At 36.5% G+C, this 128648-nt stretch overlaps 1 protein-coding gene and 1 long non-coding RNA gene across 3 annotated transcripts; one reads left to right on the forward strand and one right to left on the reverse strand.

Annotated features, from left to right (window-relative positions):
• The first annotated feature begins 63079 nt into the window (after positions 1–63079).
• Positions 63080–90952, forward strand: LOC149065762 (homeobox protein six1-like). The gene is made up of 2 exons (XM_089253704.1): positions 63080–63783; positions 87492–90952. The coding sequence occupies exons 1-2, from the start codon at positions 63107–63109 to the stop codon at positions 87844–87846; spliced, it is 1032 nt and encodes a 343-aa protein (XP_089109830.1). The 5' UTR covers positions 63080–63106; the 3' UTR covers positions 87847–90952.
• Positions 90953–92885: 1933 nt separating this feature from the next.
• On the reverse strand, positions 92886–120658 carry LOC149065763 (uncharacterized). 2 transcript variants are annotated; one of them, XR_016195596.1, is made up of 5 exons: positions 120209–120658; positions 108881–108955; positions 108498–108693; positions 102988–103144; positions 92886–97522 (listed from the first exon to the last, which is right to left on the reverse strand). It is a non-coding gene; the product is annotated as an uncharacterized LOC149065763 (long non-coding RNA). The 2 variants fall into 2 exon arrangements; XR_016195595.1 differs by lacking the exon at positions 102988–103144 and having other exon boundaries at positions 120209–120652.
• Between the last annotated feature and the right edge of the window lie 7990 nt (positions 120659–128648).

Raw genomic sequence — 128648 nt, forward strand, 5'->3', positions numbered from 1 at the left:
TAAACACAGCCGTTATAATATAAGTCCGTTATACCAAAGAAAAACGATGACTTAACCGGAGTGACGACTTATTAGGCTGACGACTTAACGAGGTTTTACTATATTTTCTATTATAGAGAGTACCCGGTGTACTCCCCACAGTATTTTAACCCCCCCCCCCCCTCCTTCTTCCCGATATTTTTACTAAGCCCTCCCAATATTTTTTTTCAATGACTTCCCTTCCTCATCAAAAGAACTTCATAAACGACACATCAGCGTTATTAATTGCTCATTATCTAAAAATGTAGACATTTCCCCTACACATTCATATATTACTCATCGCGTTCTGTTTTTAGTTTTTAAAAATATATAAAAATATTTTAAAATCGGTTGTATTTTTTATCCCCGTATTAGCTTGATTTATTATACATGCAGAATTTGATAAAATTGCATTATATAGGGTGATTCGAAATTCATGGGACAAACTTTAAGGGGTGATATAAGACTCCTAAACAAGCATTTTTGGTCATAGAATGTGCGGTCGAATTGCAATAGCAAAGATATTAGAATTTGTTTTTCGAGAGTGCACAACAGCACTTCACTAACAACAAATATCATATTTATCCGACGGGTTTACTGCGATATGTGCTATCAACCATTCGAGGGCGCATATGCACGTTCGGATTGGATTGGAGTTTGTTTCTTATTTGTGCAAGGACCATCAAGATCATGCTGTGTCAAACGATGATCAAGTGTTATAATGACTTGTGGTCGAATTAGCGTCACCCAAATTGCATCATGAGAAGGCCTACCACATTACAATAGGTCTACCCTGCACCCTCGAATGGTTGATTGCACTAATTGCAGAAATATGATATTTGGTGAAGTGCTGTTGTGCACTCTCTAAGAACACCCTCTACCGCCTTTGCTATTGCGATTCGACCGGACATTCTATGACCAAAAATGATTGTTTAGGAGTCATATCACTTCTTAAAGTTTGTCCCATGAATTTAGAATCACCCTGTAGCTGTCTGACTTTTCACTGTTCTCAATATAGGCCTGCTAGAAGGGGAGGATTAACCGTGCCCTGCTGTGCTTGTATATCGTAATGAGCAACTTTAAAACTTGCACGTATCCTATTATAATGCTCGAATGATTGCAGATGGAAAGGTATAGCTCAGACCACACATGCTCAACCCGTGTCCAAACCTATATCAATACCAGACCCCAATGAATATTCCGGTTGGTGGGACATCCACAGTTCTGAATTTTTTTTTATAATCAAAATCTAAGGTAAAGAGAAATAGTGATCCTATCCAAGTTCAGAGGCTCAGGATTATATGAACATTTTTGGGGCCCCATTTCTCTCCCTCTCTCTCAACTTCTTACTTCAATGTAAAAGTTTTTTTAAAACACTAAATGGAATTGCCATTGTGTGAAAAATTTTAATTTTGAAAAAAGAAACAAAATTTTAATTAAAATATTCAGAATGAAAATAAATTTAATGATTAGACGGCCTTTTTTGACTTAGGGCATCATTGTCACCCATTAAGACGCCACTGATCCTAATTATTATTTGAAATTTTCTTTATGATAAAAGATAGCAATGATATAGCAAAAGATATAAAAGTTTGAAACATTCAATTTCATACAAATCTCTCAAGATACCTGCGACCGAATACAAAGCCATTTGAGTAGCCGCTCTCGTATAGGAAGGTGGGGCACCTTGTGTTTAGCGTTTAAAACTGACATCATCGAGATAGCTACTCGTATTTAGTATATAAAAGATGTATCTACACGTATGACAACCTCCCTCAACAAGATTTCTTCAAATTTAAAATCTTTTCCTTGTTCAAGTAACTCCCTCTAAATAATACGATTGTGTGTGCAGAAATTGCGCTTTTTTTTGCTTTAGTTTTCGTGGAGTTTCGTTTAATTTTGCAAACTTTTGAGCGGAAAAACAACTTTTGCGTAGTTTTAGTATAAGTTTCAGACGTGGGTCGAGTAGCGTGTTAAATTCTGAGGCGACAGAAAACGGATGGGCGTCATAAAATGTGTGTCTGTGTGAAAAGAGAGAGATTGGATGCTCATCTCGCGTGCCAGCACACTCCTAAAAATGCTCATTTCTTTCGTTGCATATAAGGTGAGCGTGAACGGCAAGTATGATGGCACATGGTCTTTGAGACAACAACAACGCAAAAAGAAAGGAAAGTGGCACATCCCACTTACTCACACAAATGCAAAGAAGCAATCTCGGGTTTCCCATCACAGCTGTGACGAATCTAGAGGATTGTATTGGATGTTTGTGAAAAGAATGAGTTCCAAATTCGATATGGCCTAAACAAAAATATAAAAGAACGTTTTCGTGTTGCTGATGGAAGTTTTGGTTGCGAAAATAAACGTTAAACACTTCATTAGTTTCAACATGCATATTACCATACGCATCCAGATCTAAGTACGATTTTCACCTGAGGCATCCAATTCATCTACAAGTTGATTTTCATTTCCAACATTTTTTTCCCCATGCAATCCTTGTTCTTGAGAAATTTTCTGGAGTGAGATTATTGTTCAGACCACCACAGTCGCTACAGTGGTGGTAGGCTAAAGTTGGTTTTCTGTGGTTCCCAACTTCGAGGCGCGAATGCGAGCCGATCTCCCCGTTAAAATGTCTCGCCCCACAGAGCAACAGGCCTACAACGATATACTTATTCAATCATTTCACTTCACTCCCAGTTTGAAAAATTGATGGCAGATGGCAGCACTATAACAAACATTACACAGAAACAAGCTTCACGTTAGGTTTACAACACGTACACACACATTTCCCAGCATGGCCCAAATCTTCCACCACCTGCTAAAATCTCTTCATTGAGACAGAGCGGCAAGCCATGATCTGGTTAAGAGGAAGAGGAGTGAGATTATTGGGCCCTACGGATGTGGCAACTTAAATTAACTATACAAGCACTTGACCATTATTGATGAGTGATGACGTTTTTTCAGAGTAATGATATAGATCTCAAGAAAAATTTTGATACCCTGTTCCGAATAGCTTCAGTAGTACAATTTACTCTCTGATAGAAAATACAGTAGAATCTTGATAATCCAGTGGATTGCAACAGCTTTCGCGGTCCGTAAGGGGTTACTAAGGGGGTCCACAGAATGCGTTTCAGAATAAAGTTTCGAGAAAAACAACAAAAAACCAGCTCCCGCTGAACACCATTGAGATCACCATCATTATCGAGACTTAAGTATATAAATACGTAAGCTGTTACTTCCAGCTAAGTACGCGTCCTTAGTTAACGGCATCACGGACCCCTGAACGAATGCACCAGAATACCCAACAAGCCTATCACAATTCATGTTAACTGCAAAAAAAAGGTTATCAGGGGGTTCGTCATGGATGAAAAGTCCTTAAGGCAGAAACACACTATTCTGACCTGATGTGATTTTCACGTCACATCAGTGTAGTGTGTTTCGGTCTTTAGGCCTTAACCATGAGTGTTTTCGCTCGCTCATTTAGCACATGTACTCAGGGCCGTCTTAACGCATGGGCCGAAGCTCAAGATGCATATGGAGCCTCGGGTCGGTTAGATCAAAATATAAAAAAGGAATGTTTGATACAACATCCAAGATTGTTAAGTAGGGTTGCTGGTACATTTCCTCCAGACAGGGCCCGTTCCTCACAAGTTCGGTCCCTAAGCAAACATGAATATTTTGGTCCTCACTCAGGGTTCTTTGAGGAATAGTTACGGAGTATTGTCATGTGACAATTACGTATAAATACGTTCTGAATAGATTCCGACACACGACCATTAGCTCATTTTACGATTCGTAACAATATTCAAGAATTTAACAAGATGATAAAGTATAAATACATATTTTGAATACTTTTAGGCCCTAGGCATGCGCCCCGGGTGCCCTTATGGTACTTGAATGGCACTGACTTAAGGTCTGGTAAGATGAGACCCCGGAGTATCTCTTTGCACAATGGCCCCATCATGCTGACAAGACGGACGGCCCTGCATGTACTGTATTTCTCAGGGAAAATAATATGCATTGACTCTAAGGACGATAAATGGGATCAATATTGATGGTTGAGAGAAAAATGTGTTTTTTAGGTCAACCCCATGGATCTGAATTTTCCGCTAATCCGAGAATGAGTCCCGGTCCCAATTAATTCAGATTACGAGTAGTAGGGTTATAGGCCTTGTCTAGTTTGCATTTCCAAGTTGCTGCTCTATTTTCTCAGTTTAAATATAAATAAAGGTCCATATTTTGTGGGCGTAAATCCTAATCGTGAAGGAGTCAAATATGTTTGTATGTGAATAAAGTTTTCCGTTACTCAGAATAAATTCATTAAGCGGAAGAATGTTCTGGTTTGGTGGGGCTTCCAATTTCAAACAAGTGTTGACATGAGACTTTCTTCATCGCAAGGTTCAATGACGACACAACGGCTTTTCTTTCTTTTTTTTTTATTGCTCATGACGCCCTTTGTACTCGGACTGTCGAGATATACAAGGGGCGTATCTATGCTAGCTGAACTAATTGAACGATTAGGACATCGTCTTTATCTCACGCAGCAGCTATATTATGAATTTGCGATCTTATGTGCACATATACAAAGGGTGAATGCCACCATTTTTCGCGAACGTCTATCTATAGCTGCGATCTCGGTGAGATAGTACTTATCTGCTTCGGTTCATCTTTATCGCGTTATTATGGAAATGGAAACTTGCCCGAGTTACCGAAACTGTTTTTTATTGGCTTTCTCTCTGTCTATTCATTTGGCGATAACTTGGCACTCAAAAGAATTAATGAAGCTGGTGCTTTCAGTTTTAGTTTCGTTCGGTAGGAAAAACTGGGAGAGGAATATTGTCTGAATGATAAGAGCTGATGCTCAAAAAGACTGAAGCCGATTCACTTCCGACAGAAAAAAAGTCTGTTTTTCCTCCTACTGCCTTTGAAATAATACCATCACCAATGAAAGAAAAAATCAGAAGTTATATAAAATAAATTAACCTTAAGGGAATTTAGTCAAGTTATAAGCAGTTTAGTTTATCAGTCATACACACATGAATTAGTTAGACTGGTATTCATAGTTTGGAGCTGATTTCGAACTGCCTTCAAAGCTTTTCTATGACTCAGTTGCGATTCAATCAAGGATGGTTGAATTGGACGCTAGTATTCACGAGGCTGCATGAACGAGTTGCCCGAAGAACTTTTACAGTTTTTCTAAAAACATGTCTTTTAGTGGTAAAATAATGAATCGCATGCCTAATAACAAAAAGTGAAAGATTGCAGTAAATAAATGAAAAATAAAAAACTTTTGACGAATAAAAATCTTCAATCATTTAAGGCTCCTGTTTGATTCCGAGGCCTTCGCATCAACGTCCTTACCATGGATGTTGAATTTGGAACCACTACACTGAAGTTAATACTAAAGACTGACAATCAACAGGGTCATCTAAACAGCATTATGAGCCCCCGGGGGGAAACACAATGCACTAGCGGATTCCTTACAAGCCTGACAAAATCGGTTTTATCTTTAGTGGTTTCCAATCAGCACTACACATGACAAGCATTACACAGGAAAACTTCACGTTAAGTTCAGAACACGTACACGCACATTCCAACATGTATAAATTCGTTAGAAGTTCTTAAAAGTTCAGAGGAATATGGGGAAATGGTGCATGTATGGTTTAATAATAGTGGTGTTTTCCAATCAACACTCACCCGAGGCCGAGGAGGTGCGTAACCCCTTTTTTACACACTGAAGAAAAAGAGAGCTTCATTTTCATTCTAATTGCTGGCTTGTTCTGAAACCTTACCCTTAAATACTCTTGGCTGCCGCTTGCGGACCTCTTTTTGAAAACCGTTATGTTGCTGTAATTTCATGCCCCTCCCCATATACAGTATGATAGTGCTCAAGTCTTAAGAGAGCCCTGAAAATTAAAATTTCTTAGATATTTCTAAATAGACAACTGCGAACCGTATAAACAAAATTGAAAGTTAATATTCAGTTCATAATCTGCTGAAAATTCAGAACAGCCAGCTTCTCGATTGCGGCCAAAGCAGCAATAAAAGCTCCGTTTGGTAACCCGAACGAAATTCGACAGGAAATGCTATCTACGATCGGTAAAGCAGATAAGACCACAGTAAGCACATACACACCAAAATCGCAAGTTGATACCCTATCATTGAGGATAGTGACGACCTTGGCAAACATATAAGACGTCGTAGTCGTCGTCAATCTGGTGGAGGTTTTTCTTTCTTTACTCTTCCATACAGATAAATCGTTTCTTAAAACAAAGGATATCACGAACAATGCTAAAGTGGCCTATCTCTGTCTCTGAGATAAGAACGACTCACCACTACCAAACAAAACACGAACGGCAACAGGTATCAAATCAGAAAATTAATTCGTATCTTCATGGTGTTAGTAAGGAATCATCATCATCATCACTCTCTTCTTGTCCCTGACAAGTTTGATCTCATCTCCAACAATAATATCGTCCATGTTCAAATAGAATCACGACTATAAGAGCGAGCAAAATGATTCAAAGATTCATCAAATTCAATTTTTTTGTGCGTGTCAATTAATTAGAATGGTCGAGTCTTTGAGAGATATACATTCATTTTTCAGGTTACCACGGGAAAAAACAGCCCAGATTCTTAACTAATGAATTCGACATCCTCTCGTTTCACGTCTTACACGCGATATGAATCAAGGCTGGAGCAGCACTTTTTATCCATCAGCATGCATCATGGAGCAATTACGGTAAGCAAAGCTGGTCAGATAAGCATCGTGTTGAACAAAGCCCATGGATAGATAGATTCGCTTGTGTGCTTTGGTAGCATCTTATCATTCTAATGCTCTCACTAATGATATACAGAAACGTCATGTGTAGAGACTAATTCTACAATTTTCATAGTTGAATTAGCTACTGGTAGAATATTTTATAAGAAATTTCAAAACTTTTTTGACGACTTGGGAATGAGATTAAAATTTCACAGGGGTGTGGTAGTCCAGGTAAAATCAAGAAAAATCATCAAAAAATTCAAATTCAATCAAAAAAATCCAGGTAAAAACATTATTCCTAACGTATCAGAGGATGTTTAGAGGTTTCGTGAGTTCTATACCCGGTTCGTCCTTGTCAAAAAACCTTTCCTCTGACACAGGGGTACAAAAAAAACGGTGACTTGACCCCAGTAAAAAATTACTACCGCAGGGAGTCCCCCATCGAGGGATTAGCGCACCAGCCTCTCGATGAGTATAAAAAACAAGCCTGCCGTTCGGAATCGGCAATAAATTGTAGGTTTCGGTCTAATTAGCCCTCGTGTGCAGAAAATGACCGTGGTGCGACAAAAATGATCAGTAAAATTTCACATGTTTCGCAGCACCCACGTTTAAGTTCGAGGTTTTCGGTAACACACTAGCTGGGAATCACAAACCCATTGAACTGTTAAATTTAATTTTATTCCAAATCACTACTGAGACCTATCCCATGGCATCCTGGGGCTAACGCTGCTTTAGCCAGGAAAAAAGTGACATTTTGGTCCCCACCTGTTGAATGAGTTAGTGAAGGAAACATTTTTTGCCGCTGGCTCTCTCAGGAAGAAACAGAAGGACCCACTCCCTCCTAGTTACAGTCCTGGCTAGGGCGCAGTAAACTATATAGAAATGGCAGTATTTTTCAATTATCCTCCAAAGGAACCCTTGATCAAATACTGCAACAATTAAGGAATCCTTGCGCTATATGTCATACCCTCTCATTTTATATATTTTTTTTTTTCTTTTTTGTTCTGAAACACATCCTGCGGATTCCTTAGCATTCAATTTTTCCGTTGGTCTACTTATCACCATTTAAAACTCAAGGAATAGTTGGGGAATAGTTGGTCAAAAGTGACAGAAAATATTCTTAAATTAAGAGACCCCTCTGTTCTCTCATAAGAGTTAAATTGCAATTGATCTCTGATCTCTTAAAACTGTGCGGTGTTATAAAAGTCATAATGAACAACAGAAAATTAGTATAGGTCTTTTCTTTCAAACCGAGCACAACTCGGGTCTCTCACCATCTATGGGCGATTTACTACCTAAAGAGGTGTGCCGGAAGTGTAACTGTGTGAGTACCTAACACAGTCTGAGTGCGTATGTAGTGTTGTGTTTGATTTTTCAGTGCTGCCACCTATATCTCAGAAGTGAAGGGAGTGATGCGTTATGATTGAATTACATTTGTACTGTTTGTAGGTCTGTTGCGAGACTTTTTAAAGGGGAGATCGGCTCGCATTCGCGCCTGGAAGTTGGGAACCACAAATAACCAACTTCAGCCGACCACCACGATGGCGTTCGAACCCGGGACCTCACGACGCGAGGTCCGTCACTATGACCACTCGACCACCACAGCGGAATTAGTATAGGTCATAAGTGATAAATTTTGTTAATTACTGGTGGGCCAAATTGATAGTGGTTTTGATAACGTCAACAAGTTAAAAAAACGTCTGGCCACTAAACCAGTTTATGCTTTGTTGATCATTTCTGACCCATTTTAGTCATTTTATGCTCACAAGAGCTAATTAGACCATGGCTTTGTCGAAAATAGAAATGAATTACCTTTTGGGTTAGATAATACAATTGAAAGCCGACGTAGATGAACCCAAAATTGCAAAAGAACCACGGCTATACGCGTTTCGGAACTATATGAAGTTCCTTCATCAGTAGCAGAAACAAAGAAGAAAAACTCATTCAAAAATTTTGAATTCGACTCTTTCGTCTACAACAGCGAGTAACTCCCGCTATAAGGAGTTTTTCTTCTTTGTTTCTGCTACTGATGAAGGAACTTTATATAGTTCCGAAACGCGTATAGCCGTAGTTCTTTTGCAATTTTGGGTTCATCTACGTCGGCTTTCAATTGTATCATGGCTTTTTCTTTCATATCACTCTCCGAGAGACTGGCGCTCTAACGGCTTGGAGTGAGGAATTCTTATGGTAACCTTATGCTTGTGCACTATCTTTCAATCTACTATATCGTTCCAATTTTAGTATATGTACTAGCCGAAGTGTAATAACTCAATCTACTATAGGCGCAAATTCATCGGATTGTACGCGGACGTAAAATACTTAGTATAGAAGAATCATCTTTGTTACCCAAAAAAAAAAAACGAGTGAAAAAAGTATCTTTAACCTGTTTCGATTTACAAAACATGTAATAGTAGTCAAGAAATTTTTAGAAACTAATTTTATTTTGCTGAATCTTTTCCCTTTCCACAATCCCCCGACCAAACGCATCAATTAACATAACCATGAAATGACTTTTCGGTCAAAATTAAAAGAAGCTGCCATCAAAATCAATTTAATTACACCAATCTTACAGATAGCATGTTTCTTAAAGTTTGAACCTATGATATCATACACGAATAATCTTCTCAAGAAAAACTGAAACATAATAACAGTGTGTTTTTGGCATCTTGGATTCTCATCATTAATCTTCAGTGAGAAAAATGTTGAAATCAGACGTAATTCCAAGCTGGAATTTCGTAAGACATAATCGAGATGATTTCAAACAGTTGTTATAATAGACTTGAAAGTAAACCGCTTGAAGACATTTTTTTTATGGTATCTGTCTTAGTCGATCTTATATCTCTCAACCTTCCTTCTTATATGGTGCATGGGATAGCAGCAATATAGAAAGTCAATCCAACAGAGCGAAAATGACTGAAGAGTCGCAAAATAACACAGTGATCTGCCAGACCGTGAACAATAAGTCGAAAAATATTGAAGAAAAACAGAATTGATTGTATTACCAAAGTCATTGCCGGCAAATATACAGACTAACACATTTTCTATCATTTTAATCGGTACAAATCGAAGATTAACCATTGTTCTCTCATTGATATCGCTTTTTCTGAAAATTGATTGATTGGTGGATAAGATATTTATTTTTTCTTCTTGACGACAGCCAATCGAGACTTAATGACACATTGGATCATTTTCTACAGCATAATATTAAATAGACCTATATCCCGAAAACTTTTTAAAAAATCATTTTCAAGTAATTTAGAGGGCCCATTATAAATGAGACGTTCTTGTGTACTAGGCCAGTGTTTCCCAACCTTTCTGAACCTAAGACCGACATTACGCTATAAAAGTTTTAGAAAAGTTCTTTTATAAAACTTGAAAAATGCAGCCAATGAGCATATCGATTACATTCGAGTGAATGTAACCAATAAGCTTATTGGTTGTTTTCCAAGTTTTGTAAAAGGTCTTTTATCAACCATTTATAGTGTAATCGCCGACCTAAGGAACCAGTGGCATATTTGACACAATTCGACGGACAACTAACTTACAGCATATGCAGTGTGAATATATAATTATATAGTCTGAATTTTTGTTCGTACCGACTATTCAGCGATGCTCATTTGAATTTTTAATCTCTACCAAATCGTAAATTAAAGTGTTTTTCGTAATTTATAGATTATATTATGATAATATATTATGGCAATAAATATAAATATATTCATCTTTCACATTGTCGTGTTTAACGTTTTTTCCGTGAACTAAATTTTAAAATTCACTGCGATTTCTCCAGTAGCCCTTCATTTCCTGCCTATAGGTAATTTTATCAATAATTGGTTATTTTGCTGACTTATGACACCGTTTCTGGCAACAATTGAAATTGCCCGTATTTTGCCGTATTTAAGAGATCCCAATTGCCAATATTTTTCTCAATCAAATAAGGGCATCCAACTTTTTTTTCATGAAATTTTTGTTTACTGTGGTTTGAAATTGCCTTTTTATCTCGCCCGCTCTTTGGAAATTTTAAAAATAATTTCATTTTTTTGGTGACAATTAACGATATCCTGTATTTTTCTGGATGAAATCTTGTCACCCTAAGTGTAAAGGTCTAATTTTTTTATTTGAACAAATAAGTATATTACTGATGTGAGTCTCGTATACAAGTGAATAATTTTTTACTCAATGAGAACTAAATTATCAAGTCTACCGGCGGGTCACCTCTGGACCACGGACAGTAGGTTGAGAAACGCTGGACTATGCCTATACATGGAAATACAATCGATCACGGAATAATTTCATCACTTTATGTCAGAGATTTGAAGGGGAAAATGGCCACTATTCAACTCTTTCTGTAGAGTGTAAAGACATTCGAAATTGACGTGCCTCCATGTATTCAATACGACCCAACCTCACTCAAATTGCATATTCATGAGCTAAAAGCTTGCCGATAGTTGTTGATAGGTCCCAGTTGACGACAAGTTTCTGTTCGCACGTGTCCGAACGTTGTCCGATAGACATTTATTTGTATTCCACAATCCCCAGAGAGAATATCATTAACTCTTCGAGGAGTTCGACTACTGATGTGTCGTAGAAAGGGAACACTCGTCCCTAGGCACAAATTCCAAATCGAACCAGACACATACTTAGTCCGCTTGGAAGCGGTTGCAGCATGCGTATCCCAATAGTACGCAATAGCTAATCCTCTTTAATTGAGGAGGATAAAAGAAAAAATATCCTTTGGGGGGGATGAAAGGGGGGTATAAATACATGAATTGCAAATCGAAAGATTTCCCACGTGTTGATATAATTCACCGCATGGCCGACGTTGGTCGCCGTTGCCGATACTTACCCGTACTGTTAGGTAGGCTGCTGCTTCTCAGTGACTTCTAATCGCATAATCATCGTCGTTGGATAGCCTGATACCCATACCTAACTGGAAAACAATGCTGCCGAGCGTGACCGCGTCGAGGCTTGTCGTTCTGGTGTCACAGAGAAGCCGTCATTTCATCGCGTCAACGACTAAATCGCCGTGGCGTGAAAATCATACACAGGGATGACCATCTATAAATACGAGTCAAAGTTCAAGAAGGATATAGCATCTTTTTGATAACAATAAAGCATCCGGTCTTCACAAAAAATTATCAAAATTTTTAGTAACAGTTACCGACGATACCATTCTGGGATCATTAATGATAATCACTTCTGGATTCTTTTATGCCAGGGTCATCTTTGTAGCATTGTAGGGCTCCAACAACCTGCCTGCCAATCCCAATTTATGTTAATTGCCATGCAATATGTGTCGATCAAATGAAATCCGTTTAAGTGGATTTATTAAGACGGATAAAAAATTAGGGCCGTGGCCGAAAATTTCTTTCCGGGATGGAGATGGTGGAAGGAGATACGGGAGGGGGAGATGGGGCATTGCCCCCCCCCGGCATTAATGGTGGAGCCGACTGCTCTAATGATATGAATTGGCATTATTATTATTATCATCCCCCCACTTTCAAGTTTATTTCCGCCTATGGCAGGAGTCTTCAACCCATGGCCCTCCGAGATTTTTGCTGTGGCCCGTTGACCATTTTTAGAAAATAACTACAGTACTTTACATAGAAAAACGATTTAATTAAAAAACATTCGTTAAAGAGCTCTGAATCTGTGTAGACTATATGCCTACTGCAAGGACACTGAAATCTGTACTGTTTTATTTAGAAAACTGTGAGATACTTTCCAGATTCAATAGTAATGCTGTGCATTTGATACATCAAAAGGGCCGTCATAACGAACGAAAGAAATAATTTCATAATTAATGAAAATTTTAAATTTGTTGAAAAAATAATTTCAAAATTATATCGGGCCAAATTTCAGATTTGATAAAATAAATAATTTATTAAAAAGAATCAATTAATTAATGGAAGGAAGTTATTTGCAAATAAATAAAAATTCAAATTTAATGAAATAAATGAATTCATAGTAAATAAGTGTTTAATAAAGTTGGGGAGCCCGGTTTAATAACAAAAAAGAACACCTCGGTATGACTCAGTGGCTCGCAGGCTTCGTGGAAAGTTTAATTTGTCCCGCAATTTCTGAAAGGTTGAAGACCCCTGGCCTATGTTATTCCATATATATCAGTCTCACATTTTAAGGGTTAGCAGAACCCCAATTTCCCCCCACCCGCTACGGCCAAGTGAAAAATTTTAATCAAATCAGCGGCAGATTTAAACAAAGCAATTTATAATTACACCTCGGTATAAAGCAACCACTAGGAACCAAATAAAAATGACTTGATAACTTAATAAACAAGGTGTCTTGGCAACGAGCGAGTCCAATTTGCTAATTATGCTGCTGGTAGAGACCTTTAAAAACTGACGTTATAGGTAAGTTGGCGTTAAAAGTGACAAACGAGTATCCTGAATGTCTGTCTGCAGAAGGGAGCTAGAATCAAGGCCCTTTTGAAACATGGCTCGGGGCCTCAGGTGCATCTGGATCTTCGATGATCTTCTGTGACCTGCCACGGCTCTCCTTTTACTTGATTTTCACCCGTGGCTCCTTTTAAAATATCCCAGGGCTACGTGGCTTCCAATTGAGAATCACTGGGCTATATCTGATTTTCACTTTTTCTAACGAGCATCATGTCTTCTTTATTCATAGCTTTGCCTAATTCTTCTACACCATGGGGATATACTTATTTCATTCGTCACTAAAAAATTGGGTAATTGACCTCTCACAAAACTATTACTGTGAAGAAGACGATAAAGGCGTCCATTTCCGAGGAGAGAAATCTCGAACGCGATAGGACGACATGGTGGATCGCACCAACACTTTCACAGCTATCAGTAATTTTTTGCTGAAAAACGCTTTATGCGTGTGTTTTTACGTGTTGCATATATCTGATATACGTATGTTTCTCGCATGATATATTTCGCAAGGCTGATCTATATCCACCAACAATAAGTCACTCGCTTCCCATCGTGAAATGTTTTTATTATTGGGATATAATTTTTCAATTCTGTTGCGTTTGTGGTAGTTTCGCATCCATCCAGCGTGACAACAACAAAATCAAATTATAATCTTCCTGAGAGAATAACTTACTCCTGTTGTAACCATACCTCCATACTTTGGATAGACGATGAATGAAGGATGTAGCAAATGTTTATGTGGTATGAGAAGACTTTATCCATTGAGTGTATCGCTTAATCGTTGAGATGGGGCAGTCACAGAATGAATGATCTTTGTCTGATGCAGGCGCTGAGTGACGAACTGCCGACAGAGCGTAGTCCCGGTTGCCAATGATCTTCAGCTGACTAATATCCGACATTATCTTCGTATAATATCCGCCACCTCCCCCGACTGGACGAATACGACAGCCATCGTTGCGTGGCGTGTTGCTTTCGCAGAACACCATCCATGCAAGACACTGATCCCCTAACTCGTGATTAAGTCTGCATTGGACAAGAAACGTTTATAATCATTTAGATATTCGAAGCGGATCTTTTATGAGAAAAATGAAACAAATCGCCTTCTTTTCTTGCTTCTTTTACCAGACTCTTTGTTCTCTCCAGAATAATTCGATACATTTTACATCGATGGGGTTCGAGATATCGGCGTATGGTTTCCAATAAGTTATTTTCTATTTTGAAAGAATCCAACCGGAATTTATCAAAAATATTCAGAAGAAAGGTTTCTCGATTAAATGTAGTTTTCTCTAGAATCGCCTGGTCAAATGTTCATGTTATTATTTCCGGTAATTATAAGCTTCTGTGTTAAAAGCACCGAATAGGTTATAGTAGGCCTATACGACATGTTATGCTTTGTGAGTTCCATCAGGTAAATTCAGCGACCATAGCATCAAACACCAATGTTGTGTATTGCATATAACCCTTTAAATCCTGCTCTGGTGACTGGAAACACTAGCCTCACTGATGTGCCACGTCAAGGACGACACGTCCAGTTGTGACAAAAATGTTCTGTGCAACTGTTGGAGAGAATCTATGTCAGACAGTTGAAGTACCGGCCACCGTAAGCTACTCTCTTCAACTAATTTACCGTTGGGTGACAGCGGGTGAAAAAAACACGATCTCCAGAATCGTAGTTACATTGTATGTCCAAACTTGGAAATTGTGTAGGCTACTCCATGGTTTATTTGACCCCACAGCACCAGAAGCAGCGCGTGAACATTTGCTATGCCCTAATGACCCATTATAGAGGGAAGAAACTTTTCAACAAAATGGGTGCCGGAAGACAAGGAAAAAAAAGAATAATTTACCACAATATTAAATGCAAATAATTGTGGGTGTTTCAAGGTGGTGAGGGAACAGAGTGGCAAAACAAAAACACCGCCTATAACAAAGGTATAATCTACATTTAGCGCATGGCCTCCACAAGAAGTCACAGTGGCTGTAGCCTGTAAGCAGTGGAAAAAAACCTACCTTTCTTTTTGATTTAAAGGACCTACAGGTATCATTACAGATGGGTGGAGATAGAAATCGAATAGATATCTCTATATCTAGACAAAAACAGACCTATCGGCAACCTCTTGTGGACCACATTTTGAAAGCACTTGCAAAGTTAAAGGTTCTATTAGTGACGTCCAACAAAATTAGAACAAATGAAAAAATGGACGGGTGGGGGAAAATGCTATGTACGCCTTATTTGAGTCGAAGGTTGTCGGTCGAGCACGATAGAAAATTAACAGCCAACCACCGGCCTCAACGCCAAATTTCTACTCATCGCCCGTCCACTAAAGTATGGTTCCGGATGGATTAAACGTCAACTAGGCTCGAGTCATTTGGTAGAAATCACTGTACCATTCAGATTAAGAAATGAGGCATCGGCAAACGAGAATCTCAAGATTGAAAAAATATGGCGCCGTGGGTTGGCGTCATTGACGCATGTGCATGTATTTATTTGTTTCGTTTGTTCTTGAAGAAGATAGTCTCTCGAAGGTTATGCTCCAGAAACGTAGTTCGTATTGCTTATACTCGTAATAACGAACTTAATCCCTTCCTAGTTGTCATCAAAATGAAACGTCGCAGCTACTACAGTTCGCGAGCCAACAACCAAAAAACCAAAAAATGCCCTTCATGGAAGATGCTGTCTCTGGAAGGACGCGTGACAGACAGGCGGCGAGAACATCAGCTCAACCAACGGATGTCTTATGACTGGATCCAGCACATGCTGCACAACCCCCCGTTGTTAACGCTGTTGATTTTAAAACAGTATAAAAGAGAAGAGCTGATGGTTTATTTAGATCATGCCGATGTTTGCCCTTCGAGGAAGCAAGAATTATTTTTTTTTTCTTCCGGAGAAATGCACGGGGGCTATAATCCTCTTTTCAGGGATCATTGTCTGAGACAGTTCTATCTTCGGCATCCTCTTTTAGATTCGACTTTAGTGTGACGCGACTTCTGCTGAGTTTTCTCTAGTTACTTCTAGGAAGACGCCGAACTTTTTAACAACTAAGGATTATCTATACTCACTTCTGTCGTATCACGGTCATTTCGTGCACTCAGACCATGATTCAAAAGAAAAGTGATTCCGAGCAGCTTAACGAAACATCCTTTCCATTCCATCACAGACCTGTCGCTTCATGCTCTAATCTGGTGTTTTCAATAAACATTTATCAGAAGACCTCTTTGACTATCTATATTGGTGGGGGAAGGGGGGGGGGGGTTTCACCGAAGCTTATTTGAATTTGTAATGATTACTAAACTCGTTAATGATGATAGTTTTTATAGCTTATAAATCATATTATGGTAATTATGGCTACATTTAAATAATTAACAGCGATTTTCTGTAGGCCTACTTCATTTCCAAAGAATTCGTCATTTTTCAGTAATTTTAGCAACTGTTGTTGATTTATGGATACGTTTTACCTACACACTTATGGCAACGTTTTTCGTGAGAATCCTGTATTATGCCGTATTTAAGAGAGATTCTAGTTTCCTGTATTTTACAAGACAATTCGCGAATTCTCACGATCCACCAATTCCTAACTTGTCATCCCGTCTACATTAGGTTTGAGCTCCACAAATCACTCGAGTGCAATCCATAGAATGCGTGGTTTGGACCCTCCTTTATAGGCGGTAAGACGACGTCAAAAAGCGAGAAAGAGTTATATCTTTTTTTATCCTCCAAACAGACCGCCGGAAGACACTGTATTTGAGAATTGTAAAAAATTATTTCGTGCAGCAGTTGGAGACCTACACTGTTGACTTCACCATACATCAGAATGGTATTCTGTCCAATTTCCATTGCGATGTTCGTGAATTGTCAAACGCCAGAAACTGAAAGCGATGGATCAGTTTATGTCTTCTAACCCCTCGGGAATTTGGAAGATTGTTTCCGTCTCCTTTACCAGCCGTTTTAACCTGTAGGCCACAGCAGGATCAATACACCAATGTTTTCCCATCAGATTTGATAGCGACATGCTGTATCGCACATGGTAGAAACTATGTTTGCAGAATCATCCAAGGGAGCACATACAACCATTTGCAGCAAGCCTATTCCAAAAAAATTAAACGTTTTTTTCTATGTTATTATAAAACTTTGTGATCATTCGCCAATATATGCCTACAATAAAATCTTGAGAGAAACGGCTTCAATCATTTAGACACAGTGTATGATTTTGTACTTTCTGCCCCATTGTGAAACATTCCATAGACCCACTGGAAACCTACAATGTTTTAGAACCACTACCTTAGCCATACGGCCGCCAAGACTGCCAACAACGACTACGAAATGCATATAACGTTACATTCCACTGTAGAATCCATAAAAGTAGAACCAAAAAAGAAAAAAAATAATAATCGCAGGCACCAATGAGATGCAGGGAAAAGCATCTCTCGAATATTGTGTCGTTGTCACTTGAAATGAAAAGAGCAGACATCTTGACGTGCAAAGAAAAATTCACACAATTTTGTGATTTTCTTTTTTTTTTCGAGCTTTTTTTTTTCCTCTCTTATTCCTAGTATCTGGAATATTTCACGAATAAAGTAGAAAGCTTCAAGATCATGAGAAAACTGTCAGTTTCAGAGCAAACGCAATACATCTCCTCCCACAAGAAAGCAAATATGTATTCTAATAAATCTCCCAGTGCCATTACTAATATACCATTCGTTTCAACACATTTGCAGTCAAATTCACACACAGTACAACATATACAGTCTTATCATGAATACAAAATTCCAAAAATTTTTATGCGATATAGATTTGCAAATAGGAGTGGATAAAAATTCCGCAGGATTACTGCGCATGTTTCCAAGAAAAAAACAATCTTGAATGGACTTTACTATGGTATGGGATGATTATGAGAATTGTGGCTATGTAAAACTCTCCACACATTTGAAAGATTAACTTCTACGATTTTCAGCTGGCTGGAATTGACTGAAAAACAGTTTGTCTGTATGATCATTAATAGGTTTTAATAGATGCATTATTAACAAGGCATGCAATGTGCGGGCATTGAATATGATAATGTCGCATCCGTCGAAATCATGTCCAAAGACCATCCGTGAAGGTTTGGATATTAGATACATCTATTTCGAAGATGTCCATACCCTTCTTGCTCAGATATGATGTGAGGTTTACCGGAGGATAAAAGGTCTTTCTCTTACATCCAAACTTCAACAGCAACAGGTCATCAAAGCACATTTAAAACCGCCTCATGTACTCCAAAATATTATTTTTACGGATGAAAAAAATTTGAGCACTCAGGAATTTTTCGACTTCCAGAATCACTATATGTATGCATCAAACTCTCGAGAGGCTACAGAGAAAACCCACCATGATCATGAGGGGTTACCGTCGTGTCTCAGTTACGGTTCTATGGGGTGCGTCCTATTACAACACCACAAAGTTTCATGTCTGTGAGAAAATGTCAAAAATAGATTCTAGAATCCATTGTGCAAGATTTGAGCAACACGTTATAGAAAACAGAACATTCAACTCCCAGCTGAATTCAGAATCTGCCCACAAAACCAAGAACACGCGGGAATAGCTTCAAATCGATGGTTTTCATTTCTCCTGGTAACTGACCTTGTCATAAAAGCTGTTTTTAAAATCGTTTTTAATGTTTTTAATTCCTTTTAATGAATCATAGAATCAAACACTTTTTCTTTTTTCTCTTTTGCTGATCCACGGTCTATTTCACTTCTTATGTTTGGCGAAAGTTTTTTGAAGCTCTACACACCAAACGATGTTCTTTTATTCGTGACTGCCATCAAATCACAAACTTTATACTTTCTGGTTCGTTCACAAAGTTCCTGAAGTCATCACATGATAATATCTCACCAATTAGAAAGAGGAAGGAACCTTAATCACACACACACAAAGTGCTCAGAATCTAAGTTTGTCACACCCTTCTTAGTTGGAACGTTCAGTGTAGGGAAGTCCGGCTCGACCAGGATTTTTTTGAAATTAAGTTTGAAATGAAATTCGAGTTTTCCTGTAAAGGGCACAGGCTGTTGAATGAACGTCTTATATTTTTTATGTATTCTTATATGCAAATACATAGGCCACAACTGGCAAATTGCCCAACGAGGTGACTGAAAAAAGATGTCCATAAAAATTATGGATATCAAATATAACTAAAATACAACAACCCAATATATCACGAAAAAAAATATAACAAACCATCCATAAAAAATATTATGGTTGTCTTATCTAAGTATAGATATTGATTTTCGATATATCCCAATATATTTATCTTATTTCTTTCTTAAATGTGCCAATTGTATTAGATAAACTATTCCATTTATTAACAACCCTATTAGAGAAAAACTCTTTGCGACAACACAACCTGGAGTTGCCTCTTACTAAACGATACTGGTGTTCCCTTCTCGAAGTAGTTGATTGACGGTGTATTAATAACTCATGGTCCCCATCCTATCCATACCGTTGAAAAATTTAAACACCTCAATCATATCCCCTCCGGACATCTGTGCTCTTCCAATATAAACATGTTTAAGAAATCAAGACTTTCTTCATAGCTCAAGCCTTGCGTGCTAACAAGAACAAGCGTAGCTCTTCTCTGCACCCTCTCAATCAAGTCTATGTCGCTCTGTAGGTATGGTCTCTCTGTAGGTATAGCCCAAAATTTCATGTTTCGAAGTGCAATATTAGCCAAGATATTTGAGTTCAAAAATAGCTGGAAATGAGGGAAAGAACTACATACATTACAGGACAAACTCAAGAAAGGGTTCAAAACATTCTTTTGAGTTGCAGTTTATTAAAACTTTTCAAAATTCTGAGATGTAAAATATCTTCTTAACTTTCAATCAGAAATATATTGTTAGAAATTAGAGAAGGGAGGGGGACTGTATAAAAAATAACTTTTTGTGTTTCGGTGCATATACAACCCCTAGTATAAAATGAGCTACATAATCTAAAATGGCCATGTTATTTGGGTACTTTTTAATTCAAAGTATGTTTCTATCACCAACATTTCAAAAGATAAAGGTAACTAACACCTCGAACCGCAAATTACTGTACTGAACAGTTGATCCCAGAAGCATACTTCCGATTAGAAAAAGTGTCCACGTAACGTGTGGAACTCAGATATTTCATTGCAAGGATGTGTGTAGTTAGTAAAATTTTAAAATTAACTTTTCATTCGGACACCCTGTACTCAAAAACCCAATTAGAAAGTTATTGCCCTGTCTCTCTTGAGGCCAACAAAGAAAATTCCACATATCTAAGTGCAATATATTCGCAAAGATATTATAATTCATAAGTCGGAGGGAAGTTAGGAAAACACAGCATTAAATACGAGCAAACCGTTTTACCCTTATCTAATGCTGTTTTTACCTAACTTTCCTCCATTTTTTGAATTTCAATATCTCAGTATTGTATTTAGAAATGTGGATTTTTTTTTTTTTTTTTTTTTTTTGGCATCAGACTGGGCGACAACTTTTTAATTGGGTTTTGGGCACAAGGTGTCCGCATAAAAAGTTATTTTTTAATAATTATTCAACCCCTTGCAACATGGATAACGTATCCGAGTTCTACAAGTTATTTGGATACCTTTTCTAATTCAAAGTATGCCTCCAGGATCACCGGTTCACCAGTAAAATGTCGTGCGGTGCTGTTACCTATGCACCCTGTATAAAGCATCATGTTTCCGTTTGCAGTTTGCATCTGTCGCATCAGTTGACATTTTCGGCATGTGTTTCGAAGTTTACTTAAATCAGGGATCTTCAACCCGTTACTCGCGAGCACCACGGTGCTCCATGAAGCACTCAGAGTGATCGATGCTCGTGTCCGATTTTGTGCTCGCGAGCACTTGATCAATGTCCCAATTAAATACCTGGTATAAATACATTCAAGGATTAAAATCATCCTGGTTTTTATGCATATTTATGTCAAACTTGCCTTAAGGGTGGCAGTGCCGTCTTAACGCATGGGCCCGCTCAAGGGAAAAGGGGCTTCAGAAAAATGAGTAGTTTAATTTTTCGACAGGTAGGGCCTCAGGAAAACCACTTGGACCGGGGGGGGCATGGCCCCCGACCAGACTTTCACGGGCCCCTTTATGATGAATTTATAGCGTGAAAAAGCAAAAAAATGGTGAAAATTGTCCCGGGGCCCCAGGGCTGGAGCCTTGTCAGCCCACCCCTTGGGGGGCCATGGGGGGGGGGTCCATGATGCTTTTAAGACGGCCCTGAAGTGTGCTCTTCTTTTGATGATGGGTAAGACAGTACTCGCAACTAGGAAGAGGTTGAAAACTTCTGACTTATCTAATCACACAAAATAACTGCTGGATAAGTTCTAAAACACTAAGGTTAACTGTACAGCTGAAGGAAATGAATTGAGGAAGGAAAAGTTTTTTCTTTCGATCAAAGCTGACTTTCTCTTACTAATCACATTCATTTAGACGCAGATTAAGAATTTCCCAGAAGCCCAAAAATCACAGTGCACACCAACAATAAGTGGTGCAAGAGAAAAAATAAAGTGGCCGATGTATTAGATAAGTCCGAAACACACACACAGAATTTGGGTGAAGAAAAACGTCAAAAGTCCAAGGTTGAAAAAAAAAATGTTTCGTCGAAGTGTCCGAATTATGGAACCGTTCAGATTATGGGTGTCCGAATTTAGGAGGCTCTATTGTACATTTAAACAAAATTCATTCCGAAATTAATAACACCCCCTGTTACACATATTCTTCGGACAATTATACTATCAACGAAAAATCCTGCTATATGCATGATGTCAATTTCAAGATGTTAAATAACAACGAGGATCAAAAAGCTTATGTATATTATACTATTATGATATAATGATTATTATTTTATTATTATCATTTTTAGGCGCCATGAGACGATCAAGGTCGCTGTGGTAAAAAAAAAAAAATGAATGTATATTTTTTTCATTATTCTTATTCCACTCTCAAGGGAAAACTGAGCTCCACGCTTTGGTAATTGAGCATGGAACATTGTCGGTTGGTGGAGAGAGAGAGAAAGAGAGAAACGGCGGCGAATGCAAGTGCGTGCTTGCAACCATTACTTACCACTGCCGTCACGGCTCCCGGTGACAGTAAATGACAGCCATTTCTTAGAGCATCATATCTTCGCTTTACCATACATACACCCTTAAGGAGAATAATAATAAATAAATAAACAAATAAAAAAAATGAAACTAACCATTTCATTAAACGTGTGTGTGTGTGTCTTTGTTTATGGACCTTCTCCCACACGGATATGTATTTACCTTGCATTAAAGAGCCCTTGAAAAATAACATGGACAAACACGAAAAGTACATTATCATCTAGAAGACAGTGTATTGAGGAAATCGTTCTTTTCTTACCAATTTAGATTCTTGAAATAGATATATCTTAATGGACAGTGTCAATCATGATCAAGGGACGAAATTTATCTGTCTCTAGATTTGTGCTCCTTCCAATAGGCCAATGTTCTCCAAAATAGATAATATCTACTCTGGAAGGGAGCTGGGACGAAAAAGAAAAGCGGTAGAGGCTACAGAGAGATACAATATAGGATCCTATGGAAAGGGAAAACAGGTAGGAACAAAATAGTTTGAAAAACTGCAATAAGCAAATTAGAAGATTTGATGTTAGGGAAAGACTCCCTAATTGGTGGTAGTAAGTACCTTTATGTTCCTATCATCATCAAGATTGGAGTCCCAAAGAGAAGAGTCCATACCAGAAGGGCTCAACCTCTTGATGGGCTGCTGAAGTAATTTTTGACGTGAATACGTCTTTTAAATCATCTGACGATACTGGGTGTAATCGCAAAAAGTTTCATAACGAAATACTTTAAACGCTCATATCTCAGGAAGTATTCAGAATACATTAGTGTTTTGTATGCGGGTAGATCCAATTATACTACCCTGGTCCTAATGACTCTTTCAGTCTGGTTCACCAGGCTCGCGAAACACTTTCGTAACGAAATTGTTTAATGTTATATCTCGAAAGGTTCGCAACACAAACAGAAGCTAATGGTGTCGTCTGATGGACATTTCTGAGACAAATCCAATGATGATACTCTGGTTTTAGTACCTCTTCCGGTCCGGACACCAGCACGCGGTCCGCATTCGTAACGAAATTATTTTACGCTATATCTCGAAAAGTTCACAACGCAAATAGACAACATTGGTATCGTCTGTTAGCTATTCTAAGAACGATGATACCAACTTCATTATGTCAGTACCCAGGGCAGTAACTAAGATTTTTGCCAACCCCGCAACTTTAAAATTCGATAATTTTACTACGGTGTTCTTTGTTCCTACCTAAAACTCTCTCCCTGTCTGCCACCCATTAATTTTTCCGCCCGATATGAAATAGCTCCCCCTGTCCCCTTCTAGTTCCGGTACTGCAATACCTACCACGCAAAGGTAATTCCAAAGAACGTATTCACGCCAAACTTACGGCAGTGTCTATGACACAGCCTGCCCCAGTATTTTTTAAACTGTTCACGGGGGTCACAATGAAATTGAATGGTCAAAATTTCAAATTAAATACCACAATGAAAATTTCAAATAATAATAAAGATAAGTGGCATCTTAAGAGGCTCACCGATGGGACCCAGCCAGTCCCACGGTTCTAAGTCAAACAGAGCTCCTTATCATTGAAACTTCTTTTTTAAATTCTGAATTTTTTTTTATTTTAAATTTTCGTTTTCTTCTTCAACATTTCTACAATTTTGACATTAACAATTGCATTCAGTGTTTTATCACGAAAAGACAGTTTTATAGAAGAGTTAAGAAGTATAAAAAGAAGCCCTTAAAATGTTCAGGTAAGCTCCGAAACAATGCCGTGATCAGAATCATCACAGTGTGATTTTGACCGTGGGCAGTGATACGGGCCCCCCCTCCCCAGCGTCAAAGGTGGAGTCGTCTAATCTAATGTATATGTGTATATATGAATTAGCATCATCATCATCGTGCCTCCCCCCCCCCCAGACTTTCAAGTCTATCTCCGCCTATGATTTTGACTTACGTAGAATCTAAAATTATAGAGAGATCTGTCTCCTTCAGTAGTTTTAATATTCATATCTTTCTTCAACTGATGTTTGTTGTCAAGACTGATAATATTATGTTTAGCATCGCGATCCACATCAGATGACTTCAAGGCCAGGGCAAAATCATGGCATGTCAACAAATTGTATTAAAAAAAAAGAAGCCTTCTTTGTGGTGGATTCTTGTAAGGTGTGAGAGTCGGATATATTCATGCTCAGAGAGACCTGAGTTTCAAGATTTCAATTGTCTATGGTGAATACCTGCTGCAAGATGCGAGAGGAGCCACTAGTGAGTAATCTCAGTTCACCTGCAATAACTTTTCTAGCTAGTAAAAGGGGCATATAAAAGATTTCAGGCAATACACAACATGAAGTTTTTTTTTATTTGCAAAAACAATCACAAACACACATTTACATTTACAAAATACAAAACAAAAAAAACAAAAAACACATAGAAAAGACGAGACATAAACACACATACATAGGCGTACGCAGAATTTTCTCGAGGGGGTTTTCAGATTTATTTCCCTTGTGAGGGGGGATTTTTATTTTTTCCCCCGCAAAATAACACTGTAATCTTGGCTCGGGGGGGGGGGGGGGGTTAGAACCCCAAAACCCCCCTTTGCTTACGCCAATGTACAGGGTGATCAGCGAATAAGCTGATCCTTAAAAAATATAAGACGTTCACCCAACAGCCTGTGCCCTTTACAGGAAAACTCGAATTTCATTTCAAACTTAATTTCAGAAGAATCCTGGTCGAGCCGGACTTCCCTACACTGAGCGTTCCAACTAAGAAGGGTGTGACAAACTTAGATTCTGAGCACTTTGTGTGTGTGTGATTAAGGTTCCTCTTTCTAATTGGTGAGATATCATCATGTGATGACTTCAGGAACTTTGTGAACGAACCAGAAAGTATAAAGTTTGTGATTTGATGGCAGAAATGAAAAAAGAAAAAGTGTTTGATTCCATGATTCATTAAAAGGAATTAAAAACATTAAAAATGATTTTAAAAACAGCTTTTATGACAAGGTCAGTTACCAGGAGAAATGAAAACCATCGATTTGAAGCTATTCCCGCGTGTTCTTGGTTTTGTGGGCAGATTCTGAATTCAGCTGGAAGTTGAATGTTCTGTTTTCTATAACGTGTTGCTCAAATCTTGCACAATGGATTCTAGAATCTATTTTTGCCATTTTCTCACAGACATGAAACTTTGTGGTGCTGTAATAGGACGCACCCCATAGAACCGTAACTGAGACACGACGGTAACCCCTCATGATCATGGTGGGTTTTCTCTGTAGCCTCTCGAGAGTTTGATGCATACATATAGTGATTCTGGAAGTCGAAAAATTCCTGATTATTTAGCCTAGATAATCCTGAAATTTAATTTCAAAATTAAATATCTCTACAACAAAGATCAATAGAATTATGCTGTAAACGGTACGTTTATTAGCAAAACTAAGAATTTTGTACAGAAATTTCGAAAATTTAGTTTTTTTTTTAATTTTTTAAAATTTAAAAAAAAAACAAAAAAACTGGAGGTTTTGGGGTTCCGAAAATCCTCATTTGTGTGAAGAGAAACCACTGCATTCGCCTAAAGTTACTGCATGGGCTGCGGTATGCGCCAGAGGCATTATCGGCCCCTTCTTCGTGCGAGAAACGATTACTACTGAACGTTACGTTACAATTTTGGAACAATTTGTCAGCACACATGGCGCATACCGCAGCCCATGCAGTAACTTTAGGCGAATGCAGTGGTTTCTCTTCACACAAATGAGTATTTTCGGAACCCCAAAATCTCTTCTTTTTTTTTTTAAATTTTAAAAAATTTTAAAAAAAACTAAATTTTTGAAATTTCTGTACAACAATCTTACAGTTTTGCTAATAAACGTACCGTTTACCGCATAATTCTATTGATCTTTGTTGTAGAGATATTTAATTTTGAAATAAGGGCTTATTCGCTGATCACCCTGTATATATATATTATATAAATCCTAATAGTTTTCCGTGGAAAAACACATGAGAGAGTTGAGCATCTATATCAGCAGTTCTCAACCTCATTAAACTCGCGGAGCCCTTTTTAGGAAATAATTTCTATTCCGGAGCCCGTTATAGATCTTTTTAATTATTTCTCAAATATTCACTGATTTGATTTATTTTCCTCAAGTGGCTGGGGTGCCCCTGAGAAGTGAGCACTGGCTGAGAACTGCTGATCTATATAAACCAATTTCAAAAACGTGTTTTTGTCCCATCACCCCCTTCATAGAATTTTTTTTCTTATCGCCCCCCCCCCCCTCCCGGGTTGAACTATCGCATAAGATCACACGATGTAAATACTGTATAGCTTGTACCAACCTCTCCCTTTCATCCTGGTCCATTGCATCAACCCCAAGGGGATGCTATTGCCCACTTTGGGAAACACTGCTAAGCCGATAATAAAAATTACCGCGTCATAAATGGTAACTCAGTATTGATTGTTTCATTTTTGTGCTTCATGTGTGACTTTTCATGAGGACGGATGGTATAAATGCCTAAATTTATTCTTTTTCTTTCAAACCGAGCACAACTCCGATCTATCACCATGGCCAATTTACAACCGAGTCAGTTGTGAGTAATTAAGGGTCATTCAAGTATTACGTCAGCATCGAGGGGGGAAGGGGGTTTCGGATTTGCTGACTTTTGATGACAAGGTGGGAGGGGGGGGGTTTGAAGGTTGCTTGCGTCATCAACCACCCTTTTTGAAGATATGAAATAATCTAAGCTGCTGACGAAATTTTGCTGACAAGGGAGGGAGGGGGGGGGGGTCAGTGTTTTGCTGACTTCAAAAATGGCTAAAAATCTGCTTACGTAATACTTGAATTCCCCCTTAACAGTCGGAGTGCGTATATAGGTTTGTGTCTGATTTTTCAGTGCTACCATCTATATTTCAGATGTAAAGTGTAATGATTAAATATTTGTAGACCTGTTGCTCTCTGTGGACAGACTTTCTAATGACTCGAAGTTAGGAATCACAGAAAACCAACTTCAGCCGACCACCACTGTGTGGCTGAAGTTGAACCACTCGACGATGGAGTTCGAACCCGGGTCCACGCGATGCGAGTCCGTCACTATGACCACTCGACCACCACAGCGGTGCTTAAATTTATTGTCGAAAATGGCTACTTCATTAACTTTAACGTAGCAACTGATTAGACCCTACATACTCAACCCATAGCTCGTGGACCAAACATGGTCCTCGGGGTCATCTGATGTGGCCCGCGAACTTGAACCGAATTTCGTAAAATGAGCTAAGAGGTACATTTACAGATCACTTGAGTGATCAGCGGCGCATTCTCTCTTCAATTAAGCGGTCCGCGGTGCATTTTAAGATCATTTAGTTGACTCGCGGCACATTTGAAGATCACTCAAGTGACCTGGAGAGCTGTTCCAGATCACTTACGCGGCCCGAGGAAAATTTATAGATCACTCAAGCAGCCCTTGGCACATTCACAGATCACTTAAGTGACCTGCACTCTCCAAAAGGTTGAGCACCCTTGGATTAGACGTTTTTCAGAAGCCAAAGGAAATCGTAACGAGCACCGGGGGTTGGGAACCACTGCTTAAAAGATTATTCGATCGTAGTTTTGTTTCTTAAAACCGAATGTTTTTCTCTTTAGAGGTCGTTAAAACATTTCGTGTCCATTCAAAGAGGACTGACTGACTGACATGTTTCAGCTTATAAACAAGGCGGTATCAAACATCACACTAACCTCAAAGGTAAGATTTATCGTGAGTGCATCCTCAATTGAATGGCCCCTTTCCTTTTTATTCTCTTTTTTTTTTTCCTTTCTTAGGTAAAAGTTGAATGAAGATATGAATGTTGATCTTTGTTGTGAGTCTGTTCTTTTAAGACTTTTAAATCAAAGGGGTGGAAATATAAGACGCTCAGGTCATTTATCGTCTGTCGTCAAAGTCTGATGTGTCTGAAAAGACAAAGAAGCGCTCAGGCATATCTGAATTATGTTTCCTATGATTCCCACGGCCTAACTCAAGACTAACGGCTTCTCAATTTCCTCCAAAATACGACGTTTCAGACACAATTGAATTTTGGATTCTCTTTTCGCTGAATCACATATGTATTCCCTCTTATTTACAGGGGCGGCTCTAGCTCACCTGCCGCCCCGATTGCAAAACCTCAGACGCTGCCCCAAAAGGCAACCCTGGTGGGAAGCTGAAAAGGGCTTTAGCCAAGGGGACTCTAAGATAAACCAGACTTTTTTTTTTACACCATTGTTTCACCGACAAAATGTTCTTGACCATACGTCTCACTTTTAAAGAAACTGTCCCGTTTTCCTGATCCAGAATTATATCACCGTTCTTAATTGTGCCAGATAACTTTTCCACTTCTTCCACATTACAGCTCTTATTGATGAGCCATCATATTTTCCTACCTTTTAGGATTGAGTTATTTCAATTAATCTAAATCTTTTAATACATTCGAACCTTGTTAACGCCAATATACCTACTCCAAGATTCCCACGGCGGAAACTGGGAGAGTGTGAGAGGTTTCTGGTGCTCCAGGCGCTGGATAAGTAATAACACAAATTCTTTCTTTGCCTTCATTCGACAACTTCCGAAAATTTACTGGATGAGGGAACCAAAATGCAAACCTGCTCCGTGTGATAGAGTTCATTCTTGTTTCTGGTATTACAGCCCCAGGCCCTATCTGCCCTCCTCAAGTTCTCTCAATATTTTCATTGTCAATGTATGGCTCAAAAAGAGAAAAGAATGGCAGCGTGTGGTTTCGTATGAATTTTTATTATTATAAAATTTAAGAATTTATGTGTCTACACAAAAACTTAGGCTGCCGCCCCTTGAAACCTGCCACCCGGGTGCACGGCACCCCCTTGCACCCTCGCTTGAGCCACCCCTGCTTATTTACAGATTCTTTTAAGATTCTAATTTTAAAACGATGTGTACAAACATTATCAAAAAATCGAGTAGTCTACAGTAATATGTTTCTTAAATGCGTTAGACGTTACAGAGTTAGTCTTTTCTGTGAATTTTACAGATATTTTTCGGAGATTAATTTAAGACAGCGTTTCTCAATCTGTCCGTGGACCAGAGGTGGTCCGCAGGAAGACTTAATATATCAGTTCTAATCGGATGGAAAATTAATCAATTGTTGAAATTGATATTATAATAATATCGATATGGATTCACAAATAAAAATTGTACCTTCTTACTTACGTTCATTACACTTCATCGAGGAAAAAGCGGGAAATTGCGCTCATAAGTATGGGAAATAACTATTTCAGCCCAAAAATACAATTTACGACAAATTTGGTAATTACAGCAACAAGGGGTGAAGGGTGGGGAAATGAAAGGTTGCTACAAATTGCAGTAAACAAATTTGACGGAAAAAATATTCAAATGACCCGGTTACTGTAAAATACGGAACGTCGTCGATTGTCTTTAAAAACGTTGCCATAAGTCTGCAAAATCCCCAATTGTAGTTAAAATTCCTGAAAAATTGAGGAAAAACAGTTTAACTGGACGATGTGAGATGAATATTTGTATTTATACCCAAAATTGTCATAACGTATAAAAGTGTTTATTAACGATTTTAGTGAACATTATAAATTTAAATAAACATATTGAAAAAACGGGCCAAAGCATAAAAAGAAATTCAGAACCACTGAAAATTCAGAAATGTCCCGTAATACGGGATGCAAGTGGTCCGTCGAATTGTTTCAAAAAATTTACTGGTGCTTGGGTTCAGAAAGGTTGAGAAACACAAACACTGATTTAAGAGAAACAAACTGGTGTGGGAGAGGACGGTTTTTATAAGATAAAATAAGGAAAATGTGTATGCTGCTGCCATCTATCGTTGATTACTCTAACCCGAAATATCTTTAAAGTGTAATGTTCGGTGTAGTAAACGGACCTGAAAATGTGGTGAAGAAGAGATCATACAACCAAATGACCTTTTCCCGATTGAGACTTGAGAGGAATTTTTCCCAAAACTTTCTACTGTTATACATACACATACACACATACATTACTCCCTTGCCTTTCTCTTCACCGGGGGGGACGCAAGGGCCCCCAGCCTGTATGGTGACAGATGGCCCGCGTTAAGCGCCAGGCATCACCTTAAAATTCTAATTCTGGTTCTGGTTCAAACGTGACAAATTAATTTCTTTTTACCCGACAAAAATTATCTTGTCATTTGAAAATCTGCTGACTTATTTTTATGAGTCAAGCAATGGTATAAATATGCTGAGAGTGATATTACCATAGTTTGATGATGCATCAAATGATTTATCCCGGGTGCGCAACCTCCGGCTTGGGAGCCAAATGCGGCCAGCTAAGGTGTTCCATCCAGCCCGCGAAAGATATTCCAGTAGAAAATTAACAATATTATCTAAGCCGACCATATCTCCTCAATTAAAATACGGGAAATCGGGATCCTTACGAGACATCACAAATTACAGGGTGTTTCGAAATTCGCGCACATCATCGTTTTTACGATTTTTTTAAAATGAATATGAGCTTTTTAACAGAAAATACCGATTTATACTTACATTACCTTTAATAAAAGTTTAAAAAAAATGTGAATTTACTATAAATGTTGAAAAGATTGGCCCTTTTTTCCCCGGACACATAGGCACATATAGCATTTTACTACAAGATTGCTAGAGATTTTACAACGTCTGCGAGAGTTAATGTCTGAATTGCGTTAATGATGTTAGTCTTGAGTTCATCAATCGTATGTGAGTTATTGCAGTATGCCACATTTTTAAGATAGTCAAACCAAATAAGTCCTGAGGTTACAAGTCCGGTGAAAAAGGCGACCCAAGTCCACGCGTAATGACACGATCGACAAAAAATTCAGTTAAAACCTGATAACCTTCTTTTGACATTGCACTATCCTATTGAAACCATTCATCAGGGACATGAATTGAGTCATAGTCAGAGCCGTCTTAAGAGCATCATGGGTTTCCAGGCCAAGTGATTTTTCCGAGGCCCTACCTGATAGATTTTCGAAAATTTCAACCGGTTCTAATTCCTGTGAGGCCCCCGGGCCGTGCCCGGGTGGGCCCATGCATTAAGACGGCACTTGTCATAGTGTCTGTGTAGACTAGCATCAACAGTGGAATCGGAAAAAATAGGCTCCACAATCCGATGGCGTGACGTATTGTATACGCACCAAACACAATTTTTTTTATCATCTAAAGGCTGTTTATGAACAATATGAGGGTTTGTAGTTTGACCAATACCGAAAATTTCGGGCTATCTTAAAAATACGGCATACTGCATTAATCCACATATGATTGATAAACTCAAGACTAACATCATTAATGCTCCATATTAACTCTCGCAGACTTTGTAAAGTCTCGAGGAATCTGGTAGTAAAATGTGACAATGTGTAAATGTGAAAAAGGCCAACCTTTTCAACATTTATAGCAAATTCACTGCTGTTTTAAACTTTTATTAAAGGTAATGTTTCAACTCATAAGGATAATCCGTTATTTACTGTTAAAAAGTTCATATTTCATTTTAAAAAACATTCGTAAATTATTATGTGCGCGAATTTTGAAACACCCGTATCACCGAAAACACTATCAAAGGCAAGTAAAAGTGCCAATTATGGCCAAAAGAATTTCAAGGGCAAGTAGAGTTGCCATTTATGGCCAAAAAGAATTGTCAAAGGCAAGTAAAGTAAAAAACAATTTCATTCTGAAACCTCTCCTTCAACATTACAAGAGGGCGTCAAAATGCGTGCTTGCTCCGGGTGATCAAGCATCTAGTTGCGGTAGAAGGTACGCTACGGCTCCGTCGCTTACCAATTTACATGCAGACTTTCGAAAATTTTATAACCCGATCTTATTTTCACGAGGCCCTCTCTGCACTTCCGGCCCCTGGGCCATGCCCGCATGTTTCCACGCGTTAAGACAGCACTGTCTCGAACAGTTTATTGTACGTATACAAGGTGTCGAAACATTTCGGAATTTTTTATCACCATTTTTATCGCAATTATATTACAATTACAATTAGCAATTTTGTTAATTAGTTTCGAGTTAATTGTTTGCAGTGCCGTCCTAAGGCATGGTCCGGGGGCCTCACAAAAATGGGATCTGGTTGAGATTTTCGAAAATTGGCCTGGGAGGACCTCAGAAAAATCATTTGGCCCGGGGGCCCATGATGCTCTTATGACGGCCCTGATTGCGTGTGTCGTGGCGTGGCATTTAAGGGTGTCACCAATGCTCGGAGAGATCTAACAGTGCCACAAGATATTTTAAATTCCCAGCTCACTTCAAAGGTGACACAAACTATATAAATTTAAGGAATTCCAATAACTGTAGTCTGTGGAGAAAAATGATTAGAACCTGTTAAAACTGGCCATTACTTCAGTTTGTTGCTGCCATCTATCAGACAACGATGAACTCCGTTAATTCAGTCAGTATTATGTACACAATAGAACTTTTTAGTTTAATCATAAAATACCCACTTTTTTAGATTCAAATATAAAAATTCAAACATTACCTTTTTTCCTGAAATTTGTGACAAAATTTTTATTTCGTTTCAAGCAATTTGCAGCCGGCGCTGCTTCCGAATTTTTTACTTGAGATTTTATGTGTGATAGAGAAATACAATAATACTTTCGTTATTCTACTTTTTGAAATCCCTCATAGATGGCAGCATCAAACCAAAATGATAGTGCGGAATGTACAGTAATGTAAAATGCTAAGAAATGCACCAGAGCAAGTGGAATGACCATACGTCCAGTATTTCACGGTACATGCCCGTATTTTCACGTTAATTGGGCATCCCGCCTTTTTTTCACGTACTTTCAACGAAGCCAACTTGAACTTTATTGTTTATTCAAATCAAAGATTGAAATTATCTTCCTAACTCATGAATTATATTATGATAATTATGACTATAAATAGGACATCCATCTCACGTATTTCTCATGTTGAACGTTTTATTTCGTAGAATTCATTTTAATCCATTGCAATTTGCAATATTGTTAAATTTTTCGCCATTGGTGGGTTTTCAGTGATTTTAGCAACATTTAGCAACTTTGCTTACTTTTGGCATAATTATTGGTGATGTCCCATATTTTTAATAACACAGTAATATCCTATATTTTATTTGGAGGAAATATGGTCAGTCTAATTATAAGCAAATCAAAAATGGAAATACAAAATCAGAGGTTACAATAGGCAGATTGCCAAACAAGGTGGCTCAAAAAAAGTGCAAAGATAAAAAAAATAAGAAAAATCAGTATAAAAACTAGATAATATTGGAAATAGCCACACAAAAATATGGTTGCCATAGTCTTAATACAGCAACCCAATAGCATTAAATCAGAAAAAACTAAAAAATTAAAATAAACTACTTATAAAATATGGTTATCAATCTATTTAAGTGTGTGTGGACAGCTTCTCGATAAAACTCTCCCACCTAACTTGTATTTCCTCTTGAACGTGTCTATCCTGGGGGAATTCACGAAAGGCAACCGAAGGTAAGTTATTCCATGCATTTACGACCCTATATAAGAAAAAAAATTCCCCGCGACCAAAAACGTAGAGTTATCCTTAACTACCCTCAACTGGTATCCCTGAGTCGAAGAAATAATACACCAGAGATAGTATAAAAGTATGCACTGTATACACTCAGTGGCCAAAAAACTAGGGACACCCCTCACTCAAACTTCGACTCGTCCGTGCAGTACTTGTGGTGACGTGATAAACCGGATTAGCTGATAAAAAGCTTTCTCCTGCTCAGAAGCACCATGTAACGTTGCAATTTGCTTGTTCATGAGGAAAACAAGAGATTTGTTTGAACGCAGCATGATTGTGGGCGCCAAAGAGGGGGTGATTCCTGTACTTCCGAAGCCGCTAACCTGCTTGGTTTTCTCGTGCAACAGTATCTCGAGTCTCCCAAGAATGGCAGCTGAGCCAAAATGCTTCGAGCGGAATAGTGGACGGAAATGGCTTGTGAACGAAAGAGGTGCCAGATGACTGACACGCATTATGTGCAGCAACAGAAGAGCTACAACGCAACAAATTGCAGCGCAATACAACTCAGGATCATCGCAAAGCATATCCGTACGCTCTGCAAGACGGATCTTGAAACGAATTGGTTTTAATAGCCGGCTACCAAGAGTCCTTTTGATTTCGCTGCAAAACAGAAGAAAGCGGCTTTTGTGGGCTAGAAAACGTCAAAATTGGACACATTCGATGAACGGAAGAAGGTTGTCTGCTCTGACTCAGGGCCGTAACTAGGATTTTTGCCACCCGGGCCAAACATTATTTTGCCACCCCACAACTTTAAAATTCAATAATTTTATAGCACGATGTTCTTTGTCCCCACCTAAAATTGCTGCCCTGGGCCGTGCCCCCCTCCCCCCCCCCCCAGTTACGTTATTATTTTAATTCTAACTAATGAATTTTTTTTTAAATTCATATTAGTTATATTCTTATGCGTTATAATAAAAATTAGACCTTCATACTTCGGGTAACCATATCTAATCGAAGAAAATACTGGAAATCGCAATATTAAATACGAAGTACCTATAAATTGTAAAATGCAATTTACGACAAATTTACTAAAATTTCTGAAGTGCGGGAAATAAAGAACTACAGCAAATCCCAGAAAACTAAAATGTATTTCATGAGCAAAAAAAAATTACTAGGGATCACTTTCATTACGGGAAACTGTGATCTGAAATACAGCAAAATATGAGGTAGTGCCATAGGCGGAAATAGACTTGGAAGTCTGGGGGGGGGGGCACGATGATGATGATGATGTCAATATATATATACATTAGATCAATCGACTCCACCTTGACGCTGGGTGGCAATGCCCCCCCCCCCCCACCCCGTATCTCCACCCATGGATAGTGCCGGGGTTATCACCAAAAACTTTGCCATAAATCGGCAAAATCACCAATTGTTGCTGAAATCCCTGAACATTTTGAATCAGTGGAAAAGTGGAGGACTACTGGGACTCGCAATGAATTGAAATGTAATTCTCTGGAAACAAAAAAAAGTTAAACGTGACAAATATATGAGAGCTGAGTATATGTTTGTCATAATTATCACAGTAATTATAATTTATGTGTTATGAAAGTTATCATCATTAACGATTTTAAGTAAAGATTACAAATTCAAATAAGCTTCGTTGGAAAAAGCTGGACAATTCTATGAAATGGGAATGAACAAAAGGCACAGGAATGTCCCGTAAAATACAGGAAGTATGGTCACGCTACTCGTACCGTAAGTTAGAGGTCTATCGAACTATCTGTTATTTTGCTGGCCCTTGGATTCGTAAAGGTTGAGAAACACTGCTCTAGTACAGTGGTTCTCGACCATTAAGAAGTCCGCGGCCCGGTTGCTATCTTCTTTGTGAGTAGAAGGAATAAGGCTCTTAGAATACACGACAAATGAAAAATAAATGAGGAAAAATTAAACAGTGAATCGGGGCCGGTTTGACTGATGGCAGGGCCCGGAGGTTGAGAAACACTGCTTTAGTAGGTATTGGTCGAAGCAGTTGAATGACGGAACAATAACGAATGAAAAATGTGCTATTTCTTAAAATGTTATTACAAACAATATTGTTATGTTGTTTTATAATACAGTAATTTAAATAATATTCCACAAGTTTTGCTAACAATTTTTAATATTATTTACGAATTATGACATAAATAAGCCCCCCCCCCCCCAGAAATGTGCATATTTTGTTTTTGGTGTTGAAGGGTCAAGTTTACTGTAAAAAAATCAGGTAAGTTAGTTCATTCACGAGCTATTAGTTGATTGTTGACGCCGTCCATGTACGGTGCCTTTCAACACATATATACGCTCTAAGGTTGAAACATTCGTATCTGCTTCCATAGCTTAGATGGTAGAGCACTCGTCCGGCAAGCGAGAGGCCGTGGTTCGAGTCCCCGTGGGGGCAGTGATGAGTTTTCTTCCTTGTAATCTTCATCTCCACAAATAACCAGTCTTTCAATGAACCTTGTATGTCCTTTCAGAATGCGCGAGACCAATTCTTCATAAATTAAAATGCTTTTAAATAAATTTAATCCTCGATATGTGAAACATAGTATCCGTATTTAAAAGGTTTGGAAAAATCACCGTTCCAATTTTTGACAACCGAATTTCTCTCCCCTTCAAGTATCAAATTTTGATTATTTACTGAAAAGATCAAATTCGAATCAATTACAACATAAAACGAACCAAAAGTACCGAAGCATGGACACAACCATTTGAACACGTGACCATTAATGATGTGTAATAAGATGAGATATATCCCTATTATATTATTCTATGTATACAGTCGCATACAAAAGTTCAAACATCCGATACAAAATCTCAACAAGGCATTCCCCTCCTTGTTAAGTACCAATAAAGCGTATGACATGGACAATGCTGGCTACATCGCATGTTACCACGGCGTTTTCATACATTAGGTATCGAACTATAGAAGCATGCACGGTGGGGAAGGAATAAAATTCAATACTTTTCCTGCCATGTATGGGGTAAGCCCCCCTTTTTTTGTCTCTTTTCCCCCAACACAATCCATGTCAATAGTATTCATGTATCATTTCATGCACCAATTAAACATGAGACTGCCGATGTTAGATTGAATCAAATTACGGGCAAATCACCATTCATATAAAGAGTGTGTCTTCTAATTAAAATCTATTCCTTCTATCTCATTAAAATTGAGTTATTAAAATTTATATGAAGGGGTCTGTTTGCACGGAAAATCAGTAATGATGTACAAACTCATGGTTGCGTGGATTTATTCTTGAGATATACATCGAACTATTTGAAACATAATGACGAAAATAAAAATTATTATATGTGTCATTGTGTTGATTTTACTGTGGTTTTGAAAGCATGATGTGTCTTGTTTCAGCTATAAAAAAAGTTGATATCGGTCTGAGGATACAGTGAAACCTCGATATAACGATAGTCTGCTGATCAAGAAAAAATATCGTTGTAAAGAGGTTATCGTTAAATCGAAAGGTAGCATATATTATCAGTCGCCTTTACGCCTTTAAATTGATGCTGATGTTGGCATCTCTTTTGAATTGGCGTTTTCGGTACCACTATAAAATGCATGTAAAAGCATTTATATTTTCGCAACAAAAAAGCAAAATTGATTACTTGATTAATAAAATTCAGTTCACTGTTCCATACTGTAAAGTTGTTTATTGCATAGTACTTTTGTGTACTACAAAGAAAGTAGCTCCATGACAACTTCATTTATACTCTTTTGGATGGTAGAACAAACACTGATGAGGAATTTAAAAGCATATCGAAAGTAATTTTTAATGAAATATAAATAATGCCGTTGTAGTGGTTTCGAAATATCGTCAGAAAATATCGTTATAGAGGGGGTTTATCGTAGTAAAGGATATTGTTGTATAGAGAGCAGTTCGACATTAGACTATAGACAATTCCAAACAAAATTCGAAAAAAAATATCGTTGTAGAGTGATTTAGAGTTATATCGAGTATCGTTGTAGGCCCCGATGTGAGGCCCTGGCTCGTGGACCCATGCGTTAAGATGGTCCTGATTCTATGGACAATCGCTATCTAAAGGTCCCTGGTTCTATGAACAATCATTATCTAAAGGTCCCTGGTTCTACTGTATAGACAGCTCTGCTGGATTCTGAAAATAAGTACAGTAGAACCTCCCAATAACGGACACCCATGGAACCAAACTTTTGTCGCTAACGGGGAATGTTCGCTATTGGGGAAGTACGATATACAATATCAAACCTCGTTTAAGCAACCCCTTAATAAGCTTTATTTATTCACAGATCTCTATCTCCCCTTTCACCATTTGTCGTAGCTTTCACGTGTGTGTGTTTTCACCAGTGACCCCTTAGAATATCCCAGGACCACAACGGGGGCATATGGTACCACGTTGAGAACCACTTACCTAGAATTTCACGGATATAACAGTAGCAGCAATGGCGATTCTCACGCCGTGATTCATTTCAGAGACAACGTGCTTACCAGAGTATAGGTTTGTAGAGTCCCCTCCCCCCCCCCCTCCCCCACACTAAACGCCGGAAGCTGAAACAGACAAGGGAACAGAGATTCAGATAAAGTTTCGGCGGTATAAATTCCGAAAAAACATGGTGGGGTATAGAAATTCAGAAAAGGGCAGAAACAGAAATTCGGAAAAAACACAGGACCATCTTAACAGCATTATGGGCCCAGGGATGACCAATGCACAGAGGCCCCCACAAGTCTGGCAGATTGACCGTTAATTGCTATGGCATGTTCAGGGCCGCAACTAGATGTTTGGTCAGCCGGGGCAAGAGCGCATTTTGGCGCCCCCATGTAATGTTGAAGGAGGGGGTTGATTGGTGAAATCTACGCCCCCTCTGGTTCGGTGCCCGGGGCACCAGACCCGCCTGCACCCCCGTAGTTGCGGCCCTGGGCATGTTATTAAACACACTCTCATGCACCAAGAGGCCCCCCCGGACATGCCGATATTAACTCAAGCTTTAAGAAGGCCCTGGGCAGGAGAGCATAAATTCAAAAAAAGACAATCACTGGAATCCCTTCAATATATTTTCACGTGTTTACCAACCAAAACTTTGGAATAAGGAAGATTCACGACGCATGAAATATATCTTAAGACACGACAGGACTCATTGTATAGATAGCAGATAATAATCGGAACCACACGAGGAAATGCTTCTTTTGCTCTTTTTTAGAAAAGTCGGGGTGGGAAATTGCCCCTCATCAGACCTGTAAGTATGCTGGAGCAACCGGGCACTGCTTCGGGGCCCCGAGCCGAATGGAGCCTCACAAAAAAATTTACACTTGTTTTGCAAAACAACCTTTTCAAGGGCCCCAAAGAATACGTCTGCCCCGGAGCCCCAAGAAAGCACGCGCTACGGTCCTGCCTGCCCTCACCCTGGATACCCTATAGAAGAGAAGAAGGTCCCCAATCACCAACATGGAACGTCAAGTCATGCTTTCCTACATGGATTTGGTTCGTTTTGACATTTTTATGTTTTCACGGGGAATTGTGAACCATCCTATATACATAGAAGGTACAATTAAATCATAAACCTATACCCATTTATTAAGCTGTATGCCGGAGGTAAAAGGCACTATATCCATTTTTGTCAATATTGGAATAACGCTATTGTAATTTGATGTACTGTCGTTACACTACACAGAGGTATAGACCTACATAGATGTATACATACTTTCTCCCTTTTTGTGGCATGACCTTCACCTCTGGTATACAGATATGTTATAGTAAATATGATAAATCCGGTGATTAGCATAATCACCGACCATTTTGGTAATTTTTGTAAATTTCGCGAATTTATCACATTTACCGGTGGATATGTACACTGCTCAAAACAATTAGGGGGAAATGTAGTTTTTATGTAATTGTGATTTTTTTTCAAACATTTTAATTGATAAAATATTCACAAAGAACATTGTTAGGTATTTATACAAGGAGTTGTGTCACAAGATTAATCATCAATTGCATTTAAATGAATTTAATAAACTTAAATAAATAACATATATCTCCCCTAATTATTTTGAGCAGTGTATAATGCCCGGCTCATATTAGTATGACAAATCGTCCATGAATTTCTTAAATTTACCGGACATTTTGCTCAAACTTCAGTCTAGGATGATGAATTCGATGGGCAAAATACCGTTTCATTCTTTCCCGAGAGATTCATCCTCTTGTCAAAATAGTGCTGATTCATCTTCAGTTTGATAAAAGGTGACTCGTTTCGGTCCTCTCTTTTCTTCAGCACTTTTTTTCTTTGTTCATCCTTCAAGGCGAAGAAAGAAGACTACAGAATTTCAAATTTAGATATTTCTGCCGCAGAGTCTGGTTCACAATTGTTGATGGCAATTCGAGAGCACCATGGGACTCTAAAGTTACTAAGAGTGCTCTCAACTTGCCTGATCCTATAGGCCTACCGGCGTAGTCAGTTTAGACCAGGGCTAGACAAATCGTAAAAAAATCTAGGTGGCAGAAAAATGTTTTAGGTGTCAAAAAACATTTTTACCTGAAGAAAAAGGTCCAAGAGGTATTCGACTTTTTCAAGGCATAGTGACCCTTTTTCATGTTGGAAGATATGCTGTTATAAATTCCAAATATTTTGTGCTGCTCTCAGCCTGCAATTTAGTAACTACACAAAGAAAATTTTAGGCGTCAAACACCAATTTTTTAGTCGACATGGTGACCTGGTGCCTGAGATTTGTCCAGCCTTAGTTTAGGCATATGAATATAAAGATCATACATACTCAAACCGTGGTCCGGAAGCCAAATATGACCCTTACGTGAGTCACCTGATGTAGCCCGCGACCTCAAATCTAATTTAGTAAAAATGAACTTGACTTCACATGACTCAAGCGGCACAGTTCCAAAACATTTGAGTGGCCCGCGACACGTTTCTAAACTAGTTAAGTGGCCCCCGTAATCTTCTAAAGGTTGAGCACCCTTGACATAGGTGCTCCTCTTCTAATAGTGGGCATATACACCGGTGCTCTTGCCTCAAAAACAAAATTGAAGTCTTCTCCGTACCCCATTTTAAGATGTCACCATACGAACGGAGGAAGGGGGAGATGAAATGGATATAACTGAACTAGTATTTTTCACCCGAGGATGAAACGGGAAAGGATGAATCGGGACATCATCGATTCGATGGTCTTCGATAGTCATCGATTATGCTTAAAAATGTTGATAAATGTGAAGAAAGCTAACATTACAAGACTGATAATAATTTAAGTTTAATTGAAATAAATGTTTACACAGAGGTGATTGTAAACGCACATTACAAACCAAAAACACACATATATACGATATTTGCAATATGGAGTGATTCCGGTAAAAAGAATCGATCAGAAGTCGGGCGCAATCGATATGGGGCGCCATTGGAGCCTCATCACGTGTAAATTTAAGGGGAAAGTTTTTTCGCATGGTTTCTTCCATGTTTACCAACTTTATTCGGAAATCACGCATAATCACTGATAAAAGTGATAAATGTAAGAAAATTTATCAAACTTATGCGGAGACAATTGCGATGATTATACATAATCACAGACAATTGTTAATAATCACCGATTTATCCCATTTACCGAAACACAGTGGTTGCAGAACTTTTTGAATCCTGACCTCCCTTTTGACAAGTAATTTATCGGCGACCAACTACATTTAGGGACCATATGTCCCAGGACTTTCTCGATTTTTTTCTTCATGAATGTTCTTTAATTTTCACAATCAATGAATGATGTATGAAATCAAATTATTTGTTGGCAGAACTGTTTCATCATGAGATTTGAAACAATCCACATGACTTTTAACTTTGAATTCTGCAGGCGGTGTAATCAACAGAGTCGCAAGTTAGGACGGAATTTGTATCTTGCGCATCGTAACGGTGCAGAGTGGGCAACTTGGTAACAAACTCAGAGTTACCATTGCCAAATGCAGGGTGCAGTGCAAAAATATTTTCGGGTTTGTAGGAAGAATAATTTTAGTTGATTTGGTATATTATTTTTGAATATCATATAAAAATATTAGTTGTGGAAATAAAGAATATAATAAATATATATAAATAAATTATAATAAATTTTGAAAATCGTATAAATTCAAAGTATTATAATATTTGTTCAAATATTAATTAAAATCACAGTATTAACAATATTTATAGATTGAAAAAGAAAAAAAACGGAATTTTTTAACTTTTGTGAGCTTTTAGTATTTAACCTATTATGGCAAAATACACTGGTACACTTATGATTCCTCTAGAGCTTTTTTTCCACAGCTAAAGTTTTCCTCTACAGCTAAAATTGCACATTAATTTTACATATGCATGACATTTAATTTCAGTGTTTTGAATTTTTAATCAGTGGTTCATGATACAACACTATAAAATAATCTCGAATACAGGGCTCACTTTTAACTTGGGGGGGGGGAGGGGTAGGGCAAAGCAGAAGCATTAGAAGGCCTCAACTTGGGAAAAAATGACCGGTTTTTCAACAAAGATATTTTGCTTAAATTTGAAGCCCCAAATTAGTTGGGCCCATGTTTTCAGAAATCAGTTCCTTAACGTTTCAACAACTTTGTTTTATAGTCGGCAAATTAGCTTCCTCAGCATAACTTTTGTTACTTGAGCTGTTCCGTTTTGTTACATAAGGCTTTTACGGTCGCTCTTGAACATATATGGCAATGCTGTTTTACCAAGCCCTTTCTTTAAAAGGAACCAGCCATAAAAAATAACATGTTTCTCTCGCTCTCTCAAACTTTTCCATAGTGACGAGATAACCGAAATTAGCGATGAGTAAACGAAGGTTTATGAACATTGTTATCTATAAAAGCAGCACCAAAATAAAGAAAAACGATGACTTAACCGGAGTGATGACTTATTAGGCAGATGACTTTTTCTGCACAATTTCTATTATAGAGAGTACCCGGTGTACTCCCCACAGTATTTTAAACCCCCGCCCTCCTTCTTCCCGATATTTTTATTAATCCCTCCCAATATTTTCAATGACTTTCCTCCCTCATCAAAAGAACTTCATAAACGACACATCAGCGTTATTAATTGCTCATCATCTAAAAATGTAGATATTTCCCCTAAACATTCATATATTACTCATCGCGTTCTGTTTTTCATTTTTAAAAATATTTTAAGCATTATCTCCGTATTAGCTTGATTTATTATACATGCAGAATTTGATAAAATTGCATTATATAGGGTGATTCGAAATTCATGGGACAAACTTGGGCGGTCGAATAGCAAAGATATTAGAATTTGTTTTTAGAGAATGCACAAAACAGCAATTCACTAACAACAAATATCATATTTATCCGACGGGTTTACTGCGATATGTGCTATCAACCATTCGAGGGTGCATATGCACGTTCGGATTTGATTGGAGTTTGTTTCTTATTTGTGCAAGGACCCTCAAGGTCATGCTGTGCCAACAATGATCAAGTGGTACAATGAGTTGTGGTACAATTTTCGTTACCCAGATTGCACCATGAGAAGGCAAATCACATTACAATACCCTAAACCCTCGAATGGTTGATTGCACTTATTGCAGCAAATCCATCAGAAAAATATGATATTTGGTTTTGGTGAAATGCTGTTGAGCACTCTCTCAAAATATCCTCTACTGCCTTTGCTATTGCGATACATTCTAGAACCAAAAATACTTGGTTAGGAGTCTTATATCACCTCTTGAAGTTTGTTCCACCAATTTAGAATCACCCTGTGTGATACATTTTTGGTAAGTGGCTGCGAAGTTGAGTTGAGGAATTTTTTAGTTTTGACATATTTTTACTTACGTTACAAAAAATAAAAATAAATTTCTTATACGGAACGTTTTCATTTTAGAGAATCTCTTGCGACCCCCTGAGTTCATTAACGTATCCCCTCCCCAGGGGATCGTGACCCACACTTTGGGAACCGCTGCCCTAACATATACACTAAAAAAAGTTTCTAACTGACTACTAATTTTGAAAACCTAAATATGAGAATGAGTGGAATATATATATACTCGGCATTTTGCATTTTACGAACATGATTTGATACGATCATACTTACTATCTATATATAAATGATCTCCAATAATTTATTCACTGCAAAAGCCACTGTCCCGGGTGTGAAGTACGAGTCTGTGATCCACTGAACAATTTTTTTTCTTTCTCCTCCCCCCGTGTGACAATAGATTTTTTACGCAATGTCTGCCAGCCCTGTTTTGGTGCTCGAATTTTGTCCGGCAAACGACCCAATATCCCGCGAGTTTACTTACCCTCTGCGGAGAGAAATACCTTTCCATACAGGAAATTGAAAGATATCGCATGAATGACCCGCCTAATCTGATCAATGTCGATCGATTGGGGAACTTGTGTCGGCTATTCAACTTAGGAGGTATTCTCTCATGAGGGAGAGAGAGCTTCAAAACCTCAATGCACACACACACATAGCAAAATTTACTATATTTGTGAAGTTTATAGTATGATTGTGTGTGTACTGTGTATAAATTCCCGTATAATTATTAAAATCTCTCCTCATAAAAGAAAATAGAACATATGTTACGTACGAAGTGCGAACATATTATGGGGAAAAATACCATTATTATTATCCCAAAATTTGAAAGATGATAGGAACCTGGATTTTGCATTTTTATAAAATTGGGAATCTTTTTGTTGCATTGACAAACGTATCGTATTTAAAAATAAATATCATATCTGAGAAGAGAAAAGTATTGACAAAATGTTATCAGGAGGGTAATATGGAATAGGAAGTTCAAAATGAAAAAAAAAATAAATAAATAACTAGTACGTAAAATTGATTGAAAAAAAGATTTACTGATTCCTATGATGATAAAAAATAAAAATTTCATAGTTTGGTTCAATAATTGATGATGGCGGTGTCATAGTCCATTTACAAAATTCAAAGATGCAATCTCCCATCTCACCCCCAGAGAAGTTGTGGGCCGACAGAGAACAGGACACATTTTTCTCAAAAAAACCCCTCTCCTTTACTTTTTACTTTCCTGAAAACTTCCTCCAGTATTTATTGTTTATATATATTGCAGTAGATAGTAAAACCCAACTCAGATGACACTTACAGTTAGGGCTGGGAATTTATTAAAATTTTTAACTCATTAATCAAAAACATCTTATAATCGAACAAAGTAATTTTCGTCCCATGGATCGAATTTCCATTCTGTTTTTTAAATCGGTTATTTTAGGTTACTCACTGATTTCGAAACTACTTTCGCGATCATACTGTTGCTTGTTTTCTTAGAAATTTTCTCCCAAATAGTACTTGTGAATAGAGGAGCTATTTCACCAAACACCAACTCTGGCCATGTATCGCTACATTGCAATTTACTGCCATTAATAAACTGGGTTGGAAATGAAGGCGCTGTCTATTGGTGGTCGCCTCAAGTTCGTTAGGTAAAATATCTTATCTATATCCTCCCTAGGGTTCGAACCCAGGATCGTGACAGCAACCTCCACGGTGGTAGGTGAGCATCTTACCACCACGCCACTCGAGCGCTTCTTCGGAGGGCACTCGAGGAACAGAGGAGCTGACGCTTCCAAGAATACAAAAAACTACTGTTCGTAGTAGAAACAATAAATTTTGGTCTTGTCTTCTAAAAGTCTAATCAAATTCAATTTGAAACAGAAACCATCACTTTCCATTAAAACGACTTGTCGAAAATTTTGATCAAAATATTGATTCAAATATTTTTAAATATGTGGTCCCTTATCCAAAATGTTATGTATAGGGGACATAATTTGTAAGAGAGAGAAGAGAGACAGTTTTTTCAAACAAATCAAGTTAATTCACAAACTTTTAATAAAAGTTTTCATCGGATTGATCGAGTCAATTAACTCAACTAAAATGTTTAACTGCGATTAACAATCAATTGGATCAGCCCTACTTATAGTACTTAGACCGGTATTACACTATAAAAGTTTGATAAAAATTACTTTAGAAAACTTGAAAATGTAACCAATAAGCACATCTGTTACATTCGAGAGAACTCAACTGATCCGCCTATTGGTTGCATTTTGCAAGTTTTATAAATGAACTTTTGTCAAACTTTTATATAAAAAAGTGTTCGAAAGAAAGAAGTGAAAGAATTGCTAGCTAAAAAAATTAGTACAGAATCATAAAATGCATCTCAGATGTACATTGTGATTAGTTTGAAATTATTGGACACTCTTCCAGTAATTAATAAATATTTCTCAAAACTTGCCTGAGCAAAATGAAAAAAAAATCTTTTCCTATAACAGTGATGATAATAGTGACAACCCAGCTACACTGACTGTAGAGCGTCATGGGGGCATTTTGAAGTATCTAGTTTATCACTGTTCCACTTGGCGACCATTCCTGAATGTGAAGAAAACCCGATATTCCCTATTACCATAGACGCCGGAATCTGGGGGCTGAGCCCATTTGAGCCCCCCCCCCCCCAATAAATTTTGTAAGGGGCTGAGGCTCCCTTCCCCCCAATAATTTCTGGAAAAACTATGCAATGCACTTTCCCTCCACACACCCACTACGGGACTACCAGCAACTTTCAGCCCTCCCAGTGTTTTCTTCATGTCGGTGCTCTGCCTATTACCCGACTATCTCATAAAAAAAATCCTCTCATTTCCTACACACATCAAATATTACACAATGTGCCGTAATTAGCCTAAAATTAATTACTTTTCCTATGTTAATCCAAAATACAATCACTGAAAACTCATCATACGTAATCATTTTTTAGAAACTGGACCACAAGCGCGTGTTTTATCAGCCTATATACATTTCAACCCTTTTCACAAGTTAAGTGACGGCTTCCATCGTGCAGACACAAATACACGCAAGGCCAATAGAGAGAGAGCCGCACGATGCAGGAGTGATGTCATTACTCGTATTTCCGCACGCATTAAGCAGCAGTTCTTACGCCATTATCAGCCAGTTCTTTTGCCATTTCTAAGAGAAATTTCAATGCAATATCCCAACACGATAATACCCGTCTACGCAAAGCTTAAGCAATTCAGCGTACTCTGCAAGCAACGCAGAGGGCCGTCTTAAGAGCATTATAGGCCCCCGGGCCAAGTGATTTTTCTGAGGACCTACGAGGCAAATTCTTGAAAACTTCAACCAGATCTCAATTTTGTGAGGCCCCTTCTTCGCTTGAGGCCCCCGGGCCGTGCCCAGATGGACCCATGCCTTAAGACGGTACTGGCAACGCAGCTCTATAGCAATTCAGCGTGCTCTTCAGCAGTGCAGCAATTTTCTTGGCCAGCGCATTCCTCAGCAAATCTTTAATCGAGCATGTCTGGGATTCAATGTATGTGTTATGATGTCATGTTATTATCATTTGAAAATGAAAGGGATTTTCAGAGTTGGGAAAAGCTAATTAATGGTCACACATTTAGACGACTTCAACAATAATTTTGCAATAATTTTGAATTATTCAGCTTCAATAATTCCATCCTTACGTGTAGCATAAACTCAGAGCAACAGGTGTAAAAACAAAATTTACTCATATGCAAAGCTTTTCAAAATACTGCAGCGTTTCAAATTGTAGTTGAAAAGCGTTTCAAAATTGTAGAGCACGATGTTATAAATTATGATTTCCCAAATTTTGTCATTGGTTTTTTCATATTCTTAACATTAATGATTACTAATTGTTAAACAGAGTGTCAATTTTCTCAACTAAAGTATATAAAAAATTTCAACAGAACGACGTAGCAAAGCAGGTTATAGATGCTTCAAATCTATTAATATAGAGGCAATTGTGTTACGTAGCATTACTTTTGATGTCATCAGAGACTTTGCAAAACTAGAAAAGTGTGAAGAAACTTTCAAATGAATAAATGCATTCTTAGAAATATTCACATCATATTCTGCTTCAGACATTAGTTATTTCTGAAGTGTAGAGGTTTTTTAAATGTTTTTTTTTCATTGATAGATTCATTATCATTGAGTAGAATACAGTATATACTTATGGGGGGGGAGGCACTCAAGTACCTAGCTTATGCACCTTGACAAGCAACAACCATCCAAAAATTGTGTGTTCAAAGTGCATGGAATGATCTATCACGGCATGTTATTCAACATTGCTAGGATGGATTATATTCCAGATAAGAAGCCTTACTCTTCTTCTCCGTTGCATATAAGGGTTCTATCTTTTATTAGATTATGACTCTTCTCATTGTTGGTGTTGATTTTCAAGTAAAATAAACAAATTGCTATTGATTACCGTCTTGTTTTGTACATGAATTTTCTCATGTATTACTGTTGTTGATCAAGCATGTTTTTTAAAAAAAAATGGCTTGTATTCCTTGTTTCATTTTCCAGTAGTGTATATTCATGCATAGAAAGTTGCAGAGTTATAGTGTGCATATTTTATCAACGTGAAGCAGTTTAGGTTAAATCAGTAACCTTTCCACTTTTTTATCGATTATATTACTGATTTTATTGATCTGCGCTTTTTAACCTTTATACCTCTTTAAAACAAAATTTGCAAAAATAACGGTTTATTACTACTACTTCTTTTTCAATCTCCTTTTCTTATATCACATAAGATAGAAAGTTGTTAATCTGATTTGCATATTCATATCCTTCAGCCCGTAAAAGAAAAGAAAGATAATAAAATGAAATTCTTGGCAACAACTTAACTATTAAAAGATATAATCGCATCTTTCTTCACTCGGAAAATGTTCTTGATACATCTTCTTTAATAGCTGATTGGTCAAGTGTTTCTCTCGAATTTATAAACAAAAAAAATTTTCTAGCTTTTATTGTTTTGTGTTTAATCTTCTTGTGAAATGGAACTGACATTCAGTGGACGGATAGTTATTGGTGAAACAGTTGTAATGGAATAGCTCAATTTTCATTGTTCTTGTTGTATTAGGGGGAGACCGTTGACTAGTTGTCATACTTATTACATTTCAATTAATTTCGGGTATGTAATTCAAACAAACCCAAATGTTTTTTTGATCAGGGGCAGCTCGAGCTTACTTGCCGCCCCTAATGGCGACCCCGGCAGGAGGTTGATAGAGCTTCAGTGAAGGGGACCTCGAGATAAACCTGATTTTTTTTTCCAGAAGAAAGCCGCACATCATATTGTTTCCTGTGCGAAATGTGTGTGACCATACGTCCCGCTTTTGAAGTAGATTTTTATTTCGGAATTATCTTACCATTCTTAGTAATGCCAGATAACTTAATCCTTGAAACTGCACTTATTTTTGTGAGCCATCATCACTTATCTTGTAAAGATAATTGTAACGAGATTATTCTTACTAAGAAATTTTTTCAAAGGTGTTTCTGGTACTCCAGGGACCAGCCAAGTGAGAAGCCGAATTTTTCCTTTGCTTTCATTTGACTATTCTGGAACAAATTCTGGGTTAGGGCATGGCACCTCCCCCTTCCTAGAGCAGGGCCATTAGGCTGGGATCTTTATTGAGCCCCTCAGTCAGACTTCTCACGGGACTTTCTGTAGTTAATTTATAGCGTGAATAAGCCAAAAAAATTATGAGAATTGTCCCGGGCCCAGGGCTAGAGCTCTGTCAGCCCCACCCTTGTGACGGAACCAAAATGCACACTTGCCCATTGTGATAAGAATACAGGGGCGGCGCTTGGCCATACTTATTCATTGCGGCTACACGGGGCGCCGTTCAAGAGGGGTGCTAAATCCGAGATGAATGAGTAAAAAAAGTTCCACTGGCCGAAAAAAAATCAAAGAAAATTGCTCTGAAGGGGCGCAAAATCCGAGATGAAAGAATTATTTTTTTTCTGAGGATGACGTCACTCTCCGCTATCCATACAAAGGTTTTAACAGCTGACTGACGTGAAAATATATTTTTGGAGAGAGAGATAAAATTCAACTGCCCCTGCGGGGAATCGAATCCACGTCCTTTCACTTTCCGGATGAACGCCCTAGACTACTAGACTACAGAGGCAACGAATACCTCTATCTTTCCTTGGAGCTCGTGTGCACTGAACGGAACCGTACATGGACCGTCGGACAAAATTCAGGCCAAAGCTCACAACTGCTGACGATACCACCAGATGACGACTTATCCGAGGATGACGTCACTCTCCGCTACTCATACAAAGGTTTTTTGTGTGGATAGCTAGCAAAGGTACAAAACCTTTGTATGAATAGCGGAGAGTGACGTCATCCTCGGATAAGTCGCTATCTGGTGGTATCGTCAGCAATTGTGAGCTTTGGCCTGTATTGTGTCCGACCGTCCATGTACGGTCCCGTTCAGTGCACACGAGCTCCACGGAAAGATTGAAATATTCGTTACCTCTGTAGTCTAGGGCGTTCACCCGGGAAGTAAAAGGACGTGAGTTCGATTCCCCACAGGGGCAGTTGAATATTTCCTCTTTCCAAAAATATATCTTCTCATCAGCCAGCTGTTAAAAACCTTTGAAGAATTTGTTAGGAATTTTTTTGTTAAGTCGTAATGGAGGGGCATGATTCCCTAAGGGTAGGGCTCACAGTGCTCCAGCTTTGGAGCCTGGGGCTAAATTTTTATAATTTTGCTTTTTTCCTCACTATAAATTAACTGTAGAAGGGTCCCCCATGGAAAATCTGGCTTGTGTTAAGCGAAAGATTCCAGCCTAAGGGCCCTGACGCACCATGTAGGAGCTATGGGGTGGGGGCAATAGGCAGGAAGAGCAATAAATAGGTCCCGCACGGGTACAGATTTTGTCTCGAGCCGCTCCGATAGCTGACATTCTTGTTTCTGGTATTACAGGCCCTGTCTATTTTCTCAACGTTTCCGTTGTCGAGATATGACTCAAAAGCGTGATGCGATGTACATTTTTACTGTGTTAAATTTTGGGGTCTTAACTAAAGTCTACGCTGCCACCCCTTACAACCTGCCGCACCCCTTTCACCCTCGTTTAAGCCGCCCCTGTGTTTGATATATCTGCATCAAGTTTGAACAATTAGCGTGTATTAGATCTTTTTTTGCGATTACAAAAAATCACTCTCTATAAAATGAAAATTTAAAAAAATTCCTTTTCGATTTTCACAACCAACCCCATATACGAGGCAAGTTGTCACAGACCATGTGCGTTGTCTCACAACATTAATTAGGTATTCACTCTTTATAAAACATTGAAAATGGTAGATCTAAATAAGCTTTATAAAATTGATCGTGAATTGTCTTGTACAACTCTATTTTAATATCAATCTGCTCATCAAATTGGAAAAAAAAGTTTGGTGGGGTGCATAGAAATTTTTTTTGTTCACCCCTTTTCTTGCTTGTTACATTCGAAAATTCTGGATGTTGATTACGTAATTAAACTGCCATTTGCTTGAATTTCACTTATGGCAGCTTTTTGAACAGTAATTTTGGATATTGCGACAAGCGTTGCCACTTGCACACAGTGGGAGGGGGGGGGGATACAGCAGGTCCCGTACCGCACAGAGTAAAATAAGAGCCTGCAAATTATTGAGAATTTTTATTAATATGCATATGTAATATTTTAAATAAATAAATTCAAGTCTTTCGTTGTACTTATATATATTGAAAGAAATAAACCAAGTGAATGCAAACTAACGTTGCAATTAATTCCGTTAGGGCAGGGGTTCTCAAACTTTGCGCCGCGGCGCCCTGGTACGTCTTCAACTTTTGTCAGTGGATCAAAGGTTTTTCGAAAATATTCTTTGTTAAACGGCTCTGGGCAGCCGGCGGAGCTCGCGGATAAGCATTGAATAGGGTAAAGGGGCGCCTCGGGTGGAAAAGTTTGAGAACCCCTGCTTTAGGGGTAAGTTGTCACATGAGAAAACTAACCCCAGTTTCGTATGGGACATCTAGCCTCAGATACGCATTTCTAAAAAAACTCAATCCAACAACAATTTTTTTGTTAATAAGGAAGTTTGCAACAATGCAAAAAATAATTGCTAATACATTACTTTATAATAGGCATACTCGATAAAATAAACTCGAAATTGAAATGGAATTCACGAAGTAAAGTTTTTATCTTGTTGTTGTTGTGAACTTTTTTTCGAGCCATTGATGCGATTATTCGCCAATAACACACAGTCGAAAGTCTGAGCGAAAGTTTAAAATGGGACCTAGTGTCTTCTCCAACCGAGGAAATATGATCACCCTGTTATAGCTTTGAACGTACGGTCTGGTGAAGCGGCAATTAGAAAATCGTACGTACTCTGTTCTGGGGAACTTCTCCAAATAAAACTTCCGTGTCACCAAAAAACAATAGATTATAACAATAATAATAAATAATTTAATAATGATAAGCACACTATTAATTTGCATAACTGATTACCAAAATGATCAAACAGTAATATTCAGCCATTTTACACATCAGTCATTGAATTCCGAAAATTGTTTAAAAAATTAGCTTGTAATATATTCTAAACTGACGAGAAAGTTTCGGGGAGCTACGGGCTACAGGAATTTGAACCTAAAAATGTTTGGTCTGCATCTGATAACTCTTCAAAAACCATGGTCCACTGCAGATCTAAGCACAGGGCTGCAACTACAATTTGAAATATAGTTAAACCACGATATAACTCTGCAGATACTCTGCGGACCAAGGGAAAAATATCGTTGTAGAGGGATTATCATTATATCGAGAGGCAGCAGTTTAGCATTAGAGTATAGACATTTCCAAACATGACTTAAAGAAAATATCGTTGTACAGAGATTTATCATTATAACGAGTATCGCTATACCGAGGTTTCACTGTACTTAATTACCCAGGCGAGCATGCGCTTTGGCACCCCTCATCACCACTATGGGTGGATACGGGGAAGGGCCAACCCCCGCCCCGTTTCCTAAGAAATTATACAGTCGAATCCCGTTTTAACGAATACCGTTATAGCGAAAATCTAGTTTTAACAAATACCGTTATAGCGAAAATCTCGTTTTAACGAACACTTTTCTAATCCCCCAGATAAGTTTATATAGGAACAATGCAAAACCTGGAACTCCTTTATAACGAAATTTCGTTAGAACGAAGTAATTTCTCCGGTCTCTGGGAGTTCGTTATAACAAGATTCGACTGTAATATTAGCATAGGCGGGGGGGGGGGGAGAGGTTGAAAATCATGAGAGCCCGTATCCACTTATGATCACCACACTTAAAGAATAGGAAGAGTGAATTCGGTGCCCTCATGATCCAGTGCCCAGGGCACCAGACCTACTGTCATCCTATGGTTGGGCCCCTATGTGGACGAAACGCCTATAAATTCGAATTCCCCTAGACCACGGCTACTCAGTCCGAAAATATTTTCTCATCATGATTCCGATCGCGCGAGTCTTCATTCTTCTATCTGAAATTCACGATACATAATCTAATGAAGGTGATATTGATCGATTTTTACAAGTCGAGGACTCGAAGACTTCTAGAACCCATTTTTTCAGTTAAAGATTTTCTGACATTCGTCTTTTTGTTTTCTTTTCGCTTGACTGACATTAGAAATTGAATCTTAACGTGGAGGCGCGTCTGGTTTTCATGACATTAGAAATCGGTCAATATAATTAACGGGTTAGTGACAAAAGCAATAATATATTTAATTTTATAATAGCAAGAGATGGAATTTGCTTAAAGCTAAAAAACGTTGATTGATGTGACGTTGAGATTTCAGATGCCTCTCCAGAATGAGGAATCTTTGTTCCATATCTTGAATGGATTTTCGCATGCACTTGGTACGTGTGCCCCGTTTTAGCATCAGCAGCAGCAGTAGGAATTCACGCTGGAAGGCCTGGCACGTAGGAAAAAGGCACACAGTGAAAGTCTCTACACGCTAAGGGCCAAGGGTTCGTATCAGGTTACAGAAGCAGCCCCCTTTCTGCCTTGTTGCAAAGCTAGAAAACACCAACATTTGAGAAATTCGATAAGGGTACCGGATGGAATTGCTGGGGCCTCCTCTCTTCTTCTTCTTCTTCACCAACTTTCGTTCCTCCGTTCTTCCACCTCCACAAGTTCCATGTCTTCGAGTAAGAGCTGCTGCTGCTGTTGGAACAAACATTAAATGACTTTCTTGTCTTTCCCTGTCGTTCTCTTTTACCAGATTTTTTTTTTTTTTTTCAAATTTAAGACGGAGCCAAAAAAAAAAAAGAGAGAGAGAATGTAAAAAAACCCGCTAGTCGCTATATGATGGATAGATACGAAGTATATTTTGTCCCGTTAACGACTTCTTAGTGAGAATAGAAAAATACCGTTGATGTATTTTTATTCCTAAAGGAAATGGTTTGTACAGTAAGAGAATTTGCTACCACAAGGAGTAAGGTCAGCTAACTGTTTCAAACTTTATAACATAATTTTCGCCGGAAACAAACTGAAATTATGTTGATGAAGACGAAGTTTTCGTATGAATTACAGAATGCGCCATTTGTTTACGCACCGATGGATATTTCCTTTCTGTTGGTCATTTTCTGTATATAATGGATAATTAGAATGGGATTTGATACTTCCATGCGCGTACTTTCATTCGATATTGAGAAGTGATGCGTTGACTCAGACATGACAGTTTCGAACGCATCAAAAATTCATTTTGTAATAATATCCCTATATATTTATCCTGAAATTTATAATCCCTAAAATTATCACATCTAAAATTCATCGCACGGTGATGGTCAACACATCTACCAAAAAATACTTTTTGAAAACTTTTTAGCTTTGATAACTGATTTTTATGCTATTCTCAGAGCTGATTCCAAAAATAGAATCAAATTTTTTATATCACATACGGTTTTTCAGCAAAACGAATTCGTATTTTGGAAAGAAATTACTTACGTCAAAATATTTTGACGTTTTTATTTTTATTGTATCATCTCATAAATACATACTTTACATTTATATCCATGCTTTGCCATTATAATGGTATGCCCTAAAATCACTGCAATATCTTCGGCAATGATATTTACTATATTTATCTATAATGCATAGTTCCTATGTGATTTATATGCCGCTATGTATTACTATTGAAATTTAATCTTCACTTTATCACTCAAAAATCAGAATCAATGTGGCAAAACAAATACCAGACTTGGAATCAGCACCCCTGAAATCATTGATGTATCTTCGGCAATATACCAATGTTCAGCAGTGATCAATTCAAGATTTTTCATATCTTTCTTTAAAATGAACTGAATACCTAACAAGTGCAGACGCATACCTAGTCCTATTATGTAGTAGCACTTATAAGACTCCTTTTTGATGAATCAATAATTAATCATTATATATATATATAATTCTAATTTGATAATAATTATAAATTTTCAATGATTATTATTTAAAATATATAAATACGTTTAATAAGTTCACACAAATATTATTAGGTTGCTCTTAAATATACAAAATCCGTACACATTAGATCTGTGATTTGCGATAAAACTGTACGTGATGTAATTTTTTAATTATTTTTCCAGTAATCAGCATCCAAAAAACTATAAAAAACACTAATTATATGTTTTAAGAATGTTTTTTCATCGCAGATGTGTGTAATACTCATATTTCATTCGTGATCGTTTCATTTTATGTTGTATCTATGGACTTCAAAATTATCTAATGTATATGTTTTGTTTTGCTCATTTTGTTGTGAGAATATTGATCAAAGTGTGCCATCTCATCAAATTCTATCAGTCAGCTGGCCGTTGATGTGTGTATGTCACAAAATGAGCAATGCAGCATATTAATCTAAAGCACTTTCCTATCGTTAAAAATCTCGAACCAGACTCGCCTCCCTTCTACATTGACCTCAAGATCCAGTGGTCGTTTTCTTATCTGAGAGTTGAAAAGGCTGCGAGTCTACAGATGACATCACACACAACCATATATATACTTTCTTTCTCCGACATTTTGATTTATAAATATATTAACCAATTTTTTGCATTATTTATTGCACAGAATATGTTTTTTTTAATGAAAAAATGGCCTTTGAATTTCTTCAGGAAGTAAACATGTTTTACATATGATTTCATGTAATGGTTAACTGACCTTCTCTGCTATCAAGAACGTCTAGAGATATTTGAATGCTTTTTCTTAATCGGAACCTCACATCTTGCTTTTGATCAATCGGCAAGGTATATTGAACCTTGTTCTTCTCGTTTAATGAATATTTGTACTGCACTAACCCGGTATTTTGAAGATGAAACTGCATCGGAAGTTAATAAAACTGTAATTCCTATCTAGTGCCACGGCTTTTTAGTGTGCCGTCACAGTAACTCGAGATCGGGGGGTGGGTTCCACGATAATCTCAAATAATTTCTAAAATTCCAATCTCATATTCCATGTTCCATGAGAATGAAATTTTGTTTCAGACTTCTGTAAAATGCAAAAACCGAATATTTTACCTTCATTCGACCGTGTTGCTCTCAAGCAACATGAGATTCTTATATTTTTCAAATAAAGGCAATGTATTTTGTGAGCTCGTTTCGGCATTCATGCTTTTAAGTAACTCTTAAGCATTTGATTTTTACTTGTGAGCTGTTCATGAATTTTCTACAATTACCAGCAGAATGGCTCGAAGGTACACATGTCCCCTCTCATATTTCTTGACAAGATAAGCAAGGACGATTTTTAACCCTTGCATTTAAGAGGGAAATAGCACGTGTAGAGGAAACATTTTTTTTTTTTCAAATAAAATCAAATTTATTGTTGTATAACAGTAAATTGATTTATTGTTATATAACAGTAGTTGATGTGCATTCTTCAACAATGATAGAAAAATAAGTTGGCAAACAAATTTGGAAAAAAAAAGTAAAAAAAAAACAAAGTACACACATTATTATGCTATTCAAATCTATGTAAATCATATAAATACAGTGTGTTCCCCGAAGTGCATCATCCCACATTTTTTTAATGCAGACAATAACTTTCGTTTGTCATGTAATAGCATTCAGGACACCTCATTTGCTCAATATAACCCCTCAAAATTGTTCTACTCTGGATATTTCAATGCTTGCCAATTAAAGTGCCAATTATTACAAGACTTGAAATTAAATTTAAAAAAAAAAAAAAAAAAAACCTATATTTCACGCCTTTTCAAGAACAGGAACGCATATCAACTATACATATTATCATGTTCCACATAGTTTGAAATTGATATCCTTATCCTTGACCTTGAGTAGGGAGTGTAATCTCACTTTCATGTGGATAGGATAAGCAACAGAAGATCGGTTAGAAGAGACCTCATGCTACATTGTAGAGTGTTTTTTGACACGCTGAGGTTGCCTTACGGGAAGGTTTCCTCCCGCTGACCTGTGGAGGAATACCCAGAAACAGCTGTTAAGTTTTATGGCTGTCAACCAGGAAAGAAGATCTCGTTGAAGAACAGTTGACTGACCCATCCCTAGAATGGTTTTTTTCTGAGTGTCTTCTATATTTATTCAATGAAATTTAAGGTATCGAGATCAATAACGAAGTCAAATATGACTACTGAAATAAAGTATGAGTTTTTGAAAAATAGTTAAAAATTCAATTAAAAAGTTTTAATCATTTCTTACATTTTTTTATTCACGTGAACATTTTTTTTTAGTGACTTCGTTCATAATACTAAGTTTGAGATTACACTTGTAATATTCAACGAGAAAGATACCAAAAAAATTGTAGATTCAAGACATACTAATCTTATTTTAGTGCAAGATTATTTAAAGCAGCTCAATTGCGAAAAACTTTTTTACTAAAAGTTAGATAAATAACTAAAATATTGTGTCAAACATTATTTTCAAGAAGTAATAGTAATATTTTATCATATAAAAATCAGAAGTTGCTATATTTGAAAAATAAATACAGCTTCAAATAAAAAAAGGAACACTAAAATTATTAAAATTTCAAAGTATGCTGATTAACTAATGATAGTTACAAAAAGTTATAGTTATTTAGTTTACAATTACAGTTATTATCGTTTTTATTTAGCATAGGCCCTACAGTTATAGTTATTAATTTTTTTGTGGGTAGTATATTTATATTTTATCGTAATTATTCGTTTTTTATTGGGTTGCTGTATTTTTGATTATTGGCGTACGCAAGGGGGGGGGTTGGGGTTCTAACCCTCCTTGAGCCAAGATTATAGTGTTATTTTGCAGGAAAATACGTAAACCCCCCTCAAGAAAATGCTGTGTACGCCTATGGTTTAGATATATATTCTATATCCATATTTTTTATGGACATCTTTTTTCAGCCACCTCGTTGGGCATTTTGTCTGTTGTGGCCCTCGTGTTTGTACTGGTATTTGTATTATTTAAAACGTTCCATGAATAATAGGAACTGTATGTTTTCGATTCAGATATTTTTACTCAGAACTTCAATATATATAAAAATAAGAAATTAGAAATAAACAATAAATAAAGCAATAAATTTAAAAAATAAATTAAAAATAATAACAATAATTCATTAGCTGCTTAAACAGGACTTTATTTTTAAATAAAATCACTGTTTATATAGATGGTCACAGCAGTGTTACAGTACTGTTTAAATTAAAAATAAAAATTAAAAAATACTTGTGGATTTAAGGAAAGATTAATCCCGTTTTAATAATATGAGTAGGCTTACTTAAAACAGCTGAATTACGAACGAATTTCTTTTACCAAGAAGACGATTTTATTATGAAATGAAACGCGTGTTTTCGACCCGGTTATTTTATTCAGGATTTCTGGTTATCTGTATTTGTTTGAATTAAAAATGATGACAATTCATTAACTGAGTGGATAGATTTTTTTTTTTTAATGAAATCCAATGGGAGAGGTAGATTCAGATTCTACTTGATTCATTCGACGGACACCGGAAGATAGTTAATTCGCAATAAATGAATAAATGTTCGCAATAAATAAATAAATGTTCGCAATAAATAAATAAATGTTCGCAATAAATAAATAAATGTTCGCAATAAATAAATAAATGTTCGCAATAAATAAATAAACGATCACAATAAATAAATGAATGTTCACACACATACAATATATAAACTTCTAGGAAAGATTATATAATCTGGTTTTAGTGTACGATTACTTAAAATTTCGGGAAAGGTAGATATTTGCATCAAGAATAACATTTTCATGGAAAAATAATAACGATGAATAAAAAGTTTAAATTCCTAGTCTTATTTCAAGAAAGTAGAGATAACATCAAATAAAAAAAAATGATTATTTTTTTTCAAATTTAAAATTAAAATATTCATAAAAATGATATTTTAAAAATATTCTAATCATTTTAAAATGTTTTGTTATGAAATGAAAAGTATGTTTTCAATTCTAATATTTCTGTATGAAAAAGAAAATGGTTACGGAAATAAAATATCCAGTTTTTTTTTTATTAATTATTTAGAGATGTGAATAATAAAAACTTCAATCGCTTATTTCAATATATATATATTTTTCTATCGCTAAATTCTTTTCTTCAAATAGACATTTTCTTTTCAGCAACTTCATTCATAAAACAAGCTACGTATTGCGATTATAATTGATTCATTCATCGGGAACCAGAAGATGCTGTTTATAATAAGAAAAAAAATTGCAGATTCAAGGGAAGATTATATTATTACGCGTTTTAGTTATTCGTTTCAGCATACGACAGCAAAATTACGAAAAAAGTTTTACCAAAAAAAAAACGAAAGTATTGCGTCAAAAATAATGTTTCCATAATACAATGATAATGGTTGAATGAAATTCAAAGGATGACAAAATGATTTGAAATTCATATGACATAAAATAAATATGACTTTTTAAACTTGAAGAAAAGAAATTATTAATTTTTCTATCAAATTTTAATAAAAAATTTCATAACAAAAAGTTTATAAGATTTATAGCTATTTTAGAACGTTTGCATGAATGACAGAAATAATATGTGTTTTCGATTCAGATATTCTCTCTTCTAATATCAGTATTTAATTAAATTTTAAAAAAATGGTAATAATTCATTAGCTGCTTGAGTAGGATTTTTCATGAAAAAATCTTGAGATTTTATTTGATTCATTTAAAGTAAACCGGAAAATACTGTTTGTACAATAATTTTTAAAAAATGCAAGTTTAAGCAAAAATAAATTTCATTTTAGTGCACGAGTAGGCCTACTTTAATCTTTTACCGGCCGAATTCATATTTGGATTGATTTTCATAATTTTTCCCTTCTGATCCTTTAGTTTAGAGATATTAACTAAAAAGATTATGAATTTTTTTTCCCCGTATGTTTTTCTGGACTTGCCTATGTCTATAATGTATAGGAAGTTTGGGTAATATGGAATGTGTCACTTTTATTTTTTTCCCATTATTTCAATTTAAAACATGAAAGAGAGAAACTTGAAATCCGTTTGTCTATAAAATTTGGATTCTTGTTGTTGCATTGACGAGTGTATCGTATTTAAAAATAAATGTCATGTCTAAAAAAAAAAAATCATTCAAAAGAGTCTTTTTAAGGGGTAATATGGAATGGGGGTTCAGAATGAAGAAAACGAATTCAAATTGATCAAAACAAGATTTAACGAGTCTATGATAATGAAAAACTTAAATTGTTTTTGTAGTTGATGATGTGGTGGGGTGGAGTCATAGTCTATTTACGAGAGTCATGAATGTAATCTTCTTTCTCTGCCCCAAAACAGTCAAGGTGGGCCACAGAGAACAGGGCACACATTATTTCTAGACACCTTCCCCTTCTATCTTACTAAACTTTCCATCTAAAAGAAATATTCTAGCCTAGTTCAGAAGGTAATTATAGCCGACGCACATCATCTTTGAAAAATAGCGTCTCATCTAAACGGGAAGAATCGCTAGCTAAAAAATGAACACAACACAATAAAATACAACACTTCTGATGTACATTGTGCTTAGTTTCAAATTATTGGACACATTTCTATTAACTAATAAACTTGCCTGAGTAAATTTGAAAACTTGCCTGAGTAAATTTCTGGAAGTGGTAAAACAAATGTCCTTCTATAGCAGCCGTAGTGATGGTAACAACCGAATGACAGTGACTCTATAGCATGTGATAGAAGCATTTTGAAGTAGTTTATCACTGTTTCATTTGGCGGCCATACCTGAATATGGAATATACCGGGAGAAAACCCAGTATATTTCATGGTACCCAACTATTCCATAATCCTCGCACTTCCTATGTATACATGTATGTCCTATATCCCCATTGAAATTAAAAACAAAAAAAATAAATTTTATTCTTCATTAAAAATGGTTGATTTAAAAAAAAATGAATTTATGACATAAAAAAAAGTGCCGAAATGAATGAAGTGAATGGATTTTTTGTTTTTTAAATTAAATTCGGAATCTCACACTTTCGGGGAAAAAAAATAAATGCTTTCATGAACGAAAAATATTTGTTTCTAATTAATAAAACCGATGTTCCCGATTGGGAACAAGGGCCGTTAAAAGGTTCAACGAAAATCGTGAAAAAATACTTCTTTCACCAAAAATAAAACAAAAACGAAGCAACTTTCGAGGAAATTATATTTTAGACGAAAGTTGCACATGGCGTAAGAACCTGGAATTCATAATAAATATAATTACAAAAAACATATTATTAAAATTTTAATTGAATTCAAAAATATAAAAATCCGTTAAAGAAATATTTTTTTTATACAATAGTTTTTGGTCAAGGTCTATACAAAAGAATGCTGTAGTGAAATATAACAGAGATGACGGTGTAGGTTACAAATAAAATCGGAAACTATTATACAATCAATAACTTTCGATCGGAGGTTGTTCCAATCAGTTATTGTTCGAGGGAAGAAACTAAATTTGAAACAATCTGTGGATGCAGAAATGGGTTTCAATTTTTGGGAATGATTGATTCTATTGGAAAAGTGGGAAGGTTGGGTTAGAATATGAAAAGTGTCGATATGAAAAAAAAATTAGTTTAAAAATAGTTAAAATTAGTTGAAAATATTAGTTTCAAAATCAATAAATGCTTTAGAACGTTAGCTTTAATTACAGCAATTTTTTCACGAAATAAATATTTTAAATATGTCTGTTTTCGATTCAGGTATTTTCACTCAGAATGTCTGACTATCGGTTTTGTAAATTAAGCGTGGAATCTCACACCCTTTCAGGAGAAAAAAAAAAGTGCTTTCATGAACAAAAATAATATTTTTTCCTAATTAATAAAACTGAGTGAGAGCATCGAGAACACTGGGAGCATATTTTGAATATGTCTATTTTCGATTCATGTATTTTTACTCAAATTAACCTATTTTTGACCACTCCTATAATTTATGACCAAATAGCACAATTTTTTTATTATGATAACTGGATAGGCCTACGTTAACAACACATTTGCAAAATTTCAAAAAATTGGATATTAATTAGTATGTTTCTCTGTCATTGTTATAAATTTTTAATTAATTAACTTTTCAATTATTATAAATTAATTAATGCAAACGGAATAACTAATAATTATGATTTTGAAAACCTTATGTCACAATTAAGAAAAACCTTTTTTTATTTGTAAAAAAATTATTTCCGTTCATGGTCATGGGAAAAAAAAATTCCAGATCGAAAATATCCAGGATAAAATTTGCAAAAATTGCATTTTTGAGAAATGTCATAACAATTGAATTTCTTTGTAAGCAAATTAAGCAAATTTTAAAAAATGCAATGACACTCATTACATTTCCAAAAAATGTTAATTTCATGCAAAAATTTGTATGGAAATTAATTGAAAACAAATTTTAAATAATGCAATACCGCAAAAATGCAACGTCAGTTAAAAATGGGTTTAAATTATGAAAAAAAGAGTGACAAAAATAATGTGTAATAAATAATATTAGCTACGTTAATATGATTTTTTTTTGAATGGAATGGTGGGCGGTAATGTAAGATGTGTATAGAGATGAGAAAGAAATCTGTTGCTCCTCATCACTACGGAGATACATGAAGCTGAGGAGCGCTTAGAAGTAGGCGTGAACAAAATGAGATGTAAATGCCACGTCGCCATGACAACTCCCGGGCAAAGCCAGCCAATCAAAAGAGTCGAGGCGAGGTCCTTGTTTACCGCAAAACACCGCCGCGAGCACTTTTCCTTACATTAAATATCTCTCGCCAACGCACACACGATCCCAAAGACATCAACAACAAAAAAAAGAAACCGCTTCAAAATTAAAATTCCCTAGAGTTTAATATTTCTTGAAAAATTTCTACAAAGAAGAAAGAAAAAAGTCAATACGTTATATCAAACTTCAACGCTATTTTTGCGTTGACATTAAAAGTTATTAATTTCTCATAAAATTTTATTTCCCCGTTCCTTTCATCATTCAGCTGCGTATGTGTGTGTTTTGTTTATTTTTATCGCCAAATATTGGCGACAAAAAAAGTCGTAATGGGAATCGTCGTGTAACCCCTGAGTACCCTCTCTTGACTTTAGCTTCTTGTGATGTTGGCTCAATTCTTATACCGCCCCCGATTTCAGTTGTGTACCGTTGAAAGAGATCCGGCATTTGAATGTAGTGGATGTCGCGACAATATGAGTGACAGCCCATCGAATAGCACTCCTCCATCGTTACCATCTTTCGGTTTTACCCAAGAGCAAGTCGCTTGTGTTTGTGAGGTCCTTCAACAATCCGGTAATATAGATCGCTTGGGACGATTCTTGTGGTCCTTGCCTGCCTGTGATCATTTACAGAAAAACGAGAGCGTGTTGAAGGCCAAAGCGCTGGTTGCTTTCCACAAGGGTAATTTCAAGGAACTATATAGGATCTTGGAAAGTCATACCTTCAGTCCTTCGTGCCATGAGAAACTTCAGAAACTCTGGCTGAAAGCTCACTACGTTGAAGCCGAAAGTCTGAAAGGAAGACCACTCGGAGCAGTGGGCAAATATAGGATTCGTCGGAAATTTCCACTGCCGATGACTATCTGGGACGGAGAAGAGACTAGTTATTGTTTTAAAGAAAGGTCCCGGAATATTTTAAGAGAATGGTACAAAAGTAATCCTTACCCTTCTCCAAGAGACAAACGGGAACTAGCAGAAGCTACTGGACTTACTACGACGCAAGTGAGTAACTGGTTTAAAAATAGGCGACAAAGAGACAGGGCGTCTGAAGCCAAAGACAGGTAAGCCATTAATCAATCAAATAAATTATAAATCAATTGTTTTCTTAACTCAACGATTTTGTACCTTTTTCACCACACGGCATACTTAAACGCATCGCTAAAAAACAGCGATACTCCTAGCCAGTGTTATCGAAAAATAATTTTGAAAAGTAATTTTTCACCCTTTGTCCAATATTTTAAAGAGTATTTCTTTCATGAAAAACAAAGAAATAACTCTATTATAAAAAATTCTTAAAATTTCAAAGAGTATTTTCACTCCTCGACGAAATTTGAAGGTTTAAAATTGAATTAATCAGAAGGTAGTAAAATTTTACTTTATAAAAATATATAATTTCTAAAAAACACTGTGAACACATATTACTTCAGTAAGTGTTGCTTGGAAACCTTACTAGAGACTAACTAAATTTAAAATAGTTATCATAAAAAATGATGACTTGATAATTATGCAAATAAATCATAATTAGGTAATGTGTGATGAGAAATGTTAGTCAGACATTCGTTTCGATATAATCACTTATATTACAGTACTGAAAATGTATATCCAAAACTATAGCTGAGTGGTCGATCACACACACAAGTCTAACTAATCATATGTTATGTCTAACTGTGATATGTTATATGAAAAGATAACGTCCCTTGGCCACGGTTTTTGTCCAGAATCTTCGGTGGGCCCTCAACTGAAATTTTTCACACACACACACAAGGACAGCCCGATATTTTAACCTCATTATTCAAAAACAATAAAATACATACATAATTATGAAATCGTGAATCAAGCATCATTAGACGCGTATTGGCGAACACTGCTCATAACTATACTTTTTTTTCTATACATTATAATTATATCTTGAATCTTATGCGGTACGTGGGAAAATATTGAGGAAAACACTCGTGCATTAAAACCACTAAGGCTATTCTTTTTTCGTACATCTGAAAACCAGCGCCTTTCAGGGAGCTGTCTCTTTAATAGAGATACGTTGGGAAAAAAATCATGTTTGAGGCTAAAAATGAGCAAAAATAAATGATTTTCATCAATCTAACAGAGTGTATGAGTGTGATATGCATACCTATACAGCACAGCAATAAAAACAACCAGTGATGTTTTTCTTTCCATAAAGTAAATTTAGAGCCCTAAAATGTATGGTCTGAATTTGATTTACCTTTAAAAACCGAATAAAAATTTCACCATAGCACACCGGTTGATAATCACTGCTTGAAACGCTTATTTTATAACGAAATTATACGTATAGCAATCTAAGTACGCTACAATCTTCATATTAAATCTTATTGCTGTATTGCTTCTAAATAAAAAATATGTAGGAAGGACAGAAATATTATTGTGTTTGAATATAAAACTTTTATCCAAATCGAAATTAATACTGAAAAAAAAAATTCTCTGTCTTTTAGCATCTTTCTGGTATTAGTAATATTAACATAATTTTATTAATACTTTCTACACAAAATAATGTCTGCATAAATTGTCATTGCTTTTTTTCAATGGGATTATAAGAACGCATAGACTGGAAATGCGAATATTAAAATTCCCAATAGTTAGTATTACCCCCATTAATTATTCAAAAAATGTTAGAAATATTAGTGAACACACATAAGGGAATTCCATTTCATTCACAAATGAAAACTAATTATTTGGAAATACGGGTATTTTTTCATTTTTTTCCTCCATACAAATATCCATATCGAGATATAAAACTCATGAAGACTAATTACGTTTTGTTCCAAATTCCAATAATTTCGGATTGTATAATGATGGTGTTTTTCAAGATCATAAGGACAAAAGATAACAGCGTGCCTAGAAAAGACCTTGAAACGGCACAGTAATCAATCTCTGGCATCGCTGTGGTCATCCAAGTGGTGGTCTATGTAGAAAACAGCTCACCAATGCACATGCTGGGTTGATCTCCCACTGACTCCCTCCTCTCTCTCCCGTCGGATAAATAAATAATGAAAAACAAAAAAAAAAAGATAATACGCTCCTTTATTTCTTCAAAATGAGAAGTAACTCGTTTTTCTCTTATCATTTCATCTTCTTATTCTAAGATAACATCCGTCAGACTCAGCCAAAGAGACTTTCTGATTGGGATTCGAATCGAGTTCATTTCGAATCAATACGAAGTTTTCAAAGTACAGAGCAAGAGAAAACATTGGGCCTCTTCAATTAGAAAAAAGTGTAAAGTATGGGGTTTTCCGGGTCCTTCAGAAGTCGGGGCCCGCCGTTAAATCCGCCTCTGTATCCGAGGCTACAAAAATGTACAGAAATAAATAATTTTTATCATCCAATGGAGCAGCGTTTTTCAACCGGTGTGTGTGAGAGGGTCGTAGGTATTCCACGAAAAATTCTATAGGACATTCAACCACATTATTTTCGATGGAAGTCCAAAACATAATGGGGCGCGGTAGCCCAGGTCAATAAGATACTCGCCTAAAGTACCAAAAGATGTTTAGAGGTGTCGCGAGTTCGATACCCGGTTCGTCCTTGTCAGAAAACTTTCCTGACACAGAGGTACAACAGAAATGGCGACATGACCACAGAAAAAGTTTGCTACCGCAGGGAGTCCCCCATCGAGAGGTTGGCGCACCAACCTCTCGATGAGTACCAAAAAACAAGCCTGCCGTTCGGAATCGGTAATAAATTGTAGGTCCCGGTCTAATTAGCCCTCGTGTGCAGAAAATGACCGTGGTGCGACAAAAATGACCAAAACATAATGAGTTCAAATTTTGTGACCGTAAAAATGAAAACCTAAATTAAGACCTTTATGATATCGGTGTATTAAATATTTAACTGAAAATACAGAATTCCATCAATATCTCATCTGAAAAAACAAAATACGTAAGCAATACAGTTGAATAGCCTAACTATTGACATTCAATAAATTTGCTTGCAAAGATATCGTGCAAAAGGCTTCAAGCTCAGATATGTAATTATTTGTTTCAGGAATTTTCATTATCTTTTAATTACAAATAAATCTTTTAATAGCTGTAAATTGTTTGCATATTAATAATTAAATCATCAAAACTGTACTTTTTCAAAAATCCCAATGTGTTCCGCAGAAGTTCAAGTGTGCCGCAAGATGAAAAAAGGTTGAAAAACACTGCTATAGAGTACATGTGATGTATTGATGCAGCAATAAAAGAGTAACCAGTGACGTTTTTCTTGCCATAAAGTTAATTTATAGGTTTAAAAATGCATGATCTCAATTTGATTGGCCTTTACAAATCGAATAAAAATTTCATTAAGTCATTACAAACCATGCATTTGTACGAATGTATGTAAATTCGGTATCCTTAACCATCAGTATTTGGTTTTTGCTTATTGTTTAATTTTAACACTCACTAAAAACTCATTCACAATAACTTCACGAGTAACACCACGATTACTATGCATAAATTGCTATTTCGTATTGGTAAATATGATAAATCGGTCTCCATCGTGTGATAAGATTCTTTATTCAGATGACCATACACTTGTGACTGTACCGGGTCTGAAGCAGATATAATGAACTCTGATTTAACGAATATTTCCGAACTTTTTCGAAATCAATCCTATTTAACGAATTCTGCAATCGGACCTCGATATAACGAACTCCTATTTAACAAATTTTGCAATCGTACCTCGATATAGGGTGAGCTATAGTCGAGTGCCCACACTTGGGACGATTTGGGGCTTTTTGTTTTAATATTGTATGTTGGTAACCCTACGGTTGTTGCAGATTACGTTTAAAGCAGATCATCACGTATGTTTGTTGTTGTGTTAACATTTCATGATAATTTCAGTAGTGTACAACGTGTTTCGGTTGAGAAAAACATTTTCATGTGTTTTCCTGAAAATCTCTCTCTCTCTCTCTGTGTTTTTTAATAAACTAAGGTTTACACCACACTTACGTTTAGACATGGGGGGGAGGGGGTTATGATTTAGGGCATAGTTTCCCAACCTTTTTTGTCCCATCGCCCCCTTCTTCAGAAATTTTTTTCTATCATCGCCCCTCAACGCAATCTAACCCATAGAATATATGTTATACTCGTAGCTTCTATCGTCCCCTAGGGGGCGTTAACACCCATGTTTTGGGAATCACTGATTTAGGGCAAAAATATGTTAGGTAATGTCTCATCTATAAAATGAGGTTCAATCTTTTTTTATTGCCATTATTGTCAGTCAGCCCGGCTTGAGTAGAAAAAAATTACGTTTGTTTAAACTTGGGACTATGTAAGACACATTAAATGAATTACAAATCAATTACATAGGAATGGTCATAGATGCTAGTTCAGGTGGGCAGCTGTTCTCCACCTATTTTATGAGAACTTACATGCTAAAACAGATGTGTTCTCATTTCCTGATGTTGATGACATCGATGAAGTTTCAATAAATAAGATAAAGAGAATTGTGAAACCTCTCAGCGTCGTCTGAGATCGCTACACTTTTGTCCTCTAGCTTTTCAAACATTTCAATATTCTGTTCTTTGTTCATTGATGTCAGCCAAAGTCACTACATACATTAACGCGTTTTTAAATTTTTTTTCAAGTTTATCTACTTCAAATTGTTCTAGTTTTTTTCCTAGTTTTCTAAGTTTTTCTACTTTCTGAGTTCATTTGTGCCTGTTTTGAATGTGTACTGTGATATGTGATATTTTCTAACCAGAGAACTTACTCTGTGATTTTGTCATGAAGGTTGTGACGTTATTTTTGATGAACAACATGATTTCTGAACTGTTTTTAGTCTGGTATTGTCTTAAGACTTCTTTCTGAAAAGGTTTAACCGGTCCCAAATTAAAATTATGTACTTAAACATGAGAAACACACAAAAATTATACTGTCCAACTTAGGGTACCCGTGTCTAACTTGGGACCAACGCCATTTTATTTTTTCCGGTACTAAATGTATATCTAAAATTTTCAAATTATCAGTACAAAGGGCCTGGAAACCCTTCAGAATGTGGGCAATTTATTTTAAATTTTAACGTTCCATTGAGGGATTGGTTTTTTAGTGTAAAGTTCAAAATTGTCCAAAGTATGGCCACTTGACTACATTGCATAATACCATATATTATTCATATGGTGTTATACTCGGGCATTGGCGTACGCAAGGGGAGAGGGGCTACCTGAGCAGAAATTATAGCGTTATTTGGCTAGAAAAACGTAACGTCCCTTCACAAGAAAAAAATTTCGAACCGCTCTCCCCCCCCCCCTTGAAAAAATCCTACGTACACCTATGTACACGGGTGTGTTGTTACACCCGTTAGGGTATTATGCATAATCACTGGTTAAAGTGATAAATATAGTGAAATTTATCAAACTTACAGAAACGATCGGCGATTAAGCATAATCACTGGTTTACCACATCTATCGTAACATACCTATTCCTCGTGACAGTTTTTTGAAAAACGTTATTAGCGGGATCCACTGTATAATTACCCTGTGGATTTTAATAAGCTTGTATCGACCGTAGCTTACACGAAAGCTTACGAGTACGTCGGGCAATCGACGAAGAAATAATCATGATGCGATGCGGCTAAACTCTGGCCTATAGGCCGCACAAAGTGAAATATATCTGGGCACTAGTTTCTCGATCATTTGTTCGACTTTTTTTACATACATGAAATATTGACCGCAAAATATATAAGTAGATCGAATTATGTATTTAGGAAAAAGCTATTTCAATTGGAGATTCTTCACAATATAAATGTATGGTTGTATTTATCAGTCTATGAAAAACATTCTTGATTAACAAAAAAATTATTAAACAATGTTCTCCGCCAATGAACATGAGCTGAACAGCGTAATCGGGAACAAAAATGATGTCCGTGCAAAAGAAATGTTCAGTAATAGAATGCCCTCATTTTTATTTTTGTTAAAATCTATATTTTCGATATAAAACTCTGTCTCTCCATATTCATCTTCATGGAAATTTAATAACATAAAAAACTAGAACTGGGAATCGATTAAAATTTTTAACGGGTTAATCAAAAATATTTAATCGATTAATCGACTGATTAATCAAATTTTAATCGAATGTTTTCAAAAGCCATTCAATCATAGCAAACGTAGTGTTGGTAACTTATAATATACTAATTGATTTATTCTATTACTCACGCATCTATCCACCGGATGGCTGGATGGATGTAAACAAATATATAAATGGATTAAGAAATAAAGGCCGTCAGCTTGAAGCTATTTAATATCGTCCCCCTTTGCCAGAAACATGAACGTGCAAATTTCTAGAACTTTGAAAACGACTTTTGAACGTTTAACTCTGCCCATGTTACTCTGTGGTAGTTGTTCTCCTAAAATGTTTTGTAGAATGAGTTTCAAAATAGGGGATAAACATTCGCGTTTTTGACGAAACTTAGACAACAAAAGAAGTGATCTAACGAGCTGATAAATCCAAAAAGTGAAAAGCTTAAGGGGAGACGATATGCTGAACATGCTTATCATATCCTGAAATTTCTTAACTTGGAACTTTTATCATTTCTTTTAATAAGTAATTTTAGAAATCATCACTAGTTTTCGTTGAAAAGGACTCGTGTTTCCCCGTGTCGAAAAATTTGATCAAAATGTTGATTTAAATATTTTTAAATACGGTCAGTTTGAGACCTTTAATCGGTTTAGTCAAATAAATCAAGTTAAATTATAAACTTTTAATAAAATTTTAATCGAATTAATCGAGGTGATTAACTCAACTAAAATTTTTAGCTGCGATTAACAACTGATCGATTAATCGGACCAGCCCTAATAAAAACATCAGTCAGAAATCATGGTATATATAAAACGCTAATTTCACTAAATATTATCAAAAAAAATTGTAATTTATTTACTGTAATTAATATTAAAATTGTAAAATTGATAAGAATTTTTAATGATTCAGTCGCACATGAGAACCATTGTCACTGAATTGTTATAATTTTCCCGTTGACACTGTAACTGGGGTGGACTTAATTAATGGTTATATACAGGAATCCCTTGAGAGCGTTTGTTTAAGTATTGAAGAAATGAAAGATACGATGATTACACATACATATAGATTTATATGACTCCATTAATCGAAACTTTTCAAATTTGATGGGGAAAAAAAACAATTTATATTACTGTGTTTGTTTCTCAATACGTCTAACTCATTAATCAGTTAACCGCCTTGAGTTTATGTGAAAAATGGTCGTATTTTCTCACATTAAACAAATTCTTGGAACGTCCCAGTCGCTGACTAGTAGTAAAAAAGGCCTAAGCCATGTTTTACTCAACAAGTTGGCATTTTCGCCTCCCTCTTTTTCTGTATAAGCCTGACCTGAGAGAAAAAAGTGTCCGCCTCGTCGCCGATGTCTGGGAGAAAACTTCACCCACGTATATATTAGTGTTCTTCTTTTGGGTTCTAACTTTGTTTATTTAGATCCCTACTTCCGCTACTTCCTCTTCTTGGAATTTCGGACTGTCATCTTGTTCTTTTGCCTGGAAGAACCCATTCTTTACTAACCCTGTCGCCAGGAGGTCGCCAATAAACGTCCTCCGGACTGTCGCAACTGATAGCAGTGTTACAGTTTTGCGTTGACACTCACGAAGAATCAAAACCGTGTTTAAAGATATTGACCATCTTTGCAATTTTTTTTATTTTTGGAATCCAAGAACTTTGGTGTCTTGATTGTAAGCAGTTTGATTGTAAAATAGAATCAGAACAATGATCGTCGAGCAGAGAAAAACACAATTCTTGTGATGACAGAGGCAGCAGTTTTACATTAGAATATAGACATTTCCCAAATAAGACTTGAAAAAATATCATTGTAGAGAGATTGATCGTTATATCGAGTATCGTTGCAGCCATAGACGTGCGCAGAATTTTCTCAAGGGGGGGGGGGGGTCAATTTTTTTTCTTCTTAGGGGGGGGGTTTACGTTTTTTCTGCAAAATAACACTATAATCTCGGATTGAGGGGGGTTAGAACCCCAAACAGCCCCCCCCCCCTGCGTACGCCGGTTCAGCAAGGTTTCACTGTATTTCTTTCCTTCAATTATTACCATAACACAATTGATAGTTTCAAACCCAATGAAAATGCTGGACGTGAAAAATCCAAGATTAATGCAGGGGAAATAACATTGCTTAACGTTTTCTTTTAAAACGAATGCTTGGTCATTAGGGTGCTTGTTTATTTCATTTTCGTAATTTTTCCGGTTAAAACAACCGTCTTTCACAGCAAATGATCTACCAAAAGAACATAAACCAGACGAAAACAGTCAATGACAAAACGCTTAAGCTGTGTGTGTTTTTTTTAGCCCCTATTGAATCGGGACCAGTTGTAACTTCGTTAACTCTTTCTCTCTGAATTTTAGAAAATTTATTAGTTTTTATTCTTATTTATTTTTTCTAAGACATGTGCATTCACAGTTGTGCAATGAAAACATGCGTGTTACTGTTGCTGCAACTTCCTGTTTAATAACGCTGAGTGGATACATTTAATATATATACATGGCATATATGTCTCTCTTTCCCCTCCATTTTTTTTCTTTGAAGTTTTAGGGTAATCATCGTCTTCTGGGAGATGAGTAAATATAGCTTCAAACTGCGTAGAGTAAACAGGCGCTTTCGCTCTAAAAGCATAATTTAAACAATCCTAAAACGCTCGAGCCTATTAATCTTAACCAAGAGAAACACTTGAATCTTTGTTAAACGTTTTTGTGATAAGGAATTTAAATTTTACTACCATTCAAAAAACTCTTTTTTTTCACACGTGAAGTTTGGTAATTGAAACAACGTAACACAGCACTGTAACTTTAATTTCTATTCGTAGGAAATTCTTATATCTACATGAAGAAAAATTTTCGTCATCTACGAGTCATATGTTTCCTTAGATATGGCAGTGTTTGAATGCAATGTCCTTGATGAGAAAAGTAGTTTCTCATTAACTTTTAATAGAAGTGTTAGAAGCCTTAGAGGGATTTTTTTCCTTTTTCTTGAATCGTTAGTCTCTGTGATACGTCATTTGGAGCAATTGTCTTTTTTTTTGGGATTACTCTTCCCTTTGATTTCAGTTTATTCAGGAAAATAAGCCTTGAAAAATCCATGGAAAAGAAAATGAAGGAATTTCGAGAGTACAAAAATTTTCGAGGCTTTTAATTAAAAAAAAATTAATAACTATAATTTTTTATGTATAAATGTATCAAGACATACAAGGTGATTCTCAACTCATTAGACAGATATTGAGAGATGGAAGAGCTCACTGAAATAAACACTTTTCATCAAATGTACGTTCACAACTGAAGCATGAAGGTGTTAGAGCAAGCAGTATTTCTCAAAGTGTACGTCCCGGCTCCTGAAGATTTCGCCAACCTTTCTCAGAGACGTCGCACTGAGCTGGAGATATTGATTTGAAAACATACTTATGCTTTGATTGGTTCTTTTATATAGCAAAATATCTACCAAACTATTCTGAAGAGCTGCGGATGACAAAAGTTTGAGAATCCCTGAGGGGATTGCTCTTCAGCCTGAAATCTTCTTATAAAAGCGAAAACTACTTTCCATATACAGTCAAATCTCGATAAGTCGAATGTGCAGCAGCCAACAAAAAATTTTGAGTTATCGTTATTTCGATTTTAGAGTGGAAAAAAGAAACATTTATTAAAATAACAACGCTATTATCGCATTAGTAAAACACGTCATACTACTGAAGATAAAAGAATTCGAAAACACAAATTTAATCATATTTAATTATTGAATGAAAATATTTAAAAATAAACTAGACGTACATACTGTGTTATGGAAACGGACGCATACATGATACTCGTATAAATGAAACGAACTATATAAATAAAGTGTATACAACAAGATTATTTTCTGTCAAAAAATGCACTGGCAGATTATCTCTTCTTTCGTGAGAAAGTCATTCGCATTTTGCAAGCAGACACTAAATGAATCTGCTAAACTCTATTGCTAAATGCTATGTTCTATTGTTAAATGCTAGAATATTTTGCTAAATTCTAGCTAGAATATTTTGCTAAATTCTAGCTAGAATATTTTGCTACATGCTAGAATATTTTGCTACATGCTAGAATATTTTGCTACATGCTAGAATATTTTGCTACATGCTAGAATATTTTGCTACATGCTAGAATATTTTGCTAAATTCTATATTCTATTGCAAAATGCTATATTCTATTGCTAAGTGCTACCTACTAAATACTATTTTTTAAATTTCTTTCATTCCCAAAAAACTTCGACTTAGAGGAAGAAAACTTCGAGCTAAAGGAATATTTTAACACCAAAATACGGAAAAAGATCTGGGGCTGAGTGAAAACTTCGACTTAAACAGATATTTGAGCTATTGGAGTTCGAATTATCGCGAATTGACTATATAACGAAACAAAGCGTTTTGAAAAAAAGTTTTGGGGAGCTCTTCAACCCCTCAAAGTTTTTTTTAATAAGTTTACATTCACCCTGTGAAATAATCATTGATTTTTAGTATACGGCCTACATATAAATAATCTAAATAGCCTATGCAAGCAAAAAGAATTTTTCAAGGGCAATTCATCGATAAAAATAGTTTCCTAAAGTGTGTTTTTGTATTTTGCACCTTAAATGGTGCTGTTTTACCATAAGGTACTTGAAAAATTGTCAAATTCATTTTAAACAAAAGTTAGCAGGCTTATATTATTTTTTATATTTGTAGGTTAATTTCACAAAATACCCATTGCGTGTGAGTTTTTAAATAACATGGATGGAAAAATATTTTAATCATTTAAGCGTTGAAAGGGGAAAGCGTATTTCCAAATGAGATTCTTGAATCATTTTTATTCTCAGTATTATGCCGAATCGGTAGTTGTATACAACCAATTTGATTATTTAGCCGAAATATTCAAATACAAATCTCTCACAACAGCTTTTTAAGATTAAAAGATATATACGTAATATGAATTTATATTCGTTTTTGTTCACTCATTTTTCTGCCTTATCTTATTATATATTTGTTCTTTCTCTCTTATACATACATACATGCATATATATATATATATTTCCTATGTATTTACAGTTGAACTTGGTTAAGTCGAAGTCCAAAGTCACTGGGAAAAAATTAAATTCATGCAAAATTCGAATTATCTAGTTAATCTATCTTGGATCCTTAAAATGACTGCAAATTGCATCATAATAATTAACATTCACATTGCATAATAATTATCAATTATTTAAATTTTATCACCCGTTTCTAATTATGAGACAACCGTAATTTTTTATGGGCAGTACATTTATATTTTATCACAATTATTGGTTTTTATTGCTCTTATTGGGTTGCTGTATCCTCCAAGTTGGGAACCACATCTAAGAAAGAGTAGAGAAAAGAGCAGAATTTTCAAACTTTTATTTTACTTTTAAAATTTATTGTTTAACTGCTTGGTCTCGAGAAAAACCAAGTCTGACTTATTTTTCTAAAGTAAACTTACTCTTATACAAAAATCATGATTTCCCCCTAATTTCGAATTATCCAAAATATTCGAGAAAAAAAATCGAATTAAACAAGAAATTTTAACATTAAATTAGATAGAAAACTCAAGGGGAGTTCGAATTATCCAATGTGGGGTCGGAAATGAAAAGTGTTTGCGGAAAAATACGAAATGCTAAGAAAATTTAAAAAAGCAGCTTTTTATTTACAGTAATAATTACAGTAAGTGCTCAAATGTGCCACCACCAACATCGATACAGGTAACGTACCCTTTCGAAGATGCCAGGTGTTTCACGAACAGTTGCGGCAGCGACTGTTGATTTTGCAATGAGATCCTCATCAGAGTTTTTCCACCAACACTTTTCATTTCTGACCTAACATTGCTATACAAAAAATGCTTCTTTATGTGTATTTTACCTTCCCTTTAAAATTTGACCTATGAGTTCGGGAACACCCAGTACTGTATTCATTATCATAATTAAAAATTCTACACTCACATGTAAAAATACAGATACAAACACAAAGGCCACAACACGTGAATTTCCTATAAAGGTGGATTGATTAACTTTCTTTCTTCCTCCTGAAAAAGAGTCCATAACATGTAAATGTCATTTATACCTATCTAACAGACTACCATAAATACCCGGCGTTTCCCGAGTTTCAAAGAAGGGGAAAAATCCGTGTTATCCCTTTACAGGGATAAATATGCTTAAAAACGCATTTCGAAAGTTACTGTTGTAGGGCGGTTTTTCAGACATTCGTCGAACCTGACATCAATCAAATACTGTAAATTTGTATTGAGAGAATGGGAACATAGAGACAGAAAATCAAATTTATATACAATTAACAAAATAAACCGAGAGGAATAAAAGAAAATACCATAATATATGTAAATAAAAATATGGTTGGCATCTAAGAATGAATAAGCTTCTCGATTTTTCCAGCCATGAACACTACATTTCTTTTTAAATGTGTCTAAGGTGGTAGAAAAACGTTTTAGGACAACCGGAAAATTACCACATCCTAAAAAACCTGTGGATGTTAAATACATGAAAATTTTAGAATGGTAATTCTGTGCTCATATGGCAAAATGTTAGTCACTTTAAAATTTTACGTGACAGCAATTTTAAGATTCAAGATGTCACGAAAAATACTTGATAAAAATGACTTATTACAATTTTCCCCCATTTTTTACTTCATTAACTGAAGGAGAAAGACTTTTGACATTTTTTCACCTCCTAAACATTAACGAACGAGACTTCGGAATGCGAAAAACTCAATATTTTGGGAAAACTGACTTATAAAATTTTTCCATCTGAGCACAAAATTATTACAAGTAGAACATTATCCAGTCAAAAAAAAAAAATTGATGACTCCTGCCCGGTCTCAGAAAAAAATTATTTAATTTATAGTAAAAGTCAAAACCTGAAAAAAAAGTATAAGAACAAACATGTTTTGTGACGTCAGGGAAAGAAATTTGCATACTTCGGCATGTTGGCTTAGTAGCTGATATTGTCTTGATTGGTCTGGCGCTGTAAAATCTGGTTTGTCAAAGTGTGAAGATACTGAAGGCAATAAATACATTTTTCAGAAATTGAGAAGGTCAAAATCCTTACTTTCAGAGAAAATTTTGTCATGAAATTTCGAGAAGAATTAGAAGATCGAAAACTGTTGTTTATAACTTCATGAAGGATCAACTCTTTCTATTCGTAAAAAAAGGTCGATTACCGACAGAGCTGGATTGAAAAAAAATTCTCTGGTGTAACTCAGAAGGAATACAACTTGCCTTACGCAAGTCGAACCGTGCGCAATGTGTTGAAAAACAATCCGAATGTCCGGTACGCAAAAATGAAGTGTAAACCTTCTCTTACAAAACAGCACAAACCAAAGCGAGTTCAATTCGCCAAAAAGCATATATCTTTTGGTGCTAAGTGGAATGACGTTGTTTTCCCTGATGAGAAGAAATTCCATTTAGATAGACCAGACGGTTTCAAATATTTTGGCATGACCTACGCCATAGCAGGGCCATATTTTCGAAACGTCGATCGGGAGGTGGATCAGTGATGGTTTTGGGAGGTTTTACATCCCAAGGCAAAACTTAATCGTGTTCATATGCTGCAAAATCAACTCGGAGGCATTTTCATCTCTGACATTCTGTCAGAAAATCTATTTCCTGAGGCACCTCTTATAACTTCTGGACAGTATTTGTTTCAAAGGGACAATGTTTCTATAGGCATATTTCAATGTCTACAAAGTCTTGGTTTGAAGCCAATTTGGTGGAACTCGTTGACTGGCCAGCCAGAAGTCCTGATCTGAATCCTGCAGAGAACTCTTGTGGGGCATTTTGACATGAGAAGTGTATAGAAATGATACGCAATAGGAAAATAAACATGACCTTATGGCAGTTATCAAACAGGCTTGGAAGAATATTCTACATCAAGTTATTTATAGCCCGATGACACCCAGAATGATAAAGATTATAGAGAAAAGGGGTAATTTTTTTCCTTAGCTATTAAAAATATATGATTTTGTGAAAAAAATTTCCAGCGTGTCCTTATACTTCTTTTTCCAGGTTTTGAGTTTTGCTATAAATTAAACATTTTTTTTCTGAGATAATGCAGCACTCATCAAAATTTTTTTTCACTGCTAAAGACTTAGCCCTACTTGTAATTATCACTCTCAAACTTTCATGTTTAAATCCACAGATTTTGAGATATGGCGACTTTTTGGTTGTCCTTAAACTTTTTGCCACCACCTTGTCGGGGTACTGTATAAGCTATTCCATATATCCGCCACGAGACATCACAATCTGAAATTCTGTGCTCAGATGACGAAATGTCATAAATCACTTTTCCCAAAAAATTGAGTTGTTCGCATTCCGAAGTCTCGTTCATCAAAATTTTGGAAGGTGGCAAAATTTCGTCTTTCTCCTTCAGTTTATGAGGTAACGACAGAGGCAAATTGTAGTTAGTCAAAAAGCCACAGCATTGCATTTTGGAAAAATACTGTTTACAAATTTCCCATCGTGAAATTTTAAAAAAGTGACTAATAACATTTTGCCATATGAGCACAGAATTGTCCCAACCGACATTGGTGGCCCTTGTCAGAGCATTACATTGAAGGTATGGACCCTAAGAATAATTTTCCTGGTCCATCTTGTACACCCGATTAAAAATCTTAAACTCTTTAATCTAGTATTCCCCGACACCTACACTCTTCCAATAAAAATACTGTTCAAACAAGTACTTCAAACAACCAAGTCTCTTTTTTTGGCACAAACCCCGCACATCAATACGTGTCATAATACTTCATCTCTGTACCCCCTGGGCCCTATAGGTTATTGACAAAGTCTCCTAGGTAGTATCTAGGGGGCTCTTTTGGTATAAACTATGGGTCTTCAACCAACACCAGCTGTAGTATACATCTATAATACTATAGCTGGTGTTGCTTCAACCCGTGGCTCCCCGAAGATATTATAGTGGCCCGCCAAGACACCGATTAGTGAAAAATTAAATCAGCATTCCACTATCTGGAACTTTGAAACTATGATCGTAATTCTCATTCATTTTGGACATTCTTTCAAATAGTGTAAACAGTTGGAATGTCTATAGAAAAATCAAATCTTGACCAGGATTCTTGCTGATCAGTTTCCACTTCAAATCCATAAGAGAATAATTTATTAAAATTTTCTGAATTTTATCAGAAAACTTTTTATTAATATTGGTCGAGGAGTAAAACCTTGGAATAAATTTGCTATTTCAAGATGAAAGTTAGTTTTTTTTAACATCAGACTGATAGTCCTGGGCATTGTTGTACAAAACTCTGAGAGTGAGAGAGCTCTAAATTTGTCAAATTAATTAATAATTACTTAATGATTGTTTATATTAATTAATTATTGATAATTATATAATTTATTTATTTTTTATTTTTTGCAAAGTAAATTCAAATTTTTTACTATAACAACTCATTATGTAGTCACCGGGCAGGGGAGAGGGGGTTGCCCAACCTCGGTGATTCACCTCTCCCATTATAGTGGCCCGCGTAACTTTACGAAAATATTGATGCGGCCCTCGGATGCAAAACTTTGAAGACCCCTAATGTAGACTTTCAACTGGTATTCCCCGAAATCCTGGGGTTCCGTTGGAGCTTTCTTGGGGTTCCGTGAATCAAACGTCACGGAACCCGAAGAATTTTTAAAGAAAATCTTTTTGTCACTGATAGCTATTCGTAAAGCAGTTCTTCAATTTGAATTAATTTAAAACTTACCGTCTTTTTTACTCTGTCACTTCACGTTTTATTGGTTTGTGTAATTTATTGGCGGTTTTTTATATTGAATTTTTAAACCTTAATTCCGTTACAACTCCGTGCGACAGATAAGACGCTGTAAATGTTATTTAACGTTTTATCTGGAAATTATAAATCCTAAAAATATATATACAGTATATGTTTTTTCCCCTTTTTTGGAAACTTTTTATCCGCTAGGAATGATTCTTGAACCGCAGAACTTAATTAAACCTAACGGGGGACACCTTATATAATTGAAAATTCATTTGGGTTCCAGGGAACAGCGGCATAACCATCAAGGGTTTTGAGAAAATCTTTTATGTTGGAACCTCTGCCCTAGACTAGTGGCTTTCTAGGGCATCGCTAAACTATGTTAGGGGCATTGCGGCGAGCTTCTGATAATGATGTGTGCCTGTTCTGTGCGCGTTTAAGTGGTCTCTCTCTTCATTAGATTATTCTGGGCAATCGCGCATAAACGTTGACCGAGGCAAGAGAGCCGCGGTTTCGAGAACTACTGCTTAAGACCAAATCTACATCCTTTTTTCTATAGACATGATCTAAAAACCCAAATTATGGAAAATTGAAATGCTGACTTTAGGAGGACGTGGAGAGATCTTTTTAAGTCGGAAATCGAGAATTATACAGTATTTGCTGTATATTTCTCGACCATTGTTTAAATTTTTTGACCATTGCAGAACAATGATCTGAAAACCTGAGCCGCCGTTAAGGAAAATTACAAAATCAGTAAGCTTAGTCCCACTCAGGCTAATACGATATGATTTATAAGGCTCCATTCTAAATTCTGTAAGGTAACCTGAGGCCAATGGTAAACGAAACTTCAATAATATTTATCATTTTGACATATTTGAATATTTTCTCGATCAAAACTCTCAAACTAAAAAAATTATTGTGATTCTAATAAAGCCAAATGGGCGGTCATTGTCTCCAGTTGTGTGAAGTAGGCCCCTATGCATTTCCTAGGTTTCGAATCAAGTTTAAAAATGATAAAAATGCGACTCTTAGTTTGAAGTTAGAACGGTTATAGTATTCACTTGAGAAAAAGAAATGACTACCATCCCGATTGCTTCGCACAGTTCTAAAATCGTCTTCAGCTTCTTTATTTTCTTTTGCCAATTTCTTAAACTCACCCCAAAAACCTATATATTACTTGAAGAAAAAAAAATAGAAGTAAAAACCATAAACTAAGACAGGTTAGTGTATCTATAGAAAATATGCAAATCTGCGGAAAATATCCTATGTTTTCGCCATGTTTCTTTCTATTCCTACTTTTGTGAAATTCGGTGGTCTCTTCAACAAGTTGCCGGAAATTCTGAAAAATAATAATAAAACCGTATTTACACCCTTTGTAGCACTTTCTTTTAGTTTTTATTCATGAATCTGTCGGGGTTGTTCATGCATTGGTTTATCCCGTTAGAATTCGGTTTAGCTTAGAGGAAAGTAGACAGAAATAGAACTTCTATTTATCTGCGCACTACTACCATGTAACGCCGGTAACATCTTTTGGCAAGTAACCAGACATCGTTTTTCTTCTACAGTAAGTAGAGTACCTCTGATGCAAACAGTCGGGATTAGCCGATCTTATAAATGTTTTTTTCTTTCTTTCAGAGTAGAAAGAATTCGTTCAACTCATTTAAATACAGAACAAAAACGACCTTAGAACAAATTAAGTTTTTCGGCATAATTGAGAGACCTGAACACTGTATTTACAACTGTAACTAACTTCTTCACTAACATCATAAAGCAATCAAAATAATGTTACTATAGTTCTATAATAAGTCAACTTTTCAATTATTAAAGTGTCCAAGAAATATTGAAAAAAGCAAGTGAATGTCCAATTACAGTTTCGATTTCTTTTAATTTTTTTTTCAAATCAAAAAAATATTCAGGGTCGAGCCAAAACAATAAATCTACCTACCTGATGTGATGTTCATTCTCTTACGTATGCCCAAATTCACCAGGGTCCGAGACTCCGTGTGTGCGAACACCTCGATATAATCATTGATATCTCCTTGAACTTAGATGCAATGCTCTTCATAGTGTCATTCCTGGCTTTGTGGACAAGACGAGAAAGCCTTTGTTGACCTTTGGCATGATCCCTCTCCGACAATTCGAATTATCACTCGTGTTGCAACATCTTTGATATTGATTACTGCATAGCGTCAACATGAACAGCCTACAAACATTGCTGTTTCCTAAGCACCGAGCCATGATTGATCTGCCCAGACAAAATATCAGATTTCTTTCTTATCCGATGTTGTGGTGAAACAAAAATTACCAAAAACCACGTTTTATTTTAAACTTTCTTGATACTGACACGTGCCACATGTTTGCTGCAGGAACGAACGCACTTGTTTTTTGTACACACGGTTTTAATGTTTCGTATGTACTGAGATGTTATACGCGTAAAATCACATTATCTCATAAATATACATACAGTAAATGCACGATTCGTGAAAAGAGAAAAGAATGAACCTCTTTTGTGTGTTATTCAATGGGACGTCTCATCCTTCTATTGCTCTTCCTGTAAAATTGGGAATTTTCGATGTACGAGGTTTTTATCATAAGGTCACGAAATAGTACTGTGTACAAGAGGTACGGTATCAAGAAAAAAAATCGATGTTGTGTTCTTTTTGTAAATTCCATATCTAACTACACTGCTCAAAACAATCAGGGGAGCACATGGTTTTAACAAAATTACGCAAAGATGTATACCGATAAGTAACATAAAATGAATCATCCATAATTTAAAGCCTAGCAGGAAACGGAAGAAGAAAACTTCATATGCAAATCAAAGTTCATGACGTCAAAAACCAGAAAAAGGAGATAAGGGCAGAAATCGGGATGTTGCAGAAACGTCTGTTTTACTGCCGTAACTGTGAAATTCGAATGCGCAGTATTTTTTTTTGAGACAAGGTGACTTGAGGATGTCTCAACAACGTGATTTACCGGAATCCATGGCATGGCGTGTTATAGGCAGACTGGAATCCGGGCAAACACAACGTAGTGTCACGGACGCTGTTGGAGTCGCCAGAAGTGTTGTTGCAAGGCTGTGGAATCGATTCCAAGAAACAGGAAATGTTAGACGTCGACCAGGGCAAGGTCGGCCACGCGCCACTACAGCAACTGATGACCAGTATATACGCTTAACAGCCCGTCGAAACAGAACAGAGAATGCTACGCAGCTGCAAAGACGGTTGCTCTTGGCAACAGGACGAAGGGTGTCCAGCCAAACAGTACGTAATCGGCTTCATGAGGGAGGGCTCTATGCACGTAGGCCAATGGTCTGCATTCCGTTGACCCCACGCCACCGTGCGGCCCGAAGAAGATGGGCTGCTGAACATCGAGATTGGGAGCAACATGATTGGAGCCAAGTGCTGTTTACAGACGAGTCCCGATTCAGTCTGGAGTGTGACACCCGACGTGTTCTGGTATGGAGGGACAGGGGCACTCGAAATAACCCCGCATTCGTTCGTGAAAGGTCACAATACAGACGAGCTGGTTGGATGGTATGGGATGGAATCAGCATAGGCGGACGTACGGACCTGCATATCATTCGGAATGGCACTTTGACGGCCCGATGCAGACGAGATACTGCGACCTCATGTCATCCCTTACGCTGGAGCCATTGGAGATTCCTTTGTTTTCCAGGATGATAATGCCCGACCGCATAGAGCTCGTCTGGTGGAGAACATGCTTGAAGCTGAAACAATACAGCGTATGGAATGGCCAGCGTGCTCTCCTGACCTGAATCCAATCGAGAACATGCTCGGACGACGCATTGCTGCGCGACCAAGGCCGCCTGTTACTGTCCGAGACTTGCAGATTGCACTTCTTGAGGATTGGAACAGTATTCCCCAAAGTCTGATCGATAACCTCATCGCATCCATGGCAAACAGGTGTGCAGCAGTCTTAGCTGTTCGAGGAGACCACACGCCCTATTAAAACTCATGCATCATGTCTAAACAGTACTTTTTTTTATCGTTTACATGTAACCAAATTGTTGCCCTAAATCATCTTTTCATGTTCTTTCCCTATTTTCAAAGAATTAAAGCTTAATTCCAAATTTTTTTATGTATTGTGTCTGTATTGCGCATTGATACGCGTGTACTATCCATTGTATGCCAATACGTGGCTGTCTCGCACGGGTTTCTTCACTTTTTTGCTTGCTCCCCTAATTGTTTTGAGCAGTGTAGATCAAAATCAATAAATCAAGTTAACTGAACGGTTACACCAGGACCCGAATCTACTAAAATATAAGTTTTAGATGCTATACTACGTTCATGGCCCCCCACATCCTAGAGCAGGGCCCCTAGGATGGGACTTTTGGCGGGCCCCCAGACCAGACTTTTCATGGGCCCCTTTATAGTGAATTTATGGCGTGAAAAAACAAAAAAATGATGAAAATCGTCCCAGGCCCTGTCAGCCTCCCCATGGCTACGTTTTTATGCAACTTATTATTTTTAAGTCTTCAAAAAAGATCGATTCCACTAGGCTATCGATCCCCGACCACCCACAAGGCGAGCAAGTTTCGTCGGCATACATTGATGAAAAACAAAAATGCGTGCCTATTTCGTGTATGGTATGACGAGTTTGATATCATCTATTATCCAAACTTCCAGTGAATGAACGTGTTTTTGTCATGAGTATGTCGTGTGCTGTGTCGATTCTAGTAAATGAAGCAAACTCATTTATCTCACAAAAAATCCCTGAACTCGAACGGTCACCTTTGAAAGGCAGGAAAATTAACCCTTTATCTACCAGTTTATGAAAAGTAGAGTAAAAAGCTAACGATAATAAATAATTATCGTGTAAATTAGTTGGTAGGTCAATTTAGTTCTAATTAACGACAGCAAAAAATTACTGTTTTTCAAACAGTCACATAAATTATCTAACCTGGTACTTTCAAGTTCCATCGACAGATAAAGAGCTAATTTAACATTTGTACAAATCAATAATTTTACTTACTGTTTATAATGATAACAGTAAGTAACAACAAATACTGTTTATAATGATACACTGATAAAAAATTATTTTCATTTCAAAAGTGAATAAATAATTATAATCAGAAACATTCTCTCTTTAGTTTAAAAACATTTTTCTAAAGTCTTGAAGAGTATTTCATTTCGGGTTGTTTCGTTTGCATTTGTTTTATGATTGCTTTGCTATGCTGATCTTCAACGTAAATTACGATCCCATATTGCATTATGCAAGCATTGCTTCGCCTAAATTTCTCTTGTATATAGAGGCCCATTCTTCATTTCTTTTCATTGCCGGACAAGCACTTAATTGACTCGTTTGCGATAATTGACTGACGATTTTTGATAACTGCTTGCTACGATGCTGGAACTGTTCACAACGTTTATTTTTTTTTTATGCCTTTATCAACTGAAAAATTTTAATTTTATTAGATAAACTAGATACACTTTCTATTGCAATGTATAAACACGCGAATATATAGTATATAAGAAATGGCAGGGGATATTCAGGATGTAACGAAACTGTGGGAGATTTAAATACCGTATATTTGTTACGGTAAACGTTGTAATATAAATCGGTGATTATGCATGCTTCAGGGCCGGAACTGAAGGGGAGGAGCAACTGCCCCAGGCGGAAGTTTTAGGTGGGAACAAGATACACCGTTATAAAATTATCGGATTTTAAAAAGTTGGGGAGGCGGAAAAAATCCTAGTTACAGTCTTTCATATATAATCGCCTTAGCAAATTTGATTGGTACAGTCGGACTCGCTTATAACGAACACGGATGTTAGGAATTTTTACACATAACGGTTTTTCAGTTTTCGGTGAATTTCATATTGCTTATCTATAATTATTGCTTATAACGAACACCGATTTCAGCAAAGTACGTCTATAACGAATTTTCAAGAGATTTCCAAGCATGGAATTGTCACGAATTTCTTTACAATCTTGAAACTTTTACAAGTCTCTTTGTAAAAGCGCATCTCTCTACATTCGTTTGAATGTAACAGATGCACTTATTGGTTGTTTTTATCAAGTTTGATCAAAGATCTTTTACAGAACTTGAAAAAACAAACAATAAACCTATTGGTTACATTCCAGCGAATGTAACCAAGAGGCTTATTGGTTGTTTATATCTGGTTTTTATTATTATATAATAATTTTTTTTTAATCCTGGCCTAAATCTTCTATAAATTTGCCTTTCTGCAACAGATAATGTCTTTCTTTCCTTCCTTGGAAGACGTTCTAGTAGGGCTGTTTTGAGTACTGTAAAATTATATTTTGCTTCTTTTTTTATACTTTCTCTGTTAAATCTTATTTTGTTTGCAGAAAATCACTTTGGGAAGAAAGGATTGAGCTTATATATATTTACTTCCCAAGAGAATCTAACCTCCAAACCACCTTTAGCCATTAACCAACCACATTTGCCATTCTCAATATATATTCGGACGTTGGTTCTGGTGGTTTCATCGTGTGCAAATCGAATTTTGAGAATGATCAATTGCAAAACGCTACTCATCATGTTTGGTTGAAAGAAAAAAATGAATAAGAAAGTGATTATATATATATATTCGAAAAATATGGGATTACTCGAAGTTTTTCATTCTATTCTTCAATGGTTCAAAAAAAATTTCCAGTGTCCTCGCTCTTATTAAAAGAAAAGGCATTACATTTTGCATGCTTATTTGAAAAAAAATGATTTGAACGCAAAACGTTCAAAGTCCACAAATATGTCAAGGGAAAAAAGTCTCATTGATCCATATTTTTGTTGATACATTCAATTATACTTTTAATCTTTATTAAAATATATTGTTTCCTATTCATTTTAAGACTGCTCAGATTATTGAAAAATTCGTATAGTGCATGTTTTATTTTGCTTAAACGCATCATTTTTCAAACTAGTACGGATATAACGAAGTTCGCGTATAACGAATACAGTTTCGCTGTTCTTTCCAAGTTATATGCGAGTCCGACTGTATTACTACAAGTATATATTCATCCCTTTTACCAACAATTATGCGTGATTCTCAAATAAAGGTGAAAAAATATGATAAAAATATGGAAAAGTTCCTATACTGCCATAAAAATTATCAGTCTTGTAATGTTGGCTATCTTCACACACATCAACATGTTCAAACAAAACTAACATTACCGATCAAATTCATCTATCAGTGTCTCTCAAAGTGGGCAGTATCGCTCCTGGGTGGGGGGGGGGGGCAACGGAATGGTCCAGGGAGTGGTGGAATCTATGGGTATAATATAGGATCCTATGGATTGACTTCGAGGTGGGAGTGATGAAAAGAAAACATTTCTGAAAAAGGGGGCGATGGAACAAAACGTTTAGAAAACCCTGCCCTATAGATTTAGGTTTATGCATAAATGTCCGGTAAATTTGAGTAATTCATTAACGATTACACGCACGTAAACAATCACCAGCAAATGTGATAAATTCTCTGTATGTGAACAACATTAATCAAACTTGCCAACATGGTCAGTGATTGTACATAATCACTGGATTTATCATTTTTACAGTCACATGTACACTTTCATACTTTGTGAGAAGTAACAGTGACTTCTTAAATACCCAACTGGGAAGGTGGTCTGAGTCAGGACATCACATGCTCTCAGATAAACAAAATTATCAATTTAAATATTAACTAAAATATTAACGTTACAATGAAATTTTCTTTGCACAACAAAATTAGTTCATCATAGAGACTACCATATTTGGGGATGGGATGAGAAGTGATTCATTTTCTTTTCCATAAAAAGTTACTCCGTTAAAAATGATAGGCGATACTCTCATTATGACATCTATATTCGTTATGAGCATCACGTTTTCCTTTTCTTTTCTTTTTTTCAACTCTTGGGTAAATTTGCCTTTTGTTGTGTTTGTATTTATCAATGAACGTTCTCATCCGATTCTTGTCTTTTACTTTTGTTCTATGTTTATTTGTATGTTAATATTGATGCAGTTTTCATTTACATTTTTCATAGGGATGGCCTGGGTGACAGAACAAAGATAACAAGTGATTCCAACGATGGGGATTCCAATTATGGTCGAAAATCTCCAACAGACGAACTTTCTCCTTCATCCGAAGTGTTGAACAATTTTTCTGGTTCTAATTTACGATCGGATAGAAAAACTAATGTGTCACCACCGACATTAAATGTTCATCAAAATCACGATCAAATCGAAACTAACCAACAACACCATGTGGTTGATAACAGAAACTCCAGAATAGAACATCCTCCACTGCGATTCGGGCACTTTGTGGATATGTCACCTGTTAGCACACCTATACCTGACATTGGAATGCACATGGTTTCAGCAAATTACCATAATTTATGACCCTTTACACCAGTGATTACTGGTATAGAAAAAACAAGTTTTCAAAAAAGTTGGAAACCACTGGAAGTGGTTAACATACTCATGGAAGTAAGCATGCTCATGTGAATACGTATCTGGCCGAATGCAAGTTATTAAGTTAATTGTATTTAGTTTTCAAATCTGAAATATTTCTGTGTTTTTGTTAAATGTTTTAATACATGGTTGACAATGTTTTTTACACCAACTTTAAACAAAGAACTAAATTTCTTGATGCTAAAAGTTCTGTACTTGTAAAATTGATTAAATTATTTGTAACAATACTCAGAACTGGACAAAAACCTACTTTGTAGCTATTTCTAGTTTATTATTGAAAAAAAACACAGATTGACGTTTTTATAAATAAATTAATACATACATGAAAAATTTATTATGCGTAACCCAGATAGCTCAACCTCAAGTGTTCTTTGCTCTAGAGAATTGAACTAGAGGATCAACTTCATTATGTGAATTTAGATTTCAATGATTCTGGAAATTATTTACCATACATTGTTTCTGCTGAGAAAACTTTTGTCACCTGCTCCCTAGACTAATAATTGTGCTTTCTCATAACATTCATTTATATCAGTAGTTCCCAATCTTTTTGAAACGTTGAGCCATTTTTGGAATCAATTTCTATGCAGGAGTCCCTTGGGTCTGTCTTTTATTTACTGGGTTTATTACATTTTCCTGGCAAGGCTGTGAACCCCCCCCCCCCCCACAGACATGTTCATTGAGCCCTAATTGATCAATGGAGTACAGGTTGGGAGCCATTGATTTATATGGTTAGCAAACTCACGTAGAAATCCTTTCAAATAGAGTATTTTCTGAAATATGCTATGCATTCGTGTACTATGTCTGTGTCATTTCATCAAATATTTTTTTAAATGACAAAAAGTATTGTATACTCAACAATGTCAAAAACAACCATACATCAGCAAAGGGATTCTTAAATTTTTTACCAGCGACCCAAAATCCACAACTCGATCAACTTTGCAAGCCACTCATGGGTTTATTTTGAAATAAAAAAAATGCTTATTAAATATATATTATCAACAAAATATTTGTCAAGATTAGGGGAAATGAGTAGTACAATAAGTAGACTTTTAAAAGGACTGTAAGTGAATTTGTACGACACATCTCTGAACCCCTGCACTAGCATGTGAAACAAATAGAAGATTTACTGGATTTTCTTGTTTAGATGGAAGTGATTACTAAAACAGAAATTCTGATCACAGAGACTTCCCCTCCTGAAGCCAGGCCCCTTGATAGCAATTTTATAATGTTAACAAAAAACAAAGATTTGCCCCTCGAATAAAGCCTTGAGAACCTCCTACGATGATGATAAGTGTGTGACAGTACAGAGTTTTCTCTTCATACAAAATTTAAAAAAATAGTAGCAAGCTAATTCATAAGTTTCTTGTATCTTCTTTAGAGTCTTTTTACGTGTTTTCAAAGCAAATCAGTTTTAACAATTGAAAAAATTGTTTTAAAAAAACTTAATATTTTTGTGTTATTTGTTTGAGCTATCATGGTAGAATATTTTCAACAGCATTTGGTGTCATGATTTGATGCTAATATATCGCTAAACGAATGCAGAATTGAAGGACAATATTTTCCATATAATTCCATTAGGTAATTTCATACTAGTGCGTGTGCAGTCTCTCAAGAGCAATTAGATTATTGACTTGATAGACGGCACTATAATAGAGAAATACCTTATATTTCGATTTGAAACTATTGTGCTATTTTGAAAAAGAAATTTATAATAAATTGGAAAACAAAAACAAAAAAAAAAAAGATTATACTGTAAAACACCCTGCAACAAATCATTGAGTCAGGCAAGTCTCTGAGTCAGCCCCAGAATCTAACCCAGAGATTCATATGCAGGGTGTCCCAAAACTCTACCACCAAAATGAGAGAGATGATAAATAATACACAAGACAAACAATTTTTCAAATAAAACACAGGGTCACTACCCACTTATTTTGGTGATACGTGTATTGCCCTACTTCAGAAGTCTCCAAAATATGGCAACCTTGCTCACACAAGAGGAGTGGCAGGGAAATTTCTTCCTTCCAGTCACGGACAATTACAAAGGAAAAAAATATTGTCCCCTTTTCTACTCTTATGTTAGTGGGAGGATATTTTTTCCCCTCTCACACCCAGGAATACTTTGGGACTTTTTTTCTCACTAGTAGCTTGAATTGGATCCAGTCAAAAATATAGGACATGAATTTATGTGTATATATGTATAAATCAATAGAATTTGAAGCTAAGACTTTGTTGAGCAAGTCTTAATTAAAAAATACCTAATTCATGTATTAAAATTCCGTTAAACTGCCTCTAATATTTTGTGGCCCACTGCGATTGCACCCTTTTATCTGTCTAAGGTTAGCGCTGATTTTACTGTCAAAGTAACAAGAAATTCTTATTTATTGTCAAAATGTAGAGCCTTACAAAAGAGAGCAATGAGTCACAAGTGTCTCGTTCTTTACCTTGGAAAATATACTTTTTAATTTGAGAAGGAAGTCATCTCCAACTTTTATGTTAACTTTTGATCTCATCTGAAAATATTTTCATTGAATGAAATGTTCATGAAAATTAAAAGTAAAAGAGCATCAACCTTAACTTTGTGTAGAAGTTTCAGAACAGGATTGGGAAATAAGATGTATAGTTTGAACATTTAATATCTGCAGCTTTAAGAGAACTTGTAAATGAAAATTTTGATGAAATGCGTCCAATTTTATTCGTCTGGATTCTATTTTATTAACGCACATATTGTACTTGTCTCCTGCCCCCCACCTATTATTAAGCAATTTTGTGATCTAAGGCCCAGATTGATCTAGTCCCTACATCAGTTGAATTCTGGCACCACCCTTTTGTGTTTGAAAGTGAAAAATGATTTTGTTCATAATGTAGTGGACCACACTCAAGAAGTGAGAAAACACAAATGACAAATGCTGTTTATACATGTGTGTGATTATAAACTTCTGTTATATTGTGAAAAAAATTGATGTAAAACTCTTTTAAATTTTTTTGTTATTGTGATGTATGTCAAGTGAAATAAAGTCTGATTTTAAAATTATAAGTTATTGTTCATTTGTAACAATTTTTTTAGAACTCACCACCTGTGAACATATAAATCACCTTGATCACCACTTTGATCAAGATCTCAAGGACTCTTATCACAGATCACATGCTTATCTAACAGCACAGGGTACAGAGTCTATCGTGGGACATGTTCCAAATTTTCCCATAAGTAATAGACCACTCATGCCAAATATAGCAGTAGTCCATCCACGAGCCAAGAATGTGGTTACAGCAGAGGCCTCAGACTCCACAGCCAGTACCCAGTACGTTAGATTGGCCAGGCATGCTGGCATGGCAGGCAGACTCTCAACAACATACTGGACGAGAATTTGCAGGCTACTATACCAAAGACGCAGGATACCTATGGCCACAACTTGCAATCGCTGTAGGTACTGTGAACTAGAACTACTGGTTATAAAATATGTTTTATAACCAGTAGGCTAGACTTGATTAAAATGAGTTTCATGAGATCAACTGCACATAAAAAAGATGAAGCTATCAAACAATTCAGAAAGTGTAAGATAGAAAAACCCAACAAGAAAATTAAAGCTTCATAGAATTTTTTTATTGTTGAAAAAATTTGACATAACTTTTGCACACCTGTTAAGACACGATAAGACAGCTTTAGACAAGCTTAGACATTGTTGTTCATGTAAATTTGTATGATGCAACGGACATCACAGTTAGTCATATATATATATAGAAACTACTGAGAGAGAGAGAAACATTGCACCATACAAATCAACATGACAACAATAACTAAGCTCGTCTAAAGCTGTCTTGTGAAACCGGTGTGTGCCTAGCTCAAGTCATTTCATGAGTTAGTTGGTAATTGAGAGAAACTTATATACAGTAAAACCTCGATAAGTCATCACCTTGTGTTATCGAACAATTATGACGGCTTAACCGGAGTGACGACTTGAGCGGAGTCTGTTTTAATGTGCAATCTTGTGAAAATCTTAAAAATTTAAAGTAATATGACATTTATTTAAAGTATGAATCAAAATAACAATATTAATAAAATTTATAGATTGCAAAAGAAAAAATAATAGCAATTTTTATCTCTTATTACTTAACTTATTGTGGTAAGATGTACTGGTACACTTTGATTTACACTAGTAATTTTTAATTTAGACTAACAGAGCAACTGTTGGAATAGGTAGCTTTTCTTCATAACAGAACTCTCTATTGCATATTAATTTTACATATACATCAAATTTAACTTTAGTGTTTTAATTCTTTATCAGTAGTTCATGATACAACTACAAAGTAATCTCGAACACTTTTGACTTGGGAAAGGGGCCCTAGGCAGGGAAAAGTGAACAGAAGACCTCACCTTGGGAAAGAATGCCTGATTTTTTTCAACAAAGATATTTTGTTTAAATTTCGAGCTCTGAATTAGTAGGGCCCATGCAGAAATGAGATCTAGCTCGAACAGTCCCTAACGTTTCAAAAACCTTAGTCAGCAAACAAACTTCCCCAGCATAACTTTTGTTACTTAAACTGTTCCGTTTGGGTATATAGGATTTTATGGTAACTTTTAAGCATATGACGATGCTGTTAACAAGCTATTTTTTTAATGGGAGCCATAAAAATAGTCTGTTCATCTTTCTCAAACTTTTTCATAGTGATGAGTTAACCAAAATTAGCGACGAGTGAATGAGGGTTTAATAACATTGTTGTCTATGAAAGCTGGAAGGGCCTGAAGAAAAATTACTTAACTGGAGTGACGACTTAACAAGGTTTTACTTTATTTTGTGCACAGTTTTCTTATCTCAGAGAAATTGTAACATTATTTTCAGTAATATGAGAACACTTGTATGTGAAACACTAAAGAAAATGTGTAAGCATTAAAACTGATTTCATGGTTGGCAAAATATTTTTGAAACTTAGCAAAATTATAAATACAAAAAGAAATATATTTATTATAATCTTTTGAAGACAATGAGCTCAGACGAGCAATTTGTTTTATTCTTAACAAAGACTCTAGGTGTTACATAAATGGAGCCCAACAGTCAATAGAGAATAGAAAACAATCAGATTATAAAAGCACATATTCAAAATAACTCATTTTAAGGTCGTTGAAAAAAGGTATCTGGCTTCAGAGTCTTGAATCAAATTCAGTAGGGCCACCAAATCCATGGATCAAAAAACAATGCACATGATTGAAGAATATAAACTTAGATGCTGGTTTAAAATTTTACTAATTTGCACCAACAGAACTATTAATAAATCATGATTGGATGTAAAGAATGTTGTGGGAACTAAAGAGAAGTATGGTTGTTTGTGTAACGAGGTCTACAACCATCAGAACAAAGACTGTAATTGAGAGTTGTTATGCCAAAAAAATCTTATTTAATTTCTACCAGAATCTAGTTACACCAATGCCAGTGTGAACTGAGGTGGTGCCACAAGGTTTTTACATCATTGAACTCGTGAAACTGAATTACTTTTCTATATAGTGATTATAAAATAAAAGTATATTTACTTTTCTATAAAGTGAGAAATTTCATTTGTTTTTAGTAAAAGGATCAAATATATTTTTGTATTGCTAAATAATATTACAGTGAAGCCTTACTACAATGATATTATAGATATAATGATAAATTCCTGTACAATGACATAATTTCAACTTCTGTTTGAAAATGCTTGTAGTCTGATATTAAACTGCTGCCTCTCAATAGAACGGTAATCCCTCTACAATAGTAGTTCCCAACAGTGCCGTCTTAACACATGGGCCCACCCGGGCACCTCAAGAGAAGAGGGGCCTCACAAAAATGAGATCCAGTTGAAATTTTCTAGGATTTACCAGGTAGGGCCTCCGAAAAACCACTTGGCCCGGGGGCCGCCCATGATGCTCTTAAGGTATGGTTCCCAACCGGGGGTATGCGAGAGGCTGTTAGGGGGTACGCGAAAAGAAAATGATAATGGCAGTCACCCATCTAAAAAAAGAACAAATGTGAAACAAAATAAGATTAAAAATAATTTTAAAAAGTAGGTAGAGGCTTTTACTAATATTGTCAGTAACAATATATTGACTTTCCTATCAATAAAATCTTCTATTACAGGAGTTTCATCCGCTGGAAGGATTGGACTTCCCTCCTCCTGCCCGCACCCAACCTATGATCCAGATTCATGCACTCCTTCCTCTCTGCTCATTTTTCTTTGGCATTTTAGATTTGATTGTCGACGCATACCGGGCTGTGCATAAAAATGAAGAATTAATTAATTCTTGGTGTCTTTAACTTTTGTTGTGGGTGTTTGTATTGAGGCGTGTGCGTGCATAGGTGTACACAGAATTTTCTCAAGGGGGTGTTTTAATTTTTTTTTCCTCTCAAGAGGGGGGGGGGTTGCATTTTTTCCTGCAAAATAACACCATAGTCTTGGCTTGGAGGGTACCCCCCTTTGTGTACGTGCACCTATTACTCACATAATTTACGCTATAGATCAGTGGCTAAAAACAGGATCTGTGCGGAAGCAGAAGTTGACTGAAACATCAAAATGAAATACAGTACACCTGTAAACGTGGAAACATATTTTGAATCTGCCAAAAGTGATTCCGTGAAAACTACTGAGGCCTCCTACTCATAGGCGTACGCAGAATTTTCTTGAGGGGGGTTTCAGATTTTTTTCTTTCTGGGGAGTTTACGTTTTTTTCCTGCAAAATAGTACTATAATCTTGTCTTGCGGGGATTAGAACCCCAAATCCCCTCCTTGCGTACGTCAATGCTCCTACTACATTAGCTATCATATTGCGAGACGAGGAAAAAATCGTACCATTGGTGAAAATTTAATTTCACCGTATATCAAAGATGCATGCTTACAGAGGAAAGTGCTCATATAATGAGTTGATACCTCTGTCAAATAATATGGTGCATTGTAGAATACAGGACATATTGGACAATGTTGAAAACACAGTCATAGGTCATGTCAAACGTTTTTTTTCTATTCAAGTCGACGAAAGTACTGACATTGCGCAATATCCTGTGCTACTTGTAATGGCCAAGTATTTGAAAGAGAATTTGAGGAAAATATTTTTATTTGTCACCCAACTGAAGGGGTCGTACGACTGTTAAAGGCTTATTTGAAGCAATTGATCATTATTTCATTTAAAAAGGAATTCAATGGTCAAAATGTGTTGGGCTCACTACAGATAGAGGAAAATCCAAGAAGGCTGCTACTCAGGAACTCGTGCAAGTGTGGCAGAAGTTGCCCCCAAAATGAAATTGACTCACTGCTATATTCACAGACAGAGCCCTGTATCGAAACCTTGGCCTCCAAATTTGCAAAACGTTCTTGATGAAGCGGTCAAAGTTGTCAAATTTAGCAAAGTGAATCATACCAACTACAGGTTGTTTAAATTGTTGTGTGAAGACATGGATAGCCTTCACAACACGCTTTGCTTTTACACACCGAAGTCAGGGGGTTGTCCCGGGGTTAAGTCCTGACGCGGCTGTTTGAACTTCAGCACGAGCTAGCTCTTTTTTTGGAAGTGTTCAACACTTCACGATTTCTTGTCACAAGCCAAGTTAAATTTAACATTCAGTCACTTGGAAGGATTAAAATCCTTGTTTAAAAATTATTTTTCAGAGTCGGTGATGGGTGGATATCTAATCCTTTCAAAGCAGAGTATTTTGAACTGGCTTCATTGGCGATTCCAGAAAAGGAGAAATTGCTACAGCTCACATCAGATACCACTCTGAAGATTCCCTTCAACGGTAGAATGGTGAACCTAGTCAGTTTTTGGGCTCGCCATGGTCGAATACAGTGACCTTTCTAAAAAAGCCATAACGTTTTTGTTGCCATTTGTTAGTATGGAGTTTGTTGAGAGAGAGAAAAAAAACAGGCATTTTCTTCATATACTTATATAAAAAATAAATATAGAAGCAAATTGAACGCAGCTCCGGATTTGAGTTTGTATTAATTCTCTTTTTCAGCCTAATTTTTCAAAACTAATTCAATTACAGTCAAAAATATCTCAATTTTTTTTTTTCCAATCTTTGTGTTAATTTGTTTGGCTACTTCAAAAATAAAACTATATAATGAAAAAATAGACCATTTAATTCTCTCTCAATATATACCCTTTTAGAAAAGTTTCCGGAATCTACAGTGGGTGAAATAGATTGGGGGGAAATGCCTGGAGGATTCGAGGTTGGGGGGGGGGGGGGGTATGCAGAAATGAACTGAGCCAGCTGGGGGTACGTGAACTGAAAAAGGTTGGGAGAACCCCTGCTCTACAACAATATTTTTTCTTGGTCCGCAGAGTATGTTTTTTTGTTATATCGAGATTTCACTGTATATACACATATTCAAGAATCTCGATATATTAATTTTATTTGATTAACCTAGATGTTTGCAATAAACATTTCTTATTGAGAAATTTTTGTGTAAGTAGATAAAAACTCGTTTTTCACTCAAAATCTTTTTTTTTTCTATGCTTGTCAAAGAAAGAAAAATTTACATAAGAAAAATTTCGCAGAGAGAGGATTTAAAACTGACTAGTGCGTTATCAAATTTGAAATGATATACTGTACAATATGCAAATGCATGAAGTTATTGGAAATATTGTTGGGCGGGTAAGGGCAGGCTCAAAAATATTGTGGGGTGGGGAGCTAAACCTAATATTTTTATAGGTATTATCAAGATTGGCAAATATTGAATGGGCTCGGGCTCATGGACCAGATACAAGTCCATGATTATGTAATTCGGCACTATATAGTTCACTGGCAATTTATTTGGAATCATATATTATTATCTGCCCATTATATTATACCTAATGCTGTAGTTTCTTTCGATAAGATAATGCTCCAAAATCAATTTCTAATTTGTTATTTGCTATATGTTTTATTCTGTGTCTGATTTAGCATGATGATAGAATGTAAAAATTTGTGTTTAATTATTTGCAGCCAGTTATCAAAAATTAATGATAACTGGTAATTACAACGAATTACCAGATTATCACTTTCACCATGACATATCTATGTAATACTTTGTATTTATATGATATAACAGCATATATATATGATATATATAGCATAAATGACTGAATTATTTTTTGTATCTATGCTTATATTTCGTGTACTAATTAACTGTAGAAAGCTAATGATGTTTAAATAGTTAACAACATATGTACATATGCGACACAGTACAGTAAAACCAATTAAAATAATTATGTAAATATACACTTGCATATATTCATTTTTTTTATAAATTACTTTGTAAATTTACATTTTCATCATTCCTAATCAATTATTTCATTTCTTGCGAAAACTCTGTTGAAACTGATACTGCTCTAATACAGGAAGAATAAAAATACAAACTACACAGTTAATAATAATAAAAACAAGTAAAAATGGTACAAAGTCAGATTTCAAGGTGGGGAGGAGCGGGCTACTGTAATGATGAATATCTACTCATATTTTTATATCCCCCATTTCCATTTAGCAAACCGTCTCGAAAACCTGTTCTGAAGCCAAGAATATATTTGAAAAAAAATTGAGAACAAGAATAATCTCTTTTCCTCTTCCCTTGATATGATTGCTAATCTTCCACTGTTGGTAAATTTTTGCTAGGGAGAGAAAAAATGTGTTTCATTGAAAAAATGAGAAAATAAAGAAACATGCTACAGGTTAAACATACATCATTAGGCTTTCAACAAAACAGTCTCCACCAGATACCAGGAGAAAAATGCTGCAAAGCAAAAAACCTAATAAACATTTCCTGCTATTTGAAGGAGGCTTGGAAAAGTTTATTTAGTTCCTTTCAATTAACATCAGATACTATTGTCATAGTCAAGAGATATAAGTAATGATTTTACCAATTGTGGTACTTTGAGGTATCATCAGTAAATAAACAATAAAAATTCATGTTTTCATTCAACATTTGTAATGTGTAATAAACTAATGCCAACCATAACTGGTGGTGTGACACAATCAATCCTGATTGAATTTAAATGAACTGAATCCTAGCAATTGAATTTAAGTGTTTGAGCCAGATGTTCTCAAACTTTTGTCACCCATGGCTCCCTTGCCCAATCCATGGTTCATCTGTGGCTCCCCAGAATAGTTTGGTAGATATTTTTCCACATAAAAGAACCACTTCAAAGCATAACTAAGAGCTAGGTTCCCAAATCAATGTCTCCAGCTTGCCGCAACACCCCTAGAAAAAGGTGTTTCTCAAAGTTTCACTTAAACCAGTGTTTCTCGAAGCACACTTTGAGAGACACTGGTTCAAGTAATAACCATTTTTCCCCTTTAACTTTACTGTCTTTCAGAATTTTACCTTACAGAAGAAAAATTTCCTATTTAAAAAATAGTTAACAAGTGAAAATATCAACTATTTTCTAGATAAAAACTGAGCAAGACATATATGAGGGTTACTATTAAAATGGAAATATCTGATACCATCGGCATAAAGCATTCATTAAAAAAAATGCTTATGTGTGCAAGCTGTATATGGTGACCAAATAGATTTACAATCATTCCTTTTCTACAACAGTGAAACACTGATCAGTTTATTACAGAGACTGAGCACTTTTTTTTAACTAGGTTTTTCAAAGTTCCTGAGGCAGCTTCATCACATGAAAATTAATTGATTGAATGATTATGAGATATGCCCCATTCTATTTTCATGCATCAGAATTTAAACATCTTTTTCTCATTAGGTATGTGGTTTTTAATAAATATTAAATAATTTAAAAAAATCGAACCACTGTTTGTAGTACTTATAGGTAACCACCAAAGAAAAATCCTGATACATGAAGGGAAAAGATATTGATTTTTCTTTTTATAATCCTTATAGGTTATCTATCAATCAAGAACAATAATTAGATGATACGTAGAGACTACTAAAATATTACAACTTAAATCTCTCTCTCTCCTCACAGATTCCTTTTTTTTTTCCTTCACTCTGATGTGCATGTATTCCATTTTATCATGATTAAGGCAGCTACAGCTTAGATTTTTCATAATATTTTTTTCCATCACTCATACAACCAATTTCACACATATTTTTTTAGATACATGCTTAATATATTTGCCTTTCTTTTTAACTAATATTTTCCATTGCTATGTCTAAATCACCATATTTGCAATACGGTTCCAATTAAACATTGTCACTATTTATTAAAAATGAATTTATTGAAGGGTTTCTCTCACTTAGAACACAAATAATAACCATGTGAGATTCTTGGTGAAAAAATTATTTTAATTTTCGTTATCATGATCTGTAGAATTGTAAAGGCATAATCATCACTTTTCCCCCCTCCAAAAAAACTTAATACACACAATATTCTACTCAAGGGATCGCTTGATCTGCCCAGAGTATACAAACATAAATATTTCTGTGGTGGCAAACACTTTCATAACATGTACAAACAAAATATACAAACACACACAAATATTACAGAGTCCTTAGTGTGACAACACTGTATACTGGGGGTGTTATATTTGAAGGTGTTATATGCTTTGCACAAACAATCTACTGGGATTTTTTTCCCCCAGTGCCCAGCAACAAAAAAAAAATCTCTGAAAAATACACTCTTTTACAAACTCACTCTCACTCAGCAGGAGGGTGATAACAACCCCAACAATAATAACTACTGTGAAACCTGTACAAAACAGAACATCAAGAGACTGAAATATTATTCCGTTTTAGACAGATTTCTGTTTAAAAAATGCACATAGAAGCACTAATCATTGAACAGACTATCTTTTGATTCCATTTAAGACTGGTTTCTGTCTCGTACAGTGTCTACTTTAGACAAGTTTCACTGTTTCTTTACACAGTTCAAGTTTTTTTACACAGAAGGAAATTACAGCCTGTTCTTGGTGCCCTCACCCTGGTATAGGTTATCGGTAGAGCCCGGATTATATGCAAGTGCACATGCATTTGCATATTTTAGCATTAATGCATATAAATGCATAAAATCAAAGAATTTTCAGGATAAGTGCATATTTTTGACGTTTATTTAAGTTCACTCAATTTCTTTTTAAATAATTTTCCAAATAAATATTGTTCACAATATTTTCATAACATCGGTTTTTCCCCCGCAGGTGAAATTTAGTGAATTAATACATATTTATAAAGTATTTTACGAATATTAACCGTTTTATTGTATTTCTAGAGATATGTCAGTGTTAATTTTTCTTTTTAGAAATTGTGTCGAAATTCTTTTTTTTACTGCTATTTTCGTTATTGAGCAGCTACAACAAACTGAAAATGAAAAAATTCCTGAATAAGAAATATATGTAGAGGTTATTTGCATATGCGGGGGGGGGGGGTATACATATGAGGGGGTATTTTTTTGTAAATGAGTACATATATGCACTAAGAAATAGAAAAGATGCTTGGAAATTTTTACTTTTAAAGATTTCTAGTGCATATCCTGGGGTGTTTAATGCATAATTTTGGATTCCCAGTGCACATTTTGTTATTTTCAGTGCACATTTTGTATTTTAAGTGCACATTTTGTATTTTAAGTGCATATTTGCATATTTTTAGAGCATATTTGCATATTTTTAGAGCATATTTTGCCACTTTTTTAGTGCATATAATCCGGGCTCTAGTTATCAGTTTTTAGGTGTTTCTCCTCCTCTTTCAACATCCACAGTAATGTTTGTATATTTTTTAAATCTATGCACTTCTTACACTATTTGATTTAATTTACTGTGTATATACAGTCAGGGCTGTAACTGGGGTGGGAGGTATCCTGGGTGCTGGATGAAAGAGGATTCCGAATTTTCTCTCTTTACCTGCTCCTTCTTACATGGAGTGTGCTTGCCTTGACTGACAAAATATCTAGTTGCAGCACTGCACACAGTATCTTAGCAAGTTTGTCTTTCTCTTTTCCCTCATGTTATTTTTCAACTTTGTAAATTTCTTCCTCAAACAATCTCATAGTTTTAAAGATGCAAGATGGCATTAATCAGTCATCTGGCCAATTAATTTCTCCCTTTTTTAAAAGAGTTTGAAGCTAATAAAATTTATTTTCTTGATTAAAATTTTTTATGAATACACTGAAACTGACTTCATCATGCTCTAATCTGTGTTTTCAAATCAACAAAAAAATTATAGCACTTGAAATAATTACCAATTAGTTTTCAAAAATTGAAATAATTAGGCTGAAAATCGGCACAGCATCCTACGCCATTGCAGCCATGTGACTGGTTAACAATTACTATTTATATAATGTATATTGTGTTTAATTATGTGAAAAAACTGTTAAAAATGATAAGACACCACACTACTTTTGAATAATTCATTATAAATTGAACAAACTTTTTTTTTTTTAATATTATACTATGTATTTCTCACTGTATGAAATATGATATGACAAATAGGCCTATAGTGTTTCAACTGAACAACCAGAAGAGAAAAAGAAATTTTATTTGAAAAAAAACATAAAAATCAGTTTGAATTAAACTGTAAGACCACTTGTCTAAAATAACAAATCCAATCTGAATATTATAACAAAATCACATGACCATTCAGTTTTATCACTTTGAATCCTCTGTCATCCTTCATAGAAAAACAAAATTCTGCAACATACTTGCAGGTATATTTACTATATTATCTCTTTAATTGATCACCCCTTGAAGCTCATGTGACGAAGAATACTATTTGGTATTCAACTAAAATTGACAAGTGAGGTCTGCCCACAAATTCCCAATAAGGCTCAGATCGGGACTTCAGCTTTACACATCAGTGTGCTCTTGCAAAAAAGTTTTTGTCAATTTGGAGACATGGCAGGATCGATGTGGAACTCTTAAGAATGAACCAAATGGTACAACAGGATGTTCATATAATAATTTCTTGAACCCACTCACATAGACATTTTCAGCAAATCACATTTACCAGCATAAGAAAATGCTCCCCACACCATTACATAGCCTCCTTTTGTCTGATGAAGAGCTATTTGGTATTGCATCAAATCCAACTTATTATTACCAGCTGGACCATCAAGTTTAAAATTTTTCATAAGAAAACATTATTTGTTTTAGCTCAACTGCATCCAAAGGGACCATATTTTTTACCCACTGTCCACAAAGCAGAATGTTTTGCATTGTTCTACAATGAGCCTAAGTTGACTGGAAATGTTTCCTGTAGAAATTCTCATAATAGCGCGTGTGTTTTCTACACTTTTATTGAAATTCTTCCAGATTGTTCTGCAGTAGCACTTATTGTTCTGTGAGATACACCAGTTTTCAGTACATTCTGCTTTGGGCCCACTGCACTCTTTTTATTGCAATTCATTTTCCTTAATTCTCAATTGAGCATGTGCGATTTAAGATTAAACTTTTCCAAACATTTGCATGAATTATTTTTTATATTTTGAGTTTTAAGAAATTTTTCTTCATTGTTAACATAGGTCATCAAAAGATGGCAATTTTTGTTTTCTTTTTTAGCTTAAACTTTCATTTCTGCCATGGTTCTTTTTAGGGTACGCCAATTTAAATCACAATTTTTTTTTTTAAATCAATTTAAATCACAAAACTTTAATTTTTTTTTTCCTTTACATAAATTCAATGATATTGAAGTAAATGTAACCTGGTATGGTTTGCATGTTACTGATATGTGATAAAGTTTGTGATTAAAAGAAGTATAGAAGATCTCTTTGGGGGTAATACGTATAGACTTGAACTTAATCCCAAGATACAGAAAGCAAGCTGCTCTATTTATAGGTTTTTTACATAGAAAAAATTGCAGAAAAATATAGAGAGCCAAACTTAGCTAAACTGCACTATTTTCAATGCATTACAATGTGGCACTAGGGTTCCCTCATGATTAAAAAACAGAGGAATAACTTTTTGTATATAGCCTTGCCCTAACTGCTGATTCAAAATAACAGTAAATGTTATACCAACATAGATATCATTGGGCTTTCGACTTTGATTTTTGTATTAAAATTTTGAGTTTGCTCATTTTTTTTACCAAAACTCATTAAATCTGTGAAAGAATAAAAATGTGTAAACTATTAAGCAACGTTACACAAGTCAGAAACACATCCATTCATTGTGCAAGAAACAATCTTACCAATAGAATTTATTTTATTTAGTTGATGCTGAATGACCCTTTGGTTGTACATCAAGTGAATTGATAAACCTGCACCATATGTGTGAAACTGAGTTGCCACCTGCCACCACTCATTCACTTCAATGTGATGGGGGGAGGGTCATGAAAGCACTTTTCTCTATAAAAAAAATTTAATTCATGGAGTTAATTATTTGAGCTCAACAACCTTTCATGTTACATAAACATAGATTTTTTGGCTTTCATATTTTTGCTTATAGTTCATTTGTAGTTTATTCATTTATGGTGATGCTAGTGCTGGTGGATGTGTCTGGTTGTTATTTCGGAAACATACAGTCATGACTCCTTTCTTTTTTTAGTTATTTAATAGAAGAGAGAGAGACTTTTAGGACATGTTCGGTCGACAGTTGGAGCCAGACTGAACTCCAATACAAGAACACACTAGATAATGCCTAGCTAGTAAGTGGCATAAAAAATATAATAAAAATATAAAAAATTGTACAAGACAAGTAGCGCCACAGTACTCCCCCACGAGTCTGAAGGACGGCATATGGCACAATGTACAAAATATGATAATATAGTTACGACGATATGACAATATAGTTACGGCAACTAATATGGCATTGACATGTGCAAAAAAAATTTTGTTCGAAAAATTGCAAAAAATACGCAATACGAAAATGTTTTCAAAAAGTAATGAAATATCCATATGCACAATTAATAGTCGAGCAAAAAATAAATTACAAATGATAAAAAATTAGTAAATGTATGTATATGCAAAAACGATTACTAGAATAGATAATAGACATATATACATATAAGAAAATTGAAAAATGAAAATTTTGCAAAACATAATATTAATTCTCAAAAAATGTTGCAAAAAAAAACAATAATATTATTAATTTCAAAAAATATGCAAATAAGAATAATATCAAGGAATTCTTATACGAACCGTACGCCCTGATCGAGTTACATAAGGCTGTTTCGGTTCAGTGAACGGTGATTGCTCATTAAAAGTGCAATCAAGCAAAAATGCTGGTTTCAATCTGTCTATTGAGATTTTCGTTAGTTTGCCTTTCATGTTCACTGTATATACTTTTGGAGATCGTTCAATCACTTCATATGGCCCCAAATATGGTTGTTGAAGGGGCTTTCGTACGGTGTCCAGCCGCACGAACACATGGGAAGAAACAGCAAGTTCTTTATGAACGAAAACGTTGTGAGTCCCATGCCTTGAAGTTTGGATCGGACGTAAAGTGTTTATGTGATCTCGTAGAGCACGTAGAAATTCCGGCTGTGTTGGCTGAGGGTCGGAACTGCGGAAGAATTCACCAGGTAGGCGCAATGGTGATCCGTAAACCATCTCAGCAGCAGAAGTGTTGATGTCCGGTTTGATGCTGGCTCGGATGGACAGAAGTATAGTAGGTAACACTTCAGTCCAACGTTCCGTGGCATGGCAGCGTATGGCACCTTTGAGCTGCCGGTGGAACCTTTCAACGATGCCATTGGAGGACGGATGATACGCTGTCGTGCGTGTTTTCTGAGTTCCAAGAAAACGAACGAATGCGCGAAACAAATCACTTTCGAATTGTCTCCCTTGATCGGTGGTAACCGATTCTGGAACTCCGAATCTGCTGATCCAGCCAGAGTAGAATGTCTCTACGACAGTTTGTGCTTTTTGGTTTTCCATCGGGAAAGCCTCTACCCACCTGGTGTATCGATCCACACAGGTAAGGCAGTAGGTGAAACCCCGAGAAGGAGGAAGAGGACCAACAATGTCGATGTTAATGTGTGAGAATCTGCATTGGGGCAAAGGGTATGCACCGATGGAAGATCGAGTGTGGCGATGCACTTTTGAGCGTTGGCACTCGATGCACGACCTGGTCCATCGTGTGACATCCTTGCGTATTGAACTCCACACAAATCGTTGACGAATAAGGTCTACAGTTGATTTAACGCCTGGATGGGCGAGGTTATGAAGGACCGTAAACACGTGATATCGGTGTTTTTCTGGTACGTAGGGACGGATAATTCCAGTGGATAAATCACAAAAAAGTTCTGTACCCTGAGGACCGAATTTGATAGGTTTTATATCGAGCACCCCACCTGGTTGTCGGAGGGCTGTTAATTCAGCGTCTGTACTCTGTGAAGTATCAATAGCTGCGTAATCAATCGAGTCAGGTAAATTAATTTCGGATAATCTGGAAAAAGCATCCGCTACAACATTTCGCTCACCCTGAATGTAACGAATGTCCGTAGAAAATTGTGATATATACTCTAAATGACGTCGTTGTCTGGGAGAGCTGTTACCATTAACTTTGTGAAAAACATAAGTTAGAGGCCTATGATCACTGTAGATCGTAAATGGTCTGCCTTCTTCCTGTTTAATAGAACTATAAACCGCAAGCAACTCGCGATCATAAGTACTATAGTTCTTTTCAGTTGTCGTTAACTTTCGAGAAAAAAATGAGAGTGGTTCGACGACACCATCGGAAGATTGTTGTAAAACAGATCCGAGAGCGAAATCTGATGCGTCGACTGTCAATGAAAGATGGGCATCATGTTTAGGATGAGCCAAAAGCGTGGCATTGGTAATAGCATGTTTACACGTTTCGAAAGCAGCAATAGTTTCCCCCGACCAGGCGATGAGAGATTTATCTTTTTTCTTCTTTCCTTTGCACAAATCGTGTAAGGGAGCCTGGCCAGATGCTGCGTTTTTTAAGAAACGGTGGTAAAAGTTGAGAATTGCTAGAAATCTTCGAAGTTCATCAACCGTTTTTGGTTGCGGATAATTACGAAGAATGTCGACTTTTTCTGGCAAAGGAGAAATGCCGTTGCTGTTAACCAAAAATCCTAAGAACTCTATCTCAGATTTCCCAAATATGCATTTATCAGGATTAAGAATTATACCAAAACTGTTTAAACGTTCAGAAACCAATTCTAGATCTTTAAGATGTTCTTCTTCTGTTGCTGATGCAACTAGTACGTCATCTAAATATGCATAACAGTTCAAGTCTCTTAAGACAATATCTATGAACCGTTGAAATGATTGTGCCGCATTAGACAATCCAAAACACATATATAAGTACTCATAAAGTCCGAATGGGGTAATAATGGCAGTTTTTTCAACAGACTCGGGATCTAAAGGTATCTGATGATAGCCTTAACCAAGTCTAATTTAGAAAAAATGTTTTTTCCCTGCAGACCGTAACTGAAATCATGAACATGTGGTATAGGATATCTGTCTGGACACGTTATAGAATTAAGTTTTCTGTAATCCCCACATAAACGGTATTCTCCATTACGTTTAGGAACAATGTGTATCGGGCTTGCCCATGGACTTTTTGAAGGTCTCAGTATGCCCTGATCCATTAGCGTTTGAACTTCAAGCTTTGCAATAGCAAGTTTCTCTGGAGAAAGTCTGCGGGCTTTGGTAAAGACAGGAGAACCTTTAGTAGTAATGCAATGTGTAACGCAGTGTTTTTTAGAAGTAGCCCCAAGCATAGAAGGATTCGTTAGATTAGGAAATTTAGATAAAATTTTCAAGTAGGGCGAATCTCCACTAATGGTCTTTAAGCCTAATGTAGGGCAACTGGCATTGCTACATTTGATTGAAAGTGAAGTCAAACTGTCAATCAAACGAGACTTTTTTACGTCAACTAATAGACCATAATGTTCTAAGAAATCAGCACCTAATATCGGGCGATTAACATCAGCTATAACGAAGGACCATCTAAATAGTCTGCGTAACCCTAAATCCACTGATAAAGATTTGCAACCATACCTAGAAATTTTAGTATCATTAGCTGCGTATAGCGAAAAGTTTGTATCTGCTGCTTTATGTACCTGTGTATCTCGTGGGAAAACCGAAATGCTAGCGCCTGTGTCCACTAAAAAACCAGTACCGGATTTTCGATCATGAACAAAAAGGCGAACTAAACGCCAGCCATCACCTGCTGTCGCCAAAACAGATGGGCCAGTTAGTTTTCCGACCAATCACAGGGTTTAATGCATTTTGATGCTTTTCGACCGAATTTGAAATGGTACCAACAATAAGGTTTACGTTTGGGTGTACCATCACCACTAGACCTCTCTCTAGACCGAGAATTTGAACGAACTCTTCCCTTTTTGTTAAAATTTTTCTCTCTATAGCGGGATAAGCGGTCAACAGCAACGGTCAAAGTCGAAATTTGACTTTGAAGTGATTGCAAGCTGATGGTTTCATTACGGCTGACCTCAGAAATAGTCGGTGTGTGCCCAGTGACTTCGGTAATTTTATCTGCCATTTCTACTAAATCCGGCAATGTATCCTTACTAACAGAAAGTATCTGCTGTGTATGGATAGGCAAACGTTGTAACCAAAGGGTTTTAAGCACTTCATCTGAAATTTTCTTGCCAGCTAATGTATGCATCTCATGCAACAACTGAGAAGGTCGCTTATCCCCAAGAGTGAGCTCTTGGAGTAGAACTCGTAAGCGGGAAGTTTCCGACAGTGAAAACTGTTGACAAATGCGTGTTTTTAACTGGTTGTAAGAATCGTCTGTAACAGGAGCTATGATCAAATCACTAACATATGATAACACTTCAACATCGAGAGCTGTCACAACACAGTGAAATTGCATTTTAGGATCAGTAATTCCGGCAATTTTAAAGTTCGATTCAATCTGAAGAAACCAAAGATCGACATCGGATTTCCAAATCGAAGGCGCGCGAAAAGAAACACGCGAAAGTTCTAATTCAGAAGACATACCTGTTTCTTCGGTAGCGTTCGGCATATCCAAAAAAAAGTTCAGCACAATCCAGGAAGAGAACTGAGGAGATGCCCCCTCAATCAGCCAGCAAACGCACCACACACGGGGAAAAAAAGAAGAAAGGCAGCAAGTAACATATTACGAAGCGAGAAAGAGTACTTGTTTTCGTCTGCTTTCGAGTTCGTGGCTGTCAAACATCTGCTTTACGCGGGTCACCAGTACTATGGTGATGCTAGTGCTGGTGGATGTGTCTGGTTGTTATTTCGGAAACATACAGTCATGACTCCTTTCTTTTTTTAGTTATTTAATAGAAGAGAGAGAGACTTTTAGGACATGTTCGGTCGACAGTTGGAGCCAGACTGAACTCCAATACAAGAACACACTAGATAATGCCTAGCTAGTAAGTGGCATAAAAAATATAATAAAAATATAAAAAATTGTACAAGACAAGTAGCGCCACACATTAATGCGATTATGAGAAAAAAAATCAGTTAGGTGATATGAAAATATGAATTCTTAATGATTAATATTTGTTTTAATTAATAAGCAATCAGTTAATTTTAATCAAAAAAATCTGATTTAAATGAAAAAAAATCCATTTTTTTTTTTTTTTTTTTTTGTTAAAAATCATGATTTTTTCATACCCTGGTTCCTTTGTTTATAAGAGTGTTATGGACAGTTTTTTTAGAATGTTTTATTATTTTAACTATGTACTCCTCTTTCAGATTTCTAAGTGTCTTCATAAAAGTAAATTTTTCTCACCTCAGCTTAGGATAGCTCTTTTCCACATGGCATTGCAAAATTTCAGGATGAGCCAGTATTTTCTTCCAATCAATGCCGGGTGGAGTGACGAGTTTAAATGTCATATTGTATTTCAGTCTATCTTCTGAATGGAGGAAACTTAGTGGTGGCATTTTCTGAAGGAGCCAGCTATCACTAGTCGCTTCAAGTTTGAGACCTTTAATATTAGAGAATTCAGTAAAGTCTGTTTGTTAATGACAAGAGATGCATATTAAATGTGTGACTGTATAACTGCCCTTCCCACTTTATATCTCAAGGTTGGGGTTTCTAAGAATCTGAATAGAGAAGAAAGGGATTTTTTTGAAAAAATTTCAAAAAAATAATTAGCTTTATAATACAGATACCTTCATAATTCTATAATTTTGTGTTGTTAAAGGGATAAATTCCAAAAAGTCTTGCAAGACCTACAGAGGCTAAACCTGAAAAGAGAGAGAAAAAAATCTTAATTCTGATTCTATTGTTTGAAAAAGCATTAAAATACAATTTATAAAACCATTCAATGAATACTTTAATTCAGTACTAAAGCAAGAATCTCCTTACTGAATTATTTAAAGAAGAGAGAAGATCCCTACATTTTGCAATTCTACATGTGTTGTGCGAGAAGTTATTCCAGCACAAAATAGTCCCTTGTGAATAGTAGTGTCTCACTCCAAGTAAACTGAAAATATGGAACACAAAAAGATTTTTGTGGTAGAAGGTCAGTGCATGGGCGGAGATATGGGGGTGGCGTGGGGGGCATTGCCCTCCCAGCATCAAAAGTGGAGTGGGCAGATCTAATGTATATGTATGTATATGAATTGACATCATCATCATTGTGCCCCCCAGCAATAATGACCTTGCCCCCCCCCCCAGACTTCCAAGTCGATCTCCGCCTATGGGTCAATGGTTAAAGAAATGGTGCAGATACAAAATAGGCCACTTAATGTAATCACATACGGATTCTGGGTTTATGATAACAATAACCAATAGACGATAATACACAAGAACCCAATAATCAGAACTAATTGGGACTGGACCTGTTCAGATTAAGGGGGTTTGTCTTTTAAACATGGCTTTTTTCAAACTGTAATAATGGTAAATATCCCTATGTGTAGGGACCAGATAATTCCATTCAACAATTACCAAAGGTTGATAAAATCTGATGCTTATCTTTCTTTTTCAGGAATGCAATAAATACATTGAATTAGACAACAATAATATGCATTGGGTGGGCCAGAAGGGGATGTGGCAACCAGGTCATGGCCCCACATTCTGAAGCAGGGCCCCTAGGCTGGGATCTTTTGAGGGCCTCCAGTCAGATTTTCTGTAGTTAATTTATAGCGTGAAAAAGCAAAAAAATATGAGAATTGTCCCAACCCCACGGCTAGTCTTGTCAGCCCCCACCCTTGTGGGGCCATGAGCCAGGTACTAATTCTTACGCATGTATAGAACACAATACACTTACACAGCACTGTGTTTGCAGCTATGTAATTCATCATTATGAGGAATGATCATGTATTCATTGTGCATATGTCAAATATAACGTGTTACAACAATTCAGAATTTATAAGCAAATGTTTTTTTCTGTTGTTGATTCTTTAACTTTCTTGAGCGTATCAGCTTTTTTTATTTTTTTTATAGAGCCGTTCAGATCAGTGTTATTCGAAAAAATAATTCAGAAAAAGAATAATTTCACTCCTCTAAAATTTTAAGGGGTTGTTTTGTAAAAATGGGACTATATATTCATAAAAATATTTTTTTTTAATGAAAAACAGAGAAATAACTGTATTAAAAAAAGAAAACCTAAAATTTGAATTATTTTTACCAATCAATGAAATTTGGAGTAAAATTGAATTTTGATGCATGATTCATGCATCTAGATGAGTATTGGCAAACACTAGTTCAACTAAGGGGGTTTTTCGGATTAGTGGGGTTCTAGTGTTTATGAAGAATGCATAGACATAACATAAGGATGGAGACCATGTGTCAAATTCTGAATGGGACAGACAGGTTTGTTCATATTTTTTTGGCTATTTCATCTAAAAACTTGGCAAAAAATTCTTGTTTGGTCATGAATCAGATCATGAAATTTATATCATGGATGTCAATAATTAGCAAAAGGAAAGCACAAACATAGGAAATGGCAAGTTGTTCTTTATGGGGGGGGGAGTTCCTATAGCCTGCAGGCTGATAATAACAGGAAAAGAAGACAGAAGTGGTCATAGCGACGGACACGCATCGCAAGGATCCGGGTTCAAACCCCACCGTCGCCGTAGTGGTGATCGGCTGAAGTTGGTTGGTTTTCTGCTGTTCCCAATTTCGAGGCGCAAATGTGAGCTAATTTTCCCGGTTAAAAGTCTCGCCGCAGACAGGCTCGCAACAGGCCTACAACAGTATAATTATTCATTCATTACACTTCACTCACTATGAGTGGAGAAAAAACTCATAGTTTAAAAAATTGATGGCAGCACTACACATAACAAGCATTACACAAAAACAAACTTCACGGAAGGTTCACCATACATTCACACACACATTCCAACATGTACCAATTTGTTAGAAGTTCTGCAAAGGAATATGAATGTATGTCTGGTTTAGTAGTAGTAGTAGACTATTCTGAGGTGTCCTGGACAAATAATGATAAGGCCAAGGGAGCCGCGGGTGGAAAAAATTTGAGAACTACTGCTAGAAACAAATTGTTTTATTCTTGGAATTGCTTTTTACTACTGTTTTTGGTTTTTCTTTTCTTCCTCGCTGACAAATAAAAAACATACAGAAGAAAGTAGGTTGGAGGGGGAGAAGAATGAAAAACCTGTTCTACTCTCTCTCTCATTAGCCCAACCCATTTCCTTGATGTTAGCAAAGAAACCAATTAAAGAATTATTGCTAGTACTTGCACAATATCCAAATTTGTTGCCGAAAGCCTGTACATAAAGAGGTTGATTTTTTATAATAATTTATGAGGTATTGTATTGGGAAGGAGGGTGAAGAAATCCCAAAGAAATTTCACTTGTAAAACTTTCACATTCACACAATGCTTTGATATGGCCTATTAAAGTAATTTTTATGACACCACTCTTCTTATTTTCAGCACATGAAAGCTAATTTGACTGGCAGTAGCAATGTGTTCAGCAGTAATATTGCTACCGTTTTTGCCTGATGCTTGTGCCAGGAAAATTTCTGACTAGGATTGAGCAGGGTATCAAACTTGTGACCACTCTGAATATCCTTTTGTACTCCAAGCGAATGTCTTATCAACATGGCCCCCACAAGGTCAGAGCCTGGAATGGTTCTCATTATTTTTTGCTTTTTCACACTATAAATTCACTATTGGAGGCCCATCAAAGATCCCAGCCTAGGGGCGAGGATGCAGAATGTGAGGGCCATGCTTATTGACCTGTGCCCCTCCCTGTAATGTTGAAGGAGAGGGTAAAGGGGAAAATTTGCACCTCCTCAGGTTCATTCAGCACCCAGGACACCAGACTTGCCTGCTCCCCCCCCCCCCCGTTACAACTCTGATTACTACTATGAACAGTTTCACAACTTGGCCTTTTACACACAGGCTGGGTATGTTTAAGTACTACTTCATTTAAATGACTGTACCGGGGCTTGACAAATCGGGAAAACATTTAGGTGCCAGCAAAATTTCATAGGTGCCAAGCATTCCCCCGACAAATTCGATACAAAATAGTATATTCTTTGACTTCTACAAGACTTAGGGACCTCTTTCTCTGCTAGTAGACAGGCTGCCATAATTTCAGAAAATTTTGTGGTCCTGAGACTTCAATTATCAAACATAAAAAAAATTAAGTATCAATCTCAATTTTTCAGTCACCATGCCAACCTGGCGCCTAGGATTTGTCCTGCCCTGAACTATAACCATTTGATCTGGCAACAGTTAATGATGGTAATGAATGGAATAAGTAAAAGGAACTTGTCTGTAATATTTACCTTAAAATAGCAAAAATTGTTTTTTTTCTTCTTTTCCAAGCATTGTCTTTTCATATTGTCTCTCAAAACTGGTGGAGGTCATTTTGTCATATAGCCTGACATGTGTATACATGAAGTTTTTGGTCTAAAATGTCAAAATTAATGCACAATAATAGTCAGGCCTAGAAGTGAAAATTTGAAAAAAAAGAGTAGGAAAAATAGGAAAACCATTGACAAAAAATAGGAGGGGAAAAACTGAATTGCCAAATTATCGTGGCATTTAAAAATGTTTTGCTATCGAGATTCACACGTTATATATTTTAATTATAGTATTATCTATTGATATTTTAAGAAACTCAAGTTCTCTCTCTCTAACGAATTTAAAAATCTTTCATTTCCACAGAATGTGGTATCGAAAACAATATAAATAGCAAAACTGAAAAGAAATTAATCAAATTTCTACTGTTACTTTAAAATTCTAATTAATGATCGTGATCCATTTTACCCCATGCTTTTCAGAGAAAGAAAAAACCTGTCTAGGTGCCATAGAAATGTAGCACATTCATGCTTCCCATTGCCCACGGGCTGAATGTGGCCCCCAGTCATCTGTTGAGGCCCACAGCTTCAAACCTAATTTTGCAAAAAATTAACTAAGCGACACATTTCTAGATCGTTCAAGAGAACCTGCATCACAGTTTCAGGTCATTCAAGTGGCTTGCGTCACAGTTCCAGATTACTCAAGTTACCCGAGCTGCTGTTCCACTTAAGTGACCTGTGGCACATTCCTAGATCACTAGAGTAACTTGTGATATTGTTTATCTACACTTAAGTGACTCACGACAGAGTTCTAGACCACTCAAGTGACCCGTGTACATTTACACATCATTCAATTGACCCGCTGCACATTATTTGATGAGTAAATATGTTGCAGCATATTTACAGATCACTGCGGCACAGTTCCAGAGCACTCAATAGACCCAAGAAACTTTTAAACATCACTAAAGTAACCTGCGCCACAGTTCCACATTCTTTAAGTGTGCTGCGGCACATTCCTAAATCATTTAGGTGACCCGCGGAAAATTTACAGATCACTGCGGCAGTTTCAGGAGTACTCAATTGACCCAGAAATATTTACAGGTCAGCTTCAGTGATCCGCGACACATTTCAAAATCAATGAAATGGCCCACACTCTACTGAATGTTGAACACCGTTGATGTAACACCTCCTAGAGTTACACTACATCCGAAGGATACAACAATTAGAATGGCCTGCATATGTTCATGCATGTCTGGTTTTTTTCCAAAGACACACATTTTCTTAAAACACACATGCTAACCTGTGGCCCTCGGAATTATCTCATGTGGTCCAGGACAAATAACAAAACCACACATCCGACCCCTGAACGATCATCAAATCATTTAAGTGGGACACATTTCCAGATTACTTCAGTGGCTTGTGGCACACTTCCAGATATAAGCTGCCAACAGCATATATCCAGATCACCTAAGCGATCTCATGCACATTTCCAGATCACTTGAGCGACCGGCGACAAACCTCCAGTTCACTTAAGTGGCACGTAGTTCAGTTGCAGATTACTTTAAGTGGCTGGAGGCACATTTGATTATTTGAGTGGCCCTCTGTATGCTTCGAAATCACTTGAGTCGCTCGCAGCACACAGATCACCTAATGGTCTACAATACATTAACACTTCAAGTGGCAAGATGCATTTTTTATAGATTATTTTAGTGTTGCTCTCGACACATTTCCAGACCACTAAAGTGGCCCGCTACGCTACGCACTTTCAGAGTGACTTGTGGCACATTTCCTGATGACTCAAGCGGCCCGCGGCACACTTTGAGAGCATCTGAATGACCCGCGGCACATTTCAACTTAACTCAATCTTTTGAAAAGTGTGGGGCCACTTCATTGATTTGAAAACATGCCGCAGGCCACTTTATTGATTTAAAAACGTGTTGCGGGCCACTTGATTAAGTGATCTAAAACAGCACCACAGGTTATTTGTGTGATATGTAAATCTGCCACGGATCACTCAAGCAATCTGGGAATGTGCAGCGGGCCACTTGAGTGATTAGGAAATTTGCCTCGGGCCGCTCAATTGAAGTAAGAATTCACCGTGAGCCACTTGAGTGATCTGGAAATATGCCGCGGGTCATTTAAATGAGGTATGAATGTGCCGCGAGCCACTTAATTTATTTGTAAGTGTACCGGGGCCACTTGAGGCAGGCCACATTTATGCCATGGGTTGAGCACATGCACGCTTTAAAATAAGGGGCCGTTCAAGTATTATGTCAGCAAATTTTTTGCCATTTTTGACTCCCTCCTTGTCAGAAAAAGTCAGCAAAACTCTGACCTCTGTCAACAAAATTTTGTCAACCCTCTGCCCCCTTCCTCCTAACGCATATTGGTGGGATCAGAGATGTACGGGGGAGGGGTGGAATCAGGGTTAGGAGCTCGTGTCCTTCCCCCCCCCCCCCCAGACGATCAAAAATTTATTTTTTAATGCAAAAAATATTTTTTTAAAAGAATTAAAATTTTTAAAGAAAATATCTATGTTATTTCTGTCAATTTCAATGTTATTTGAAGGCTAAGAACTCAAAATTGCTCAAGAAATTCATTGCAACCCTACCTCTGAGCCCTTGGTAATCCTTGACCAGCGGTAAACATTTGGCCTGTGCAGACCAAATGTGACCCTGGGGTTATGATGTGGCCTGTCCTTCTCAAACCTAATTTTGTAAAAATGAACCAAGTGGCACACTTACAGATTGCTTAAGTGACCCGTCGCACAATTCCAGACCATTTAAACGATCTGTGGCACATTTAGAGATACCTTGAGTGACATGTGACACAGTTTTAAAGCATTGGTACGCCCACCAGTGCGGTTCTACATCACTCGTTATCCGCAGCACATTCCCAGATTACTTAAGGGATCCGCGGCATAATCACTTGTATGACGCGCGGCACAGGTCCAGAGCACTTAAGCGGCCCGCGACACATTTCCAGATCATTTGGATCCGCTAAGTATTTAGAGACTACTAAAGTGGCTCTGTAGGGGACTTAATAGGGAGAATGTTAGTTCAGGTACAGGTGGCAGAGGTTCTGGGATGATCCGGAGAACAAGAATAAAGCCATTCACCTGTTAATCTGAAACCAGTGGAATGGGTCAGAGAAAAATAACCTGTCTCACACCATTGTTCATTCTCGACCTAACTGGAGCAGTTTAATACAAGGCAAGACAAATGTTTATGTGAAGCAATGGACAGCTCAAGTCATTACACAACTGTCTGTTCACACACAAGCCAATCTCACATGGTGAAACTGAGGGTAGAATTGATCAAGCAGTGGTACTGCAGGATGGCGAGGGACCAACGATCCCCCAAGACTCTGGGGGATCTCAAGAGATTTCTTCAGGAAAACCCAGAGCAAGTTCATGATAAACACCCTCCAGAACAGATCCACCATCTCTGTTAGATTGAATGAGGCAGTAAACGGTATCACCACCTCTCAAGAAACATTGGCAGAGCATGGAGATTCAGAAGATTTCACTGACAACGATGATGACTCAGATATCCTCCTACAGTCACTGGTGGATACTAGAGGACTTACAAGGGCATGGGATAGATAGTGACAGAGTTACTTAACATGTATGTTCTCATATAAACTTACATAGGCATTTTTACACCACAAGGGAAAATATGGTGGATTATGATCCAACATGCCAGATTAAAATCGTAAAAGTTCATTGTAATTCGATAATGGCATGATATAGAGCTGTCTTAACGCAAGGGCTCAACCTGGGAAAAAATTACTCCAGAAATTTTTTGCCCACTGGTAAAACAAATGCAGTTCAGTTCGAAAACAAAACCTCCAATGTTTGCTCCGATACATTTTAACATATTAAAAGCATTTGCTTTTGTAGATTCAAAAAAATAAAAATAAATAATAAAAATAACTCTCAGCTTTAACCTAGTGTAAATGTAAATTTTTGAAACACTGTGGAAAATGATTTTCCAATCTCTTTGTAGAGCACCAAGAAATCTTTGGCGGAACACAGTTTAGGAACACCCTGGCACTCAGTGGCGTCGGAGCCTGGGGGTGCTGTGGGTGCTCGAGCACCCACGGAAGTTTGTAAAACAGGTCCGAGCACCCACAGGTTCGAAACACTTCCGACGCCCCTGCTGGCACTATAACATTAAAAACAAAAACACTGGATTATGAATGAAAATAAATTTTGTAGTGCATTTTTCCATGATTTTCTTTTACTGCATCCAGCAGCATGAAGAGGAGATGGCACAAAGAAAACATTGGGGATCTAAAGTTGCCAGTCGTCCCATGTATAAAGGCCTCAAAGATGTGAGCAGGTAGGTGGGACATTGTATATTCATGAATTATTGAGAGGAGGCCTTCTGCCCTCCTCCCCAGTTCCACTGCCTATGACAGCATTCTAAACTTTTCCCATACAAGGTAAGAGATATCTTGGCCTAGAGTGGATGGAAGCAATATGTTCACGCTCTTCTCTTCCTTCACTCTTTTAAGAATGAAACAGAGTATTCTGTTTGCTTTTTCGACCAGAGAAGTCCAGAAAACTTAAGCCACCATCAATGAGAATTCCCAAATCAGTGTTCCTATTTACATCCGGAATAATATAATAGACTCTCGATAATCCGGGCGTGAGCTAGTCTGGCCCGTCCAATAATCCAGCATTTTTAGGCAGGTTTTCTTTGAGTATATAAAAAGAAAACATGTCATTTCACATGTGCAAAAACGTTTCCATTATTTAAATGGGCTTTTGCAATTAACTTCCAAACTGACACCCCCTTGTCCGATATGTGCCAGAGAATCTACTGTATTACCATTTAACTCGTGAAACATGGGTTGTTTGAGCAAAATGAGCAACTATGCACTTGTCAACACAGAAATTCAACTCTGGTTTTTATACCACATACTTCGAGTACAAGGACATAAACAGACTTTGCGTAGGGCCTAATTCATATGACTGAAAAACAAAGTTGTATACTTGTAATGACTTTTTCCAACACATTTTAATCAACTGCTCATAATTATTATTGTTTAGTGATAAAATTACAGATTTTTGTCTTTAATTAGAATTATGTATAAAAAATTTAAACCTATGGTTACATGTTCAACTATAAACAGAGATTCACTTAACTGTTTAAAGGCTGAACTATGAACAAAATCACTTATTGTTTTGAAATTTGGAATTCGGGGTCCTTTTGCATGCCAACTTTGCATGCCTTTTGCATAGATCAACTTTGAAATTTGAAGAAAATTTTTTTTTCACGATAACATTGGCACTTGGCGAGAGGCGAAAGCGGAAACTGTGGTATCACCTATATTCTCACGATTTTTTTTTGCTGGAGTACCGTTATCACACGAAATTTTCTATTTTTTTACAACCAATTCAAATTCGTAACACATACCAATTTTTTTTTAATATAAAAATGTGTGCAGAAAATTCAAATTTTTTTTCTAATGTCCGTGATAAAAGAAGGAAAACATCTTTGATGGACCTGTTTGTCACATTGGTAGCATTTAGTGTTTTATGGCAAACCACACCCTGTCCTTGTGTTGCAGACACAATGTAATGGCCATCAAATGACCAGGCATCTTTTTTCAGTTGACAACATGGACCTGGATGAATAATTAACCCCTCCTTCATTCGTAGAAGGTTCATTGTCACTTCTCTTCGGAATTCCAAATGCGAAATAAGATCCGCTTCTCGCAACACTTGATGAATTTTCCAACTTGCTATAATGGTCATATGCCAAATCTTTTCCAATGGAATTCAGAGCTGAGGTTGATTGGATTCTAGGAAGAATTTTTTTTAATCCTATGCAGTGGGTTTTTGGTTGTTTCGGATTGCTAAAAACAGCCTTGCCTTTTTTTGAAACGTTCACATGAGTGTTCCATTTTTTCTGCCCTACATCTTTTGAAGAACATGTTTTAGGAGTTTCTAATACCTCATCCTCGTTGTTGCAAAATAAATCTAGCATTCCAGCATTAAATATACATCAGTTGGAACTGTTGGAACTAGATCATTTTCAACACTAACATTTTAATCCATGATGATCCTATTTTCATTAGCAAGTAATTGGCATATATCTGCAACTTATAAATATCCTACTATAGTTGTGTATATCTAAAAGTTTCTAAATATCCTACAGCTTCTTCTAATGTAAGATATCTTTTGGACATGGTTACATACAGCTGAACATAACAAGACTATCTACGACTACCGATCACGGTTTGATTAGTCTGTAGATCACAAAAACATGTATTTCTAAGAATGCAAGAATGAGAAAGTACTCAACCAATATAAATATAAACAATTCACCCCAGAAAGCACATTCCTCTGCATCATATTACCCAAAATTTGCCCCTATACATAAGTAGAATGATGACAACGCCCTGGGGTTCAAATGGGGAAATCGAAGCAGTGCACTGCACATTAGATATCTCTAGAATCCCGCTCTCTTGAGAGGCTGAAAGGCCAATGATCCATAAATGGAACGTGCATATTTGAACGCATGTAGCTTGTTCATATGTAACAGTAGAAAAAAAATAATTGATTTACTTTAATTGATATATCAAGGGGTAGAAACACACAAAATAATTTTCAATTTACTTAAAAATTGAAATTTTGGCGAATTTTAATTGAAATGAAAAAAAAATGTCCAAAAATGTCAAATTTCATAATCTTGTCAAAAAAGTTTATACTAGCCTGAAGTTTCTAAATTTATTTCAAAAAATACTTTGAACTCTTCTCTATATACGATAAAAAACCATAAATGTTTGAATAAATTTTTCTTATATTTTCGTAAATAAAAACTGTTCCATTTATGGAACAGAACAGGTGCAGTATAATCCAGACCGCCAAATCCAATATAATTCAGATCGCCAAGGGCGCTATAAGTCGACAACGCCGGCGCTCTCACTTGTTTTGCCGGGTTGTCGTTGTTCTAGATTGTTCCTCTGTAGTTTCTTTCTAGAAGCTTCCATTACCCATCCATTATAGATGGCGCTTAAAGCACAGGTGATTCAAACGGATAACAGCGTTTTTTTCCCTTTGAGCAGTAGCGTCGTTGTCTTGGATTATTCCTGATTACCTTTCGCTAGTTGTTTTTAGCGTGTCTTTTCAAACATTTGAACAGCCATTTAGTTTTTTTCGTTCCGAGTGTTAGAATTACACGAACCGGATTACATTTTCGTCGACTGGTAAGGTTGTATCCTTTTTATTTATTTTTCTTACTAATAGTCGTTATTTTATTTAATTTTCGTTATTTATTTAAAAGAATCTGGATACCCGGGTTTTAACTTTTTTATACATAGCATATGCTTATTTATACAACATACAGGATTGTTGTTTATTTAAAAGAGTGGATACCTTATGTTGTTTTGATGTTTAGTCTTAGATAGTGATATTTGAATGGGTTTTTATTGTTTTCTATGCTGGCGATTTTTTTCTCAGCATCCGCAGTGTCTAACGGCCTTGGCGACTTTTGGTCGGGTTGTCGGACATGTTTGGCACGAAAAAAGAAGTCGCTAAAAATCGCCATTCTCTGGATTACACAGCATCTGTTCCACATTGGTTTTTTTTCAGAAATTATTGGGGGCTCAGCCCCTTTATAAAATTTACTGGAGGGGCTCAAATGACCTCAGCTCGTAGGTTCCAGCGCCTATATATGATTATGAGGGAATAATGAATAGAATTGAGAGAAGCTTACTCGAGCCAAACAAATAGGATAATGAACGCTTCATCTTGTGTCTGTCCATTCTTCCATGATAAAATACATACATGCTAGCTGCTAAAAGAACTGTCCCTGTTGTGAAGCGGCATGCTGCACAATCTTTTTTCGAATAATCAATCCCTGTATCATCTGATGACATGATCGAGTAGGAAATCAGTAAAGTTGAACTTGAGGGTTTCCAAGCAAAGTAAAAAATGTTGATTTCATTGTCATGCCATGGTCATTTCCCACAATTTGAGCCTGTTTAAAGCTGAATCAGATTGATTTTACAAAAAAAATCCTCTACCTCCGAAACTACACCAATCTTCAATTAATTAAACCAGGGCTATTGGTTACTATTCAAAAGAATCGACGCTATCAACTAGAGAAAGTGAAACTTTTAACCAGCGTGCTGCCGCGCAGAAAAAAAACGGGTGTTGTTGTTCTTCTTCAATTATACAAGGCTTTATGCTTCAGGGCCATCCCTTGTTTGAGAAAAATTGTACTAAAAGCATAATATGTCTCGTGGAAAGTTATGCCTGCAGACACTAAGCTATAAGTAAACCTTTCCTTACAGCTCAGTGCCTGCAGAGAGAACACATAAACAAGGAAAAAGTTGATATTCGAACATTCTTCCATCTCTTCTTGAAAAAGATAGAAAAAAACAGACAAAAACGCAGATGGAGATGTTATACGAGATGAAGAAGGAGTCTTCACGCTTAGGGGACGACGCTAAGCCACTTTTAAATGATATAATAACATTGAGTCACTGTGATATCGCAACATGGCATGTTCCAAAACTGACCGAAATGTGTGCGGGGAAATGTGTTCAGCACGTGGCGTGAAATGCTGCCTTTAAGGTGTTGCAGACACAATCTTTATGCAAGACAGAGCTCCTCCACACATTGCAGTGTGTGTTAAGAATGTTCCTAAAACACAAGAACGTGTCATCAGCCGACACTTCCCCAATCTATGGCCTCCCCGATCCCTGGACCTTAATCTATATCTATGCTAAATAATAAACTAAATTTAGTTTAAATTTAACATTTAAACTAAATAATAAAATATAATTGTGTGTATAATAAATATTATTACATTTCGAGATATGATTATGTGATTTGTATATAATTTTACGCAATACAATAGAGCTCCCCTATGGGCCAGTTAAGAGAAAAAATTGGTTAGGCGATATATGGTTTTCCCATAGAAACTTGTGATTGCCATAGGCGTAAACAGAATTTTCACTAGGGTGGGGGGTTACATTCTTTTTTCCTGCAAAATAACCCTATATTCTCGGCTCTGGCGGGGGGGGGGGGGGTCTGAACCCTAAATTCCCTTTTGCATACGCCAATGGTGATCGTGATCCATGGTCGGCAGGGCCGCAACTGGGGGAGGCAGGGGCGTAGCCAGAAATTTCGTTCGGGAGGGGGACCAAAGTGACAGAACAGTGGATTTGGCCATCTTTTTCCCTTTTTTCGATCATTTTCTCACATTTCGGGGGGGGGACCAGACCCCCAAATCCCCCCCCCCCCCGCTACGCCCTTGGGGGGGAGGGGACAAACAGGTCTCTTGCCTAGGACCAGAAGGGTGTCCAAAATTCACCTTTTATAGCCTCTTCTTCAAAATTACAGGGGGGGGGGGGGAAATATCAAAATGTTCTTACCTCAGCTGATCAAGCATTTGGTTGCGGCCCTGATGGCTAGTGTTCAATCTAAACCAATCATTTCTCGATTAACGATAATACATCTATTATGGTATATTTCTTTGTCCGCGGAATATCGTTATATCGAGATTTCACTGCAGTTTTATCATGCATAATACTAGCTATAATACCCGGCGCTGCCTGTGTTTTCTTTATTTATTGGGAGGATTAAAAGAAGTGACAAACCATTACAAAGGAATAAATATATAATACTGGCAGGATTAAAAGAAGTGACAAACCACATTGTAAAGGCATATGCACGTGTAAAACGCATTACTAGGGAACCACGGTAACCAAAGTAAACATTACGTTGAGGTCCAAAATTTAGCACAACACACATTACCTTTGGGGCACGACATTGGGTACAAAATTGCAACAAAATCTTCTCGACTTGCAAAAATTTCTCCATCTTGGACTTTTTTTTTTTTGGCAGTAGATGATTTTCAATCAGGAGCTTGTTCTTTGGTTTTGTTTCTCTGCTTTATAATCGTTTCAAAAAGTTGAAACGAAGATATTCAACTGGTTTGCAAGATGAACTTTCGTTATCAATTTAAAATTCTTCCAAAATTTCCAGTTTTTTTAGAGAGAGCGACATTACGAACGGTGGATTTGACGCAGTCAGCAAGCAGTGCCGTCTGAATGCATGGCTCCACCCGAGCACGGCCTAGGAACTAATTGAAATTTTCGAGAATTCTCCAGGTTGGGCCTCAGAAAAATCAATTGGCCCGGGGGCCCATGATGTTCTTAGGACGGCCCTGTCAGCAAACGAAGCACCACATCGAAAGAAAATTCTACAGGAAATGATCGAAAGAACTTACTGTGCATGTGTACCGTATCTGTCTATTTTCGGCAGACCTGTACCCCACCCAATGCTTACAGTAGACTTTCTCACCCTCTGAGGATAACGTTGAAAACATAGGGAGAGAAAAAATTCTGAAAGGACGTATGACCGTCAAAACAACTGAAATCCATTTCTTCGAAACTCTCCACATCTGCGTATTCTCAGAAAGAGGCAATAAACAAATCACCTAAGTGTCCACTCTAAATGGTCATCAGCCATCTCGTTGGCAATTTTCGTATACTTTCGGTCAGCAATCACCCTAAAATTTATGTCTTTTGTGGTGGCAATATGCAAGAACTGTTGCAGCAACGCTTTTTCACTGCATACAAAAATTTTGTGCGCATTTGATGTGGATATAAATTACGTTTTTCTTTTTTCAAAAATTCCCGAGTTTGAGTCGAAGTGAAAACGTCGAATAATTGAGATTTTACGTTAAATAAATGAATGAAATATTTTAACATTAAAATGTATTTGTTGTATTGCTGTTTAAAATGTATTGTTACCAATTGCTACCAAAGTTAAACGTCATATAAACATGAAAGTCGTATAACTGAGTGACGTATGAACGAGGTTACTCTGTAGTTTGTAGATATGCCCTATTAAAAGTAAGCGTTTTTAAACTTTATGAAACACAATTAAACAAACATGCAACTGGCCTCGAGGCAGGGCCAAACTCTTCGGACACAGATTTATTATAGTTAACTCTTAATGCTCAAAAAAATAAAAATTTAACAAAAATTTGCATTTTTAGCTTTGCTTACCGTTCTTTTGGGCTAGAACCGTAGGATTCATCCACGTGGGAAAAAAAATTAATCCTTTATGTACACAAACTCGTTCAACTATTTTACTAAAAGATTTCGAACAACTGTATTTTTGCAGAAGCGAACCGTAAATATTTTTCTGTTCAACCGATCCAACAAAATGTCGTATGTGAATAGAAGTTTTGAGGGGAGATGATTCTAGATATTCTAGAAGCATTGGGGAGATGTGTCCTCATGACAGTACAGCGAATAAAAAAGGCCGATGCGAAAAATGTAGCCTTTTTTTTCCAGAAGCAAGGAAAAAAACCCCTTGATTTGTTCGGAGTGGGAGGGGATTATTAAAGGGGCCGTGAGCGAAATCACGTGATCAGTACACACGTCATTACAGTGATTTCGTACAATACTTTTTGCGGGAAAACGCTTTAAACGAGAAATCTCGATGACTATCAATCAGAGTTGGCACCAAAGAGTCGCAAAATAAGTCGCACTAAGGAGGAAAACGTTATATGCGGGACATAGGCGGAGATAGACGCGGAAGTCTGGGGGGGGGGCAAGATGATGATGTCGATTCATCTGTACATATTATGCATTAGATCTGTCGACTTCACCTTTGATGGTGGGGGGGCAATGCCCCCCCCGAATCTCCGCCATGATGCGGGATCCACTGTATTTTGTACAAAAGCTTGCAGCAAAGCTTTCTCAGTATCATAACGAGAGTGGGGCTGGCGAAGCTTCAGGCCTGGGGCCTGGACCATTCTTGTCATTTTGTTTTTTTTTCACACTATTAGTTCACTATAGAGGGGGTCCGCTGAAGAGCGCAGCCTACGGGGCCCCTGTTCCAGGATGTTGGGGGGGGGGGTTCACGTGCTTTATCGGCACCCAAAGGCAATTTCACTGCGGAATACGATATGTGTTTACGCCAATTTCCATTCTATCCAGACATTATGGCCTTCTACAAACTGAAACAGTAGGGGTCGCGCTGTCGCCCTGAGGACACACACAAAATGCTGGTGTCCTTGACCATCACAACGACTATATATTCTAGAAACCTTGTGCCATCCAAGAGTGGGGGGGGGGGGCTTGTACAATGTTCTTTTCTTCGTTTCTGTTTTGGTTTTTTTTTCGTTTACTTGTACATGTGTATAGTTAAAAAAAATTTCAATGAGAATAGAAGGTACGTAGTTCAAGATATCCGTCCATACGACTACAAATTGATATGACTGATATAAAAGAGTCCTATTTTCCTATGGAACATATCTGAAAGAAAAAAAATCGCAAAGACCTTTCCACGGGCCCCCAGACTCCCGGACTGGAGCCCTGTCAGCCCCCTCCCCCCATGTGGGGGCCATGGTAACAGCAATGCATATCGCTTCCCGGTGATCGAACATGTCACTGGACCTGCAGAACGTAACTCCTCGAAGAAGTAGGGACCAAGAATAAATGATGCAGTAAATCCACACCATACCGTCACTTTTGGTGAATGCAATGGAACCTCTAAGATAGCGTGCGGATTTTCTGGTTCCGAAATTCAGCAGTTGTAAGTATTGACTGCACCATTCAAGTGAAAATGTGCTTCGTCTGTCCAGAGGATATTCCAAGGCCATTCTGAATCGACCCCAACGCGAGCTAGAAACTACAGTGAGAACCGGAGTCGAGCGTCATAATCATGTGGAAGCAACTGCTGCACAAGTGAAAGTTTGTACGGATAATATCGGAGGATATTCCGCATGATCTTATGGAGAGTTGAACGTGGCCTATCCAACGTCTGTGCTACACGCCTGACACTAGTGCTATCACGAGAATTTGAAGCTCTGTCCTGAAGTGAAACCTCCTGTACTGCGTCTATAGAAACGGGTTTTCCTCCTCTTCCAGGACGAATAGCCAACGATCAGTACCGTCTTAACGCATGGGCCCACCCGGGCACGCCTCGAGAGCCTCAAGAGAAAAGGGGCCTCACAAAAATGAGAGCTGGTAAAATTTTTCTAGAATTTACCAGGTAGGGCCTCAGAACAATCACTTGGCCCGGGGGACCATGGTGCTCTTAAGACTGCCCTACCAACGATCCTGTGGTTTTACATTTCGGTATCGTACTCCGAATGTTTGTAACATTCATTGGAGCTTTTCGAATCCTCTTCCAAGTCCGATACTTCCGTAGAGCAGTTACTGCGGAATTGCTGTTTTGGTAAAACAGTTTGACCAAGAAAGCGAGATCTCGTAAACTTATCGTCATTGTTAGCAACAAGCACATTGAGAAACAAGATCTCTGCGAATTTTTCTAGGTTTTATAACAGCTGCTGCGTGACATCACATAAATTTACATGTTTACTACAGGCATTCAAAGTGAAACACCCTCTGGTGGCGACATTTATGCAACTAATACCCCGAAATAAATTCCCATCACTTCATGAACACAATTTCACACTTTTCTGATGGCTGACTGGTTTCACCTGTAGGCTACTTTAAATAGGGTCTTTTAATTATGTACGCCCTGCATATAAACTAGTAGGCACAGGCAGGATCGTAACTAGGATTTTTTCCACCCGGGGCAAACATGATTCATCAGCCAGGGGCAACCATTATTTTGCCGCCCCCACAACTTTAAAATGCTATAATTTTGTAATGATGTTCTTCGTTCCCACCTAAAACTGCCACCCCCTAAATTTTACCGCTCGGTGCAGTTGCTCCCTAGTTCCGGGCCTGGGCACAGGTACTGGGGGAGACATGGGTATTTAGGGCTATATGATGCTCTTAAGACGGTCCTGATTAGTGCTACAATAAATGAAATTTTTGTTTTCGAAAGTAAGTACCATGGAATCTAAATATTGAAACAGCACTAAACCAACTCCACTATAGTTTATGTATATGTTACTGCCAAAGTGCAAAGTTGGCCACTTCGTGAACTGGCCAGTGTCCGAAATTCCGGCTTTCGCCGCTCCCTATACAGGGTGGTAACTCTATCGACCGCCCAATAATTACACACGATTCATATTAATGAGCTTTAAAAGTTGATGTTACTTCAAAACCCTGCCAAACTCAAGGAGTTTGCAACATTAATCTGTGTCAGTTCCGAGCTCTAAATTTGTTTTTCTTTTTCTCAACTGTTCCAGAAGGCAGCAAAGAAACGATGGCTAGAACAAAGAGGGTTGACAAATCTTCGAGAACCACTTGATACTGTATAAATGGAATTATTGCTTACCTAGTTGCTTCAAAAAGAAGGTCCAAGCACGCAGAAGAAGTCTTATCTTGAACAGTTTAGAGAAAATGAACGACATAATGGCCAAGCTGCTCTGTCAAAATCATATAAGCAAATTACCCCATATATTTGTCGGTATCAGTCACAAACAATGAGACAAATTTTTCTAAAAAAATCCTGCATTCTCTTGGGGCATTCAAATGGTCCACTTAAACATGTGTCTGGATCGCCCCATAAATGCAGAGTTTAATTTATTGTAAAACACGCTTTTACCCTGAGGCAAAGGAGGGGCACTTGCCCAGATACAAACGAGAAAATAAAAGAGGAGATGTGTGCTCTTCCTTTCTCTACAAAAATACTCTTCCTAGGTGTTTGACAGTGCAAATAACTACTGGACACGTATAGATGAAACAAGCCGACAGAACAAGACATACAGGGTGAAAAACAATTTTTTTTGTTAGTTTTTAAGAAAGCAATCAGTAAAAGGTTTCCGTTTAACTGTGGGTAATCAAGCAGCCACAGAACCCCCGGGTTCCAATGCCTCCGCTAAAACATATGGTGTCTGGATACCCTCCATCCCTTAGGCAAAAACCTGGAATCTTTGACACAAGTGAAAGAGTCTTGTGAGAGAGAAGGGTCGGCCCTCCTTTATTGGCACCTAAAGGATATATCAATGTGTTTCGAAACCAGAGGCTCCAGCAAGATTCAAGATTAGACGGGAAACAAGCAGTTTTTCTTTTCAGGTTTTTTTTTATGTTCGATATTTGCAAAAAAATGAGAAATCTATGTATGAGATTTTTATTTCTCAAATCAATTAATTCTGTGGGTGCTCCGCCCCGTGCTACGAAGTACTGTGGGTGCTCGAGCACCCACAGCACCATCGGCTCCGACGCCACTGGATATAGATCTATGTTTCTCAAACTATATTAAAATAATTTATTGTCCCAAGTTGTTTTCCTCCAAAGTAGATATTATTCACATGGAATCAAATGCATATTCGACTGAAAAATTAAAGACTTGATCAATTAATATCACAAATAATTTGCACCATATAGGACAAGATCATTCTATATCATAGTTATGACATCTGATATTCCTCTGACATTTCGATATATAACAATGTGGTTCAGACGTTGTACTATATCGTTGTGCTACTGGGACCGGTCCTTGAACGTAAATCAACTGTGATTTCCCTTAGCAAAATGAATAGTAACATTCAATTCAATTTTATTCTGGTACTCAAAAACATTTACTTAAAGAAAATTTCGAGTTAAGAAAAAATTGCAACATTAAAAATATTAGTGAAGGTTCTGGGGCCACATGAGAACTTTGGCTAAACAGATATTTAACCCACTGGAATTCCACTTATCAAGAATTAACTATACAGTGGACCTTTTCTTATTAAAAGAGGCTGAACCTATTTCAGATTATAATAAATATCAGATATGAGTATATTACTGTAGAGCTTTGAAACGAATAAAGGGCTAGAAATATTAGAAATGTGTTTTGTTCTATTTATGCAATTTTAAAAACTAGCTGATAAAATATTTGAACTCTCAGTCTGCGTGTATCTTTAAATGTGGAAAAATAAAAGAAAACTTTTGTTGTTCTGAATATGGAAAAAACACTATAGTACACAAGAGATGGTATTTCCAATTTATTTTGCACTTTTGATTATTGTATTTGATTTATTTGATAATTGTATTTGATTTATTTGATAATTGTATTTGATTTATTTGATAATTGTATTTGATTTATTTGATAATTGTATTTGATTTATTTGATAATTGTATTTGATTTATTTGATAATTGTATTTGATTTATTTGATAATTGTATTTGATTTATTTGATAATTGTATTTGATTTATTTGATAATTGTATTTGATTTATTTGATAATTGTATTTGATTTATTTGGTAATTGTATTTCACACTTTTAAGG

This window comes from Pholcus phalangioides, unplaced genomic scaffold (assembly GCF_987345545.1).
Source record: "Pholcus phalangioides strain wild (caught in Gottingen) unplaced genomic scaffold, Ppha-v1.0 ptg000039l_1, whole genome shotgun sequence".
NCBI classification, from domain to species: domain Eukaryota; kingdom Metazoa; phylum Arthropoda; class Arachnida; order Araneae; family Pholcidae; genus Pholcus; species Pholcus phalangioides.

Coding starts and splice junctions, on each gene's coding strand:
- LOC149065762 (XM_089253704.1), top strand. CDS start 63,107: ATGTTGGCTCAATTCTTATACCGCCCCCGATTTCAGTTGTGTACCGTT. Junction 63,784..87,491: donor GCGTCTGAAGCCAAAGACAG/GTAAGCCATTAA, acceptor CATTTTTCATAG/GGATGGCCTGGGTGACAGAA.